The sequence below is a fragment of the Rhinolophus hipposideros genome (genome assembly GCF_964194185.1).
Source record: "Rhinolophus hipposideros genome assembly, chromosome: 1".
In the NCBI taxonomy this organism is placed as follows: Eukaryota; Metazoa; Chordata; class Mammalia; order Chiroptera; family Rhinolophidae; genus Rhinolophus; species Rhinolophus hipposideros.
This window is the reverse complement of record NC_138047.1, coordinates 51414686-51558864: the sequence shown is the minus strand read 5'-3', so window position 1 is coordinate 51558864 and position 144179 is coordinate 51414686. Positions and strand designations below refer to the sequence as shown.

At 36.7% G+C, this 144179-nt stretch overlaps 2 protein-coding genes across 3 annotated transcripts; both read right to left on the bottom strand.

Moving 5' to 3' along the window:
• Positions 1-41420: 41420 nt before the first annotated feature.
• Positions 41421-70749, bottom strand: DCK (deoxycytidine kinase). The gene is made up of 7 exons (XM_081034350.1): positions 70349-70749; positions 57625-57740; positions 48372-48565; positions 47167-47314; positions 45601-45716; positions 44938-45028; positions 41421-43270 (listed from the first exon to the last, which is right to left on the bottom strand). Exons 1-7 carry the CDS (start codon positions 70437-70439, stop codon positions 43244-43246), a joined length of 783 nt encoding a protein of 260 aa, XP_080890476.1. The 5' UTR covers positions 70440-70749; the 3' UTR covers positions 41421-43243.
• A 4807-nt stretch (positions 70750-75556) lies between these two features.
• On the bottom strand, positions 75557-124096 carry MOB1B (MOB kinase activator 1B). 2 transcript variants are annotated; one of them, XM_081057461.1, is made up of 6 exons: positions 123918-124096; positions 97635-97801; positions 93665-93758; positions 88598-88731; positions 85791-85954; positions 75557-81436 (listed from the first exon to the last, which is right to left on the bottom strand). In XM_081057461.1, the coding sequence occupies exons 2-6, from the start codon at positions 97687-97689 to the stop codon at positions 81359-81361; spliced, it is 525 nt and encodes a 174-aa protein (XP_080913587.1). In that variant the 5' UTR covers positions 97690-97801; positions 123918-124096; the 3' UTR covers positions 75557-81358. The 2 variants fall into 2 exon arrangements, with proteins under 2 accessions (XP_080913587.1, XP_080913586.1); XM_081057460.1 differs by lacking the exon at positions 123918-124096 and adding an exon at positions 123505-123847.
• Positions 124097-144179: the final 20083 nt, after the last annotated feature.

Sequence of the window (144179 nt, the reverse complement as noted above, 5' to 3'; positions counted from 1 at the left end):
GATGGATAGGAGAAGGGTTGGGGAGCAGGGTGAAAAAGGGGAAGGCATTAAAGTACAAATTGGTAGTTACAAAATAGTCGTGGGGATGTAAAGTAAAGCATAGCGAATATAGTCAATAATATGGTAATAACTATGTATAGTGACTGATGGGTACTAGACTAGTCCAGGGGGTCACTTCTCAAATTGTATAAATGTGTAACCACTAAGCATACACCTGAAATTAATATAAAATAATATTGAATGTCAACTGTAACTAAAATATTAAAAGGGGGGAAAGTGTAAGGGCAATAAGTGGTCCAAATTTCCAGGTGTAAAACAAATAAGTTATGGGGATATAATGTATAGCATAGGGAATACAGTCAATAATATTATGATAGTGTGGTATGGTTTCAGATGGTGGCTGGACTTAATCATCGTGATTACTTCTTCAGGTATATAAATGTTGAATAACTATTGTGTATACCTGAACTTAATAAATACTGTATTCTAATTATATTTTTAATAAAAATCTCTTGGGCCAGCACGGTGGCTCAGGTGGTTGGAGCACCGGGCTCCTAACACCGAGGTCGTTAGATCGATTCCCAATGGGCCAGTGAGCTGCGCCCTCTACAGCTAAGATTGTGAACAACAGCTCTCCCTGGAGCTGGGTTGCCATGAGCAGCCGGAGGTGGATGTGAGCGGCCGTGTGCTGCTGTATGCTGTTGTGGGCTACCAAGTGCTTCCATGAGCTGCCAGTGGCCAGCGTGAGTGGCTGGCAGCCATCCTGAGCGGCCAGCAGCCAGTGAGAGCTGCGATAAGCTGCTGTGAGCGGCTAACAGATGACCAACTGCCTCAGCCAGGGGGGAGCGCAAGGCTCATAATACCAGCATGGGCCAGGGAGCTGTGTCCTACACAGAGAACTGTGTCCTACATAATTAGACTGAGAAACAATGGCTTAAACCAGAGTGGGGTGGGGAGACAGAAGAAAGGGGAGAAATTAATTAATTAATTAATTAAATCTCTAAAAATTAAAATGAGCATGCAAAAAAAGATGAATTCATAAAACTGAGGAATTATTTCATTTCACTTTACAGTCAACATGAAAGATACCACGAAGTTAAAAACGTATACTTGGAGAGAAAGGATCCTGGGGAAATGGTGGAATAGGAAGCACCAAGAATCTGTCTCCCCACCCAGATAACAATTACACAGGCAGAATCTGTCTGATGTGACTATTTGGGAACTCTGGAGTCTACTGTAGGCTTGCAACTTCCAAGGGAAGGCTTGGACACAACTTGTGGTTAATTTTAGTCAATTTCAGCTCTCAGCATGGGAAATGAGAGACAAAAAGAAAACTATAAGGTATATAGAAAATAAATAGCAAAAAAGAACGAAGTCCCTCCTTAACAGTTATTACTTTAAATGTAAATGGATTAAATTGTCCAATCAAAAGACAAAGAATGGCAGAGTGGGGGAAAACGATCCAACTATATGCTGTCTACAAGAGACTCACTTTAGATCCAAAGACACTAATAGGGTGAAAGTGAAAGGACAGGAAAAAGATAGTCCATGCAAATGGTAACCAAAAGAGAGCAGGAGGTGCTATACTAATATCAAACAAAAGAGAGTTTAAATCAAAAAAGTTTTTTAATGGGTATAGAGTTTCAGTTTTGCAAGACAAAAAGAGTTCTGGATATGGATGATGGTGATGTTTGCACAACAACATGAAATACTTAATATCGTTGTACTGTACACTTAAAAACAGTTAAGATGGTAATTTTTATGCTACATGTATTTTACCAGAATAAAAAAAAAAACTTTCAAAGAAAAAAATATATTTGTGTTTATACAATCTAATTCAGAAAGGGATTTGGCTTTTTAGGAGGTAGTGATTATGTTTGTAGAGACACTAAGATAACCTCCATTGTGGTTTGTTAAAACAAGGGAGAGAGAAGATCCAATAACAATAGCTTGTCCCTAAATCCAATGGACTGATATCAACCCATTTCTTGACAGACTTCGCAGCCACATATAACACAGTTTATCACTCCCTTCTTTCTTATATGAACAAAATATCAAACTTCTAAATATAAAAGATTTCTAAATCTAATAGTGTCATAGTGTCTTGAGCCTTTCTGATGCCTGAGGCAAAAGGAAAATTCAGTAATTCTGATTTTGTCTCTATTTAAAAGTTTGATGTTTTACTCATATGGATCTTTTGCATTGACTTAGGTTTTTTTTATATATATATTATATTAAAATATTATTGATCTTAATTACTGGGTTTTTTGGTACCCCCTTAAATTTTGTATCCTGAAGTGAGTCCCAACCCTAAAAGGACTCTTACTGTCACTTCTGTGACATACCACAGTTTACTAGTTTTCCTGTTCTCTTTCTGGCCTCTCCTTCCCAATCTTTGCAGCTTTTCCTCTGTCAACTAAATGTCAATGTCCTTCAAGGTTCTTTTTAAGTTTTCATTCTCTACACATACTATCCAAGTTATCTCAATTGTTTCTATATTCTATTGATTCTCAACTGTTTCTTCTTCACTTCATCCTCCAGCAACATTAGCAGCCACACTATATGGATAACTTAACCCGAATCAAACCTAATTCTCTGCCTTTGTGAGTCAATTCCTATTCCCACGATGCATTTCTGGAGACCTACTTCCCACTTCCAATGAAGTTTCTTCTCCTGTTCCCATCGAAACCTTCTCGCCACCTCCCTCATACCCACCTCATACTGTAGGGTATGGGAAGGGAGAGAAAGAAACAGAAACCCTCTAGACCTTCCATTTTATTCTTCCTTCTAAGCAAGTTGCTCAAATATGCCAAAATATCTCTCAATTTCACCACTTCATACACATTGTCCTTTTTATATGGCATTTTCCCTTACTTTTACTAGCAAATTCCTACTTATCCTTCAGGTCTCTGCCTACATATGCCTTCCCGGGAGACCTTGTCTGACCTCTAGATTACATTGGGTTCTCCTTTAAGTGCACCTATTGAACTTTGTACCTTCTTTTTCACATACCTCATTATGCATTATTATAACTAGGTGTCGGATTTTTTTATCTTCCCCACTAAACCACAAGCTCCCTGAAGGCAGAAGCCATGTCCATCTTGTTCACAATTATATATCCAGCCCTAACATAGCACTCAGTATGTATCAGCCGCTCAATAAGTAATTATGGAAGATGAGGGCAGTCAGTGAGAATCAAACACCATCCAAATACAAAAACTGTGCAATCGATGAGCAATTGAGCAAACGAGAAAAACACAGCAGATGCAAAGATCACAAAGTCCAGCCACTATTAGGAAGCAGCTAAATAAAAAAACCTACCTTTTTTTTTTTTTTTTGCTAAATAACTAGGACTCCTTGCCCTTATGCTGTCTGTGTAATAGCCAGAGCACAGTCCCTTCATTGTCTTGGTTGTCCTAGGGCCACTGAAATCTTGGCAGACCTCTGCAGGGCCATCTGGCCTTTAGCATCCCTCCTGAAACTCATTTCTGCTCTTTTGAGATCAAATGCTCTGCCCATTGGTCTTTTTCAGTATATAGGGTTTTATTTGCTGTTCCCTGGCTATTGCATCTCACTAAAGAGTAGTACATAATGGCTTCCCACAGCAGTAGGGAAGAGATACAAATTTGCCAAATCCCAAAAGCTCAGGGTGATGTTGGGAACCCCTACTTAATATAGTTAAGTTCACAACACTCTTCAAAGAAGATTATGTTGGGCCGGCCAGGTGGCTCAGGTGGTTGGAGCTCGGTGCCCCTAACTCCCAAGGCTGCCAGTTCGATTCGCACATGGGCCAGTGGGCTCTCAACCACAAGGTTGCTGGTTCAACTCCTTGAGTCCCTCAAGGGATGGTGGGCTGTGTCCCCTACAACTAACAACGGCAACTAGACCTGGAGCTGAGCTGCACCCTCCACAACTAAGATTGAAAGGACAACAACTTGACTTGGAAAAAAGTCCTGGAAGTACACCCTGTTCCCCAATAAAGTTCTGTTCCCCTTCCCCAATAAAAGTCTTTTTTTAAAAAAAAGATTATGCTGCTCAAACAGGAATCTCATATTATATAAAGTGTTTGAAACGAACACAAATGGTTTTACTGGTCAACAATTTGAAACAAGTCTGATTCCATAGGTTAAAAAATATTTCATTCTCTAACTTTAACCTGTCCATTGAAACTGATGGGTATATATAAAACAAAAGTCAACCAATTCAAGCTGGAAAATGGAGAATTTGGCGCTGGGGGACTTCATTCAAGACTGCAAGAAAAGAAAGAAATCTTTCTTGTCCTGGGAGAATGAAGACTGTCACACGAGCAGGACATGTGCACAAAATACCCAGCTTCTTATAATCCAAAAAGTGCAAAAAATTAATTAAAAAGTACAGAGAACAGAGAACTTCATTAACCTCACTGTGTGTGGTTAATACTCCTTATTAGCATATGGGGATTTGTCAGAAAACACTCTCAGAGCTTCCCCTGACCATATATCCTTACATGTACTAAGGGCTTAGGCTCACATAGCTAACAAACCTCACTACTAAATTAGCATTATCTATAAAAATACTGCAGCCTAAAATATTATAAAACTGTACAGCTGAATGTAAATCTTGAAAGCATTTTTTTTTCTGTATCACAATAAGCATGAGCCCCATTTATAAATGTGATGCCAAAAATAGATACACACTGCTTGGTGTTTGCAGAAAGATATTGTACGTGCCACTCCACACTGCAGAGGCACTTTACAATAAATGTGAGTACTTTTCCAATCCGTTTTCCCTGGGCTCTTTCCCTCTGAACTTCAATATGTGAGCTAAGGGAGCTTAGATGTAGGCAGGAGGAGGCACTGTGATAATATAAGACTTGACACTGACTGCCTCCCAAACTGCAAAGAAGAAAAAGCTGTTGTAGAAAGACCACTCCACTTAATACTGTGTGTCCCCCTCGGCTTTTCGTGCAATGCCATATCCTCATATTTTTCTTCCAAGTACACATTCATAAGGGAAATCTGTGTACCAAAAGTATAATGAGGGACGCATTTTATATCTTTTCCCCACAGAGGGCAGAGTTACCAGCCCCTGAGATTTTTTTAACAGTCTGGCAGATATTTTGGTGCCAACACCAGCTGCTGGTTAAATCATCTAATCAGCCAGGATGAGGTCTTTTGTTCTCCAGCTTTTGTGCCTTCATTTTTTTAAACATTTAACGTTGCCAACAATTTCAAATGGTGTCTCATTACTTCTCTCCAATGTGTTTCCATGTGAAGATTAAAAACTATTGTGTCTAGACCAAATTATAATAGAATGCATAAATGACCCCCTGTTATAAGACCTACAAATAGATGTGTCCCTACAACGGTTTGAAAAGAAAACTTTTTTACTATCAAGCCACAAAAGGGAAAAATGCATCTCCACATTCTTTTGTTACCTATATTCATCAACAAAAATAGCAATGATTTATTGAGTACTCTCTAGTATCACAAGAGGAACTCTGAGAATTTAAATTAGTAAAGCTAGACCTATGCAGTTCATCAATTCAGAACAAGGACAGACATTTGCTTACAGAAACAAAAAGGCTCTTTTGTTTCTAACCATTTATGATTTAAATCCCTCTCTCTCTCTCTCTCTCTCTCTCTCTCTCTCTCTCTCTCTCTCTCTCTCTCTCTCTCTCTTTCTCTTTCAGTAAAGACAGGAAAGAGGTTAAAATGAGAAGCTGTGTTTTTCCATACATGACTTTCTGACTTACAATAGGTCAAGCATCAGTGCTCAGGTTTACAGCCAGGGGAGGTTATGAAACAGGTATGGGTATCTGTAAGAAGAAAACTAACAATTACCTGATGAATCTCAAACAATATAAAATTTTTTATTGATAGTATGATACCTCATGATACCTAAATCCATATAAAAATCTCTTTTTCATTTCTTCGCTTCTTGACCCTCTTTCATGTTCTATTCTTCACATTCTTTTTTTAGAGTTCTGCATTCTTATTGCTGAGGTAATATGATATACACATTTCCATTAACTGGAAAAAAATAAAAATCAAAGATTTCTTCCTAGAAAAAAAATATAAGAAATTTGTCTCAGCAAATCTCTGTAAGAACTTCTATAAGGCTATCTACTCCTAATCTCTTACTGGGATTGGAAATACATAAATACAAATATTCATTGTAAAGTACTTGTCAAATGAAAGAGTCCCTGTAAGGAAATGTAGGAAAAATAGATTCCTACTGAAATATAGAAAAATGTAAATTTATTGAAATCCATCAAACATAAGGATCTGAATTCTCTAAGAAAAACTCATACCCAAAATGGATCTTTATCGAGAAATTATGTCCAGATTATCCTTATTTAACAGACTGCTGGTTCCCATTTACATGTGTACATTATCATGTATCCTTTAATGAAAATCATCTTTATATTGCCTTACTGAGTAGTTTATGTATACAGTCCATACGCAGTCCTCGGAGATTTAATATCTATGGTACAAATGCAGCAAAAAACGTCATGTATCTTAGTTGGTATTACAAACATCATTGTATTTGGGAGAGGAAAGTCTTTGCATAATGCATGAAGTTTTGGAAAACAGCTATAAAATTAGTGTTAGGAGCCAGGTCCTAAGCGAGATAAGCAGTATTTCTGAAAGCTCATATCTCCTTATTTTCTATCCCCATGAAAGAAATGAAAATTTCAGAATGCCCGTAGGTTAAAGAGAATAAGAACTGACCGACGGTGAGAGGGCCAGGACCTGGCTACACGAGAGTTTGGCACTTAACCGACATACCTCCTCAGCTCATCCTCAGGACGAGTGCATCACTGGTTAAAATATTTCCACAATGAACGACCATCTGTTTAAGTTTTTCTTGTGTTCAACACCTCTGTTTGGCACCATTTCCTTCTGTGTCTCTGGCTACATGCATCACGATCTCTGTTTTGTCTTAGTAGAGTCATTTGAAATAACCAATCTCTGAATAACACCTATTAATTTGAGACTTGGGAAGAAATAGCTACTCTGAAGAGGTTCCCATTCCACCTTTAGCCTTACTTAGCATTTTACCCAACCAAGAACAATCCTTGTCACTTTCAATCTGTGTGTATTTGGCTGAATAATGCCTTCAAGGAGCAATAATACAAGTCAGATTTCATGAGACTGAAAACGGAGTCACTAAAATCTCTCAAGCCAGTTTCCCCCCTGAAACTGATGGTCTATCACTACCTTTATCTGTTTACATACATATTTATTTTTCTAATAAAAAGTTTCATTCGGAGATGGGTTTAACAGAGTTGAATAGGTTCTTGGAGTCCTCAGATAAGTTAAAACATACATATGAAAAGTCCATCTTAAACTATATTTAATACAGTGGAATTATTGAACTTATTTTTATAGAATATATTTCAACACAATCTTTGTATTTCATTATTGATAATGCTCTTAGAAGATGTTAGGATATTGAACAACTTCCTTGAATTAATATAGACTCCTCAACACATCAAAAGGTCTAGTTCACCTATGAAGCAGGAGTGGGGAGATCTTCTATATATGCCTGAGATTATAAATTTTACAGTAATCCCCTCTCCATCCCTCCCTGAACACATAAATACACCACACACACACACACACACACACACACACACACACACCTCCATCCAAGAAGCAGAGCTAGAACCCCTCATAGAACCCACTATCAAAATAGAGGTATCTGCATTCAAGTAAACAATGACTATTACTCATAGCCAAGACGAACAGAATACTTACCCTGTGACAGACACTGCACTACAAGCCTTACATGAATTATTTTATTTCATCCTCAAAACAATTCATAAGCTATCCATGATTTGAGATTTAGAGAGTTTTTAGACGTTTAGAGAGAATTGCCAAGCTCACATGGCTAGAAAGGAGTGAAGGTAGAATACCAACTTGGGCTGTCTTCCCCAAGAGCCCCCATGCTTTCGCTGTCCCAGTCACAGCATCTTTGCAAATCTTATATAATCCTTTTGATCATCTTCAAGTCATCATTTCAGAGCTTATAACTTCATACTCCTTTCTCATCCTTGAGCTACCCTGTTTTTCAGTTCAAATATCCAACGACTTCCTTCAACACTGAAGCCAAGGTAAGAAGGCTTCTAGAAATGAACCAATAATCAGAATCAGGAAGTAATAATAAAATTGTTCAGAGGTAGTGTGGCAAAAGTTGGAAGAGTGAGAAAGAAGGGAGCTTCTTTTTCAAAGTAGCTATTTAGCCTATCAATTGAGAAATTGATATATTCTCAAATGTGATCTCTATAGTAGTTAAAACAAAGAATAACATGTAATGTATTAACATGGAAGAAAATTTTGAGTTTGAGTTTTAAGTTTGAATGAAGAAATCAAGTTGGAATATTATGTACTGAATAATGTCATACATTTAATCTTTAAACCCATAAAATATTATGTATAGATATGAATACATACACGTAAACAAAATGCATAAAACATTGATGGGAAGGAAAGAAATGTCCTTCAAGAATGGTTACTTCTGGGGGACTTAGGGAATTATGGGCTGGGGAGAAGTTAAGTACAGGACTTTGTATCTGTAATGTTGTATTTATTTCAAAATAGCTGAAGCTAAGATGGCCAAATGTTTACATTTGTTAAATGTAGGCACTGGCTACATGGTATTTCTTATATTAGTTTCTATAGATTCCTGAATGTTTGAAATAGTTTATCATTTGAACTGAACAACTGAGGTGGAAGAAGTTGTGAAAAATAGATAATTATGTACTGTGACGTGAGGAATGTATTTATATGTAATTTATACTCTCTTTCTGAAGAAAAAGAAAGAAGGCCGTGGAAAAGAGATTGACCAACGCAAAGAACTTAGAGAAGTTTGGGGCCTGGTCTGAGCAGGCATGTTAGGGAGGGGAGGATGTCCAAGTACTGGTTAGATAAGGCATGGGAGGAGAGAGGGAGAGCAAAAGCTAATGTCCTGTGGATGGGGGAGCTACAGGTAAATAAAATGCTTGAAACCTGAACTATAACTGGCTAGAAATGCAGAGCTTTGGTTGGGCTGGAGCTGAGACTCAGAGGCATGCAAGTTAGGGAGAACGAGGACCCCACCACCCTTCAACCCTCCTACAGACAGAGACTCTCTTAAAATAAACTGGATTACTTGAGACTGTGGATCCTCTTGGGAAAATAATTCAATGCTGACCCCAGTTAGGTTCCACACGCATACAACTATGTCTGATTAATTGGGGAAACCTCAAATAAAATCAGCGACAATAGAAAATTTACCAAAGGGAGCAAGGTATCTGATGCAGTAATTCAGCAAAAGGACCTAAGAGTTGGAGGGCAGTTGAATTTAACAGCTGATAGCAGAACCCAAGGAGACCCGGTCATTCCAGTAGCATGTTTGAGCCCTGTGCATATGAATTAATAACTGTCTCACAACTTCAAAATTTGGGGGCCCAGGTCTTCCCACCATTCCCAAAACATTCTGCTTTTTATTCTCAAAAACAGAATTGGCTAAGATATTAGCAGGAATCCCAAAGGAGAAGGTGTTGGTGGCAGCCAAATCCCAGCTTACCAGGCTCGAAGGCACATGCAACAGCAGAGTTCCTGGCAGAAGTTCTGGCTGCAGCAGAAGCAATGCAGTTGCACTAGAAGAAAGCACCGTGTGTCTAACTCATTGTGCTTTCAGGATAACTAAGACTGTCCTAGAATCTTTTGTCTTTACATTAATGTGGAACAAGGGAGCATTCTTTCTCTCGCTTTGCAAAAGTGCCATTGGCTGAGGTGCCTGAGACGAGAACCACACCAAGGCAGCGGTGACAGCTTTGTGGCATGCGGCACCAGGGGGGCAGCAGCGCTCAGCCTTCCACAGGGATCTGCAGCTAGACTGCAGTAGCAACAGCAGAATTCCAGTTTTGGCAGCTGTGGCAATAGAGTCTAGGAAGCCCCAGGAGTGAGCTCCAGCCCCAATTCTGCCTGGATAAATTAAAAGCATCTTGTGGGGGAATTTCCACAACTCCATGGAGGAGGGGAACACCACAGGAACCAGAATGGGTAGGTGGGCTGCACAGCAACTGAGAGGTGAATGCTTTTGTGCTCCCAGGGTGGGAAAGGCTGAGATGTTCAGGTCGCCATAGCTTGCTGCTGTGAAAGAGAGCATGTTTAGGAAAGATTTGTGCTTCAGAGGGAGAAAAAAAAAAACATAATAAAATAAAACACAAGTTTGAATTAAATCATTCTTCTCAATGTTTTCACATCCCTCTAAGATAAAGAATCTTCTAAGAGGATGTTTGGTTAAGACAAGAAGGGACGGGAAGAGAGACAGGAGGGAGGAAGAAACTGCAAATGATCAAATATATCAACTTATGAATATATCATGAAGACAACTTCTTCAATTATAAACGATGAGAAACATAGAACACTGGAGTTTGTTTTATATGGAACTTTGTGTAATAGCTAGAATTCTAGTCTGAAGCCTGATGATATAAAAGGAGAGGTGGCGACACACCTGCAGCAGGATGACTAAGTATATAAATCCTGGTAAAATGAGGAGCTGAGCAACAGTGACCACAGAATCAGCCTCAAATCTAGAAATGTCCCCAACTCATCCCTGAACACTTATAAGCCCATAGCCGAAACAATCCTCAATTTACAAAATGTTTGAATACAAGGAGAAAGAACAAATAATGAAAGTGAGAAAGGCAAGGATGGTGGAAACACCTGAGATGATTCAGATGAGATGTTGAGAACTATCCAGCAACACACACGGCTGCTTGGAAAAGGAAGATAGTCATCCTCTTACATTTGCCCAATGTTGAGAAGCATTTTAGATGACCGGTTTGTTGAAAGTGCAGGCAACCTTACTTACCGAGTACTTTGCCCATATCAGGCATCATGCTGTCTTCGCTGAGTTCCCACTCTGGTCCCATCGGTTGACTTCTGAGTGTGGCAAAGGGAGAGTGCACTGTCCTCCAGGGGCCCCAGCTCAGCCTCCTGGGGGGCACAAGGGATCCACTCGGGCTGTCTCTGCCTTCCTGAATCTCTTGCAGGTACAAATACACAAACGTCACAGCAAAGATCACATGGGGACCAGGAGAGACACACGCACGCTGCACTCCTGCTGTCAAGGTAACAACTATCTTCGCAACAGATTCTTTCCAGACCTGCCATCAGAGAAACTAAGGGATTAGCAGGTTTCTCCCACTGGGGAGGTTACTGCCCCTTCCAAAGGGCCAAGCAATATGTTAACCCCGCCCCAGGTAGGGCTGTTGCTGGCAGCACAAAGGCAGAACTGCTCCTCGGGGTTTCTAGGTTGTGGGGGACACAGCCCCACACCCCTTACACTTCACACCTTCTTACTGATTTTAGTGAAGACTTAGACAGACCCACAGAGGGGTCTATCTCCAGATAGTGAAATATGATGATTCTGTTGGCAACCTGGCTCTGTGGGAAATGATCCCTAGGCAAATCACAGCACTTCCTTTTGGTGAAATTCAAATCCCATCATCAAAGGATTTGAGAGTCAATGATACTTGAAGATCATTCTAACTACTGAATGTTTAATGAGATAGCATACCTGAATTCAAAACGTAAAAGGACATGCCCTCATCTCTAGCCATAAGAGCCTTTACACATTCTATATATAGCCCATGTTTCCCCTGCTCAACGAAATAAGAGGCTTGCAATAGGAATGCCCAGCAATTTCAAGACCTGAAATGCCCCCTCCCCTCCTAGGAGGTGTCTCACAAGCAATGTTTACAGTTCTTCCAGGTACCAAACAACAAACACTATTTTCCTGGTTTCCTGATTCCTTAAGATGAGTGCCAAGTCCTCTGAGACTCTCACCTTTGCCATAGAAGCACTCTGAAGCCATAAAAAAAAAAAAAAACAACACAATAGTATTTCACAGTTCCACCAAAGTAGGGAATAACTTTTCATGAGTTCAGTCTTAAGTTGTTATATGGATCCCCAAACAACAATGCTGTATTCTTCCACTGTTCCCGAGATTTTCATATAAACATCTCTGAGATTTTACTCACTAGGTCTTTCCTAGCATGTAGACAGGGATCTGTGGGAACTGGACAGAGTAAGAGCTGAATGAAAACTGCTTCAACGTGCCCCCAAATCCCTCCTCCCTGCCAATCTCAGGCTGCCTCTATTCCTTTAGAAAGAGTTATCACTCAGCGGGGTGCTGAGGCTGCTCTGTAGATAGACTCCTGGAGGCCTTGCCAATTTAGGGGAGCCCGAGACCCAGATGTCCCAGGACGGCCCAACCTGGGAAAAACACAGGCAAGATGCAAGTTGAGATCTCCCTACTGTATTTACAAACATGGACAGCATTCTCTCAAGGAAAATGACTCTTCCCCACAATGGAAGACAAAACTATCATTCAACAAGAAAGAAGGCCTTCAGTTAGGCAAAAGCAGAGCACATGCCCATATTTATACACCCAACTCTAGAAGACTAGAGTATGCTGAGGAAAGCCAGAGTCAGAAAACTCACAGCTAAAGTAATTCTTCCCTTAGGTGACCTCTCTACTAAGAATCAAGGCTTTTCTATTGTCAGACACATAGAATCAAGGAGAAGTCTGAGCTTCATCTCTCTTAACTGCACTGTCCTCAACGGTGAATATCAAGGGATATTAACTTTTGAGAAGTTGATAAGAGTTATAGATCTTCCCCCCAGAAAAATAGTCACAAACACTTCTATTACAAAATTTTGCATATACTGTGGAGAGGAGAAAGTTCATAGACCTCTTAAAATCCAAGTTATGGATCCCGGAACTAGATGATTTCTTCCAACTCTAAAATGAGTTTATGGAAGCCCTGGTTAAACTGGACAGATTAAGCACTCTCGCTCTTTGCTCCCTCTTAAAAACTCACAAGAAATTAAAACAATAGAAAATAAAGGGATGTTAACAAAATAACTGAATGTAGAAAGTGGATGGACAAGTGAAACTGACGTGGCTGAGTAGAGACTAAAGTAGCTGCACAGAAATCATTTGAATTCGTCACCCAGAACACTGTGAACTTAGAGGCACTTGTACCTATGAAAGCAAAAGTGAGAAGTGACATCAATCAAGTTTTACTCCTTTACGCAGGCTCTACCAGAGCCCAGTAACTCATTTTGTATTCTTTTTCTTGAAGGGGAGCCCCTAAATTATCTAAACATATGCCCCACTAATCTTGTATTTGTCCCTCTATGTGGCTGAAAGATCCCCTTGAAAGTCTTCATTAGAAAGATAGAGCTCAAATGCCCTTCCTCAACCCACACAAGCAGGGAACTCCTTGACTGAAGACAGATTTACTCACCTGAGACCTTAAAACAGCTGTGTCTCAGCTACAGAAAAGAATGAGGGTCCATACAAAAAGCAAGGAGATTAAATAAAAATCTGCACACTGAATTGTGGAATCAAGGATCCCTCCCTCCATTCAGCTCTCAGAACACTGACAGCTATCTCTGCAAGATGTTGGAGAATTCTTCTCTGGAAAAATTGCAAGAGTTGATATTTCAGAGTCCCCTAAAACAATAGCTGTGTTCCTGTCCAATCACTGTACAGTAAAACCAACCAGCATAAAAGCCTGAGGAGCTTCCAATCATCTTCTCTGTAACTTACTATTAAATATGAGTAGACAGTCAAGAATCACCATTTAAGGACCATCTCCAAAGTGAAAGTCAGAGGCTAAAACATATAAACAGGAGAAACAACAAATTCTGAGGAAATAGTGCAGGGTACAGAATAAAAAACAAATTGAATCGTAAATTAAATTCAGAGAGATAAGAAAGGTTATTACAAACAAGCTATCTTAGATAAAAAATTTTTATAAAACATGAAAGTACTCTTAGAAGTCAAATACGATTGCCAAAATTTTGAAAACATTCAATCCAAGATTTGGAAGATAAAGTTGACGAAATCTCCCAGTAAGTAGAACAAATGGATAAAGAGTGAATTGGGCGAGGAAAACTCTGTGTGGTGGGCAGAGTCTAAGATGGTCCCCAAGGTTCCCACCCCTGTTGCACAGGCCCTGTACAGCAGGTCCTAGGAAAGCCCTGTAGTTTCATTATAAAATTGATGAGATGCTGTAGCAACTTCACTCTTATTTATATCAATTAGCCTATGGTAAAATCTGGTTTCGTTGTACCTCGTTTCACTTAAAGTCACAGAATTTATAGAAGACATTAAGTGAGGACTTACTGTATAATTCCCTCCCCTTGAGTGTGAGAACTTGTGAATATAATGCCAATTTCTCTACTCCTTACCAACACTTGTTATTATCTGTCTTTCTGATTATAGCCAATTTAGTAGGTGCAAAATATTATCTCAGTGTGGTTTTGGTTTGCATTTTCTTGATGACTAAATGATATTATGCATCTTTTTCTGTGCTTACTGGCATTTATATATTTTCTTTGGAGAAATGTCTATTCAGATGCTTTACCCATTTTTAAAACTGGATTGTTTATCTTTTTATTGTTGAATTGTAGGAGTCTTTTAGGTATTCTTGATACAAGTCCCTTATCAAACATGTGATTTGCAAAATTTTTCTCCCATTCTGTGAGTGTCTTTTCACTTACTTGATGGTGTCCTTTGAAGCCCAAGTTTTTAATTTTGATAATGCCCAATGTATCTATTTTTTTTGTTATGGTGAATCAGTTAATTTTTTTAAACATCATTCCAATTTTTACCTAACATGCAAGTTATCTTCCTTATACCTTTCCTAGCTTCCACTACCCCGTAATCTCACACAGACTCTGCCCAGCTTGAATTGATAATTCCCTTCTGGGGCCAACTCTACCACTTCCCCCATATCTTGTCTAGATTTCTAAGCAACTCATTTCACTTACAAATTAATATAATTCTCTCTCCCTAAGTAGGCTGTGAGCAACTTGAGGGTAGAGCCCTGTTATTTATTCAACTTTGTAATCTTAAATACAAAACAAACTAACTAACTAAAAATCCTGGCCCATAGTTGATATCTGGGTAATGTCTGATAATTAAATAAAGAATAAGTGAATCAATGTATGATAGTTGTACATGCAAAGGTAGTTTGATGCATTTTAAGGGCCCCACAATGTGGTGATTAACTTCCAGAACCCCTTTATGGGAACATAGTACTCATATCCACATCTTTTCTCATGCTATCTTTTTTACATAGAATACATATCCTTTTTTTCTTATAGTTTCTAGAATCATCTCTTCTTATCAAGGTTTTCCAAGTAAATGGGGGTGAAAACAAGATACATTTTATCTGAATATGCATTTTCCTGAGACACTTGATTAACATAAATATATTTGCACTGATTTTTCTAAATAATGTATAGTCATTAGGTATATTTGCAGGGTAGTAATTCTTTTATCTATTAATGCATAAAAAACTCAATTATCTATCTTTGTTGGCAGAAATTAAGGGAGTGCAATAGGAGACAAAAATAAGAGGAGCATGATCCATAGCAAATCTTGTTTTCAAAGTCTTAGGCATCATTATGCAGAATAGATAACAAAACCATCTGCTACATTACTCATTTTTTCTTACTTATTTTCCCCCCTATATATTCTATAAGCAAACTTTCTCAACCAAAACATTGATCCTCTTTAACTCATAAAAAGCATAAAAACAAACACAAGCAAAATAGTTACAGCAAGTAGCTTGTTCAGCAGCATGGACAATGAAGAGTTGAGTATATATCTTATTTTGGCTTTACCTTTGTCTACATAACAGAATGTGAAGGATAGAAAAAGTTTTAAAAAAAACAAAATTAAAAGTATATACCAATAAACTTGAATTAAAAAAAAAAAAGTATATACTCTGAGAAGTCCAGGACCAATTTTTATTAACTAACTTTGTATCCAACCTTCATACATATCCTATTATATTTAATTTTTTAAAAGTTCATACTTTGATGAACACATAATGCAATATATAGATGGTGTATTAGACTGTTGTCACCCCAATAAATTTTAATTAGAAAAAAACTTAAGCCTCATCTCCCCAAAAAAGTTCATACTTATAAAACGTTTTGCAAAATTAAATGACTACTATTGCTAAATGACAAATGCATTCCCATGTGCCACAGAATTAAGTGTATTACAGAAAACAAAAACAAACAAACATACATTAAAGTGCCAAGGATTAAAGAAGATTATTTTATTCATTCAACCAATATTTATCAAGCATCTGCTTCATTTTCCAGATACCGTTCTAGGCCCTGAGAACACAGCAGCGAATAAAGGAACTCCCTGCCCTGGAGGGGTTTACATTGTAGTGAAGGAAGAAAGGGTGAGCAAGGAAGAAAGTAAGTGAAGTTGGAGATCATGAAGTACCTTCTGATGCATGACACGGTGGTCTTGTCTCTGACTGAAATGAGAGACAAAAGATGGGATTACATTTCCTTTACCCCACTGGAGAGTCAGTCCTTTATTTCTGTCTGGATTGAGGAGAAGGAAGGAAAAGAACATAGTAAGAGGAATCACAAAATCCAGGAGGGAAGAGACCAGTCCTGATGAACCACAGACAGCTTTGCAATTCACTTCAAGATCCTAAGATGTGACTCTTGAAATTTTTTATCTGAAAACATCAATAACAGCAGGCTGACATTCATGATTTCCTTCAGTCTAAATGCAGTAACCTCCTATTTTCCCATCAGGTGAGGTAGGAATGCTAGTCTAAATTCAGCCTCATCAGGGTGCTAATAATAGCACAAATATGAAGAGCACCTCTGAGCTAGAGATGCCCATTTTTTGCTTCTGAATTAAGCCTTGTTACATGTCATTCAGGTTCAAGTTAATTCCCATCCTGTGGTGAGCAACCGTTAAGGAGAGGCATCTACACTATAGCAGAGCTAGAACTCAGAGGAAACAACTACCAAGCACTGGCCATGCGAATGTGCCAGCATGCAGTAAACGCTTCTTTCTAGCTCCTGTATTTTTAGAGGTCACTGCTGAGCAACTCATTGTTCCACACTGAATGGACTGGAACAATTTTCCAACAGAAATTGCACAAAATTTCACCAGCTAATTTGTTTGAATCCCATAACCTTTCTCTTTCCCTCTTTTTTTCCCTCCCTCTCTCCCTCCCTTCCTTCCTTCCTTTTTTTTTTTTTCTCCCTTCTTCTCCCTCCCTTTTCTGCCTTTCTCCTTCTTAATTATATCCGGGGCCTAAGTCATCTCCTCTAGAGATGAAGTCTCTCACTGCCTTAGTGAAAGACCTTTACTATGTTTAATTTGTTTGGTAAATTAGGTACAAAGAAAAGAACATCTGTTTTGAGCGATACTAAGATTGTACTGTGGCGCTCAAGTCTTCCTGGTGACTTCTCTTTCTAGTGAAATAATTTGTGGTCATTGCTGCAAAACAGATGAAAAATATTTTGTTCTTCAAAACACATGCCAACCAGGAAGTTATACGTGGATTCCTGCTGCCTCAAGTTTCAGCTTATTCTCCTCCTTACAGCTACTACCTCCCGGTGCTTATCTTCCCGGACCCACTGGGATTTCAAGACACTTACTTATTGTGTGTCACTATAGAGAAAAAGACAATGTAACAGAAATTGAAAATGTGATGTCACAAAAGATTTTAAATCCCACCTAGTTCTTCAGGTAAATAATTCCTATTCTATGCTGACATCTAACTGGAAGCAAGCAAATCTCTTATAGCACCTTTCCTGGTTCTCTTAGCAAGTTTCATCCACCCAAATATTTATTGAGCATGTATCATGTGCCAGATATTGTCCTAGGTGCTAGAGATATAGTAGTAAACAAACACAAAAAGATTTTTTGAAATCCTTGCTATTATTTCCAGTGGAGGAAAACATACATTATAAAATTAAATAAGCAAAGTGCATAGCATGGGAAATTGCAACAAATGCTATGGAGAAAAATAAGCCAGAGAAGGAAGATAGGAAGGATTAGGTGGGAGGGAAGGTGCACTGTTAGGTAGATGGTCAGGAAAAGTATCACTGAAAAGATTCATTTGAACAAATACCAGAAAGATTCAAACATATGGGATACCCTTTCAGGAAGCATTTTGACGTCATGTCATTTCCTTCATAAAAATATATTCTCTGTGGTGGTTTTAAGGAAGCATATTTTATAGCCTTTTTGATCACTTTACACACATTTAAATATGTTATCTCAAAGAAGACCACTGTCACCATTATTATCTAACATGGTTTTAGAGGAGATAGTAACCAGTGAAATTGGTCAATAGAAGAAATTAGGTATAAAAACAGCAAAAGAGGAGGTAAACATTATAATTTGTAGATCACCTATCAATTGCTTCAACATAAAAGAGGAAATAAACAATTACTACTAAAAGAGAATTCAGCAATGTGAATGGTTACAAAATTAATATATAAACATTGATTGCCTTTATATGTACTTGTATTAATACAAACAACAACCAGTTTAAAAACACAAAGGAAGATAAAACCCCATTTACAATAATAACAAAACATAACAAAATACTTAGAAATGAGCTTGCCAAGAAATGTGCAAGAAATATGAAGAAAATTTTGAAACACTACTAAGGAATACAAAAATAATCTTGAACACATGAAAATGAATATCAAGTTCATGATTAGGAAGATTCAACATCATGAAGATAGCAATTCTCCCTAACCCAATTCTATAAATTTAATATAATCCCAATAAAACTACCGTCAGAATTTTTGTTGGAAAGATAGTGAGGTGTGTTTAAAGTGCATGTGGAAAAAGAAAAAAGCCAAATAGCTGGGAAACTCTAAAAATATAAAATTAATAATAAGAGAGAAATAAGCCTGCTATATTATTTTTATTTTGAAGCTTCACCAATTAAAATAGTGTGGTGACACTGAATGAGTGACAGATGAATGAAAAAGAATAGAAGATCTAATAGACATAACTATTAGGGAATTTAGTATAAAGATTGTATTGTACATCAGTGGGAGAAAAGATAAATAAATGGTTTTGGAACAACTAGGTTAGCCATGTATAAAAAAATTCATGTCATATCCTTTATACCAAAATAACTTTTGATACATAAAAGTTTTAAACATAAAAACATAATGCACTAGAAACAAGAAAAAACATTTTAATGGACTCAGAGTAGGAAGGACCTTACGAACACAAAACCAAGAAATCATTCCAAATTGACAAATTCGAATACATAAAAACTTAAACATTTCCACATGGCGAAAATATTATATGCAAAATTAAAACAAAAAAACGAACAAAGTTTCAACAAGTATAAATAGTAACTTCTATATGTTGCTGGTGGAAGTATAAGTTGGTACCAGCTCTATCAAAAGCAATTTGGCAGTATTAAAATTAAATTTTATTTAAAGATTTTATTGGGGAAGGGGAACAGGACTTTATTGGGGAACAGTGTGTGCTTCCAGGACTTTTTTCCAAGTCAAGTTGTTGTCCTTTCATTCTTAGTTGTGGAGGGTGCCGTTCAGCTTCAAGTTGTTGTCCTTTCAGTCTCAGTTGTGGAGGGCGCAGCTCAGCTCCAGGTCCAGTTGCCGTTGATAGTTGCAGGGGGTGCAGCCCAACTCCTTGCGGAACTCAAGGAATTGAACTGACAGCCTTGTGGTTGAGAGCCCACTGGCCCATGTGGGAATCCAACCGGCAGCCTTCGGAGTTAGGAGCATGGAGCTCCAACTTCCTGAGCCACCGGGCCGGCCCTAAAATTGAATTTTAAGTGAATATATCTTTGACTCAAAAATTCCTTCCAGAAATTTATCCCATATATTTATTAATACATGTGAAAAAAGACATGTACAAAGATATTTATGCATTATTTAAAATATCAAAATATTAGAACAATTGGGATTCATCTATATAATGGAATCATATGCAACCTTCTAAGTAAGAATAAGGCAAACCATATTCGTATGTACTGATATGAAATTATTTCCAAGATCACTATTATCTTCCCCTAGCCCGGAACAGAAATAGAAACCCAAAAATCCATGGGATTAAGTGTGAGACAGGAAAACTATAGAGGCACCCATCCAGCTTTTTTGTTCCCAAAGAGTAAATATGCCTGGAGCTAAGGACAAGTAGAAATGGAGAACAGACCTAGATAGGGTCCAGGAGTGGGTGCCCTTTCAAAGTGGGAGTGGGAACTTTTTAGGTCCAAGAACACAGAGAAAAGGACTCAGTGATGAGTGCTTTGTGTGGACCCCACACTGATACTTTGCCTATGGTCATTAGCTGTCTAACCAACCTGGACACTCTTGAGATGTCCCTTGAAAAGAGTGGGATTTAATCCTATGTGGAGACAGATACCTAAGGGAAAAACCCAGCCCCCTGACCAATGTGGAACTGAATGGAACCAGTTGGGAATTTCTGTCTTTAGGAAGCAATAGACACAACTGTCATGTATATATCATCCCAAGGAATTTGAACTTACTCTCAATTCCCAAACTTTGTATCAATCATTCCTATTCATGATGTCTTCTGTGAAAAGCACTGTTAAAAATGGCTGTCCAGACAAAATTACTTCATGGTGATGGAAATGAGAATAAGCATTATCCTTGGGAGTAGTAATGTGATGGGGGGCACACCTGAGAGTCTCTCGTGGTACTGAAAATGTTCTGTATTTTGATGGGTGGTAGTTAATGCATACATATACACAATTTAAAATGTTTGTATTAAATTTACAGAGTTTATATAAACTATACCTCAATTCAAAAAACCAGCCTGTGATTTCCTTCTATTCAACTACAACCTACTTGGGACCAGGTTATCCACATTCCTTTCTTTCTCCCCCATAAAGAGTCAAAGTCACCTATTCAGCAAAATTCCAATGCCAGATAGTACAAATTCAAAGTCACAAGGAAAACAGAAACACAAATATATTTAGCTGGCAAAGAGATCAAAGAAAAGTAAATAACGAACTGTGGCTTCATCAAACATTTACAGAACAGTACAGGGCAGAACAAAGTAGCCGATAATAAAGATATATGTTGGGATTATTTGTTTTAGAGCAATTTATTTTCAAATCTGCAATGGTTTCAAAGTATTTCATTTAAATATCACATTTTGTTAAGAGATTATAATAAAATTTTGTCTAATTGCAGTTTTAAAAAACTATAATTTCTTAATACTTTAAAAAATACTTTTTGAAATCTAAAAAAAGTACTCTTTCTGAGATTTTTGCATTTCCATTGCCCTACAGCCCAGTGACCTATATGTATCAAAGCAGCTGCTAAGCACTCTAGCAAGCAGGACTAAAAAAATAAATTTCAATTCTTTCACATTAAATTTTCTTTTCTCTCCACGAATGGGAAACTTCTCCCCTTTTGGGAAGGTGTGGAGATCTGCTTCCCTTGGTTCTGTGCCTCTGCTTGTTTCAGTCAAATATATAACACTCCCTACTACTCCTTCCCCATTCCCCTTACTTCTCAGCAGAAGTAATTTTTGGTAGGAGGGTAAAGAACAAAGAAGTCATAGGCCAAGGGTGGCCAAAGTCAATGACCTTGGGCAAACCCAAGCTCCCTCCTACCAGAAGCCACAATTTGAGGGGTGTGGAAAAAGCAAAGTAACTGCAAAACAAACTGCTACAAGGAGAGCTAATCATAGGATGGAACTGGATCAAATTCACCTAACGGCACAATTTTGTCCCATTAGTAAAAATCTCTTCTGTAGGGATTCTATGAATTCTGAGCTTATAGAAATATAAGGCCAAGAAATAATCAGACATCAAAAAGAAAGAACTTGATAGTATGGAGAACAATTATTCCCAACTTTATTAATTTTTATCTTCTTGGAAACACAGAATTTACTCCAGCTCTCCTAAATATATCTACCTGGTATTATTCATATTATTTATGATCAAAAACTCCTTGTCACTATTTAAACTTTTATCTTCTCACCATTTTTGTTAGGTCCTCACACCTTTGAATCGTCCAGAATGAGACAGCTGTGTTATTATGGAAAGGGAATAAACCTAGACCCAGAATGGCTAATTTGAAAATCATGCCTTTGCCACTTACTCGATATAAACTGGGAAATAATGCATAGCTTCACAAAGTTGTCAAAAAAAGTTTACAGGGAGTAAAATATGTTCTGTAGCTTATAACAACTTATATAAATGTAAGGTATGAGAGACGCAGTATTACCAAATGGCTTTAAATCTGGAGATACTGGTTGAAATCTCAGGAGTATCACTTTGACCAAGTTCTCTGAACTCAATTGCCCCATTTGGATTGTTGGCAGGAATTAAATATTAACTTATATTAAGGCCTAGTCACTTAACAGACATCCAATAAAACAGCTACTAATTTGAAGATTTTTTCCTTTCCTTTAGTCATTTTTCACTCATCTATTCAATAAGTATTTATTGAGTAATAGGCACTGTGCTAGGGTATAATAGTTAGTAAGACATATAGAACCCCTATCTTCATGGAGTTATCATCTAGTAGGGGACAGAAACAAACAAACAGAAAATTGCAATATAATTTTGTATGTATCATAATAAGAAAAGTACAGGGTGCTATGAAAACTCAGATGAGTTCCAATTTAGGATAGTACCACAGAGGCTTCTTGGAGAAACTGATATTGAGCTAACAACTGAAAGATGACAGGAATTAACAAATGAAGGAGGGGAAATAAGGGAAAATCTCAAGGCAAAGAACATGTGTAAAGGGCCAGAAGCAAGAGAGATCATGTTTGTCAAAGAATACCTAAAAACATCCACCAACACATACCCTGGGTTCTGGGATTAGAACATAAACATTCTTATATCAATCTTTTTTCCTTTACTTGTCCACTGGCATCACGTCTTTCAGACTTTCATTGAACAAAGATCCATGAAAGACAATTGAAGAAAACATATTTTCATCTTCCGCCAAAATCGTACCATGACCAATCACCATTATCAAGTATAAATTCCTGATTACGTGGCCCCATAACTCACAACATATATTCTTATTCCAGTCTAGTGATACTGCAAGCATAGCATTGGACTGGATGATAATAGATAAATATACACTCTACTCTCCGTGAGCTTAACAGTCTAATTAGGAAAATAAAATATAGATTATGACATAAAACAGGATGTGAGCAAATATTGCTTGAATAGCTGGATAATAAATATAATAGAAATTCAGACAGGGATGGATCATGATAAAAATCTTATTATAAATACCACTACAGCTTGGGAGAATTTTCCTCACATCATTCAGTGAGGCATATGGATATATACACACAAACACACACACACACACACACACACACACACACACACTTTGACAAGTTCATTTATTCAGTCATTCAACAAATATTTGTCTACTGTTATATGTATACAACAGGTACAGAGACAAAACAAAGGTCCTGCCCATACAAATTTTATATATTTTTTTGGCAGAGGAGGAGGTAACGCAAGTTAGCACTTTATCCATACATTGTATTTAACTTTTTAAACACCTCAAATAAATTCTCAAAAGGAGAATTTACCATCCTCCTTTTACAGAAAAGACACAGGATAGCAAATAAGTTTTCTAAGGTCAAACAGCTAGCAACTCTCACAGTCAAAATTTTAACTTAGGTCTATCAGATAATAAAGCTTACGTGCAATGTGAGCCATTCCACTCCACTACTGAAACTTTCCATTTCCCTGAATCACAGAGGTTGCTGGTGGCTTCTCTGATAGTTGATCCTGAAATGGTGTGCCCAGAATTTAGCCAAGTGATTCTCACACTTTCCTCCACTAAGCTAGCTCATACGCTATTTCTTGCTCCTGTAGTGTTCCTCTTTCCATCTGCATTGTTTTTACTTGTGATTTTGGTTTCCACTTCAAAATATATCTATAGGTTTCATTCTATGCAATTCCCTTCTCTGCTCTTAACATCTTCAACAAATTTTCTATTCATTTTCCTCATTCATGAAAACCAGTTACTGATTAGTAGCACTACACTCCCCTCCAAAGGTATGGTTCTAATGGGCTATGTGGCAACTGTATATTTTAGGAGAGTTACTGTATTTGGATTTCATACATATTAATAATAGCTCTACCATCGAGCAGTTATGCGCCTAGCCCTTCTCTACATTATCTGATTTTGTCTTTTCAGTTAACAGTTTTACAGATGAGGAAGTGTGGTTCAGAGAGGCTGAATTACTTGCTCAAGGCTAGGTACAGTACAGCCAGGTCTTCACGTGTGTTTCTTACTACAACATACTGCTTCCCATCTAAAACTACAGAAATCACAGAAATGTGGATTTGAAAGGACCCCCTAGGATTTTTCACATGATCCCTTCCCATGTAGCCACCTTTTTTATAGAATCCTAACCAGTGATCCTGTCTTTTGTTGAAAATCTGCTTTGGTCACACGCAAGTTGTGATCTCTGTGAGCCTTGCTTTCTCATTTTTAAAAAGGAATACTACTATTTATCTCATGGTTATTGTGAGGATTAAATAATAAAGTATGTAAAGGTCCTTTGCAAACAATAAAGCACTTTACAAATGCTCCCTGAACTTTCTTTCTTTTTTTTTTTTCTGAACTTTCTTTATGAGTAAGTTAGACCTGTAAAAAAAAAATTTACTTTTGAACTTAAGTCACTGTAAATGGAATCTCTTTTATATATTACTGATTTCACAACCACAAAGTTAAATAGAGCAACATATCCACAGATCTTTCTAGTAGGCAAAATTATTTTTCATTACTACTAGACAGAAGACCAAGCTTACAATATGTTTTTCTCAAATTCGTTTGAAGATGGAGGAAAATACCAACTTTGGAACAGCTACGAGAAAGTCCATTTTATCTTGAATATGCAGTTATATATAACAATTAATATGACTTGCAATAAGACTGGCTTTAAATTAATTTTCTAGTAGAATTTGTGCACATATTAAAATACTAATACAATTATAGTAGAAAGTATTTATTGAGCACTTAATATTTGTTAACTCAGTGAATAAAATTCTTCAATTATAGAAGATAATTTAACAAAGGAAAATTTAACAGTTAAAGGAAAGTTAGTGTAGTAAGCTAATAAAATAATATAGGCAAAATAAAAACTACATAGCATATATGAGCTGATTTTTAATAAAATTTGGTAAATTACTATACCTAACAACAGAAATGTTTCAGAACACTTTATACAAACTACAGATAAAATAGGTTAAATTTCATTGCCTGTAAAATGCCCATATGTACGCTCATTTAAAACTGATCCATGGATATAATATTATGTCCCATTTTCCAAATAAATGAAAAATAGGATTTCTTTGTTTATCTTCTATTTCTTTAGTTTTCATATTCATCTCAGTACATTAATTTTAAAATCTGTCATTTCCAGGATTGTTTCTGTGCTTCTTTCCTTGGCATTCGTATTGTTTCCCTTTCTTTTTCCAAGGATTTTTAAAGGCCATAAAAATGTATGAGCACATATGTATTTATATCTGTGTGCACAATATCTGCATCTTTTTCTAAACATTTCCCTTGATAAAGAATAAAAATCAAATCAGAACAGAATGTTCATCCCTTCCTCATCCCCTATTAAAGCATAAAGGTAGAAATACATCACGTCTCTTGTGTTACATAGGCCCACCTTACCAAATGAAAACACTTATTGTTTTACTTACAGCCAATGTCCTTCAAATTGCTTGTGATGGTATGTTTTTTCAGCAATGACGTCTGGAAAAATCAAAGAAATTCAGTTTTCCACCTTCTAAGTTTATATCTTCTGAATGATGCAGGCTCAAGGGTTGCCAAATGAGATGGGCAAAGGCAGCCAAATAGGGCTTCCTAGCCAATCTAAAAATAGCAGGTGGTGGTGGGCAGATATACCATTTCTCCTTGCTCTTTTTCTTTTTTTCTAAGAGCTAAATACCATAAACAAAGCTTGCTCAAAATTAAAACAGTACCAAAAAAAAAAAAAACCCACAAAACTATATTCTTGCTTGTCCTAAGATCTAGACATATGGTCAGAAAAGTTGTACATTTGGAAAATTTGTACATTTTACTGAGCAAGATGTTAAAGTCAAAGGAAAGCTATATTCTGCATTTCTTACAGGAAGGTTCCCATACCCAATTTCCATTTTTTTCTAAAAGGAAATCTGGCCATAACATGCTGGAATCAGGAACTGCCTTTGCCTTTTATTTTTCTTTCCTCAAGCTCCTTGAATAATAACTATTAGGAAAGAGCTAGCATTACAATTTGAAAAATGAGAAAACTATGTTCACAGAGTTGAATTTTGCCCAACGCCATCCAGACAAAAAAAAGAGACAGATCTGTCTTCAGACTCCACATTTGTCACACACACACACACACACACACACACACACACCCTAAAGATTTCAACTTAAATGGCATTTAAGGATTTAACTTTTAAATTTTCACACACATACAAATATATTTTAAGAAGGAAATGTTACAATAAATTTTCTTGGATTAGATATCCTTTATAATTTCAAAAGTTCCACAAAGTGTAAAAATATGAATTTACTGATTATATTAATTATATAATGACACATTTCTTTAAAGAAATTCACTTTTCAAAATATTATTCACTTAACAAAATTAAAGAAGGAGTTACCATGGTCATTTAGTTTTGTTTGAATGCAGGAGCCAAAAAACTCACAGCTTGGAAGGAAATACTAATCCGTAAGTGGTTATCTCTCAGTAGGATGACACTTTTTTTCTGCTTATATTTTTTGTGCATTTCAAACTTTATAGAATCAAGAAATTATGAGCTTAATTGCATTTTCAAAAACAATTTAGACATAAAAAATGTTTTATAATATACTTTAAGAACAAACAGGAGGACACAAAATTGAATCTATAGTGTGATATCAATTTGGTAAAAAAGAAAAATGTTTCTTTGTAGATTCAAGTAGATAAAACTGGAAGACAATAGTCTGCTAAGATTGTGTTACCTCTGCATGATAGGATCCAGAACATTCCTACAACCTCCAAATTGTTTTAATGAGCATATTGTCCTTTTGTAAAGAAAAAAAAATGTTTAGGTTTACTGTCACTGCCAACTGGAGATCAAGTAGAAGTAAAAGATATCATCTTGGTGATGTAGGACACATGGCAGGGTGAGGGGTCCTCCTTGATCTCTCCACTTGAAGTTACAGCAAGCTGAACAGCTATAATTCCACAAAGGATTTTCTGTGCAACACGCAAACACATCTGAGAGATCTGCACATTGAAACATCTGGGTGGTGGGTGAATCAGGGCAAACAGGGGAGAAAGGGAGAACAGAGATAGGGGCCGCAGACGCAGCCCAGAGCTCACTGCGGTCTGGGAGCGGGGAGGAATCAGGCTGCAGAAGCTCTCTCTGTGGCCCCAAGCATTCCTGCCTGAGTGATCAGCATATAACACAAGTGAACCAAGAGATGGGAGCAGAGACCTTGGGGCAGACTGCAACCTGAATACAGAAGTGCAACAGCTGTTGTCTAGCTGCCCTCATTGCCAGGCAGAAAACAAAGTCATAGAGCCTGGCCACCTCTCAGCACTGTCCGAAGAACTCACCTCCTTGTACCCTTCCAGAACTAGCAGCGGGCCCCAGAAAAAACTGTGGCAGTGAGTGGATTAAAGAGCAGAATGAGAAATGGAGAGACATTTGAGAAATGGAGAGCCTTGAGAAATGGAGAGGCAGTTCCCGAGTGGCAGACACACTGCAGCTAATCTGAGGGACAAGGGTGGAGATATACGGGTGAGGGAACTGTGGTCTGACATTACTCTGAGGAGAATAAAGCCACAAACACAGCAGCCACCTCTCCCAGCCCACGCCACTCCCCCCTTTTGCAGCTGATGCCAGCGGAGGCACCAAGACTGCTCAGGCAGCGCAGCTCTACATCTGGCTGTAGGGGCAGCACTGGGATTTCACGAGTTCAGAACCCTATTGCCCACCACATTCTCCTATGGGGGTAATGCCCTGAGACTGAAGGAACCTGATACAAAGGAGATACCCACCCTTATCAGGGAATCTTCAACCACAAGAAGCCGGAACAGGGCAAGAGAAAATAAAATGAGCTACCTACTGAAAGCTACCAGAGCTACCTACTGAAAAACAAAAGAAAGACCTCTTCGAATCAATCTACCTCAGAATTCATTCCTACAGACGTCTAGGACGAAAAATTATCCACCAATTATCATGAAAAACCAAGGCAACATGGCAGCTTAGGTAGAAAATGAAAAATCTCCAGAAAATGAACCTAAAGACATGGAAATCTGTGTATTAAATGACAGAATTCAAGATTGTCGTTCTGAAAAAAACTCAACATGATGTAAGAAAACTCAGAGAGGCAGCTTAACAAACCCAGAAAAAAAATCAACAAACAAAATGAATACTTTATGAAAGAGACTGAAATTTTAGAAAAGAAATTCAGGAGCTGAAGAACTCAGTAAAAGAGATGAAGAATGAAATAGTGAGCTTAGGAAATAGAGCTGACCAGATAGAGGAAAGAATTAATGATATCGATGACAGAAATCTGGAAATGATGCAGATGGAGGAAGAGACTTGAGAGTTAAAATAAATGAAAGAATTCTACAAGAATTATCTGACTCAAAAAGAACAATATATGAATAGGTATACCAGAAGGAGAAGAGAGACGAGCACAGAGAGCCTATTCAAACAGTTCATGAGAACTTCCCAAGCTTATGGAAAGAATTGTATCTTCAAATCTACGAAGCAAACAGAACACCTTATTATCTCAATCCTAAAAGGTCTTCTCCAAGGCAAATTATATTGATGCTGTCAAAAATTAATGACAAAGAAAGAATTCTCAAGGCAGTCAGGGAAAAGAAGACAGGAATCTACAAAGGAAAGCCCATTAAATTATCATCAGATTTTTCAGCAGAAACTCTACAAACTAGGAAGGAGTGGAATCAAATATTTAAACTACTGAAAGAGAGAAATTGCCAGCCAAGAATAATATACCTAGAAAAGTTATCCTTTAGATATGAAGGAATAATAAAGACCTTTGCAGATATACAGAAGCTGAGGGAATTTTCCACCACAAAGCCTGAATTACAAACAATATTGAAGGGGGTTATTCTACCTGAAACAAAAAGACAAAAGGATACAAAAGTATGAGAAAGATGACTAACAGACAGAAACAATAAAAGGCAACCACTATATAGAATAGGGCACTATATTTAAATATAACATAAAGGAAATAAAAACATAAAAAACAGAAGAAGACAATTTGCTATTGCAACTCAGAAATGAACTCACAGCATAAACAGGTCTGAATTTGCAAAGGGGAATGGAGATGAGAAGCATGCCGAAGAAAAAGGACTACTGTATATATGAAACTTTCCTTTACATAAACTTAATGGTAAACACTCAAAAAAAAAAATCCAAAACTAAGACATATAACAAAAGAGGAAACAGAAGGAAAAATATAATACCACCAAACTAAATGGACAGAAACACAAAGGCAAAAAAACAATGGAGATGCCAACCTACCAGAAAACAAAAGATAAAATTGCTATAGGAAATCCTTATATGTCAATAATCACCCTAAATGTAAATGGAATGAACTAACCTATAAAAAAGCACAAAGTAGCAAACAGGATCCAAAAACTAAACCCAACCATATGCTGCCTTCAAGAGTCACATCTCAGCTTCAAGGACAAATATAGACTCAAAGTGAAAGGCTGGAAAATGATACTCTAAACAAATGGCATCCAGAGAAAAGTGGGTGTATTTGTACTTATATCTGACAAAAAAGACTTCAGGATAAAAAAAGGTAACAAGAGACAAAAATAGGCATTTTATAATGATAAAGGAGACAATAGAAGAAGATATGAAATATCAACATATATGCTCCCAATCAGGGAGCACCAAAATATATAAAGCAACTACTAACAAGTAAAGGGAGAAACTGACAAAAACAGAATTATACTTGGGGACCTAAATACCCCATTGACCACTATGGATAGGTCATCCAAACATAGACTCAATAAGAAAATATCCTTAAATGGCACATTAGACCAAATGGATATATTTGACATTTATTAGAGCCCTTCATCCCAGAATACCAGATTATACATTCTTTTCTAATGCACATGGAACATCCTCAAGGATAGACCATATGTTGGGACACAAAACTAGTCTTGGCAAACTTAAGAAGATTGAAATCATGCCAAGCATATTTTCTGACCACAATGCTCCAAAATTGGAGATTAGCTGCAAAAAGAAAGTGGGATAAACCACAAATATGTGGAGATTAAACAACATGCTACTAAAGAATGACTGGGTCAAAGAAGATAGGAGAGATAAAAAGATACATAGAAATAAATGAGAATGAAAATACAACATATTGGGACTGGCCAGGTGGCTCAGATGGTTGGAGTGCCGTGTGGAGATCACTGGTTCGATTCCCACATGGACCAGTGAGCTGCGCCCTCTACAGCTAAGATTGTGAACAACAGCTCTCCCTGGAGCTGGGCTGCCATGAGCAGCTGGAGGTGGACGTGAGCTGCTGTGGGCTGCTGTGGGCTGTCATGGGCTACTGTGCTGCCATGAGTGGCTGGTGGCCAGCATGAGTGGCCAGCAGCCAGCATGAGTGGCTGGCAGCTGGCGAGAGCTGTGGTGAGCTGCTGTGGCCGACCGATGTCTGGCGATGGACTGCCTCAGCTTGGGGGAGCACAAGGCTCATAATACCAGTCTGGGCCAGGGAGCTGTGACTTACATAACTAGACTGAGAAACAATGGCTTGAACCCGAGTGGGGGTAAAAGGGGGAAGGCAGAAGAAAGGGGGGATAAAAAGGAAGTACAACATATCAAAATTATTGAGATGCTGCGAAAGCAGAAATAAGAGGGAAACTTAAATCCTTACAGGCCTATCTCGAGAAACAAATATAAATCCAAACAACCAACCTAATCTTTTATTTTTTATTTTTTCATTTTTTAAAGATTTTATTGGGAAAGGGTAACAGGACTTTATTGGGGAACAGTGTGTACTTCCAGGACTTTTTTCCAAGTCAAGTTGTCCTTTCAATCTTAGTTGTGAAGGGTGCCATTCAGCTTCAAGTTGTTGTCCTTTCAGTCTTAGTTGTGGAGGGCGCAGCTCAGCTCCAGGTCCAATTGCCGTTACTAGTTACAGGGGGTGCAGCCCACCATCCCTTGCGGGAGTCGAACCAGCTACCTTGTGGTTGAGAGGACGCCCTCCAACCAACTGAGCCAATCGGGAGGTAGCTCAGTTCAAGGTGCAGTGTTCAATCTTAGTTGCAGGGGTCGGAGCCTACCATCCCTTGAGGGAATTGAGGAATTGAACCGGCAACCTTGTGATTGAGAGCCCACTGGCCCATGTGGGAATCGAACTGGCAGCCTTGGGAGTTAGGAGCATGCAGCTCCAACCACCTGAGCCACAGGGCCGGCCCCCAATCTAATCTTAAGAACTAGCGAAAACCAAAGTCAGCAAAAGAACGGAAATAATAAATATTAGAGCTGACTTAAATAGAGAACAAGACGATAATAGGAAAAATTAAGAGCTGGTTCTTTGAAAAGATTAATCAAATTGACAAACCCCTAGCTTGACTCAGTAAGGAATAAAGAGAAAAGACACAAACAAAATCAGAAATGAAAGAGAAGTTACAATGGATACCTCACAAATACAAAGGACCAAACTAGAATACTATGAAGGACTATATGCTACCAAATTCAATAACCTAGAAGAAATGGACAAGTTCTTAGAAATATATAACCTCCCTACACTGAATCACGAAGAACTGGAAAATCTAAATAAACCAATCAACAGCAAAGAAATTGAAACAATCATCAAAAACCTCCCCAAAGGAAAAGTCCTAGACCTGATGGCTTCACTAGTGAATTCCACCAAACATTCACAGATGATTTAATACCTGTCTTTCTCCAACTCATCCAAAAAATTGGAGAGGAGGCCATACTTACTAACTCATTTTGAGGCCAACGTTATCCTGGTACCAATACCTGGCAAGGAGAACATAAAAAAAGAAAACTACAGACCAATATCTCTGATGAATACAGATGTAAAAATCCTAAACAAAAACCCTAAACAAAACACAAATCAAATACAACAATGCATTGAAAAGATTATACATCACAATCAAGTGGGGTTCATTCCAGGGATGGAAGGGTGGTTTAACAAATATGCAAATAGATCAATGTGACAAACCACATAAACAAAATAAAGATAAGAATCATATATTACGAATAGATACAGAAAAAGCATTTGACAAGATACAACATCCATTGATGATTAAAACACTTAATAAAATGGGTCTAGAAGGAAAGTACCTCAACATAATAAGGTCATATACGATAAACCCTGGAAAACTGAAAGCTCCCCTTCTGCAATCAGGAATAAGGAAGAAGCTCTCCTTCTACAATCAGGAATAAGACCAGGGATGTCCCCTATCACCTCTGCTTTTCAACACAGTCTTGGAAGTCCTAGCCAGAGAATCAGGCTAGAGAAAGGAATAAAAGGCATCCAAATTGGGAATGAAGACGTTAAATTGTCATTTTTTGCAGACGACATGATTCCTTATATAGAAAACCCTAAAGACTCCACCAAAAAACTCTTCGAAACAATAAATGAATACAGTAAAGTTGCAGGACACAAAAGTTAATGTACAAAAATCCATTGCATTTCTATATACTAACAATAAAATTTCAGAAAAAGAAATGAAAAAAAAAATCCTTTTGCAATTGCAACAAAAAGAATAAAATACCTAGGAATAAACTTAACAAAGGATGTGAAGGACCTATACACTGAAAACTATAACACATTATTAAAATAAATTGAAGAAGACACAAAGAAATGGAAAGACATTTTGTGTTCATGGATTGGAAGAATCAATATAGTTAAAATGGCCATATTACCCAAAGCAATATACAGATTTAATGCAATCCCCGTCAAAGTTTCAATGGCATTTATTAAAGAACTAGAACAAAAAAATATCATCACATTTTCGTGGAATCACAAAATAACCCCAAACAGCCAAAACAATCCTGAGAAAAAAGAAGGCCAAAGGTCTCACACTACCTGACTTCAATTTATACTACAAAGCAACAATAATCAAAACAGCGTGATATTGGCAGAACACACAGAGACCAATGGAATAGAATTGAGAACCCAGAAATAAACCCACATATATATGGGCAGATGATTTTCTACAAAGGAGCCTCAAAGGTAAGGGAATTAAAAGCAAAAATAAATGAATGGGACTATATCAAACTAAAAAGCTTCTGCACAGCAAAAGAAACCATGAACAAATCAAAGAGGCAACCAAATGAATGGGAGAATGTATTTGCAAAAAACACCTTTGATAAGAGGCTAATATCCAAAATATATAAGGTGGGGCAGCTGGATAGCTCAGTTGGTTAGCGCCCAGCGCTCTTAACAACAAGGTTGTCAGTTCAATCCCCACATGGGCCACTGTGAGCTGTGCCCTCCACAAGTACATGTAAACAACTATTTGACTTGGAGCTAATGGGTCCTGGAAAAACACACTTAAATAAACAAAAGTTAAAAAAAAATCTGAGCACTCTAGTTTAATTAATATATATATATATATATATATGTGTATATATACACACATATATACATACATATATATACATATGATTCAACTTAACAACAAAAAGACAAACAACCCAATTAAAAAATGGGCAGAGGACCTGCACAGATGCTTCTTCCAAGAAGACATACAAATGGTCAACAGATATATGAAAAAATGCACAGCTTCACTAGCTATTAGGAAAATGCAAATCAAAACCACAATGAGATACCACGTCACACCTGTTAGAATGGCTATTGTCAACAAGGCAAGTAATAACACGTGTTGGAGAGGTTGTGAAGAAAAAGGAACCTTCATACAGTGCTGGTGGAAATGTAAATTGGTACAGCCACTATAAAAAACAGTATGAAGATTCCTCAAAAAATTAAGAAAAGAATTACCACATGACCCAACAATCCCTCGTCTGGGTAACTACCCAAAAAAATCTAAAAACATTTACCCATAAAGATATATGTACTGCAATGTTCATTGTAGCACTATTCACAGTGGCCGAGATATGGAAACAACTGAAGTGCTCTTAGATAGATGAATGGATAAAGAAGATGTGGTACATATATACAATGGAATATCACTCAGCCATGAAAGATGAAATACTACCATTTGGGACAACATCGAAGGATCTTCAGATTACGCTAAGCAAAATAAGTCAAGACAGAAAAAGTCTAGAACCATATGATTTCACTCACATGTGGGATATAAAACTGAAAGCAACAAATGAACAAGACTAAAAAACAAACAAAAACTCAGACACAGACAATAGTTTAGTGGTTACCAGAGGGAAAAGGAGGAGTGGGAGTGAGAAGGTACAGGGGGCCAAATATATGGTGATGGTAGAACTGTCTCTGGGTAGTGAATACACAATGAATTATATGGATGATGTACTATAGAATTGTATACTTGAATCCTATATGATTTTACTAACCAATGTCATTCCAATAAATTTAATTTTAAAAATCTCCTGTTGAAACTGAATGGAAAAATATTAATATCCCCAAATTCTAATTTATAAAACTTTCAACTTTCTGTCCATTAAGTTAGGTCCAGACATCTCTCACTAAACATAAAAGGGGCAAAAATTTTGCTGATACTCAAACCTCAGTTTAAAAAACTCTGTATTATTACATTTCAATATAGAATTCAGGATTCTGGTTTCTGAATGTAAACAAAATACCCTGAAGATGACAAATATAAACAAATGTGGAAACTAGGTCTTTGTATACTCATATGCTATGTGCACACACACAAGGATGTATACACAGTCAAGTGCAAGGATGTGGTGGGATTTCCAGACTATGCCTTTTTAAAAATAATTTTTAAGATTAATTTCCTGTATTAAATATTGCTCCAGGATCTATGAAATTAGGAATGACTCCCTTCTCGCCTTTACTTTACTTTGTTTGCAATAAAATAGAAATGGCAGGACACCAAGAGAGAGATCAGTCCATGGTTTCATTCACTTTCCTTTGTATATCTATTAAATAATATCAAATATTACCGAGGTATTACCTGCACTGCTCCACAAAAGACAGAATTTTTTAACTGTCTGCACAGTTCTTAGGTCCCAACCAGGTATGAAGCCAATGCAAGATTTTCACTTGCCGCCTACAACCATCCTCCTGCAGGAACATGTGGGTCAATGTTTGAGTGGCGGGGAATAGAGCACTCTGCCCTTTATATCACTTACCCAGAGCAGAAATATTGGACTCACAACACTAATCATATTTTACTCAAATAACAGAGGGTAATAATAGGCATCTCTCTTTCACAAAAATAAAAAGAGCGAGGGCAATATCTAAACAAATAGACTTTAAAGATAATTTACAGACAGAGAATTCTTTGTTGCCACCTATCTTCTAGGAAAGGGTACAAAGATCCTTATGCATCTCATTTACTAATCCAGCATCCAGTTCATGTCAAGCATCAACTTATGTCTATATTGACTACTCTATTCCCAAATCAGTGATCTGATAGCTAGTATTCTAAGCACTGCATAACACATCAATAGTGTTGTTAGCCAAGGGGAGCATAAACTGTTTTATAACATTAGCTAATTTCCTAATTTACTCTTTAACATGAAGTGATTATTTCCACTCTGAAAGTAATAGCAGGGGCAAAATGGCAGCTTTAGGAGATGATTTACCTTTGACTAAATCTTCCTAAACAAGGGATAACAGTAAAAAAGTGCATATACACACATATATTCAATATTACCAAAGCACAGCATCATTTTGAAGCATCACTTTTAACCAAATAACATTAAAAGATTCAGAAGAGGGGTCAATGGAAAATCAGGTTTCACCTACCTCTGTTACTGAATCACTTTCTAGATCATGGTTTTGTTGAGCAAACCTTTCTTCTTGGAAAAATAATCTTCTGAGCTCCATGTAGTTCCATAGAACAGTAAAAATAACTGTAAGCTTCTTTGTATACATAATTGCTAAGTAAATGACAGTCTTGCAAGACAGGCCTTAATATAGTCTAATGAGTGAACATTAGAAAATCAAATTTCCTGACAACCTGTTAAGCATTATTATCTAAACAAGTACTATCACATAAAAAAAGGTTATATTTAATTGACATTATCTAATAGCTAGAGAAGCAGCTGGGAGTTATGTAGCCAACTTTCTTATAGTAACATAATTCTAAAAGCACTGCCTTTTTGATTGCCTATATTTAATCCAACAGCTCCTTTTCTTCCCCCCATATCCTTACACTTAAAATCTCAGTGTTTATTAATTGATTAATATTTTTGCTCTGGCAATGGAAGACTTCTCATCAGCTACTTTTTCCCAAACACTCACCATCAAAATAATACTTGAATTATAGCCAGAGCAAAGAATCAAGACTATAATGACCCCATGTGGCAAAGGGCTGTAACTACGGGTATAACTATGAAATTATCATAGGCTTTTAAACTACTTTCATTATCGAATTTTTATTTTCAATTTGGTATTTTAAATGGGCATTAAATACTGCCTAGAGTTAGGGAAGAAAAAAAAAATGACCTCAGATATAAAAATTAGGTGGTTGGAGCAGAGGTAAAAATAGAGTCGTTTCTCACTAAAAGGATCCACAATGCTTGAGTCAAAATATCTGGGTTCTTGTTTCAGCTTTGTTCATTTTTGTGAAATGTCGAGAAATTTCTTAGCCTCTCACATGTGACAAATTTTGTCTACCACAGGCTTTTAAAGCTAGAAGATGGTTATGTGAAAGTATTTTATCACATACCGGGGGTGCCAAAAAAATGTATACACATGACTTGTATCCATTTTTATTATTAGTATATATTATTACAATTTTAATAGTTTTTTCCTTTCTTAAAATGTGTATACATTTTTTGGCACCCTCTGTATTTATATGAAATTTTTGTCCTATTTATAATATTTACCACTCTATAATGAAAACATTTTTAAGCTCATCATAAAAACCAAAAACTAAAGCAGTTATCTAGTTTGACTTCTAATTGTCACCTTTTATTCTAGTACAATGGACATTGATTGGTACAGTACTTACTTTCTCCTAGGCATATAACTAAAATTAAATGAATTCAAAGAGTAGCCATATTGCTAATACACATTTTAGTGTTCATTCTTTAAAAAAAAAAAAAAAAAAAACTTCAATATTTATTTATTTGAAATATTCCAAAACAGAACTTGATGTTAACTTTCTGTGAAATCCCTGAACCAAATACAGATTCTCATTGACAGAAAATATATCTGAGAATATCAATACCAAATTAAGATTTATAATTGATTAAACATATAATTACAGAGCTGCAGCAACAACAATAAAAAAAAAGTGGGGGAAAGGGAGTAGGTAAACTAAATTCAAATTACACACCTATCTCTCACTTAATGTCTATAATTTATTCCTGAAACACTAAGCTTTAAATGAAAATCTTTTCCATTAGTTAATAGGGAATATAATATCCCAAGATCCCCAAAACAGTTTCAATTGAATAAGAACAAGTTTACAGGCAATAAATAATACAGATTGCACATAAAATGTATTGTAAAAGTTTACTGTACTTGCCAAGTAGGAAAACTTGATAGTGGGTAGTAATTTGATTGCGAGGAAGAAAGGAATCATTCATTGGAAGGTAAATTCTGCTTTCTGTATCACTTTTCCTTTCACAAATTTTCCAACTTTTTGGATACTAATGGTTATCTTATATTCAAACTGCACTTAGAATAAAGTTATTTAACACACACTAAAATTAAAATTAAGTTATAACACACATCAAGAAAATCCACCTTTAGGGAACTTCAAAGCACATGGACATGGCATCTGCACGACAGACTGAAGTCTTAGAAGACGCAACATCTTCATTCCTCTCATCTGACACACTTGTGCGAACAAAATAACCTGATGCACAATTCAAATGTGTTCAAAATTACAATCTCTGTGTAGAAAAGTATCTAGTAAACAAATGCTTTTGTGTGAGATGGTAATGTTTAAATATTGTTAGTGTATTTTACAATAAGAAAAGTCTTTATACCCAAGGGGGAAAAAAGATGATTGAAAAGTGATATACCTTTTCAAGAATTATTATGGCAAAAAGTTATTAACTAAACAGTTTTTATGGGGATAGTATTTAAACATTTTTGGCATTTTTGATCTCAGTACTAATACATTTATATATATATATATATATATATATATATATATATATATATATATTAAAGATTTTATTGGAGAAAGGGAACAGGACTTTATTGGGGAACAGTGTGTACTTCCAGGATTTTTTCCAAGTCAAGTTGTTGTCCTTTCATTCCTAGTTGTGGAGGGCGCAGTTCAGCTCCAGGTCCAGTTGCCGTTAGTTGCAGAGGGCACTGCCCACCATCCCTTGCAGGAGTTGAGGAGTAGAACCGGCAACCTTGTGGTTGAGAGTCCACTGGCCCATGTGGGGATCAAACCGGCAGCCTTCGGTGTTTGGAGCACGGAGCTCCAACCACCTAATCCACCGGGCCAGCCCAGTACCAGTACATTAATTTTATAATTAAGGACAACATTCCAAGGCACTACACAGAATAAGGAAACAACGAATTATATCAAACTTTCTTCCATTTTTCAATATTCAACTATGTAATTGAAGATGAGGAAAAAAAACAATTTCATTTTAAAAATAAATTATCTGAAAGAAAAAAACCAAAACCTTATTAGGATAGCTTCAAAGTGTCCACATGTATTATTAAATTTAAGTAGCTCATGCCTCTAGGAAACAAAAATTACCCAACTTGAAAATACATATAAAGCTATAGCAACCAAGGCAGTAGGTACCATATTGACAAAAGAATAGACAAATAGATCAATGGAACAGAATAGACAGCCTGGAAATAGACCCACATAAATATAGTCAACTGATGTTCAACAAAGGAGCAAAGGCAATATAATGAAGCAAAAATAATCTTTTTAGCAAAGGGAGCTGGACCAACTGGACATTCACACTCAAAACAATGAATCTAGACAGATCTTACATCCTTCACAAAGATTAACTCAGAATGGATCATAAGTCTAAATGTAAAACCTATAATTACAAAATTCTTAGAGGATAACTGAGGAGAAAATGTAGATAACCTTGGTATGATGATGACTTTTTAGATACAAGGTACAATCCACAAAAGAAGTAATTGATAAGCTGGACTTCATTAGAATTGACAACTTCTGCTCTGTGAAAAACAACGTCAAGAGAAACCACAGACTAGGAGAAATATTTGCAAAAGACACATTTGATAAAGGACTGTTATCTAAAATAAAGAACTCATAAAATGCAGTAAGAAAATGAACCCGATTAAAAAATGGGCAAAAGACCTTGATATCTAACCAAAGAAGATATACAGATGATAAGTAAGCATATGAAAAGATGGTTAACATTATGTTATTAAGGACCTGCAAATTAAAATGATACCACCACATACCTATTTGAATGATACAAATTGAAAACCACTGACAGCACCAAATGCTGGCAAGGATGTGGAGCAGACCTCGTGTTTATTGCTGGTAGGAAGGCAAAACTGTACAACCATTTTGGGAGACAGTTTGGCAGTTTCTTAGAAACCTAAACATACTCTTCCCATATGATCCAGTAATTGTGCCCCTCTGTATTTACCTAAATGAATAAAACCTTATGTTCACACAAAAACTTGCACAAAGATGTACTCATATACAGTGGTTTTATTCATAATTGCCAAAACTTGGAAGCAACCAAAATGTCCTTCAGTCGGTGAGTGAATAAACATGGTACATCCAGACAATGGAATATTATTCAGCACTAAAAAGAAATGACCTATCACGGGGCAGCCAGATGGCTTAGTTGGTTAGAGTGCGAACTCTGAACAATAGGGTTGCCAGTTTGATTCGTACGTTGGCCAGTGAGCTGCACCCTCCACAACTAGATTGAAGACAATGAGCTGCAGCTGATCTGACAGAGGGGTGACCGAATGGCTCAGTGGGTTAGAGCGCGAGCTCCTAACAAGTTTGCCAGCTCAATTCCCACATGGGATGGTGGGCTGTGCCCCCAGCAAACGGTGACTGGGCTTGGAGCTGAGCTGCGCCCTCCACAACTGGATTGAAAGACAATGACTTGACTTGGAGCTGATGGGTCCTGGAAAAACACACTGTCCCCCAATACTCTCCAATAAAAAATTTATTTAAAGAAAATGAACTATCAAGCCATAAGTGAAAAAAAAACAATCTGTAAAGGTTACATACTGTATAATTCCAACTATATGACATTCTAGAAAAGGCAACACTATGGAGACAATAAAAAGATTAGTGGTTGCCAGATGCTGGGGTGACAGGATGAACAAAACACAGATTTTTTTCAGGGCAGGGAAACTATTTTGTATAGAGCAAAATGGTAGATACATGTCATTATTTATTTGTCAAAACCCATAGAATATACAGCACAGAGTAAAACCTAAATTATGGACTTTGAGTGATGTGTCAGCGTACGTTCATTGACTGTAACGTAACCAATGGACCACTCTGGTGGGGACACTGAGAGTCAGGAAAGCTATGCAAGTGCAGGCGCAGAGACTATATGCAAAACCTGTACTTTCCACTCAGTTTTGCTGTGCACCTAAAACTGCTCTAAAAATTAAATCTATGCTTTAAGAAAAACAGAGATAAGACTGCAAAATCCAAATAAGGCCTGTAATTTAGTTAGTAGCAGTGTACCAAAGTCAATTTCCTAGTCTTGATAACATACTATGGTTAAGTAAACTGTTAGCATTGGGAGAAACTGGGTGATGGGTATGCAGGAACTCTAATTTTTGCAACTTTTTGAGAGTGAAAAATTATTTCAAAATTTAAAAAGTTTTTAAAAAGCAAACAGGTAAGACTTGTCAAATGTGGAAGGCTATTACTTATCAGGATCTGTAAACACTTTAAGCAAATTATCTAGTATTTTTCTGGAGGTATATGAGATTTCCATCTCTATGTAAAAAACAGTTTGGGACTCCTTATCCTATAAAATATGATTAGACCTAATTTCTAGGGGGCTCAGTATACACTTCTCTAAGTTTCAGACATGGAAGATAAATTCTGAATGAGGAAATAAGTCTTATACAATTAATTAACTTCTTAGAAGAGCAACCTATAAAAAGTAGTACATATACTCTGAGGGAAGATGATCTCATATGGGAAATAGGATCCAAGAGGTAATGCAGACCACTAGGCTCAATACTCCATGCCTACCCAATGGTACAGCTTTTGCATCATGACAAGTAATAAAATTTTTAAGCTTCTTTTCAATTCTACAGGCTTAAAAAGTCATTAAACACTTTTAAAGGTAAATGAAAATCTCTGAATTATGCCTTCACGTAAAATAGAATCAATGAAACTTATACAAAACACTGTCATCTTTTTGTATTCATATTTTTTCTTCAAAATTAGAATAAATTTTAATTCTAAAAGGATAATCATTTCAATGTACACTTATAGTTCATGAGATTTATACTTATTTATTAAGCAAATATTTAATTTAGTAAACAAATTGATGTATATCAAAACAAAACAAGAAACCCATACAACATCATGAGAAAGGTTAAATATTCATAGTGATTATACATTTGAAATGCAGTTTCCCTTTCAAATATTAATGCATCTAGATTGTTTGACCAATTAAATTATCTTTGAATATCAGGAAATCCAAAACAAAAGATGACATTTTAAAAAGGAAAATGATAGCTTCAAAGTAAAAATGACTTCTTACTTCAAAAACAAAATTTTTCTAAAATGTCAAGTAGAAAGGCTAAATATGTAAGACAAAACACTCCACACCTTAACTAAACAAACTTGAAAAGAAATCTTTATATACAGAACTAAAATGAATCCATGCAGATCTTTTAAAATTACAACTACTTTATGCTTTTGTCTTCTTTATTAATATATTTCCTAATATATATTAAAAAATGACAATGCGTTCAAGACATATAACATATATAAAGCAAGATCAGTTTTCAGTAATTTCTCTTAAAGGAGGGGGAGCAAAAACTTAAGGTATAACTACAGAGAAGCAAAGCAAACTATGAAGCAAGAATAATCAGGATGTTCTCAAAGTAGAAATATGTGACTTTAAAACTGCAGGTTGCCTAATGAGTCCAGACAGTGGGCAAAGCAGGCTGAAGCAGGAAATAACAGCTGGGACTAAAGGAACTAACATGTAAGGAAGGTAATCTACCTTGTCTTCAGTTACTTTTTTGACTTCTAAGGAAATATAAAGGTAATAAGAGACTACTCATTCCCAGTACTGAGTCAATAAATAGAACGGAAAAACGTATACCTTACTATGTTCCACTAACGTTTTACCTATAAAAATGAGAAGAAATGTAGGAAAAACAATACTTCCCCCTCAAATTATTTAAAGATGATCATACTTTAAACCAATCTTTTAACCAGATCAATAATATTCCATTCTAAATGAATAGTCTGAGAAGGAAAAAAAAAGGTAGCTATTTTAAGCTCCATATAAATTAAATCTTTTATTCATGTAATTTTCAGTTATCTTTTAAGTACAGAAACACTTGCTTTTTAAATATCCAAAATCCCATGCAAAAAGATGAAGTCTCACTCATAGCACAGGTGTAAAAACAAAGGCAGGAAAAAGATTAAATGACTTATGGTATGTTATGCCATTACAAACTGGGAACAGTCTAACCTGCTCCTATATAATGTGTCACAGACACACTAGTTATCAGTAAAGTAATTAAATACTAAACCCGGTCTTATCTGCTACATAAATTAAGGTGGAAGGGAAGGCACTTGAGCAAAAGTACCTAAATCTTCTTAATCCCTTTTCTAGAGAATCCTTAAATTCCACTCTCAATTTTCTGCACTTTATTTACACAGGACACATTATCATTTACTATGTAACATTAAAGTTTCCAGTTAAGATACTGGTCACCAGTAAGATAAGAAGCACCAGGAAAAACAGGCAATCTGCTGAGGATAACAGAGGGGAAAGACAGGAGGGTGGATCTTTGATAACAGGCTAGCCACCATACTGATTGTGGAGCCATCTACTTCCACATTTTTTGTCATGAGAGATAATTAAATGTCTTTGTTTAAACAAACAAAACAAAGAAACAAAAAGAGAGAAAGAAAAGAAACTGGTCACAACTTTTGTATAGGATTTATCAAAAAATGTTTTTTTCTTGGAACAAAAATGGTTAAAAATTTAGGCTTTCTAAAGAGATTTTTATGAACATAGAGCTTCAAATATTATACAAAGCTGGAATCATTTCATTGCCTGTAGTCTTCAGCAAAATCACAAAGTGCTCAGAAATTCTTTGACCTGAGGAGAGGGAAAAATATATTAATATAATTATTTGACTAATTTGAGATAGCTAATATTCATCTTCATTTAAAAGTTTAAGACAGGTAAAGACCCCCAACTGAATATGTAATTCTGTCACAAAGAGCCATAGTATTTACTTTCAAATGATGTATTAATACTTCAGGAGTAAAAGATGAATGAACTAAAATGTCATTACAGGAGTTATTAAATTTATGTCTAAGATTGATACAGTTCTATAACAGCCATAACCTCTAATTTCATCATCTTTAATTTTGTATTATCTTTATAATACCATAGACTGGTTTAAACAACTTTGAAGGTCCAGACATGAAACAGATCTATAATTTTCCTGAAGCACAAATTTGAATCATGTATCCACTTTGTAATGTTAATGTATGAGGAAGGGTCACATAAAGAGTGAATGAATCTAGCAAACTAACCAACATCATAGTAACAAGATTCTGTTCTCTACATATTCTAGACTACACAGTAATTCTCCTGGGGAGACAGATTTTTGCCTTGTAAAAGTACCTAAAAAAGAAATCCAATTGCTAACATTATTGATGAAAATAAAAATAAATAATACAAAATGATGATTCTTCGTCAAAACACAGAAGAGTTAGATACAATTTTAAAAAGTAGTTTTATAGATTTATTCACATAAAATGATGGTTGGCTGTTAGTACTGCAGTGGATGACTTAATCATTTTAATAGTATCATGAGTGAATTCTATCCTATATATTTTTTAACATTATTTATAGTATGAAGAGGTCATTTAAATTGTCTAGCTATGCTTTATTTTATATCATGGAAAGTATATGGTATAGTAGTTACCTATAAATGTTGAGACTTTCAAAATTCTTAAGATATAGCCCTTATGAATGTCAAGTACCTATTATACTAAATAGACATTTTGTGACAAGAGAAAAGAAAAATAAAATTTCTCTCAAAACCAAAACAAACAAGAAAAAAATGTGGCTTCTTTTTGAGATCTTAGATCACTAAGTTAACTAGTACGAATATAGGGGTAATTCCCAACACTATTCTCTCTCAAGGTTTCTTCAATAGGTTCTCCTCCAGTCCCTTTATCAGTATGTGCACTACTGATTTAACAGAATATAGGCAACTCCCAATTATCTGGGGGATAGATTAACTGATTAAGGCAATGGCTCAATGAATGATTAGGCAATGACAATTCATCATTGACAAGGTCCCATATAAAACTCAAATTAAAAATCCTTTAAATCTCAAGACCTCAACTAATATAAAAATGAATGAAAATCCTACAACTTCAAATATCCTCCATACTGAATTTAATTGAAAAATACAAAATTAATTACCCAAGTATCTAAAGACTAGTTGTATAGGGAAAAGGGGAAGGGGAAAAGCAGAGAGGCATGTGAGCCAAAACTTTAATGATTATCTCTATATTACAGATAAAGGAAATAAAGGATAAAGAAGCTCCTTATTTTAGCTAAAGTCACAAAGTTAAAATTTGAAGTTAGGATTAAAATCTAAACAGACTAAATCCTTCTAAAGCTCTTAGCTTCCCTTAATGTAATTTTATTTAATCTTTTGTTACAAAATTGTTTTCCCACAAGTTAGAACACTTTTTTAGACAAGACAAAACAAATGTTAGTTTATAGTCTTTGTATAAATTTACCCTTTCAACCAAACTGTGGTGTTTGTCTTTAAAGTCTTCATTTACATCCAGTGTTAATATAGGCACTTCTTGTAGATAATTAAAGTTGGTTCTGTTTAAAGATAAACAAAATAATTAGAAAAAGCAATAAATAAAAGAAAAACACTAAAAACTCATTATATCATCATTGAAAAATCACAATGTTGTTAATCATTTGTTCAAGAAGGTCACCTTGAGGCTCAGAGGTTGTCCAAGGTCACACACTAATAAGTGACACTGGATTTGAACCAGAATCTGACGGGTGACAAAGACTAAGTAAGCTCTTATTAATTATCTTATAAGTCCTGACCTAAGAAACAAAATTGAAATATCTTAAAATACTCTCTGAGAGTAACTAAATAATGTACACAGATTTCCTACTGTAACACTTAATGTGAAATTCCATATATTACTCTGTCAATACCACTGGGGGAGATGAGCTATAAGACGAGCTTTAAGGAAATGGATCTTATTGCAATAAAAATAATGAAAATCTACACCTAGAATCCCCCCCATTCTGAGAGATCTTACAACACTAATAAAAAAAATTGCTGAAAATGAAAAATTATACATACTGCACATTTTTAATTAAAACTTGATAAAAGTATTAAAAATGAGTAGTAAATAAAAATAAGGAAGTCTTACCTCAGTGTTCTATTCAGGAGCCAGCTTTCATGTTTATAGTGAAGCTTCTCTAAATATTCAAGAGGAATGCCTTGTTCTTCATCTCTTCCCCGTAAATATATTCTACTCAAGCATTTCTAAAATCAAGCAATAAGAAGGGGAAAAGAGCAAAGGGAGAGGAGGAGAAACAATTATTCTTGTCTGCTGCCATTAAAATTTTCTTCCCTAGTGTCTCTTTAGTTATGTTAGCCAAAATCTCCTTTTATTTCTTCTAGAAAGTTGAAATAGTTCATTTTTCCCTCCCTGTACTTTTCAGCCATTTGGTGGCTCTAAACCAAGTAGTACTTTCAAAGGGAAGCCAAAATAAGTCTATTAATTTTTGGCATGCATACTTGAAATATTCTGTCTGAAATAAGTTTTGTAAAAAGGAAAAAAGAATTCAGCATAAAACTGTGCTTCTAAATCTTTATAAATCCTCTTTTCAGATAGTTAAATGATCCTCTAATCAAAGATATCACAACTGTTAATGAAATAAAAGTATTTTGTTAGACTTTAAGATGTTGACTATGAACATTTCTAACAGAATAAAATTATCAGCATTCTTTATATTCTTTCATCTATATTTGTATTTACTATTTTTGTAATTAAAAACAAAATTCTTTCAAAAATAAAAGTAACTTTCAAAATTATTATTAAATTCTGGCTTACTTGATATTAGAGGATAAACAAAATCATCACTTGGAATTAGAAACCTAGTTTCTTTGAAAATTCAGCTTCAATACAACACGGGTTTTTTCAGGCTAGATGTCCTAACATTTACATTCATCAGAGCCTACTTAATGACTCAGGGAAGAAATAGAAATAAAAAACAGAGAAAAATGGGAATGCAAGCACCAAAACCAGAAATTTGTTAATAAATGTAAGCTCTCACTTATGTTAATTTTATAAAAGGCATCCATTTGGTCTTCCTGGGATCATTACATAATTTCATATGTAAACAAGAATAGCTATGTTACAATCTGTCATGAAAGGCATAATTTCAAATAAGCTCCCTCAACTGAAAAAGGCAAGTGTCTGCTAAGTCTCTTCTCAACTGTAGCTGCTACTACTCACCCATTCCAAGTCAAAACCATAAAAGATTTCTTGAAATGGACCTCCATCAACTTTGCCATTCACTCAGTAAATATTTACTGAGCTCCTACTACATACCGAGGCCTTGTTCTAGGCACTAGAAATTCAACAGTAATTAAAATACCCAAAGTCTCACCTCATGAAACCTATATTCTAGGAGTAACCTGAGCGAGTTTCTTAATCTAGCTGTGATATATAAGAGACCCTGCAAAAGTTAAGAAGAAATAATGAATAGAACTGAGAAAGAATAGAGAAGAGCCTAACAGAGCAACTTGACAAATCTGGACTTCTAGTTTGCTGAGAAAATAGAATGCTTCTACTTACACAGTTATGAGTTTCTAATTTGGACGTGAGCTTGAGGAGTGGAGTTAAACTAAACTGCCTTCACTGCATACCACTGAAAGGATTTCTAATTTAAATTTTCAATGGAATAAACAAATGTTTATTGGGTCTCACCTCTGGAGTGGCTCGAAGATAAATGATTCCATCCAGTTCAAGGCTTTGGCCAAACTGGTTGTTCATCCAGTCATGCCAGTCTTGATAAATCGTCCACTCTGTTTCATTCATGCAGTCAGATTCATACAAATTAGATGCAAAAATGTACCTGAAAGACAGTCTATATCAACACATAAATCCTTTCCAAAAAGCACAAAGAAATAGAAAAGAGAGAATGGATCTGTTAAATGGACATGGAACGTTCTCCTAAAATCCATGGGAGATAATACCTTTGACAGCAGAAAAAAAAGCAATAGAGTATCTCCAACTACAGGAAATCTGTTCTTGGCCAGTAGTTCTCAAAAATGTGGTCTGAGGACCCTGGTAGTCCCCAAGAGCCTTCCAAGGGCTCTGTGAGAGCCCAGATTACTTTATTTATATATTCTACTTCAACTAAATATTCCACTTATTTATATATTCTACTTCAACTAAAAGAATATATTACAAGAGATTAAACATAAAAGCATAAGTGAGAATCCAGCTGTCTTCTATTAAGTCAGACAGTAAAGATTCACAAAAAATATAAAATAATGCTTCACTTCTCACAAATGTTTTTGTTTTGAAAAATATAATTTTCACCAGTATGTTATTTATGTTAATATGTAATAGGTCTATTATTACTAATTTTAAATAAATAAATAAATGTTTTTTCCGTTTCTCAATCTTAATTTCTAGTAACATAAATATCAGTAAGATACAAAGTTCTTTGGGCTCCTCAATAGTCATTAAGACTGGAAAGGGGTCATGAGACCAAACGTTTGAGAACCTCTGTTTTGAGCTAACGCTAGAGGTTAAAAGAATCCTTGCATAACCAGGGCAATTCCCTGACACATTTTTGATCTCCTTGTTCCACGTGAGTCTAGAATATATATTCAGATTTAACCAGAGCAGATGAGAACTTTAACAGGGTTAAAGGAAAAAAAAAAATTTTCTGCAAATTTGAATGAGATGGCCACCATATTCCCTATAGTTTCCTTGGAAACGGGGGGTTATAAATGCTAGAACTCCCTGATGCCATTAGTACCGAAGGGCTGAAGGTATTAAATGTCATTTTCTATCTCAAATCCCCATTCGGCCTCTCTTATAACTTTGATTCTGAGGAAACAAACAAAAAAAGTCTAATTTTAAGCCAAGGTTCCAAACTGGTACAAGTCATTTCTACATACCTGTCACTATACACAGATCGCTCAAAAAATAATACAGGTTTCTCTGCATCTTTGAGCTTGCCATTGAGAGAGGCAAGCTGAGCTCGTATGCGACTGAGGCAGGCATATGACTGGAAGGTAAAAGACCATCGTTCAGGTTTCTCATACATCATCTGAAGAACATTCCCACCACTTTTCTGAGATGCTGTCAGTTCCTATTTTGAATTAAAAAAAAGAAACAAAAAGCAAAATAATGACCAATAGAACTATTTTAATTTTTTTAAAAAGCTAAAAAAGAGAAGTTGGATAAATAAATGCATCATAATTAGCAAAGCCAAAATGAGTAAGTGCTCTTCTTCCTGGCTCTTTCCCACTGTATTTTTCAGGTTGCCTGAGGTCTACAAGAATTTGAAAAGCTAGCTTCACCACTGATTTAGATCTTTTTCACAAAAAGTCATAAACTAACAGCCTATGGCAGAAATTATTTGTTTGGCCCAAATCGGACTTCTAAAAATCCTAGGTAGTCCAATAAATACCCTTGAATGATTTTTGCCATTCATGGTGAAAGTAGGTGATTTTCCTCTAGAGGAAAAAAAAAAATCCCGAAGTGTAAATATTGCAATTGACCTCAAAGTTTCAGTTCAGAATTAAAAACCACACAAACACATGGCACTTTGAGGCAGAATTTAAATTATATACCACAAACCACATAATTAAGTTGAATCTTCTTTCCACAATTGAAAAAAAAAAGTATAAAGCAGCAAGAGGCTAATAGTCCACAATAGGTCTGCTTAGAGAATACTTTGAGCAGATGATTAACTGAAAGAAGGGTGTAGTTGCCTTCCCAAACTGCTTCAAGAACAAATTTATTTTTATGAGCGTTCCATTGAAAAGCCTTTGTTAATTTAATTATAAAATGACTTTCCATTTACTCTGCATTCTCCAGGGAGAAAATATTTCAGACGAGTGAATTTTTCTAGCTAAGTGAAGTTTTTCAACTCAACCAAAACTTTTTAATTTAATTATTTTTTTAGGAAGAGGACACTAATGTGTATTTTATTTTCCTACCCTAGTAAGCATAGCATTTTGAAAATTACTTAGTATTATTGAATATTGACTGTTGGATGTATAAAAAAAGTTAGCAATAAAGCACAAGCCTCCATTCTACACATAAAAATATCAAACTGTTCAAGTTTCTATTTGATCTTATACTAAATGAGCCCAAAAATGCATTATTTTTTAGTTGTCTGGTTTTCAGTTTTTCTGTTTTCTCCTTTGATGTCTGATTGTAGACATGGCTGCTTCCCTTGACAGCCCCTTCTAATCAGAAAATTTGTTTATTAGATTGTGTCAAAAGTACAATCAGTTGGCTCAGTCGATTAGAGTGCAGTGCTCATAACATCAAGGTCGCTGGTTCGATTCCCACATGGGCCAGTGAGCTGCACCCTCCACCACTAGACTGAAAACAACTTGACTTGGAGCTGAGCTGCGCCCTCCACAACTAGATTGAAGGACAATGACTTGGAGCTGATAGGCCCTGGAAAAACACACTGTTCCCCAATATTTCCCAATAAAAATTACAAAAAGAGAAAAGGAAAGAAATTTTTTTTAAAAAAAAGTATGAATAAGACACATGAACCTTAATGCATAATTTTGTGACCTCCATTTTGGCCACACAAATGATGTGTTTCCATCCTTGTTCTCAGTTATTTGTGTGTCCCTTATCTAGCACTTTTAGCTATTACAAACATTCCTTCTTCAAAAAAAAAAAGGTAGTTAAATTTGTGTTTTTAAAGCATTTTTTTTTATTACATACTGTAATTTAAGTAAAGGTTGAGAGGCCCAAAATAATTTTGTAAACTTTTGGCCAGTGAACAAGTGTTTTCTCTTAACAAAACTTCCTTCATCTTTCCTGGATGTCAGTTACTCCTTCAAAGAGGGTCTATGAGTATCTATCTGCAGTGAAAATAATAATAAAAAATTTAAAAACCTCCAATGAAACAGAAAAACCGGGTCACATTAAATTTCTTTCACTACTGACATCAGATTTTAGGCACATTTCCTCATCTCTTCAAAAAGGAAAGATGGAGGGATCGAGGATTATCTATTTTAAAACAACTCAACTTCAAAATAGCTTGAGGAAGAAAAGTAATATAGAGATACAGTGATGAAAAAAATGAAAAGCAATAAAATGATATACAGCCTGTCTGCTCTCTCCCTTTTGTACATTAAATTAATCAGAAAAGTAATTTAAGGTCAACTTCTCATAAATTACAAATGATTTCATGGTAGGTGCTAGCATTCATTCAACGGTTTAATCTTAAATCATTTAAAGAAGTTTTCTCAATCCATTAAAGGAATTAGATACTAAAGAAGAGGGGTAGGATGGCAATGGTATCTATGTATATATGGAATTCTCTGCAGTATAAACATTAATTCAAAACACAAAATTTAAGTCTTAGTTTGTTCTACATCTGGTTAGATTATCCCTGGCTTAAATGGCATGTTTTTAAAAAATAAATGTGCTTAGGAATATGAACATAAAAAGCATATTTACATTTTTCTAAAAGTTTATTTTTTATGTCTTAGAAGCAGAAAATAGAGAATATCTGTTGAAGAGCTAGTAAATTTCATTACTCAAAATATCCATTAGGATAATGCACTTCAATTTTAATGATAATTATACCTACCATTTATTGTCTGTTTTATGCCAGGAATTGAAAAGCTTTACATAAATTATCTCAACCCCATGAAATAGTCATCACTGACCCTATTTTTCAGATTAAAAAACAACGGCTCAAAGAGGTTGTATAACTTGTCAATATCAATATACTTGGTAAAAGCAGCAAAGCTAGGATTCACCCCTAGGACTGATTTTAAAGTCATACTCTTTCCAAAATGTTTCACTGCCATTAAATGCTGAAGTTATAACTATAAAGTAAACAATACTTACATTTGATTTATTGAAAGGAGATATTTGGCTACTATGTGGATGATTAACTTGGTGCTGGTACTCTGCAGTTTAATAATTTTACCTTAGATCTGGATAATTTTACATAACTATACATACAATAGAGAGTTCACTAAGAATATAAAAACAAATTCACTAGCAAAAATACATCTACATCTGAGTTATTTTTTAAAATAAAACTAACAATGAAAAACAATTTTTTGTCTTTATCATCATCTGGGCTTTGCTACATAAATGATAGTTGTCTTTGCTGCACAAATACCTATCACCAATGCAACCATTAACTTTAAAATAAACTTCAACAACTTCTACATAAATTAATTAAACATGGTACTTCTGAGTTTAAATTACATTTAAAAATAAATTTAAATTACTTCTATTTAGAGATGTATGTGTGGCAGACAATGCTATGTGTTCTCTAAAACCAGATTCTTTTTCTTCCCGGACACACAAATAGGCTTTATTTTCCAGCTTCCCTTAACGTTAATTTCAGTCATGTGACTCAGTTCTACCCAACGGAAGTAGGGCAGAAGCAATGTATACCATTTCCAGGCTTGACCCATGAAAACCTCTCAAATGCTATGATTCTTTCTTTATCCATCAGTTCTTAGCAAGGACACCGAGGCCCTAGGGTGTGGTTCTCAACTTCAGCTCCAGGGCAGGGGTACCAAAGTATGGTTCCCATAACAGCAGCAGCAACATCACTTGGAAACTTGTGAGAAATGCATGTTTTCAGCACTCTCCCAGACCTACTAAATCAGAACCTGGAGGTAAGGCTGGATATCTGTGTTTTAACAACTCTTCCAGGTGACTCTAAAGACAGTAAAACCTGAAGCACTGTCCTAGGTTGGATGAGCTACAAGTTAGAAGGGACCTGGGTCCCTGAGTCACAGCATGGTATGCCATCCACCAAATACTATATTGTACTGTTTGTTGAGAAATAAAATTTTATTATTTTGAACCACAGAGATTTTAGAGTTTATTACAGCAGCAAGTGTTACTTTAAATCTACATGATAACATTTAATAAAATCAATCAAGTGAATTTGGTTCATTTGAAAAACACTTGTGATCAATTAACTATGCTCTGTGAATACTGAGATAACAAAATAGGTTAAATACGTAAAATTAAATGGGCTTCTTTACTAGAAAGAGTGAAAAGTTTGAAAGTTTTTCTGAAGAACCTTGAGGACAATATGCTAGGTGAAATAAGCCAGTCACAAAAGGACAAGTACTGTATAATTCCACTTATAGGAAGCATCTAAAGTAGTTAGATTCAGATACAGAAAATAGAATGGTGGTTACCAGGGGCTAGGGGAAGGGAGCAAAGAGTTGTTTAAGGAATACTTTCAGTTCTACAAGATAAAAATGTTCCAGAGATCTGTTTTACAACATTGTAAATATACTTAACACTACTAAACTGTACACTTAAAAATGGTTAAGATGATAAAATTTATATGTGCTTTTTACCACAATAAAAAAAGTTAATCACACAAAGATCATACATCTCCCAGTATTTGGATTTCCCAATAAATGTAATCTCTCTTGTCTAAACACATAGTGTGGTAGGATTATGGATAATTTTTACTTTGTTTCTGAAATTCTTGTCTATAATTCACTTCATGACAGAATACACTTTACAGAAAACACATATTATTGGCAACTTAGGACAAAACCAGAAATATCAAGTAAAGATACAAAATCACTTATCTTTTCAATTGAGTCTAACCTTTGCAAACATTTAAAAAGAGCTGAATTAAGTTCAGTCAAAAAAAAAGCAGAGTCCATCAAACAAGATAATCACAAAATAGCCAACGAAAGTTATCAGATGATTTGAGAAGGTACTAGTAAAAGTACTTTATCAAGTATTCCTAATTAATTTCCAAGAACTTATCAAAAAATATGCTGTTGCTTCAGTAACAAGTATATTTTATTCCTTCTTTCTCTCAGTTACTAATTGTTCTGTGGCTTCTTAGTGGTAAGAAGTGTTTTGCTATTATTCACAATTAATAACAAAGCGCCCCAAAAGAATTCAGTTCAATTAGAAAACAGGACAGAGCAGGGATATGTCCCTAACAGTGTTTGTGTCTCAAAAAGAATACAAACTAAAAAGAAGCAGTCAAACCAAAGCTTTGGGCCTAAATAATAACATAAATCAACAAATAAAGCAAACTATTATTTAAAATAAACCTTCAATATAAAGACTGATAATCACCTGCATGGTATATTTTAAAGATAATCTTACCATGAAATGGGAAGAGAGGGGAGATTACATCTTTTTAGGTATTTTGTTAAAATTGGTGGCAGCTTATCAATAGTATAGCAGTATTCAGCCACTAGGTGGCAAGTTAAAAACAGCCAAAAACAAAACAACCCAAGATAATCACACACGTGCAAATTTAATTACTGACTAGGATAATAGATCAAAGATACCAAAAGCCCAACTCTTCCCATTCTACAGCAACTGCCAAGAAGTGTGATTAAATGGAGAACATCCAAAGTAGGACATAGCCTTGCAAGCGCTGGGTCTGAAGACAGTCTACTTTCACTACTGACAGTATTCTAAGCTGAGATTTGGACAAAGTGCTCACACTATAACTCCAAGGACTGCAGCAGGGATGGATCTGAAAAAGGGATAAAATCCCATTTTTGGGGGTGGCCGTATGGCTCAGTTGGTTAGAGCGTGAGCCGGCAACATGGGTTGCCGGTTCGATTCTGACATGGGCCAGTGAGCTGCACCCTCCACAACTAGATTGAAGACAACAAGCTGCCGCTGAGCTGTTGGAGGGGCAGCCGGACGGCTCAGATGGTTAGAGCGCGAGCTCTTAACAACAAGGTTGTGGGTTCAATTCCCACATGGGATGGCGGACTGCACCCCCTGCAAATAAGATTAAATATGGAGACTGAACTTGGAGCTGAGCCGCACCCTCCACAACTAGAATGAAGGACAACAAGCTTGGAGCTGATGGGCCCTGAAGAAACACACTGTCCCCCAACATTCCCCAATAAAGTTTTTTTAAAAAAGAGTGATTTGCCTTTAAAAAAAATCCCATTTTTTGAGTTTAGTAGAGGTCAAGAAAAAAAGAAAATATCTAAAGATACAGGGAACCCATCTGCCCACCATCATCCTCACACTCCACAGTCTTATACCCACAAATACTATCCTCACACTGTCTGAAATTCCACCTAGAAGTACAGAGGACTAACAATATAGTAGCCCTCAACACACACACAAATAAAGCTATCAGAGAATGTGCACCAAAATCCAATAAAGGTTATCAAATTGTAACATCATGGAGACATGAATACATAATAACAAGAGCATCTGCATGGTAGTTTTAAAGAAAGGTCAATTTGGAATTTTGACTCTAGTATATGGGTACAAAAATGCCCCAGTCCATAAACATGCATATCAGATCCATGAAGCCAATACAGCCTCGAAATGGAGACAGATGCATCAATGTGTCACAGTCTGATGACGTCATTAAAATAATATAACTAACTTCCTGGGCTCTGATTCTAAGCATAAGAGCTAACCTTCGTATTATAAATTGTCTTCCCATGTATATTGATGCAGTGTTTTCAATCTTTCGTCTTCAACATAACTGAAGGGTTCAGTATACTCACAATACTAACAGTGATTCACTAGGGCAGTCATTTTTAACCAAGAGGCATTCACATATTTGAATTCCTAAGGAACTGTTTGTTATTTTAAAAAGCACCCCAAATCCTTGAGATTCTTAAGAGTTCCTTCTACTGGTTGAGTATTATGGGCCTACATAGACAGTGGATTGACCTAATTCAGTGAATCTGATTATTATATTTCTCCCTGCAAATAATATTTTTAACATTTGATTTTTATATGTCAGTTTCTGTGACCTTGATCAATGTGAGGTATACTGAGAGGAGAGACATTTAACGTGTCAAAAAAAAAAGTTACACGTATTTGAATTAGAAGTTTATAATATTAAAACTAGAATAGACATTAAATAGAGTTCACCTAATTCAATCTAGTCTAACACTGGAATCCCTTCTGTACTTTTTGACATTTGTTTAATTTGGCTACTTTCTACTTACCACCTGAGAATAGCTACACTGACAGTTGCTCCCAGAAATGGGGGGGAAAGAGGTATTTTTAGAACACAAGTTTCTCATTTCTAATGGTATGCAAATTTGAATATGGCACTTCAGTGAAAGAGGCCATGAGATATACTTTGGGAGGTAAAAATGCAGGGTGACAGAGGGATACAGAAGAAAAGTAAAATGGGCAAAAGGACCTAAACAGGGACTTTATAAAAGAAATCCCAAAAAAGAAATGGCACATTAATTAATTAAATAAAGGAACACAATCTCATCAGCAATCAGGGAAATAAAATTAAAACCATAAGTTATTAAATATTCAACAGAATGACAAAATCTAGGAAGTTGGACAATACTAAATATTGGCAAAGACATGGACTAGTGACAGCTTGAGGACACTGTGGGAAACAGACTGGTAAAACTACTTTGGAAAACAGGCATTGTACACATATCCCACCACCCAGCGATTTTACTTCTTATTCCTAGAGAAACTTGCATGTGTATGTATATCAGGATCCACGTTCACAGCAGAGCTGCTTTTACAGCAACTACACTAGAAACCACTCAAAAAACGATCACAGGGATAGAATAGGCAAATGGTGATATATGAGTACACTTGACTACTCTATGCTAATGAAAATGAACAAGCTATAGCTGCATGTAGCAATATGGACAACTTTCATAAACTTATTAGGCAAAAGGTACAACAGGAAAAAGAATGCAAAGTTTATTTCATTACATAACATTCAAAAACAGACAAAACTAAGCTATATTTCTTAAGAGACATGTTCATGTATGGTCAATTATTTTTAGAAGAAAGGAAAATTATTATCGCAGGAGTTATTTCATGAGTGATTACCCTAGTGGAGTCATTACTCCAGTAAATGAGATATTGTGACCTGAGAAGGAGTATCTGGGACTTCTGGAATGATAGTAATGTTCTTTCTTGACCTGGATGACGGTTACAAAGATGTTAACCTTAAAATGGTTCTTCAAACTGTACAAGGTTCCATATACAGTGGTGCCTCGGTTTTTGAATGTCTCCGTTAGTGAACATTTCAGTTTACGAACACCATAAATTTTATGGATCTATGGTATCATTAGATAGCAAAATTGATGCTCAATATGCAGTTTTAGGAGTTGATTTCAAAGGTCTGGAATGGATTAATCCATTTTGCATTACTTTCTATGGGGAAACTGTGCCTCAGTTTTCAAACGTTTCAGAACTCGAACGGTCTTCTGGAATGGATTACGTTTGAAAACCGAGTTACCACTGCTTTTTTCTATAATTGTATCATGTCAATAAGAAATGTTGAAAGAAAGAAGCAAATAAACAAATTTACCCACTTTAAAACAAATAGGTATGTAAGAAAATATTTTTGGTTATCCAAAACCATATATCCTTGAAGTCGACAGAATATGTTGCTAATTAGTGATTCCTCCTTGTATATATAATTTACATTTTAAATAATTATTATTCTCTGATCCTTCATACCAACAGCTAAACTCTAAAAATTGGACATTTTTTTCCAATCCCATCCTCCTCACCTCTAACAAATTAAGTTTCTAGCACACATTTCCATGTTGAACGTTTCTGCTATGCTGCTTTCAATTTCAATTCTCCAGAAATAAAAACCCGAGCAATCAGATCTCTCTCCTTCATATACACACAATAAAAATTTTGCTATAAAAAAATAAAATTTAACTGTTACTTCCTCTTTCACTTTTGCAATGTAGAATGGAAAAGGCTGGGAAATTGAAACTTCTGTCCAGGGTGAAAGTCTAGCAAGAATGACAGTACAAAGTAATGGGAGATTAATGGTTCTGAGACAAAAGGCTTGAAAGATAAACTAAAAAAATTCAGTTATGGAGTAGGTGTTTTGTTTTTGTTTTCTTTGCTTGCTTTTTAAATAAAATGTAAAATGCCACTCAAGGAATTAACTACAATTAGATTTTTTGTAAACTTTTAAATTAATTTTTGAAAACTTTAAAAATTGTACTTATATACAATAAAGTGTATAAATCTTAAGTGCATAGTTCAATGTTTACATAGATATACATGCATGTAACTACTACCCAGATGAAGATATAGACTTAATGCTCGATTTTAAAGTTTTACTGGAAAAGAGAAAAACAAGCCAACAAAATACCTAAGAGATTAAATGCTACTACTTCTCTAAAACAAAAGGTTTTTATTTTATTTAGTTAAATTTTATTTTCATACCTGAAATTCATCTTGAGTACTTTGAACATTGCACCATTGAACAACAGGTTCAGGAACCACTTCCCAATCCTCACAGACTTGCTTAAGGATATTCACAAATGTTGATTTCCCTGCAGCTTTGTGAGAGGAAAAGTAAAAATGAGGAAGGAAACTTACCAGAAAAAAAAATCCTAGTCTTTAGATTTTCAAATTTTATAGTCATACACAGCATAAGGACATTTCAGTCAATGATGCACTGCATATGTTACGGTGGTTCCTTAAAGATTATAACAGAGCTGAAAAATTCCTATCGCCTAAGTGACACGTAGCTATCCTAACGTCTTAGCACAATGCATTACTCATATGTCTGTGGTCATGCTGGTGTAAATAAACCCACTGAGCTGCCAGTCGTGTAAAAGCATAGCCATTCAATTATGCATAGTATATAATACTTGATGATAATAAACAACTATGTTACTGTTTTATATATTTACTATATATACTTTTTATGGTTATGGATACTCTTTTTACTTATAAAAAAAGGTTGCTGAAAAATAGTGTGCTGTGTTATGCTAGAAGCAGCCTAATACATCTTGTGTTTAAAGCGTCTTTTAAGTGCATGATTTTCTCTTGTGCTTGATTTAATCTCATGTTGTTTTGTACAGTAACACGCTGTACAGACTTGTAGCCTAGGAGTACTAGGCTATACTACATAGCCTCTGTGTGTAGTAGGCTCTACCATCTAGGTTTGTGCACTCTATGATGGTCTCACAACGATGAAATTGCCTAACTACACATTTCTCAGGACATACTCTCATTGTTGAGCAGCACATGACTGTAATAGCAAACAATACAAAATACAAAAACATTCAATTCCCTTATTTTCTCTTTAAATTTTTTTAATGAAAACATAAATGGTCCCTGTCCACTTTATATTAAGCATATTTGTTACTGGTTTTAGTTTACCCAAACCATGAAAGAGAGTTAAAAACAGGGTGGGACTTTAGGCAAGAGGTTATGGCAGGAAAGAATCCTTGTCCTAGACTCACTTTCCTTAGCAAAATAATGAAAGATAATGAAGTGGTTATAGCTTTCTTCTACTGAATTAGTTATGTGATTTTGGTAAGGCATTGAACCTCTCGGAGCTTGTTTCCTCATCATACAATGGAGATAATAATAATACTCTTCTCATGGAAACTGCTGTGATAAGCAACTACAGTGATAGTATTCTAGGCTCTCACATTTAAAAAATTTTCCTCTCTATTGGCTCCATTCTCTCAGTTTACAGTTTAGATAGGTCTTTCCTATCTAAAACTAATTTAGAAACAGCCAAAGAAACCATAAAATCAATATGAAGATGCATCCAATGCCTAGAATTTTAGAATGGGAAACAGTATTATTATATGACACTAATTATCATATGGCACTATGGCTAACAAATTATAAAACCATTTTTGCAAAGCACTTCCTACAAGCAAGAGCCATGTTTCTCTGCTTCACTTTCATGATTCTGTGCAGTGTGCATTCTATCCAACCCTTTAAAAAAAAGTCGTATGCACTTTACTTCTCTCTGATCATTCACTAGTTTCTGAGATATGGAGAATGGGGGATAGTTCTGGTATAATCAGAACATATATTCTATTTTTAAATCACCGAGGAATACATCCTATTTAATAATAGGAAAAGTCTTGAACTAGAATTTAACAGGGTGTAGCAGTACTCCTAATGACCACCACACTCTTCGTATCTGAAGCCACCAAATGTGGTTATATTAGACATCTCTAATCAGCGCAATTCATTCCTCTCTCTCTATACACACACATACCACCTTCAGTATGTTTATAAGCAAAGCCTTCTCTTCCTTATAAACTGGATCCAAAGAGAGCACAAAGAACTTACCTTTGACTTACAGAACTACCGTGTTTCCCCGAAAATAAGACCTAACCAGAAAATAAGCCCTAGCATGATTTTTCAGGATGACATACATCCCTGAACATAAGCCCTAATGTGTCTTTTGGAGTAAAAATTAATATAAGATTTGGTCTTATTTTTGGGGAAACATGATATATTCAATCCTAGGACATTAAATAAGGCAACAGAAGACAAAGAAAAAACTAGAATTTGAAACTTAATTGGTCGTATTAGTTTTATACTTATATAACCTTATATACTTATATAAGTTTTATACTTATATACTTTAAAGAACTTTAAAAGATCACACAGAAGAGAAAAAAAAAGGAGGGGTCAATAAGAAAGTAACACAACAGTTGAGAAGCAAAACACTAAAGTCCTATTATCACCACAGGATAGGAGAAAAATTTTTAAGGATAAATTAGATGACTATTAGATCTAATCATGGGAAAAACACTGGTGACTATGGATTTTGTGTGGAAACGGTAAGCATAGGGACTGTTAGGCACTTACAAGAATAATAAGTGGAAGCATATAAAATGATCACCAGACATTCACTGACTGAGCTAGATGAAGAAGGAAAGGAAAACATGATGTTCAGAAAAAACACGCAAGGAACATATTAAAAAAATCAGGCATCCACTAGAATCTGAAAGCACTGAAGGCTAGAGCATTTTACTTTTTTCTGACACTGCCTACAAACAGGAAAAGTTTATGTGGTCATACTCTGAAATTTTAAGAGTAATAAGAGTTATATTTAAATTAAGCAGAGTCATAATAGTTACCTAGAGTTCCCAATTGGACTAAAATCCAGTTCCTGAACTTTGTTGGGGTAAATGGCAAGTTAGAAAATAAGCTAATTAATAAATTAATATTCTATGACAACAAAGGAAAACAAGAACCAACGACACTGGTGTTAATATTTTAAAAGGTCACAGGACCTAAGAGAATTACTTATGCCAAGCAGGCGTTATGATGCCAAAAGTTATCCTGTACAGACTATTAAGATGAGAAGAACCAGGTAAGCCTCCATAAATCTAACATAAGGAAGTATTTCAGTAACAGAGAACATGATCAGATGGGTTATGTAAGTGTAAAACTAATACAACCAGTTAAGTTTCAAATTCTAGGAAGAATAGAACAATCACAAAATAGTCTTATACACACAGATTAGCAATTTGTACGTTTATAGCTTATTTGGATCTGACGAGTACCATGAAGGGTACACGTGAACAACAGTGCAAGAACAATAATAAACAGCAACTGACAAAGCTTCAATGTTAGGAAAACAAGTGGTTAGCAATATACACCATCGAAATAGCAAAATGTTGTCTTACAGAAGAAACGCAGGCCCAGTGTTACCAGATCTTCCTTCAGATTTTCGAGAAGATGAAAATCTAGAGTTTACAGGAATCTCAAATTTTTTTAATGCTAGCAACTAATTAAAATTTGTTTTTTCAAATTTGTGGAAGCCAATATTGTACAAATGCAGGCCACCAGTTTGCAATTCCTTCCAAGTGTAGGTAAGGGGGAAGTCACAGAATTTTAAGCAGATGATAACACAATTATAGTAGTCTCCCTTTATCCACAGGGAATACTTTCCAAGACTCCCAGTGGATGTCTGAAATTGTGGATAATACCAAACCCTATACGTATTGTTGGCCCTTGATCAACATGAGGGTTAGGGGTGCCAACCTCTCCCTCCCCCGCAGTGGAAAATCTGTGTATAACTTTTGACTCCCTTTTTAAAAAACTTAATTATTCCAGGACCCCCACAAATACCAAAATACTCAAGTCCCTTATATAAAATGGCACAGAACAATGCACACATTTGGCCCTCCACATCTGTGGATCCCCAACTGTGGAATGAAAATACTGTTTGAATTGTTCAAGGGTCAACTGTACTATGTCTTTTCCTATACATATATACACTTCACAGCTTTTCTTTGCATATCAAAATTGCCAGCATCACTACTCTGGTGCTTTGGGACCATTATTAAGTAAAATAAGGGTACATGAACACAAGCACTGCGATGCCATGACAGTTGACCTGAGAATCAAGATGTCTACAAAGTGCCTGAATGGGCAGCTAGCATATGCAGTGCTAATATACTAGACAAAGGGACGATTCACGTCCTAGGGGGTTTGGAGAGGGACAGCACGAGATTTCATTATGCTACTCTGTATGGTGACCAATTTAAAAGTTATTGTTATTCTGCAATTTTTCATTCAATATTTTCAGACTGCTTGACTGCAGGTAACTGAAACCACAAAAAGTGAAACTGCGGATTAGGAGGAGACTATCGTACATATTCTGGAAGTAAAGAAAAACAAGATAGGGTGGCCTACTAGAAAATTACTTCAGATGCTCGGAAAATGAAAGACTCTTGAGAGGAAGTAAATTTCTAGATATGAAATGTTGCCTAAGTGGATTTAAGAAAGGGGATTAATTCATTGTAATATTGAAGAGGGGCTGTTCATCCAAATTTACTTTTAAAATGCCTTTGTTCAACTACTTTCTGTCTTTATATATGACCTTCTTTATCGAAAAGTAGCTGTGAGGAATCATATGTACTAGCAAACACTCACCTTCAAATAACTTATCCTGCTGAGAGGAAATGAGTCTACTACACTTGATCCATAAACAACGTAGCAGTTACAGGCATCGACCACTGCCCAGCAGAAAATCTGTGTATAATTTTTGACTCCGCAAAAATTTAAATTATCCCTTGGTATCTGTTGTAATGCAGTAGCCTACCCATCTGCCCTTCGTACCTACCCCTAAAGAAAGGAGAGTCTGTGAGACTGATCCTTGCAGGGACTTTGCTTCACCTTTGTGCTTACACCTTATGTCTCCCTGTTTGGCCCCAAAGGATGGCTAGTTAGTCAATGACAGGTAAGATTCCTCAAGGGAGGAACAACCTAAGATAGGCACAGTTGCATAGGGGCCATCTGGAGAACTCACGGGGTTGATAGAGGTGGGCATAGACCCCCGTCTTCCCCCAGGTAAGGAGAGCTTCTGCCTCTGGCTATATTCCTTCCCACAACCTACTTGGGAAGAGATTCAATGATGTGATAACATCAGTTCTCCATCTTTTCCCATCAGTAAGTTTCAGCATAAAGGTTCTGTCCCTTGGGGAGTTACATACAATTACTAAGACATCCGGGGACTTTCAGTTCCGGCTGCCCGCAGGCAAGGGTGATTGGTTTGAATCAGTTTCCTAGTATAATGTATGAAATCCACAGGTATTGAGATTAACAAGCTTTACTTCCTCATTTGTTAACCAATAAAAGCTATGTGTTGGCCCGATTCGGGACTCAGTCCTTGAGGCTTGAGTCCCTTGGCCCCGCTCGCACTCTATTCTTGGCTACTGTCTTTCTTAACCCTGCGCCGCCCTTCTTACTTCCCACAGCTCTTGTCGTGCAGGACATGACATCTGGCACCCAACATGGGGCCCAATTTTGGGACTCACTTTTGGGGCTTGAGAAGGAAGGTCTACTTCGAGTTAGAATTCAAAGAGGTTTCAAAGAGGCTTCACAGCATGGGGACCCGGGAGAGGTCGTGATAACTACTGTAAGAAAGTAGGGTAACTCCCAGAGTATTTAACCAAGGTAAAAGGGGAATTTCCTCTTTCTATGTGCAGGGGTATGAATGTGTGAGTATGTGATTATAGTTCCATGGCTATGGCTACGGAGCTAGCTAGAGTCCTAATCTGCGGTTCTGTGGTCTAAGTCATAAGGCAAAACGGTGACTTAATGCCTGACAGCATTAACCAAGGCCGGGGTTTATACGGGTGAACCATAGCCAAGACAGACCTTAAAGTCCTGCGAAGGACTCGCCAGAAAGGCATCTGAATCCATTCTGAGTGAAAGTCTTCCTCTCTATCCTTTTCTCTATACATAATAGCAAATGTTAATAGCCAATATAAGTCTTATATTTGTTTGCTTAAATACCTTCTTGAGGCTGGAGGAGCTCGAATGTCAGATCAGAAATTACAGTAACTTCTCAAACTAATTGAAACTTACTGTCCTTGGTTCTCAGATTTAGGGACTTTAGATTTAAAAACATGAGGAAAAGTTGGTACAGAACTCCGCGGATTATATCATAAAAGAGTTTCTCTCCCAGTAACCATCAGGGATACCTGGAAATTAATCCAGTGAGTTTTAGAACTTTTACAAACTGATGAGAAAGATAAAGGAGAACAAAAAGTACAGGAATCTGAAAAAAAGGAGCTCTGGAAGCTCCCACCATAATTCCCAAGTTGTTATATCCCCAGTAGGAGCCCTCAGCTCCTTCTCCTGACCTGCTGCTACCGCCAGCTTTTACAGCGGGATTCACCAGCGCAGCAGGAAAAGAAAAACGTTAATTCTTTTCTTTCTGCCGCCACACGCACACGTCCCTCTCTTTCAGGAGGCTCTGCAGCAGCTCTCTGCCATGGAGAAGGGTATAATACAGGCTAGACTGGAAGGGGACATTGAAGCATTTGCCTTTCCTGTTGTCATTCGTGAGCGCGTTACTCCTGACACGGATCCAAACCATCCTAACATTGTTCAGGAATTTTTACATGAGCCATTTTCATTTAAACTTTTAAAGGAGCTCAAACAGGTGGTAACTCAACATGGCCCTACTTCTCCTTATACCATGGGTCTCATACAGAGTGCAGCTGATGGCAATCGATTAATTCCCCCAGATTGGAATACCCTGGCCAAACTTGTCTTTAGTCATCCCAGTTTTTGCAATTTAAAACAGTGGATTGATGGTGTAGAAACCCAAGATAGACATAATCAGGCTCACAATATAGCTATTGTCAAAGATCAATTGCTAGGGAGTGGCCATTGGGAAAACACCCAAGATCAATTAGGGATGAATGAACAGTCTGTCGATCAATTACAAAGAATTTGCTTAATGGCATGGGAAAAAATAGAAACTGAGGGTAAAGCCCCGATGTCATTTCAAAAAGTCTTACAAGGTCCTCAAGAACCATACTCTGAATTTGCCAGAGTTGGGCCCCCCTCAACTGGATAGCCCCCGCACCCTAAGCCAGGTTACAGAATGCTATCAACAAATAGGTGGCCAATTTACAAGCAGCTGAGATAATTTTACAAATCGTGGCATACGATAATGCTAATAATGACTGCAAAAAGGCTATAGGGACCATGAAAGGAAAAACAGACACTATGGGATACATCCGTTTGTATCAAGGAGTAGGAACTGAACAATTTAAAGCTACTATGTTAGCTCAAGCCATGACTGGATTCAAAATAGGTCAAAATAAATTTCCTGGTACTCGCTATAATTGTGGGAAGCCAGGCCATATCAGAAAAGAATGCAGAAAGAAAAATAAAACCAGTTCCCGTTTGCCTAATGCTAATACTGTTACGGGATCTAACCACCTGGATTGTGCCCTAAATACCAAAAAGGAAATCATTGCGCTTCTGAATGCAAATCAGTTTTTCATAAGAATGGGACCCCTATTCAGGGAAACGGGAGGTGGGGCCGGCTGCAGGCCCCAATGACAAAAACAGGGGCATACGTAAATCAGACATGTTTTTCAGAATTATCAGGCAGTACCCCCCCCTCCCCCCGACTTTCAGTACAGCAATTAAGTCCTGCTACGGAAGGGAGTGCCGCTGTAGATCTACGTGCAGCACAAAATATTTTGTTACCTCCTGGACAATCTCCTTTATATGTGCCCATTGGCCTTTTTGGACCAATTACCCCAAATACTGTTGGGCTTCTCCTCGGTCGTTCTAGTTTAACATCCAAGGAGTTACAGTTTATACTGGTGTTGTTGATTCTGACTATATAGAGAAATTCTAATTACAATGTCCTCATCTGTTCCCTGGACAGCTAAAAAGGGAGAGCAGACGGCAAAATTACTTTGCTCCCATATATTCTCCCAGGAAAAAAGGGAACTAAAAAATGGAGAACTGGAGGTTTTAAAAACACCGGATAGACAGGAATTTTTCTAGAAGAAAAGGTTATCAGGAATTCGCCCAGTTTGTCAAATTGAGATACAGGGTAAAAGATGTATAGGTCTTTCAGATACAGGAGCAGATGTTTCCATAATCAGCTCTCAGTAATTTGTAATCTTTTGCGGGGGGCAGGGGCGGGTGGCCCTCAACTGGATAGCCCCCGCACCCTAATTCCTCAGGCCAACAAAGAGTTAGAATTAGTTGAAAAGAAAATTCAGGATGCTCAAGATCAACGTATGGATCCCTCTTTGCCGTTACAAATGTTAATTTTCCCTACTCCACATTCTCCTACAGAGGTAATTGTTCAACAAAATGACCTGGTGGAGTGGCTTTTTCTGCCTAACAACTTTACTATGTCACTTCTGAGCTATGTAGAGTTAATCTCAGAACTCAAATCACGAGCTTGAAACAGGGTGCTTCATTTAAATGGACAGGAACCAAGTAAAATAATGGTTCCCTTTAAAAAACAACAGATAACACATTCAAACATTCATTCTGAATTTTGGGAAATTGCTACTAGTGACTTTTTTTGAATAATTGACAATCATTATCCAAAAAATTAGTTATTTCAGTTTCTCCTGAAAACTAATTGGATTTTACCTAAAAAATCCAGACAGGCCCCTATTCCTCAAAGCTTTACAGTTCTTAAAGATGGATCTAATAATGGTAAAGCAGTAATTGTCAGCAAAAAAAGGTCATCAACTTATTCACACTAATTGTATTTCAACACAAAAGGCCCAATTGGTAGCAATTTTAATTGCCTTACAAACTTTCTCAGACCCTTTAAACACTGTTTCTGATTCTGCTTACATTGTTCATACAGTACAAAGTATTGAAACAACATCTCTCTCCAATAATCCTAATCAATCTCTTTAGCTTTTGTTTACCCAACTCCAACAGATGGTGAGAAACCAGCAACACCCTTTCTTTATCACCCACATTCGGGATCACTCTACATTACCTGGTCCTATGACTCAAGGTAATGCTATTGCAGACTCATTAGTAGTAAGTGCCCATGTTACTGAGGCAATGCACTTTCATTCTCTGACTCATACCAATGCTGATGGTCTTTGTTCTGTTTCCTGTCACTAACAAGCTCCACAGATTGTTCAAACCTGCCCGACTTGTCAGACTCTTAATGCTCTACAGAAATACCCTGAAGGAGTAAACCCTAGAGGTCTTATACTCAATGCTCTTTGGCAAATGGATGTAACTCATATTTCCTCTTTTGGACGTTTTTCCTTTGGGCATGTCATCATTGACACAGCGTCTGGTTTTCTGGTTGTTACTGCTCAAAGTGCTGAGACTACTGCCCACGCAGTACGCCACTTGTTTGTCTGTTTTTTTCAATTATGGGGCTTCCTCTAGCGATCAAAACAGACAATGGCCCTACATAGACCAGTGCCAAGTTTGCAAAATTTTGTCCTGAATGGCACATTATTCACAACACTGGTATTCCTTACAACCTACAGGGTCAAGCCATTGTTGAACGTGCTAATGCCACATTAAAAAAACAATTACAAAAAAAAAAAAGGGGAGAAATAGGGGACCCCCCACAGATACAATTAGCAAGAGCTATGTTTACTTTAAATTATTTGAATTCATCTGGCTCAGATACCAAAGCTCACCTTGGACGCACTGAAGCTGAGAGATGTTTCAATAGTCTCGAGTCCAAAACCTTTGGAAAAAAAATGTGCCTTATTGGTGGAAGGACATTCAAACTAATCAATGGCATCTAGGAACTTTATTAACATGAGGACAAGGCTTTGCTTGTATTTCTCCAGGTCCTGAAGAACGACCTTTGTGGATACCTGGTCGATGTGTCAAGCCATACCATGAGCGACAGCCCACGGAAGAGAAGACGTTTATGGATACCCATAGAAGCCCTTAGGGCGTGGAAAGGCTCCCCAACTGTTCATGTTGTTTTACTACTTCTTCATAAGATTTTACATAGGACTAAAAGATTTATTAACATTTTGATTGCAGCAATTATGAGAATTATAGCAATAGCCACCATGGCTGCAGTCTCTAGAGTAGCATTACATCAGACTGTACAGACAACCCAATTTGTACAGAAATGGCATGAAAATGCTAGTAAGACTTGGAAATGATCAGAAAATTAGTGTTAGATTAGCTGATTTAGAGACAACTGTAGTTTCTCTTAGAGTTCAATTTAAAAATCTCTGTACCTTAATTACTTTAAAATGTGATTGGAATGTTTCTACTTACTGTGTGACTCCTTTTTCTTACAACCAAACTAGGACCCCGTGGTCGGAGGCATGAGCTCACCTCCAGACACATGCTCCCAACCTTATTGTGGATATTCTACAACTACAGCAAGAAATAGATCAGATATCTCATGCCACGCTCTCACTCCTCCCAAGAGAGGAGACACTTTCAGTGGCTGCAGAAGAACTATCTCATTTGAATCCACTCACTTAGGTGAAAACCCTAGGTGGAGGATTTGCGGGTGCAACTGCACTTCTGTTAATTATTCTTATTCTATTTTGTTTAGTCCTCAGGTGTGGACAACAAGCCCTCCGATGGACAATAAATGAATGAAAAATCTGCGAGGTCTGTGTTTCTCATGTTTCAAAAACAAAAAAGGGGAGATGTTGTCACGCAGCAGCCTATCAGTCATTCATACCTACCCCTAAAGAAAGGAGAGTCTGTAAGACTGATCCTTGTAGGGACTTTGCTTCACTTTGTGCTTACACCTTATGTCTCCCTATTTGGCCCCAAAGGATGGCTAGTCAATGACAGGTAAGATTCCTCAAGGGAGGAACAACCTAAGATAGGTACAGTCGTGTGGGACCATCAGGAGAACACATGGGGTTGATAGAGGTGGACATAGACCCCCACCAACCCCCCAGTAAGGAGAGCTTCTGCCTCTGGCTATATTCCTTCCCACAACCTGCTTGGGAAGAGATTCAATGATGTGATAACATCAGTTCTCCATCTTTTCCCACCAGTAAGTTTCAGCATAAAGGTTTTGTCCCTTGGGGAGGTACACACAACAATTACTAAGACATCCGGGGACTTTCAGTCCGGCTGCCCGCAGGCAAGGGTGATTGGTTTGAATCAGTTTCCTAGTATAATGTATGAAATTCACAGGTATTGAGATTAACAAGCTTTACTTCCTCATTTGTTAACCAGTAAAAGCTATGTGTTGGCCCGATTCGGGACTCAGTCCTTGAGGCTTGAGTCCCTTGGCCCCGCTCGCACTCTATTCTTGGCTACTGTCTTTCTTAACCCTGCGCCGCCCTTCTTACTTCCCACAGCTCTTGTCGTGCAGGACGCGACAGGTATCTGTGGGGTATTAGTTCCAGGACCCCTGTGGATATCAAAATCCATGGATGCTCAAGTCCGGTATATAAAATAGCATACATCAATGCATATAGTCAGCCCTCTGCATCCACAGACTTCCAACTACAGATGGAAAACAGTACATTTATTAAAGAAAAAAAATTCCTGTATAAGTGGGCCAGCACAGTTCAAATCTTTGTTGTACAAGGGTCAAGTGTATATGGATCTTTTCCACTGGTGCCTTAATACTGGAGCAATGAAACAAGATGTCCCCTTTGAGGGTGTGTTCAGCTTTTTTTCTACACCTTGGAATGCTGCTAAAGCATCTGCTTGCCTTGCTTTTTAAAAGTAAAAATGCTTTGAATTTAAGAATTGAAAAACATTTGCTGGGCAGCACATTTACTCAATGGTTAGAGCTCAATGCTCATAATACCAAGGTCACTGGTTCGATTCCCACATGGGCCAGTGAACTGCGCCCTCCACAACTAGATTGAAAACAACAACTTGACATGGAGCTAATGGGAGTCCTGGAAAAACACACTGTTCCCCAACATTCCCTAATAAAAAAAACATTTGCTGTATGTATGAATGGCTAGCACCTAAATTGGAGACGATAAAAATTCTATCGAAACAGGAAGTGTCAGGCATAGGTTTCCTGTGGTAGAAACTATACATAAGAATCAGAAGTTCAGATGCATCTTGTAAAGCGACATGCACGGTGTTGTCTGTCCCCATCCAGGAGAGAACAGAAACAGCAATGATCTTTGACTCATAACCCAGTGTTTACTTTATGCAGTATAGGTAGTGAGGAACTTCATGCTGTTAAGATCTTTAAAAAACTCTTTCCTTGCAGTTGAATGTTTATAGTTTTATTCACAGTCACTAACAACTGGAAACAATGAAATGTCCACAGCTGGGGAACAGATAAACTGTGGTATAACCATTCAATGGCATACTACTTGGCAATAGAAAAGAACTACCAAAACAAGCAACATAAATGAATCTAATAGCTTTATGCTAAATTAAAGATGCAAGACACCAAAAGGCTACATCCCTTCATAGGACATTCTGAAAAAGGCAAAACTTACCCGGAGAGAAGTCAGATCAGAGGTTGCCAGAGGATAGGAAGAGAGAGGGGGCTGACTACAAGGGAGCACCAGGGAACTTTTTGAGGTGATGGAAATATTCTAAATCTTGATCGTGGTCGTAATAAAACGACATTACATGTATGTTGAGCTAATAGAAGAGTACATCTAAAAGAAGGGTAATTCAATGTATGTAAATTACACTCCGAGAACTGACACACACACACCTTCAAAAAACAAAACAAAGCACACACAAAAAAAAACACACAAAAAAAACCCCTTTCCTTTGCGGGATCCCAACAAAGAGGATTAACCAGACCCAAAGCGCTTAGCCGACCCGCAAACCTCCGCGCGGGAGGAAAATCCTCCCTGAGACGCACGGAGATGCAGCCAATGGGCAAACGGGCGCTGCGGCCGCCGCCGTGACACCCCCGGCTGGAGACCCAACATTGCCCGGGGCTCCTTACCGATGTTCCCTTCGATAGAAATTTTCTTGATGCGGGTGCCCTCAGAGCTGGTCGCGGGAGATGGGCAGCTCCTCTTGGGTGGGGTGGCCATTCCTGGTGTAATGGTGGCCCCGAGTGCGTTGCTCAGGGAGGGTAGGGGTGGCCACAGGTGTCCGGACCGCCGCTGTCGCCGAACGTACCCTGACCTGCAGGCTGGACTCCGGCCCGATGTTGGTTCTCCCACCGGTTGTTCTCCGGATTTGATTTTGGCGCGCCGAGGCAACGGCCGACAGGGGCGGGCCTGCGGAGGAGCCGCCCGCTCAGCTGGAAAGTCACGCCCCACCCTCTACGCAGCCCGAAACTTGGCCTCCTGGAGCCCCTCCGCTTCAGCCAGCCACGGCGGGGGCGCGGCGTGCGCGCCCGGCACGTCGGGTCACGCGGGAGCAGAGGGCGGGGCCGCGCTGGCCCCCGCGCGCCGCTCCCGGGATGCAGGGGCGGAGCTGGGGGCGTGGCTGGGGCGGGTTCCTTAGGGTTGTGGCAACCGAAGGCGGACGCCTCCAGGTCGGCGGGCACCTGAGGTCGGCGGGCGCCCGAGGTCAAAAGGTGTCGCTTGCTCTCGTCACCTGGAGTGGGCAGGGGTAGGCTTAGGAGAACTCACCAATCCAGTGGGGCTTTGTGGAGATAAACAGAGCCTCTCAGCAGAGTAGGCTGGACTTGAAACTGAACTTGTTAGGGGAGAAGCAACGTGTAATGGAAAAATCAAACGGATTATTACCCTCTGTCCTCAACCTGGAAGACTACCATCAGGCTAAGTGCTGCTGGGTAGCCCAGCCAGGCACTGTTTCTAGCTCTTTTCATGAATTAACGCGATCCAGTGCTGGAGAGCCACAGCCCCATTTGCCTGTGATGAAGCAGAAACTGAGAGGCTGTTGTTCAAAATCAGGAAGTAGAACTGGGGTGGGAATTTAGGGAGTCAGATGCCACGCCACAGATAGCTGTTTCTAATGTCTCATATCCCTCTTCATTGGATTTGTTTGTATGCCCGTTTATGCTGACGGGGAGCAAAACATGCCAACTCAGAATATGCACTTTGGCATATTGAGGATTTTGAATTAAAGGTTTTTGAGAAAAAGCCACTGCAAGGACTCTGAACCTTTGTCCTCCCTGAAAGAAAATAAATCTCTTACGTGAAAGGTACCCTCCCTGAACCACGAGGGTAAAAGGTAGTCTTATCACTAGAGATAGAAAATTAAGGGCAGAGCAAGCAGTGTAAACAAACCTTGTTACTTCACCAATTTATTACCCCAAGCCCAAACTGTTTGCCTTGTTAATTCTTCACAAGTTTGTATAAATGCTTGCTGCTTTGCTCACTTGGGGCTCAGGTTTTTATGGAGCTCCCATACAAACAAAATTAGTTTTTCTCCTGTAAATCTGTCTGTCAATTTAATTCTTAGACCCGCCAAAGGACCTAAGAGGAAAGAAGGGAAAATTTTCCCACCCCTACCTACAATACTATGTAGAAGTTACCATAGGTTTCTGGACAGGTTTCTGTTCAAGGTAACTACTACAGCTTAATTAACTTTGTATGCCCTACACCTGGCACATAGTTCACAAATGTATGTTGAATTTTTGAATGTCTACTTATGTACCATGTACTCTGCTACAACAGTCACCTAGCTGGGGACAAATACAGTGTAGAAATGCCCAGAGGAACTCATTTTTAATCATTGTAAAAGCCTAGGAAATGATACACTACCCAGCCTAGAAGTTCCTGAGTTCAAATTGTCTACAGGAACCAAAGGCCCTGTTATTCTTTTTTACTTTGCAACTATCATCACATCTAAAATGCATCTGAAGGCAGAGTCAAAAGAAGGTGGGTAAACGGTGAATCGTTTTCAGAAATAAAGGGCAGAAATCAAAATGTGATTCCATGGGGAAATTTAGAATAAAAACAAGAAAAACTTTTCTTGTAAATTCCTTATATTAGGTTGATGCAAAAATAATTGCGGTTTTTGCAATTATTTTTAACCTTTTAAACTGCAATTACTTTTGCACCAACCTAATATTATTCTATGTAAACTATTTTTGTTGATCCCCATAGGCCTTGAATGCTAGTCATGAGGGATGGCAAAGAAACTGGAGAAGCTACTAGGTGTTTTATTCCATACCCAAGCTTGGGGGAAAACCCATGAAATGGTAAGGGTATTGGCAGCTACCGTGTTTCCCCAAAAATAAAATCTAGCAGGACAATCAGCTCTAATGCGTCTTTTGGAGCAAAAATTAATATGACCCAATATTATGTTATGTTATATTATAATGTTATATTATATTATTATATAAGACCGGTTTTATTTTACTATAGGACCAGGTCTTATATTAAGTTTTGCTCCAAAAGACGCATTAGAGCTAATTGTCTGGCTAGGTCTTCTTTTCGGGAAAACACGATACTGAGAGAGGAATAAGGCAGGGTGATTCTCTAAGATCTTCAAACAGGAGGAGAGTGGAACTGAAGAAGTCCCATATGGATCTGATAAAGGAGTTTGGGGTTGAGGAGTAGGAACCCCAGGTGTGGTTTCCACACACACAAAACACACACATTAAAGAAGTGCAGTAAGTAAGAGTTTAAGCATTGGAAAATTAAAGACTGGTTTCAAATCCTAGCTCTGCCAGTTTCTGGCTGTGAGAACTTGAGTTCCTCCAAGCTTAAGAGTGTACCTCAAAAATACAAAGTAAAAGGGAGAAACAAAGAACCTAGATCTCTTGGCATCAAGTTCAGCATAATTTTCCATTTTCCTACATAACCTGTGGATAACATAAGGGAGACTAAAGAGCACTTTTTAAAGTGCCTTTCTGATTTTTGTGTATAACCCCTTATCTGAGACCCATGTAGGCAGATCCATTTCAGAATTCAAAATTTTTTGGATTTTAGAAAAGTCATATACTAAATGCATTATGTAACCATACCTCACCCTCCTGCAGAGGTGTTAAATACTTTAATATTTCACAGTAAAACTTAAGAGGTTTCATGATAAGAGGTATAAAGACTATTAACCTCAGATCAGGTTAAATTTGTTCTGAATCAAGAAAATATTTTGTTTTTCGAACTTTTCAGATTTTGGCATTGCAGATAAAAGACATAGGATTGAAACACCCAGCCAGTTGTGAGCATGCTACTATCTTAACACTTCCTTACCAGAAATATTACTACTCCTTCAATTTGGGAATTCCTTTTCTCCTGTGGGAATCCTGGTGTAACTAAAGAATGATCAGGGTCCTGTCTGATGACATACAGGTTTATTAAGAAAACTAAACCAATTCAGAAAATGAGAACAAAGGCAGAATAAGGGGCCCTGAACACTGACAAGGAGTGGTTACACAGCCCATACATTTGTGTACACCAACCCAGTAAGTTCTGTAAAATGATGTTTATCAACTTAATAAGTTTGGTTATAAATTTCTCCTCGCCACCCTCATTATTGCCTAGAAAACAGAAGCCATCATAAAAACAAAAGTGGAGAGTCAGGGTGCTTCCAGTAAATCTGAAGTGTGATAATAAAGTAACATACTAGAAGGGCATAGGAACCAGCCGCCAGCCTTATATGGCTCCTTAGTAAAGGAGGCTCTATTTTGCCTCATTCTTGTAAAGGTGAACTTAGGTCATCAAGAAAATATGACACTGTACTCATTATGCCATTCAAAATAAGTGAGTGTAAAACATCGCTTAATCATGGTTAAGCCTTAAAGGAATAATTATTTAGAATCTTTGTTACAAAAATGCATCATTCCAGATAGTATAAACACTAAAACGTTAACTATTTAAATTTACAAGACAAATGAACCTAATTATAAAAACAGTTAATTTTTATGAGTATATATTTCTTCACACACAGTAGATATTTTGTGCATACTATATGTGCAAACTAATAAGGTGTTTTTATTAAAACATGCAGACGCAATGCACATCAGCATGGATTAGCATTTCTATTCCTAGTCTTTTCCTCAAATATCAATTACTGACATTGGGCAGCTGTGGCTATTACCATCAAAACAGTATTAATATGATGGCCCAAACACAAATGCCTCTAAACACAAATACCTCTAAATAATACTGTGAGAATACTCTAAAATACATATTTCCTTTTGAAAGTTAGGTATCAGGGTAAAATTAAGATTCTCTAATACTGTTGAAGGGTCTATAACAATAAAAATTAGTTAAAATCTTACCTTCATGGAAAGGTCAAATAAATATTTAGCTAACTGTTCTCATGGTAATAGTACAATAGTCAAACCTTATCCACAAGGGATACATTCCAAGACTCCCAGTGCATGCCTGAAACTTTGGATAATACCTAACCCTCGTAAATACTACGTTTTTTCCTATACATGATACACTGCCCGGCTTCTCTTTGGCATACCCAAATTTGCCATCATCACTGCTCTTGTGCATTGGGGCCATTATAAAGTAAAATAAGGGTACCTGAACACAAGCTCTGCAATACCTCCACAGCTGATCTGTTAACAAAGACGGCTACTAAGTGACTAATGTGCAGGAAACTTATACAGCGTAGATACTCCTGACAAAGGGATGATTCACATCCAGGACAGGACAGAACAAGATGGCACAAGATTTCATCATGCTACTCAAAATGCAATTTAAAACTTACGAATTATTTCTGGAATTTTCCATGTAATATTTTCAGACCACAGTTGACCACAGGTAATAGAGGATAAGAGGGGACTACCAAGTTTTCCCGAAAATAAGACCTACCTGGCCAATCAGCTCTAATGTGTCTTTTGGAGCAAAAATTAATGTAACACCCGTATTATATATTATACTCAGTACTATATTATGTTATAAGACCTTGTCTTATATTAATTTTTGTTCCCAAAGACGCATTAGAGCTGAATATCAGGCTAAGTCTTATTTTCAGGGAAACACGGTACTGTATATTTAAAGAAAACAAACAAAAACAATAGCTTCAAGGTCAAGCATATTTGGGTTTTTAAACCCTAGTCCTAATCATTGATTTATACAATTCCTAAGCTTTAGTTTTCTAGTACGTAAGACATTAAGATACTAACTTCCAGGGTTCCTGTGAACATTATAAAACATAATGCCTAACAAATTTTAAATGTTCAACATATTGCAAATACCTTAGATATTTCTCTAGGAATTAGTTCAGAGTGGGAGTATCTATAGCAAAAATAAACAGTAATAAAAAGTCAAGATTCATGGCCAAAGATAACTATTTATTAATTTTTGTAATAAACATCAGTTTCTTCCTTTAAAAAAAACCTAGAATTTAAATATTTCCCATCCCATCACCTACAAGTCTGTATACATTATTTACATCTCTCATTTAAAACTTATTACAGATTTTCTGACATTCAGTATCCTTTTAAAATAAAAATGACGAAGCAACTAAACTTTGATCAATAACTACAATTTGAGTATACTTGGCACAGTTTACAATATAGCGCCCATGTTGCATTTTATATTTTAGACGATTTTCCCCTTCCAGCTATTTTAATAGAGAAATTGTCTATCTCCAAAAAAGCAGTATCCCTGTCTTTACACATTCTCTACAATACTTACACAGTGTGGATCTTGCCCTTATGTTTCCATTATATGACACTGGCAGTATTCATCTGCTTTTGTCCCCACAAATGATTTCTATTAAAACTTTTAAGTGTTAAATGATTTCTATTGAAACTTTTAAGTGTCCTCATGTTTACCGTATTCTCTCTCAATCTAGATTTCATGGCACTGTTCCTAGATAATTTTAAGTAATAATGTACAAGAAAAGTGAAAATAGAACAGAAGTGTTCCCCCCAAAATCAGTGTGCCCTTACCACCGTAGTTATGCATGTATAAAAATAACAAATACAATTTAGTGGCTGTAAAAAACTATTTCCCCTAAAAATAGTTATCTCAAACGAACAATTTGAGGAAAGTGTTCTTAAAATGAAAATGCACTAATCTGTTTTACAGCCGGCATAATTATTTCAGAAACAAAATAAAAAGAAAACCACGTGCAAACCAGTAAGAAACACCCACACATGAGAATTTAATACATAAAAGAGAAATGAAATATTAACAACATTTTTTAAATGATCTCAGCTTCGGTGACATATTTAAAGAAAGCTATCAACCAAAAAAAACCCCAAAATGCCTATGTAATAAGTAGCATCTTCCAACAGTTCAGCTGAAATCTGTTTATTGGCAACAAGTACGTCAGAAGCACTAAAAATGAAGACCTGCACAATCAACCTGTTTTGTTTTCCAAGTGGGTGTGTACTGGGAGGGTGGGTGGTACAGAGAGTCAACAGCAATAAGGAAGTAATTTATCTCCAAGGAGAAGGAGATGACAAGTAAACATATGGCTAGAAAAGGCCAGTGATTTCACTATCTATCTTTATGAACTATGATCCAAAGTTTTCTGTAGTATAGTAGAAAAAAGAAAAAGAAACTAGATGTAGAAAAAGAAACTTACATGTGGAAAAAGAAACTTAGAATCACACTAGCAAAACAGAGTTCTCAATTTTCTAATCTGTATATTCTCTTTTGTCAAAATTTAAGTATCAGTTCAGTTACAAGTGGCAGACATGGAGCACAGTTTTATAACTTCGAAATTAATTCTTCTATGTGATTAGCTCATTAGGAAAGCCCTAAAAATTCAAATTGTCTACAATCAGAATTGTTATTATATCTTAAAATTCAACTTTTCCATTAAATCTCGAGATAGTTTTACCTCTAAATATTTATCTCATACACCATTAAACTGATAGCTGAACAATAGTAATCCCTACAGTGAATCTTAACATTACGACAAAACTCTAATATTTAAATTATTTTAGGACTGGTCCTTAAAGTATAAATCTAGAATAGTGTTTCTAAGAATTGGTACATTATTTAATATCCCAGATAAGTGTCAAAATAAGTAAAGTTTTCCTCTTGGTAAGCAGTCACATTTTCAAATTACAAACGTACTTCTGGTCCCAGATCTTTTAAAAAGGCATTCACAATTTTAAAGTTATAAATGATATATGAAATGGTTATACAATTTTAAATATTTTATCTGTGATATGTAGGCTTAAAACTCAGCCTAATTAATATATAAAATTTATTCCAATTTCTTTGTACAATGAGCTCCAGTCTTTAAATTCAAATTGTTCATCTGAGTGGAAAAAAAATGTTTTTTAAAGGATGGAGGTAAAAGCTATTGTTTCCTTAAGCGACTTCTACCTTAAATATTAGATCCATTTTTTCCTTATTACGCTTTCAATCAAAACTATCCTACAGTAGTCAAGGTTAAATTCAAAAGTTACTAGGGAAAGGAACAAAAAAGTAGAAAACAAGAGAAAGACTTTGATTTTTTTATCATTATATTTAACTGTAAGGTAATTAAACTAAATCTTAAAAAATAAAACCTATGCATCCAAATGATACTGTCTACTTCAAAGTAGGACATCAGGAAACTACTCCTTTATTAAATGATGCTACCAATGCTCAAAAATTTTTCTTTTGCGAATTCAGAACGTATGGCACATTCTTTTGAACTTCCCTAACGGTTTAGTTCTAAGAAAAAAAAAGTAGAATTGGTTTGGTGAGTAAGATAGGTCACATTAACTGCCAAAAAAAGTTTTTGGTGCAACTAAAATGATGAAATAGATTTCCTTGCATACTCATAAACCAATGCTCAAGGCGTCTTTGAAACATTCCAAAAACTTTACACCTTTGCAACATAGCTAGAATAAGTAGTGCTCCCAAAGGAACTACTCTGAAGATCAACTCTCATTTGGATGTTTAAGGTATAACACAATTTATTTTAAAAGAAAGTCCTACAACTTAGTAATTGCATCTCACGTATTTTACCATTTCAGTGGTTATCAAAACCTCTCTCAGAGAGGGTGTAGACAAAGATATAAAAGAAATCTGTCATTTTGCTCTTTTCCCATAAGCAAGGAAAATGCTAATACATAAAATGAGTCTGGTGATTACATGTAAAATATAAATATCCACATTGCTTGCATTTCCTCATAAGCCACTGTAGTGCTTTCTTTCCTGATAAACCAGGCAGTAACTCAGTCTGAGACATATTATACACTAAACATGTCTTTTCCTACATTTTATGCTGACCATTTAGAATTTACAAATCACAAAGGTAAAAAGCGATAGCAATCTAAAATCTTTCATTAAGGTACACTAACCTCCAAAGCCTCTACCAGCTAACTAAACCATGTTTACTGTTTTAGTGCAGTTTAATGCCATGGGTTTTATGGCATAAGCAAGTCAGCAAATGAAACCCAGTAGCACCATCTACTGCTAACTTAAAGATTTTCACTCTTTTTGTTGTTCTCTCCAACATCATTACGCCATCATTTAAAATAATTCCTAAAACTTGCTTCACATTGACATTTAATGAAAGCATTGTGACAATAACTTATTGCTTTATATTTTATGCTTTTATCAGCAGGTGAGAAAAACAACTTCTGCTTTGTATCTCTGTATAAAGAATGGGGGAGGGGAGAATCCTTATCTTGGTTATTTATAGAGATCTGGAAAGAGTCCAATAGACATTTATTTATAAGCAAGCTCTGCTGCAAAGCCAAGATCTGATCTTATTTTATAAAGGGCATCTCACTACTACTCATGGAAACCAAATGAATCAAAGCAATTTTTTATTAAGTCAGTTATTTCTCCTATTCTCTGGTGAATATTTCCCTACTTGTAGGCATGTAACACCACGTACAATGCCAGGCCTCTCCCTGGAAGAATGTCTCCACTTTGTTACCGTATATATACACACATGACTCCTTACGTCCCAATAGCTCTGTTTAAAGGAATACTCATAAGCAGGCACCTGAGATTCTGGCATAGTGACAACAAACTCCTATATACACACAGTGGGAAAGTAGGTCCTACTACTAAACATTTATACAAACGTTTTTCCTTTTTTACAGTGTACTGCTGTATAAGGCTTAAAAGAGGAAGAACAATTTTTCATTATTCTCTCTACACTTGCTATTGCAACCCCTTTGCTATTAGGTTGATACGAAGTCAAATTCAGTATTAACGACTGCTTGCATAATAATGTGCTTCATGTTTCTAAATAGGTGGGACCCAAAAATCACTTGATGCCAAATTTTATTTCTGAATCAACCGATAATGGCTGATATTACATATTTGGATACTAAAAGATTTGTTTTAAGGAAATCAGCTGGTTCTCACTGCAATTTACAACTGTTACTATGAATGTCCAATATGTTTGTCTCTGCCGGCCTCTCCTGTTACTTCTGTTGGTACTTAGAGAATGATTGCTGTAAATGAAATGGAGAAAAAGGCAGTCCCTGGTGATCATAATTGTATTGGTAATTAAATTGTATCATTGCTCTACTTGTTAATGGCAAAAACAAACTGCTTTTATCTTAGATTCTTTTCTAAGTGTTTTTAGTCTATACAATTTCAGAGCAAGATTTCTATTCTACAAGGAAAAAGGTATATTATTTCTAACTGAAGGAAACAGATTTACCAGAAACGACAAAATTAAAACTGGAAGTCTGAAAAGAATGTATCTCAAGCTCTCAACTGCAGTGAAAATGTTAATAGTTATTTTAAAAACCAAGTTTCTGAACTCTTTAATATGGGAGTAATTCACTAGAAAGTCATAGAAAATAAAATATAAAAGTTAATTACTGAATTAGCACTTTCATTGTCTGTTATCACTGCAAAGAAAAATATTTCCTGTCACAGTGAAAAAATGAGAAGTCAGAATGCTTCAAATTTGGCCTATAATAAGCAAAGAAGGTATCATTTAAAAATGACAGGCAAACACTAGCTCCATTCACTGAATGGAAATGCTGGAAAGCGGTCAATTTCCCCAAACAGTCCTTGAATTCCATATTTAATATCTATACCTTGAATTAATTTTTTAACTTCTCATGGAAGTTGATTTCTAAAAAGAAGTCTCTAAGACTCTGCTTACAAGAAATTGATTAAAATTTCCATGTCATTCAATTCAAGGGTTTTAAGACAAGACTTTAATCTTAAACTTGACTCCCCATAATTAATTTCATCCCCAAGTCCCCATACAAATTAACCCCCCACAACCAAACACTCACTCCTATACCCTCATCTTCAAAGTAAAAGGGGATTCTGCAGACTTATGGCTCATTTGGCAATTGCGAAGAAACCTCACAGTTCAGCGTCACCTCTGAAGATGGCAAACCTGTATATAACCTGGAATATTTACACATACAGTGCAGTTAATATATAGAAAGAAGCCAAAATGCAATAGGTATTGCATTTCAACATCCTCAAGTTTCAATATCACAGATATCAAGAGACCGAAAAGACCTGCTTGTAGAACTTTAAGCATTTGTTGAACAGAATTATCATCAATATAAAAAATAATTAAGAAATACTAATTTTTTATATTCTACAGGCACACCTTTACAAATTGTATTTCTTCAATGTAGTAAGAGCTGGAGATGACCAATTTAGGTAAATTATGGCTTTTATCATAGATATTTTAAAACATGCATCATCAGTAAGTGCCCTGGGTAGTAATCCTAATATTGTTTCAAGCCCTGTTCAGTTCTATGTCTGTGCTTTGCACCTCAGAAGTGAGCCTGCCAAGGCACTTAAAAACATAAGTCTTTTAGGTACTTCAAAAATTGGCCACAATTTATACAACACAGAACCCCATCCATCAGCAGTTCAATCAATAAGCATTTTCTTTCAACACACAATATTATCAAAAATTCCACAAGTAACCAAAATCAAGTTAAAAAAACATACCATATGCCACTAAGACAAAATTTATACCTATCAAATGTACAGAGAATGGTTCTTGGCTTCCTCTAGCAATAGAATATGGTTTCATTTATTCAGCATACAGAAAAAAATAACCCAAACAAGCCCCCCCAAACTTAAGACAAAAACAACCAAGATAAAAATAAAATCAACAAAATCCAAATACACTCCAGACAACTTCATTTGAGGAACAATTTGCACAGTTCTGCATCCTTTTATCTGTCCTTTGAAGTGAGTTTTTCAATCAGTTCTTGGAGTGGTGCAAGTTCTCTTCTATCAATCAGGTTGAATTCCTATGTGTGATAAAGAAAGGCAGAGGAAATAGCAAAAACGTATTATTTACATTTCATTCCAAAGCAGATTTCCATCAATACTTCTTAGAAATTAGCTTTTAAAACAAATAGAAGTCAAATCTTTTTCAAAAAACAGTTTTTTCTATTCTCTAGCTCTGTTTTAGGCAAATCACTTAACCACTTCTGATACTTTTACATTTGTAACAATACTAGGATAAATTTTCCTAACTCATAAAATTATTGTGGGGATTAAATGTGATATTGTAATGTTAACCACTTCATGTAATCCCTGGCACAAAGTAAACACTCAATAAATGGGAATTGCTGCTTCCTGTCAAAAGAAATAACTTGGCCACCATCTAGATACAGCCAACCAAGTAGGGATCAAAAAAAATCTAGCATCTCAGGAAAATTTCAGAGTAAAAGTGCTAGTTTATGTTATAAACTAACATATATACAAGCTATCATGAGATGTGGTATGAGAATATCATGAATAATGTGGAGTCCACAAACGATAGATAAAATTCTGTAAAGAAAAAATAAGAAAGCCTGGATTTAATTTGTGCTTCTTTAGAAGTTCCACCCCTATCATTCTGAAGTTTAAGTCAGAAGAGATTTCCACTGAACTATAAATAACAAGGCTAATAAATAGAGGCTGTCTGTACTTCCGATCTTCTGCCGTGGTGCCATATTCTGAGCTCCCAACTTCATTTATTAGCATCCATCAGTGCCAAGCACTACAGTAAGTAATGAGGAGAAGCATTAGGAGGCATTTAATAGCAATTCTACCTCTAAGATTTGTGAGGTCTGAACCAAGAACACAGATATATATCGTATGACTAAATTATTAAATTTTACAGTAAGCTAATATATTGTTAAATGAAATACGTTCTGTTCTCTCCTGCCTTGACAAATATACCTTCATAGTGACCCCGAGAACAGATTCAAATTTAGAAGTCTCAAAACTCCTCAGAATTCTGCACTGGAAAGGAGTGACATGAGAAGAGCCAGTCTCTGACCCTCAGCAAACCTCTCTGATCTCCCAATCCCCACCTCTTCAAGGGTATTCACATGCATGAGTGTGACATCCTGTCTGGCTTATATAGGCAATGTCACAAACCCTCCAACAGCTGCCATCTGGCTGTCCCTTAGGTCTAGAGCAGGGGTGTCCAAACTGCGGCCGCGGGCTAACTGCAGCCCGCAATCCATTTTTAATTGGCCCGCAGCAAATTCCAAAAATATATTTAGTTTACTTAAATAAACCAGGTGAGGCAATACGTACTTCACCTTGAGTGAGTGGCCCAGCTGTTTGTGTATTTTACCGCATATGGCCCTTGGTAAAAAATGTTGAAAAAAGTTTGGATACCCCTGGTCTAGAGGTATACATATCAGATACATGACTTTCCTTCAAAAGAATAGACCCAAGGAAAAGATCCATGCAGACCCTGGAAATAGACTTGGGACCATGTAAGCAGGAAATTCTGAGGTAGAAGCACATACCAGAAGGGATCTGGGTAGGTAGGTATGTTGCGCATTCCTCACTCTGTGGGGAGAAGTACAGCTGGAAAAGGGCCAGAGCAGAATTCTCTAAACTGTGAGAACAAGGGCAGAGGCACCTCTTACTCAATCAAGGGCTGATACTGCATAACTAATGGACCTACCTTTAATATGGTCATAGTGTCCTGAGAAGTAAAGAGGCTCGGATGTAGTAAATGCCACGTATTGATCCCCTAAAATTTGCTAGGAGTTGGGAGATACAGTGTATTTTAAGATCATACAGTAACATAAAACTAACCCTTCTGGTGGAAGAATATCCTCTCTAAAAACACTAAAACTTGAACTTCAGCAATCATGTGTCTGCCTAAACCAAAGCACAGATGCAAACTTTAGGGTAATCTTTTCTTTGTCTGTGGGTGTCTATAGTTGGAATAACATACTACAAAGCTATAGTAATCAAGATGGCATGGTACTGTCATAAAAACAGACACACAGATGAATGGAATAGAATAGAGAGTGCAGAAATAAACCCATGCATATATGGGCAATTAATCTATAACGAAGGAGGCAAGAATACAGACAGTTTCCTCAATGAATAGTGTTGGGAAAACTGGACAGATACATGCAAAAACGAAACTAGACCAACCTTATCACATTATATACAAGACTAAACTCAAAATGGATTAAAGACTTAAATGTAAGACCCGAAACTATAAAATTCCTGGAAGAAAACACAGGCAGTAAACTCTGACATTGCTCATAGTATTTATTTTTTGATATATCTCGTCTGACAAGGGAAACAAAAGAAAAAAGAAATAAATGGGACTACATCGAGGATAACTGCCAATGATATATCCAATAAGGGGTTAGTTAATACCCCAAACTTATAAAGAACTTGTACAACTTCACACCAAAAAAATAAACAATTCAATTAAAAAATGGGCACAGGACCTGACTAGACATTTCTCTAAAGAGGACATACATATGGCCAACAGACATATAAAAAGATGTTCAATGTTACTAATCATCAGAGAAATGCAAATTAAAACCACAATGACATATCACCTCACACCTGTCAGAATGGCTATCATTAATAAATCAACAAACAAGTGCTGACGAGGATGTAGAGAAAAGGGAACTCTCGTGCACTGTTGGTGGGACTGCAAATTGGAGCAGCCACTGTGGAAAATAGTGTGGAGGTATCTCAAAAAATTAAAAATAGAACTACCTTATAACCCAGCAATTCCTCTTTTGCGTATTTACCTGAAGAAATCCAAAACACTAATTCAAAAAGGTACCACATATGCATCCTCTATTCATTGCAACATTATTCACAATAGCCAAGATATGGAAGCAACCTGAGCGCCCACCAGTTAGATGATTGGATAAAAAGGTGGTACATATATACAATGCAATATTACTTGGCCATAAAAAAGAATGAAATCTTACTATTTGTGACAACATGAATGGACCTAAGTATTGTGTTAAGTGAAATAAGTCCGACAGAGAAAGACAAATACCGTATGATTTCACTTATACGTGGAATCTAAAGAACAAAGTAAACAAAGTAGAAACAGACTCACAGATACAGAGAACAAATTGATGGCTGCCAGATGGGAGGGATTTTGGGGGGCTGGGTGAAAAAGGTGAAGGGATTAAGTAGTACAAATTGGTAGTTACAAAATAGTCATGGGGATGTAAAGTAAAGCACAGGGAATATAGTCAATGATATGGTAACAACTATGTATAGTGCCAGGTGGGTACTACACTAGTCAGGGGAATCACTTCGTAAATTATATAAATGTCTAACCACTATGCTGTACACCTGAAACTAATATAAAATAATACCAAACGTGAACTGATTGAAGAATTTAAAAAACATTAAATTAATAAAAATTGCTCAGAGCAACAGTTTTAGAAAGTTAGTATCGCCTAAAATGCATTGTATAGGTGATGTTAAGACATAAAATGTGTGCTTTCAGTGTAAGGAGTGTGTATAAAGGGAAAATACACACATTTTTCTTTAGTGGAGATAGAGCATTGGGAAGGCATTTGTAAGTATATATCCACAGATATACAAAAACAACAGAGATTCAAGACTTGGACATTCCTGCCTACCATCTCCTCTCTGTCTCCACACACACACACACACACACACACACACACACACACACACACACACAAAAGCTGGTCAGCTAGTTTATCTTTCCTACTTGTTTTTCATCACTGACTGTTAGTTCTGTAATTATTATAGCAAGGTAAGAATATCCTCATTCTTCTTAATCTCATCTCTGAGAACTAAAGAAAGAAAGAAGAGGAGGTCAATTCAGGAGTCAGATCAAAGACCATAATGGACCTCTGGAATAGCAACATTCTTTGGGAAATTTTTTCCACTTTGGACATAATGGGCAGTAATCTAACTTAAAAATTATTCAGAATGAATTAAAAAAGGAAAAAAAAGTGTGATATCCAAAGCCCATTTCTAGGACAGAGTATATACTAAAAAAGTTCCAAGACAGACAGGAATTGAGGGCTAAGAGGAATGGGAGGAATGCTAAAAAGCTCAAGAGACCAAGTTCATCTATACGTCTGCCAAACTAGCTAGGTTCCATTATAGCCTGTTAACTGAAGCAAATCCAAGGCAAGACTTTTGAGGTCCATTTTAGACTTGCACGCCACCAGCTTGGAGATGAATGGAATGCAGAAACAAAAGGTATCACTATGGCAAGTGTATTAGAGGATGAAGACTAAAGAGATACGGCAAATTTTATCCTGACAGTATGAATGTAGTATTCACATCAGAACTCTGTAGATGACTGCTTTTACTGAGCAAAACAGGCCTCCTAAGTCAACTTACCTGGACAAAAAAGATAAAGTGCTTGAAAGATGTATTCAGATGTGCTTCCTCCTGAAGCTGGATCACAGGATCAAAATGCTGATGATAAATGTGCGCATAAACCCTAAAGAGGCGTTTGAGTATAGTTTTTGCCACAGACATGAAATTCTTCGGGAACGGAACGCCTAGTAAATAGATAAACAACCCAATCTATTAACAACAATACACAGAAACAAAGTAATATGAATTTGTCAGCAAATGGCAACTTAAATTACCAAGACAAGGCTGAAAAGAAGTATTTATAAATTACTACTTAATATACCTACTGTGCTTTTCAGTATATTCAGTATGTTCTCAACATATGTATCATATGTTCTCAACATATGATGAATGAAAATAAACTTCAAAGCTTCCATGGAATAAGGACTAGTCTTCAGTATAGCCCTTTAAGCCTCTAATATACCACCACTTTACTAAAATAAAACAAATAAGTGCCTAAGATGGTAATGGAGCTAAAACTCATACTTAGATCCTGAGATTTCGTATCATCAGGTCTCAATACAAATATTTGCTGAACACAAATAATGTATTAACCATGTTCATTTTTGTTTAAAATGCTTGCAGTTTACACACACACACACACACACAAACACACACAAGTTCCTCTTTTTAATTTTTGTTTTAAGAAGCCGGGACCAGTGATTTACAGATTTATCAAACTATTAAAAATTGGTAGATGGGATAAAAGGTACAAAAACCCCATTTTAGCATTTTACCCTTTCATTTAAAAAGTCAGACATAACTTAGATTATTTCCAGAAATAAGATCACCTATACAATCTAGAGTCTAGATAGATATACACAAACTTCATCTATGAAACTGACTGAGGGTGGTATTGTCAGCAAGCTGTGTAAAAGGGCTGGGGGCTTACAGTATATTTTTAAAATTTTTTTCTATGGGAATTATTTCATTACTATTCCAAGTCTACATTTATCCTAAAAATAGCTGCAGTCTCTGCTTAAATAGGTTCATTGCTATGAATTACAGCACTTTTATAACATTAAACAAATATAAAACTAGAAAAACACAAAATCCCATATACTTTGTTACACTTGTTAAATAATCTAGATTGGCAAAACACAAGCCAAATACTTGTACTACTGCGTTCAATGTAATCACATTTCCTACCACTCATTTTAAAATATTATAGGTCACAAGGAAACATAAGACAAACCAAAATGAAGGGATACTATATAAAATAGCATGCCTACAGTCTTCAAAAATATCATTGTCATGAAAGTCAAAAAAAGACTGAAGTACACATATTCCATATTAAAGAAGGCTGAGACATGACAACTGAATACAAAGAAACGTTAAAATTTTTCTTTTGCTATCAAGGACATTACTAGGAAAATTTGAAAAATCTGAATTAAGATCTGTAAATTAGACAACAGTATTGTATCGGTGTTAATGTCCTGATTTTGATAGTTGTACAGTGATTTTCTAAGGAAATACACATTGAAGCACATATGGATAAAGGGGTATCATATATGCAATTTATTTTCAAACAGTTCAGGAAAAAGAAAAAATGTACGTGGTGGCGGGCGTTAGGGGTGGGAGGAGAGGGGAAGGGAGAGAAAGAAAGCAAATGTGGTAAAATGTTGGCAACTAAAAAATCTAGAAGAAGTATATACAGGGATTCTTTGCACAATTCTTGTAAATTTTCTAAAAGTCTGAAATTGGGTTAAAATAAAAAACTTAAAAAATATACTACCGTGTTTCCCCCAAAATAAGACCTAGCCGGACAATCAGCTCTAATGAGTCTTCTGGATCAAAAATTAATGTAAGACCCAATCTTATATTATATTATGTTATATAAGACCCGGTCTTATATTATAGTAAAATAAGACCGGGTCTTATATTAATTTTTGCTCCAAAAGACACATGAGAGCTGATAGTCTGGCTAGGTTTTATTTTTGGGAAAACATGGTATTATGGGAGATAAAAGGTAACGGTACTTATCCAAAACCATTACGATGTATATAAGTAATACAGTTGTGAAAAATAGACCTTTTATTACAAATGCTCCAAAGTACTGAAAGCATTCAATAAATGTATTTAAAATAATCCATAACAACTATTTGCATTATCTCCTCTATAACACCTTTCCTCCAAAAGCTAAAACTGTAGTCAAAAAGTTGTTTATTGTTAGAAAAGCAAATACGTAATTTTTTCAGAAAACATAGTTGTAAGAGGTTTGAAAAGGTAAAAATCATATGAACTGTTTAGATGTAAAAATTTCCACTTGAAAGGCCAGCACTTAAGAGCAAACACAAAAAAGCAAAAGTCACTCAGTTGTTAAGAGACCAACTCCTCAAATCTTGTTTACTTCTACCTAGCTTGATTCCACAGTCTCTAAGATTCACACTATGGGTCATAAATTCAATCTCCCTATTTGCCACAAATATAACATAAAACTGGATATAAGTCATATAAGGTCCTTCCCTAAACAAGAAATGGACATGACTGTTGCAGATGAAATTGGCTGCCTACCCAATATCCAGTCTCTTTTTTCCATACACAGTTCAGATTGTTACTATCCAAATATACTGATCTTCATCTTGTATAAAATTACTGAGAGGTTTACCTTAGTGTTCATGATAAATTATTATAAAAAAGATAGGACATTTTTAAATGTATAAGGATTAGAAATATTTTGATAGGTATAGTAATCTAATATGGGTCCTGGAATAGAGAATCAATAAGCTGTAGAAACATATAAAATTAGATTAATCATGCTGGATCCCAATTATACAAAAAAATTATACCAATTTTTGATGGAAATAATGTCTCATCATCCAACTGGTCCTGAACCCAAGTCATCAGGTAATCAATATACTTTGGTGCAGAGCACTTAATAGGCTTCTTTATGTTTGTTCCATCTGCCCAATGATATTCATATCTGTATTGGAAAGATAAAAAGCATACAAAATATCAGTATAAACCTACACAGTGTGTATGTTTTTTGTATTATGAACACATGTGTATTATGAATGTATATATAGGATACATCTACTCCTCCAAATAAAGATTTTCGCATTTGGCATTTAAATTTAGCATTTTTAAATGGCTACGGGACTGGTTTGCATTTATCACGATCCAAACTAAGCAGATTCCATCAAACTCATTTTTGTGTTTGTATGCTCTCCTCATATGTTCTAATTTTCTTATACAGCTTCCTTTCATATATAGCATTCATATTTTACAATCAGACATTGCCTTAGCAGAAAACCTAACTTACTTCCCACTTCTTTGATGACCATCTTTCATTTTTACGGTTGTTTTTCTTCCTTGAAAAACATTTCTCCTTATGCAGTACAATTCTTTTAAACTTGGGGCTTTAAATTTTGGGTTATGGATAGAAAATATCACAGGAAGCTCCAAAGTAAGATGAATGAAGAAAAGAATGACTCAATATTTGAGTGCATTTGGTTGAAGAGCTAAACATGCCTTTAAAGAAAACTGGCAACCCAAATAAAGATGCCTGTAGGATTTGGGTTGTAACAGAATATCCTTTGGTATGATCAACATTGAATGTGCACCTACTGTGTGATAAATAATGTGTCAAGGAATACTCTCCTTGAACAAGGGACACTGAAATGAAAGACTTTCCCTAGTCTCAAGGAGAACAGACTAGCAAGAAGACAGACTTGTAAATGAGTAAGTAATAACAAGACAAGAATGCTAATGGAGTTACTTACATACATACACACACCCACACACACAAATTTTTTTTAAGATAAAGAATAAGCATACAGCTGAAACTCCGAAGTATAAAAATCTCTAAACTGAACTAGCATTTAGTTTCTTAGTTTCTGAAAATACTGTCACTTAGCTGCTCTCTTTGAATCAACTGTGTTTTTCTAACCTTGTCCCAGAGTTTGGACCAACAGAATGATGGGTCAGTGAGCCTAGCAAAGGAAATGAAAATACAAAGGAACAATACTATAGGGTATTTTAAAAGATGAAAATTATCTTGAGATAGACTAAATAAGGACGCTTTCTATTTAACCATAGCGACATACACCTGAGCAATAAACTCAGACAGGATACACCTGAATAAACATTCTGACAGTATACATTATTGCCAACCCTGGACAACAGGGATGATGATCAAGTCCACTTTGAAGGTCTCCACGAGGAGATTCCCCCACATTTTTTGCATCTTGTTCTGCTGTTTAATCACTTTCACAGTCAAGAGGTTCTTCCTAATATAAAACTAGAGCCCTGAGTGAGACTTAAGGCTGTTCTTGATTGATCCTCTTAGGAGTTAGAGGCCATGAATGGTAGGACTTTTAGCTATCATCACTCTTCACTTAAAGACAGGAACTCATCCACGTTTTCTCCCTTATCAAGAAATCTTAACACTTTTATTTTTCCTCACAATCATGTTTTTCATTTTGTTAATTATTTTCAGGTGTTCCGTATTCATTTTTAAATGGAAAAATCAAAAGCAGACACAGTAAACCAAAAAATCATTTTCAAGATCCTAAAGCTTTTTAAAAAATATCAACTTTCAATATCCTAAGGCTTTTTGAATAAAACTGTATATTGCTCATACTTCTAGTTTCTAACTGTTCCTTTTTTTATGTTTATACTTTAGATGATTTTATCTTGTAACTCTATTTTGCCGCCATTGATTATTTCATTCCACCTTTGACAGACCATTCTCTTTGAAATTTGTCATCATGATATGAGCTTATAAACTGAAAACCCCAAAACATTCATTTCTTAGTTAATAATAATAATAGTAACTGAGAACAAAACCCTATGAGCCATCACTCAATACTCCTTTGCAAGGGGCCAGTGCTAAGCTACTAACAAATGCCTTTCTTTGGAATAATCCTTCTTGACCATCTGTTAATAAAGATGGCAAACCATAACAACTGCATATTTTCAGCACTAATGACAGCACTCAAAGAAAATGAGAGGAAGGGAGGGTAGGTAGAAGGAAAGGTGGAAGGATGAAACGGAGGAAGGGAAGAAGAAAAGAAGAGGAAAGAAGAAGGAAAGAAATGAAGTTGGGAGGAAGGAAGGAAACAGGGAAGGAAGGTCATTTTTCATTTTTTGTAGTACCTTTATAGAGATCCGGTGCCTGTCAACTTTTGAAGAACTAGGTATGTACCTCCGATACCAGCTATTTAGATAAGATTTCTATGGTGAATGTGATCAGAGCACTAGTCTAAATGACAGTAATTCTCCCTAGTTCACAGGAATGGGAGATTGGTGTAATATCAGAAAACCTCCCAATAAAATACTAGACAATTACAAAGGGGAAAATGACAAATGTGGGGTGAAGAAATCTCGCAGACACTAACATGTTAAGACAATCAGGGTTAACATCATCAGTAATGGGATGGTCAACACCGTGTGCCTCCTAATATGATCCACTGGGAAAAAAGTATCATCCCTGGGGTTCCTGACAAGAATGCATGGCCTGAATGTAGTCGTAAGAAAACATCAGACAGTGGTCGGGTCCCCAAGACCACACCGCATTGATGACTTGCTAAGAGGACTTCGAGAACTCAGCATCCAGTTGTACTCACAGATATGATTTATTACAGTGAAAGAACACAAACCGAAATCAGCAAAGGGAAAAGTTTGCAAACAGGGCAAAGTCCAAAGGAAAACAGGAGCAAGCTTCCAAGAGTCTTCTCCCACTGGAGTCACACAGGCCACCCCTAATTCCCCCAGGACTGAGGTGTGATTACACATGCTAAATACTGTCTACAACGGAAGCTCATTAGAGACTCTGTCCAGAGTTTTTTTAGGGGGTGGTCAAGCAGGCACCCTCCACATGACACATACTAAAATTCCAGACTCGCCGAAGGAAAGCATAAACCATATCATTTGCACAGTTTAGGTAGAGAGAGCCACTCTTAACAGTTAAAATGGTGGGGAATCCGTCTGAAATCCAAGTTCCCAGATGTCATCCAAGGGTCAACCTCATAAGCAGGCCTTTCAAAAGATAGCAGTCAGACCTGCTATGTTACTATGCACAAAGGCCAATACAGGGAAAGACTGAGGAACTACTCCAGATTAAAGGTAAGTGAAGCGATAAGTCAAATAAAGGCAATACATATTCCTAGATAGGATCCTCGACCAGAAATGAAAACCTGAAATGTTGTTGAGACAGATGATGGAATGCAAATGATATCTCTGAAATGGAGAAAGTGGTGTGACGGGTTTGTATGCTGGTTATGTAGAGTATCCTTGTTTTTGAAGAATACGTGACTGAATATGTATGGGTAAAGGGGCCTAATGCCTACAACTTGCTCAAAAGGTTCACAAAAATTAACGTTAATGAGTATACATATAGAGAGAGTGAGGAAGCAAATGGAGTAAAATGTTAATAATTGGGGAATACGGGGAAAAGAAATATGGGAGTTCTTTCTGCTCTTCTGGCAGCTGTTCTGTACACTTAAAATTATTTGAAGTTTCAAAGTTTGAAATAGTTTGAAAATAAGTTATTTTCATTACATTTGAAATAAGTTCTTTTCCCAAAAAATTACCTTAGGAAATACTCAAAACATATTATTTTGAACACCTTTGATGATGGCAAACTGTCAATTCTTTTTAAGAGGACTGGATTCTGAGAAACATCTAAACTCATTTGGAGTCAATTTGAGGAATAAGGTAGATGACCTAACCAGGTAACACTTTGTTCAATACGTAAATTTGGTCAACAAATAAATAATGAGTCTGACACTGCAATTTAAATGTTACCAAAAATATTCTGAGCAATGAAAGCATTAGTACAATAAGTGACTAGCAATCTACTACTTATCATGACAATATTCCTCCTAAGCACTAGTAAGCGTAACCAGTTTGTTTTGTTTTGTTTTGATATTCACACCTTGTATAAAACTAGTGAGAGAGAACATACTTTAGGGAAAGTCAGCACTAAAAATAAAACTTTTTTCTATATGCCTTGTAAGTACCAATTAATATTTCTTGTAAGAAAATAATACAATGTAGCAGTTAAGAGTACAGACACTAGAAACAAAGAGCCCTAGGTTTCAATCCTAGGCCTGCCTGTTTTTAGATAACAGGACCTTGGACGTGATACTTATTAACCTTTCTGACTCTATTTCTCTTCCTATAAAATGAGAATAATGAGTATAAAGGCCTTACATTTAGGTAGCACTGAATAAATGGTAGCTGTCTTTGTTATTACCAGCCATAGTAATAATAAAAGTCAGTTTCAAGAATGTATTGATCTAAAAAAATAAAAGAATGTCTTGATCTAAACAACATTTACTGAGTGGTAATTGGCAGGCACTGTTCTTGCACTAAAGAACACTAAAAGGGATTAAGAAGAATAAATCTAACACGTTAAATAAGATGTATAAATACTATAAGTATAATGTAACAGAAATATAATCATAAAGACAAAAAAGTTAAATAGAAAGATCACATCTAGTCTAAAGAAATCAGAACGAAGCATTAGATGTCGGCCCTGAAGATGGGTAAAATCTTTTAAAATATTAGTAGAAGCTAAAAGGAGAGAGATGGGAAGAAAAGAAAAATAACCAAGAACAGAATCAGCAAATTTTCGGAGTATAAGCAATGGAGGGAATAGCAAGGCATTTCCAATAATCTAGTTTGGATAAACCAGAAGAGATAACATAAGTGAACAGAGGAAAGGCAGGATGGAGGACAATGCAGGAAAGGCCATAAAGCTCAGGCTAAAGAATCTAGACTTAATATATTACTCATTGTTAAACCACTGAAGGAGATGCTAAGTATAGAAATTATATGGTCAGAAATGTTATTCTTATCCAAGCACTATAAAATAAGGTGAAAATGAGAACTGATCATAAACCAAGTCTTACTTTGGGCCAGCTGACATCACTGGACAACTCTCCTCTGTACAGAAATCTGTGATTGTTCCATAAAGCATGTTGATCTGATTGAAGAAATCCACAGCTGCAAAGGAAACATCAGCTATAAGTAAAACATTAAATTTTAATTTTATTTAAGCAGAATCTAGATTTGTCAGTGTTCCTTCCACACATACACAGATTTCCTAATTATTTGTTATTGATTTCTAGCTAAATTCCACTATGGTCAAAGAACATATGTTTGTTATATGAGTTCAATCTTTTCACTTTTTGAAAATGTACATGTGTGGAATCTGAGGTGCTTAGGTTATGTGGTCTCAGATCAAGTCTTATTAATCATGTTGCTCAAATTTTTAAATTCCCTGTTGATTTTTTTCTTCCACATTTTCTATCCATTACTGAGAGGAGTATTTCAATCTCCTGTTATGACTGTGAATTTGTCTATTTCTTCTTTTAGTTCAGTCAAATTATTTTAATATATTATTGAGATGTTATTAAAGACACAAATTCAGAACATCATATGGTCTTTGCAAATTCAACCATTTATCATTTTAAAATCTTCCCTTTTTTGGCCTGGAAGTCTACTTTATGTGATATTTACATGGTTATATCAGCTTTCTTTAGATTATTGTTTAAGTTTTTAGTTTCAACCTGTATCTCTATAAAGTATGTTTCCTGGAAACCGAATTTAGATTTGTTTTGTTTATAACCATCTTGACACAATAGTTGCCTTTTTTATTGAAGCATTTGTCTTTTACATTTAATACAAATTATTACTGTTTGGATTTGAATTTACTATCTTACTATTTGCTGTATATTTAGCCTACTTATTATGATTCTTTTCTTATGTTCTTTAGAATTAATTTTTATTATTCTATTTTTCTCCTCTATTAGCTAGATAATCATACATTCATCTACTAATATTCATTTACTAGCCTTATCCTAGAGCAGTGGTCAATAAATTATGACCACAGGCCCAATCTGGCACATCACCTGTTTTTTCAAAATGTTTTATGAGAATACAACCATGCCTATTTGGACACACACTGTTCTATGGGGGCTTTTGAACTATAGCAGCAGGGGTGAATAGTTGTAACAGCAAAGACTAAAATGTTTAATAACTGGTCCTTTACAAAAAAAAACTTTGCTAACCCTTGTCCTAAAGTACAGCGTAAGCATCCTTGATATAACAAAGCTCCAAACAAAAATTAGTATGTTTACCTCTTCCCAAACATTGCATGACCCTTAGATGTGCCAGAAACTATGCCAACCTCTAAGAATAAGAAAAGAACTGACTCAATCCCATGTCCTCCTTGAGTTTACAAGCTAACAGGGAAAATGTCATTTGAGTTTTTCATAAAGGGAAGTACAAGTTGTAGAAGCAAACAACTTCCCCTCAGTATGCCCTTTCTTTTGCTATAAAGCAGTCAATGAGAACTTGGTACAAATTAACTCAGGGAAACCACAAGGAGCATTCTAATAACCACTGACATCTATCTAGCCAGACTCTAATACCCGATTGCCTATACTATCCTGGCCAAAAATTTATCTTTTTAAGTTTCTCAAGCAAAAAAGGAGCATTTATCCATATATTTGAGAAGTACAAATACTACGTATGTTGACTTTGAGCTCAGTGCCTATTCCCACTTTATTTATGCAGTACTAAAATCTCTGTTCATCTCATTAATTACCCATGAGCAGCACTTTGCTTTTTTATTTCAGATTTTCTAGAGCAGTAGAAGAAACACATTTACTTTAAAAGGAGTCAAAGTTAACTGCTGATGAAAGTAGGCCAATAAGAAGCATTCACTAAATGTAGTCCTACAAGTTTTCCTTTACCTTTTACCTCTCAAAGAGCCAAGATTTACTAAATAAAATAATTCTTAAGTTGTCCTCCACAACAACAGAGGACAACCTATGGCTTTGAAATAAGACAAGTTTGAATCCCAACTCCTATACTTCCCAGTTACTTATAATCTCCCTGAACCTCAGTTTCCTACTTTTAAAACTGGTTTTATTATACGGAATGCTAAAAAATGTGTCTACTATAAAATCGGCATTTAGTAAATGTTAGTTTCCTTCTATAAACCAAGATATGGCCTCAGAATTCTGTGCCACATACATTTATAAGTAATTCATCCAGCTTTTTCTAAATTCCTGAATCTTCTATCTTCTTTAAGCTATCATTCTTTCTAGAAGAGTAATGTCCACAACCAGACTCTGGTTTTTGGCTGTGAGACCAGTTGTTGAATTTTCTACCGTTTATCTTTATCTGGCAAATGAACTGAAGCCAAAAAGCCATTAAAATGCCAATCTTATCAACAAATTCCTTTCACTCTTTGTATGTAACCAAATGTTTACTTAATCACTGTCAGTGAGTGAAAATATCTATCTAGCCTCAAATCCTATTTACCTCAGCAAGTGTCATTTAAGAAGAATACTATAAATATGGAAAATTTAAGAATCCAGTACTTCAGTCAAATGCTATATTTTCAAGGCAGAATTACCTGTTCTCATGGGATGTTCTAACTCCCCAATTCAAAATAATTTTTGTCCAGTTATTACTGCAAAATGCCTGTGGAATTTTAGAAGTCACTTAAGTTCAGTGGTACAGACACTCAGTTCTGGCAACTGAGACAGAGCGAATACAGATAGAAAATGATGATCTGCTTTTATACTCAAGTCAGAATCCCATATACAGAAGCTTCATGCTACCTTTTTTAGATTTTTAAAATCAGTAAATGAGTTCTTAAATGGTACAAAAAAGGCACAAACAAGTACAAAAAACAGAATGTACACATATATTGGAAATTTATTCTGAATATTTTCTTTGTAATGTCACAGAATCATTTCACTGGTAAAATGAGTCTCACCCATAAAGCAAAAAAATCATTTATTTCTTTAGTAATTAAACTCTCTTGGTCCAGGAGGATTATCACATTACAATAAATACTACTCTTACGCAAATGCTGTCACAGTAAGTTTTTAAGGTATCTCAGGAAAATCGTTTAGGTTCCTAAAAGTTATCAGTGGGCAGCAGCTCAATTTATAAATCCTATGATATATTTCAAATTACGTATAATAAGATACCAGTAAATATTACAAGAAAAATAGTTTTGCTTTCCTTTAATCAAAGCCTAGACATGTACTGTATGTTTTCAATTAAATTTCATTTTATTTTTATTCGGTTCATACAAAATTCCCCCAATTATAAAATTCTAATAGTTTCTTCACTAATATTGAAAAATCCTATTAAAAGCACTACTTTTATTCCCCAATTTTCTCTGGCTTAATTCCCAATAATATATTTATTTACTTTTTACTTATATACTTTTCTTCCTAGGTGTTAAGAATATCTTATAAACATATTTTATTAATTTCATAAGCTCACTATTGAATTTTTTTTTTAAAGCATAACTTAGGGAAATCACTGAACATGCTACCGAAAGAGGCAATTTAGCATAGTGGTTAAAAGTGGTTAAAGGATGGTTTCTGAAATTCAATAGTTCTATATTGGAGCCCAAGCTCTGCCATTTAATAGCTGTATGACCGAGGAGAATTACTAATCTTTCTGCTGCTGCTGCCTTATCTGTATTAAACGGGCATAATAATAGCACCTACATCATAAGGCTGAAAAGATGAAATAAAATAATCCATGTAGAAAGAATAGCAGAGTGCCAGACATAATTCATGTTCCATAAATATTAACTATTAATTACTGTTATTACCATTTTTTTCCACTGAAGATTATAAATTTATTCTTTGCATTTCATTATAACAGGAGACAAGAATTTCACCAAATTCCCTATTTAGAAATAAAATAACATAAAGGCTAAAGTGGATTGAGGTATCACTATATTGTGCTATTAAGTTGCTAACTAGATTCTAGAATAGATAGCATCCCAAAACTCACCTACAATGAGGCTTCTAACCTCTACTGAGAAACAGAAAGGATACTTACTGTTCACTGCAACCCACTCATTTAGATCTTCTCCCTCAGGAAGCATGACAGCCATCCGGAGGTTGCCACTGCCAAGTGTGGCTTCTGCATGCTTTAAGAGCTCATACTGGTGAGAACCCTCCGGAATGTTTTTCTTTGGTTTAAAAGTTTTAGAGGAGCGACTACCACTATAAATAGACAAGAAAAAAAGGCACTTCAATATTTAAGGCACGACTTTCAACAGTCTACTACACTATATTACTGGATAAAATAACATACAGGTGACCCTAAATGTCTACAAAGAAACATCCTAAATTGTATTGGCTACATTAAATCCCGGCAATATAACTGCTGTAATTATTATGTTCCACACCCAAAACTCCTACAAACCTTCTCTATATTTCCTACTGCAACTTTCCAAGAGAAAAAGAATTTTTGGTTTTAACTATCCAGCTCATCATAATAAATTAACAATTCAAGATTACATGTTGTAATCTAGAAAAACAAAAAATTACTTCTGTGATAATCTTTATTTTATTCCTTTTCACTCCTATTCTAAGTCCCTCACCCTTATACAAATAATTTGTTTCCATCGTATAAAAAGCATAAAGATACAATTTTATATCAATAAAATACAAAAATCCTAGAGCAAGAAAGAAAAACTACATGTTCTTCTACCCAATTACAGGAAGCATCAGCAGTCTTAATCCAGAATTCCAGGTATGCAGTAGACATTAATGTGGTTGGTTTGCTCAATTTTCATTTATGTGTTTTAAATGGATCAAATGAAACTAGTCTTAGAAATGATTTTATGAGTTAAGAGATGGATTCTTCTGTTAATGATGGCAAGTTCTTATCAAATTGTATTATATCCTAGCCATCCCTTCTCAATACTCCCTTTCGTCTCTTCATATGAAAAGGAAAAGAAAGAATGAATTAGAGTTTGGTGGCTGAGAACCCCATAAAGTTTAATGTTACTAAATTCCTACCACCAAAAAATTCAGACATTTAAACATAGGAATCTTAAAGTAGAATTCAAAATGGACACATAAACAACACTATACTTTCCAAGCTTTCCATAGCTTTTCACTCATTACCCTCTTCTCCCAGACTTACCCCCAAGATCTCTCCCTTGTTTCCCCAAGATAAAGTGGTAGGTCTCAAACCGGGCTGCATATTAGGTTGCATATTATAATTACGTGAGGAGCTTTCACAAAGTACTAAGGATCTGAAATAAACTAAGACTCTATCAGTCAACCCAAATATCCAATTCAAATGACAGGTATTTTTCATTTTTAAGGTAATGGCTTGTCATTTCAATGTAAATCTCTACTCAGATGTTTAATTAAGAGTAAATTGATGCTCCTCAACTCTAATAAAGCCCTTTCTTCCCACAGATCTCTCTCTCTCTACTCAACAGCCAACGTATCTCTTTGAAAACTCTAATCGGATGATGATACTCCTCTGTGCTTAAAACCACTGAGTGGTTTTAGAATGCACTCAGAGTAAATCCAAAAGTCAAATATTAGACACAGTCAGGCTCTGGACCCACACTAAGTATGGAACTCTTCTGCTCTTTAATCAGGCAATGAATTAAACACCAAATTCTCTCCCAACATCTCTAAAATATAAAAACAGAAAAGATCATTATGACTACTGAGCTTGAGGCTTATTTCATTTTCCTGCTTCTTCTCACCTTTTGGTTATAAAAATTCAGGAGAAACAAACTTCACCAACATTTTTTACGAAAAGCCATTTTACTTATTTATGTGTGATTAATTACAAAAAATAGCTCTCCTATGACTCATCTGGTGCATGTCTTCAGGCAGGCTATAAATGAAGTACAATGCCTTTAATTAGCCCTCAGCTCAGATGGATGCAGCAATTGAAGATGTGCCAAGTTGCTCTGAAAAGGGCTGGAGTACCTGTGAACCACAAGGACATCAGCTGTGCCTACACTCAGAAGGTTCAGAGCCTCATCAGCCTGCAAAATCACCTACTTATTGAACCACTCTGCTCTGAAGTTTTAGGCTTCCACCTGTTTTCTTGATTGATGCCCACCCAGAATTGGTCTTCCACAAAGCTAAGTAAATCAACCTCATAAAATGTAAATTGCTGTGCAAATGTTAGTATTTTCATTACCCTTCCTTTTCCTGAACCAGAATGACTCAAGAGTAAAAAAAAAGAAATGGTAGTACAATGTCCAAAGCTTTCTTTCAATGTCCATTGCCACCTTCAATTCATCTCCTAAGACTGGATGCAGAAAAAAATATAACCTTACTTTGGAAACAAATGCTTTTATATATTAAGTTCAAAACAGAATTTTTTTTTAAAAAATGTTTGTTTTGCCTTTTGGTGCTATAACCGCATCACAGTTCAGGTTATCTCAGAATAATCACAGGGATAGGTTGGAAATCAAGAAAACAAGGTTCCATGCGTCATTTTGCTATTTTTGTCTTACGTTATGTAGGAAACCACAAATTCTCATCTGGTCTTCAATTTCTTTATTTTGTTTTGTGAAAGTCTGGAAAATAACTTTTTACAAAAGGGTATAATTTAGAGATGAGATAATGTTTATAAAATGGTTTTAGTTCCCTGTGTACTTCCTTCTCTGTTCCTCATTTCCATGTACATTCATACTTCCAAAAAACTTTCAAGTTCTCCCTCTAATTTTCCTTCTCTGACCCTTCTGCTTTCTTTAGGCAGAATAAAAACCTAACCATTGCAATATTATGTATTTTTTTAAATATAACTTTTTAAAAGTATATTCAGCTTTTTCTTCAGTTGTGACCTGAAACTTCTACCAGCATCCATCCTACTCTGGGAGGGGTACTCAATATTGATCCTCATTCCTGGGTCAAAAATCAGCTGACAGACACCTCAAGTTCAAAAGCATAAATATCAAAGCATGTAGACAAAAGTCCTCATCAATGAGTAAAAGCTCTTATAGCAACAATTTATGGCCAAATGCATGTATTTCATGTCTTTTAAAGATATTTCATACAAATATTCAAAAACATGTTCATTAACAGAAAATATGTTGCCCTCCCACCCACTCATCTCAGGAGAAATCTGTGTATCAGTAGAACCTCAGAAGAACTATCCTGTGTGTCCTTCCAGAGTCTATGTGCATAACGTTTATTAAAATGCTTGTGCCTGTTTTTGTTTTTACACAATTGTTGCAAACTAAGTATACCAAATAATGTTTTTCACTTAATATATCAGGGGATAGTTGTATAGCAAGGTAGAAGTAGATCTACTTTATTCTTTTTAAAGACTGAATAATATTTCTTTATATAGATATAAATTTTAATCAGTCACCTATTGATAAACATTTAGGTTGTTTCTAGTCATTTGTTATTATAAACAATACTGCAGGAAGAATTATTGTGCATAAGCATATATAAAGGATAAATACCTAGAAGCAAAACTGTTGTGCTAAAGGGCATGTACATTTTAAAATTTTATATAAGACCTATTTTTTCCCCCCAAAATAAACTGTACTCTTTACAATCCCTATGTACATTTTTGGTCTTAGAGGATAGGGATCTGATTGCTAATTTCTCCTGTACAGCTTCCAACACAACAGCCTAACTATATGAGAATTTAGAGCTTTTTGGTAAGAAGGGGAATGATACATTACATATAAGAGGTATTGTATTGCTAATTCACAGCATTACCCTGAGGTCTTTTCTTTCTAAACAAACACCCAGAATTTAGTTTTCCCCCAGTCCTCTTACTCATATTTGAGTAGTAAATTTGACAAGTAAATAACTGAGCCCTAAGAGAAACTGCTGAGCACACATCCCTTATAATTAGCCATCCAATTTGATCTACCTTTTGTAAATTTCAACAGTAATTATATCCTCTTTGAGACCCTAAAGCATAGATTAGGCCCTAGAGTGACACCTTGGTTAATTCCCATAAACAGGTTCCTACCATCTCAACGCTCACATCCATCATTACCCTTAATTTTAACCCTTTGTTTTCAATCCAACTTTCAACAAAGTTGGTATTTCCTAAACTGGACTAGAGTCTTAAGGCTGAAGGAATTGGGGAGAGGGGAGATTTACAGAGAACTCAAAACAGGGGCACCAGTAAGGGTGAGAAGACTAGATATCTGTGTATTTTGACACTGAAGAACATGTCAATATACTCAAAGCTACATCACTTTATTTGAGTCAATAGTTCCATCCCTTCAAGGTTAAGAGAATTACTCTGCCCATACAGCTAGTTAAAAGGCACAAGTGGGATTCAACAAGTCCATTATCTTGAACAAGTTAATTAACATTACCAAGCTTCAGCATCCTCTTCTATAAAACGGGAATAATCCCTACCTTACTACTGAACCCTGTCGTAAGAACTCAACTAACATTAGTTCTCTTTGCTCCACCTCTGGGTACCAACCTGTCATTCACATCAGCAGCTCCCTCCATAGGTCTAAAGTCCAATACTAGAGATCAAGCACTTAAAAAATACTTTTTAATTGATAGTTGTAGTCAACTTCAGGCTGAGAACTTCTATATCAAGGTAATAATGATGATGATTAATATGAACTAACATTTACTGCAGGCTTTGTGCTCAGAAGTATTTTACATGCAATATCTCACTTAGTCCTCATAACTCTGTGATGTACACGCTATTATTTTATTTTATGAATAAAAAACCTGAGGCTTAAATAACTTAAATAATTTGCTCAAGGTTTAAAAAGTGGTAAATTAAGTAGCCAGAATTTGAATCTAGGATTTATATCTTAAAGCCCATTCTTTTATCCACTACCCAACACTACACAATGTTTACCTGTCTTCTATCCAATTATTTCTAACAATTTTCTTCTGTATCACCACAGTTAAACCAAGTCATTTATGAAACAACATAAGGCTAACTTCTACCAAGAGAATTATAAGTAGGCACAATTTAAAAATAATCTTCCAACTACCTAAATCCATTTCCTTTCCTCACACCTCTTCTAATTTAGATGAATACTTAGTACTGCCATTAAGGAAAAATAAAAATCCACTAGAGACCAATGTACTCCCAAATGTTGCCAAACACACTTATGCTTTTAGAAAGGCAGATATGCACGAGCAAAAGATGTTAGAAATTATGCAAACCAAGTAGAATGTGTTTTATAAATAATAAAGCTAAAAGCTGTGAGTACCAAAAAGACAATCTTGATTCAAGAAAGTTAGCAATCGGAGCAAACATATGTGTACATTTCTGCCTAACAACTCCTTTAAATTATTATTACTGGTGGTGCTGTTGCAGTTGTTGCTAATGACAGGAAAGCAAACCATCCTTAACATTGCTGGAAAGCAAGAAAGAAGGCTACCAGCAGATCAGAAACTGAAGAATTCTATTAAGATTAAAAAGTTGATGAGACACACAGCAGAGAAAAGTCTGAAAAAACCTAGCCTAGCACATGTCCAACAGAGGCAATGAAGGTGATTACCTCTGTGCTCCAAGCTCAGGATCTTAAGGGAGGAAGGAATCATATGGGAACTTTGATTCAGAGTCTCTGAGCAAGTAGATCCCAATACGCACCTCTGCTGGCTTTTTTCTGAGAAGTGGGCAAGTGGGAGCAGGTATTTAACATTAGGGTAAGGCTCAGAGCTTTGAGGTGTGGGCTGAAGTGGGATCCCTCTATTAAAATTTGATACTCTGCTCTGTGAAAGAAACTGTAAGCCACAGGGAGAAAATCTTTGCAAACCATATTATCTGATAAAGAACTTACACCCAAAATTTACAAAAAAATTCTTAAAAATTCAAAAATAAGAAAACAACCCAATAAACAAATGGGCAAACGATATGAACAACCCCCACCAAGGAAGATATACAGATGGCAAATAAACAAATGAAAAGATGCTCGACAACATTTGTCATCAGGAAACTGCAAATTAAAACAATGAGACACCACTATACAAATATTAAAATGGCTGCAATCCACGAAACTGCCAATATCAAATGCTGATGACGATGCAGAGCAACATTCATTGCTAACAGGAATGCAAAATGCAAAATTGCACAGCCATATGAAAAACAGCTTGGCAATTTGTTACAAAGCTAAAAGCAATCTTTCTGTATCATCCAGCAATCTTACTCCTAGGTATTTACCCAACTGATTTGAAAACCTATGTCCACAAAAAAAACACCTGTGAATGTTTATAGCAACTATAATCATAATCGCCAAAACTGGAAGCAACCAAAATGCCTTTTTTTTTTTTTTAATTTTATTGGGGTGACAATTGTTAGTAAATTTACATAGATTTCAGGTGTACAATTCTGTATTACATCATCTATAAATCCCATTGTGTGTTCACCACCCAGAGTCAGTTCTCCTTCCATCACCATATATTTGATCCCCTTTACCCTCATCACCCACCCCCCACCCCCTTACCCTCTGGTAACCACTAAATTATTGTCTGTGTCTATGAGTTTTTGTTTCTCATTTGTTTGTCTTGTTCTTTTTGGTTTATATACCACATATCAGTGAAATCATAGGGTTCTCTGCTTTTTCTGTCTGACTTGTTTCACTTAGCATTATTCTCTCGAGATCCATCCATGTTGTCACAAATGTTCCTATATCATCTTTCCTTAACGCCGAATAGTATTCCATTGTGTATATGTACCACAACTTCTTTATCCATTCATCTATCGAAGGACATTTTGGTTGTTTCCATGTCTTGGCCACCGTAAACAAAGCTGCAATGAACATTGGCGTACACGTGTCTCTATAGAGAAATGCTTTTATATTTTTGGGGTAGATACCCAGGAGAGCGATTGCTGGGTCATATGGTAATTCTATTCGTAATTTCTTGAGGAACCTCCACACTGCCTTCCATAGCGGCTGCACCAGTCTGCATTCCCACCAACAGTGTATGAGAGTTCCTTTTTCTCCACAGCCTCTCCAACACTTGTTACTATTTGTTTTGTTGATGAAAGCCATTCTGACTGGGGTGAGGTGATATCTCATTGTGGTTTTCATTTGCATTTCTCTGATGATTAGCGATGTTGAGCATTTTTTCATATGTCTATTTGCCATTTGTATACCCTCTTTGGAGAAATGTCTCTTCAGGTCCTCTGTCCATTTTTCAATTGGGTTGTTTGTTTTTTTGTTGTTGAGTTTCATGAGTTCCTTGTATATTTTGGATATTAGCCCCTTATCACAGGAACTGTTTGCGAAAATCTTCTCCCATTCAGTTGGTTGCCTCATTATTTTGTCAATAGTTTCTTTTGCTGTGCAGAAACTTTTCAATTTCATATAATCCCATTTGTTTATTTTAGTTTTTACTTCCATTGCCTTTGGAGTCAAATTCATAAAATGCTCTTTGAACCCAAGATCCATAAGTTTAGTACCTATGTTTTCTTCAATGCAGTTTATTGTGTCAGGTCTTATGCTTAAGTCTTTGATCCATTTTGAATTAATTTTGGTACATGGTGACAGATAGCAGTCCAGTTTCATTCTTTTGCACGTAGCTATCCAATTCTGCCAGCACCATTTATTGAAGAGGCTGTCTTTCCTCCATCGTATATTTTTAGCTTCTTTGTCAAAAATTATCTGTCCATATTTATATGGTTTTATTTCTGGGTTCTCAATTCTATTCCATTGGTCTATGTGTCTGTTTTTCCAAAATGCCTTTCAATAGGTGAATGGAAAACAAACTCTGGTACATCCTAAAATGGAATATTATGTTCAGTGATCAAAAGAAATGAGCTATCGTGCCACAAAAACAAAACAAAACAAAAAAGGAGCCTGAATTGAATATTGTTAAGTGAAAAAAGCCAGTCTGAAAAGGCTATACAGTATATGATTCCAAATATATGACATTCTGGAAAATTACAGAAACAGTAAAATGGTCAGTGCTTGCCAGGGACTCAGGGGGAGGGGCATATTTCCAAGAAAACTGAAAAATATGTCCAAACAAAAACCTGTACATTAATGTTCATAGCACCATTACTCATAAGAGCCAAAAAGTGGAAACAACCCAAAAGTCCATCCAACCGATGCATGGATAAATAAAATGAGTATTATCAGACTATTATTCAGCCATAAAAAGGAATGCAGTACTGATACATGCTATAACATGGATGTATCTTGACAATATTATGCTAAGTAAAAAGAACCTAGATACAAAATATGTAGTATCACATATTATATGATTCCATTTATATGAAATGTCCAGAAAAAGCAAATCCATAGGCACAGAAAGTACACTGACTAGTGGTTGCCAGTGGTTGGAGGGGGAGAAATTACGAGCGATTACTAATGACAATGAGTTTCTTTTGGGGGTGATAAAAATGTTCTGGAATTAGATACTTGTGATGGTTGCACAATTTGGTGACTATACTAAAATCCACTGAATCATACACTTTAATGGATGAATTTTACAGTATGTGAATTATACCTCAATTTTTTAAAAATTTAAGGACAAAACTTTATTAAAAACATAAGTAACCTCCTAATGTTCCTTACCACCTGGATAAGTCAGTTTCTTTCATCCATTTATTCATGCTTGAGTTTCTTCATCCAACTAGCATATTCTGACCACCTACTATGTTCTAAGTAGCACTGTTCTAAGCCCTAGGCAGTTCACAGCCCTGAACAGGAGAGATAAGATCCCTACTCTTGTGGTGGACAGAGAAGGCAGAAGAAAAAATAAACCAACAAAAAACTACTGAGTAGTGCTAAGTCCTATGATGAAAATAACAGAATATGATGTGACAAATAATGTGATGTGACAAGGCACTGCGCTAGATTACGTAATTAGAGAAGGCCTCCCCAAAGCAAGAAAGCCGGAAAGAAGTAGCCAACCACGTGAAAATCTGAAGAGGCAAGAGCATTCCAGGCTACAGGATTAACTAGTACAAAAGTAAGTTTTTTAGGAATAGGGGTAAAAAGGTAACTGTGACTAGGGCATCATGAATGATGGGAATGGTGATATAAGAACTCAGAAAGTCTGGTAAAACCACACTAGCTAAGATTTTAGAGGCCAAAGTATGGATTTTAGATTATCATAGTATAAATGGGAAGCCACTGGACATTTTTCCTCTTCATTTTCCTCTTCATTTTTGTAATTCCACTGCTTAATATGATGGCTGGCATATAGCACAGGATTTGTTGCCAAGACCCAGTTTCAGATCCTGTCTCTGTAACTTACTAGCTGTGAAATCTTGGACAAATTATACAATCTCTCTAAGCTTACAATTAAAAAACTGGAGATAGCACCAATTTTGCAGGACCATTATGACAATTAAATGAATGAATTTAAAGCACCTTAGGTTTGAGGTAGGTGTCACACAACAAATGTGCATTATATGAATGAATGACTGAATAAATGAATGAATGACTATACATATAAGCCCTTTTACATGCACATGTGTGCAAATAAAACACCAATCCTCACTTTATCCCTGTCTTAATCCATTCAGACTGTTATAACAAAAATAGCACAGACCGGGTTGCTTATAAACAAATTTATTTCTCCCAGTGTAGGGGGCTGGAAATCCAAGATTGGGGTGCCAGCACTGTGGGGTACTCTTCCAAGTTGCCAGCTGCCCACTCCTCACTGCATCCTCCTATGATGGAAGGGGCTAAGAAACTCTGTGGGGTCTTTTTTATAAGGGCACTACCCAATCATGAGGGTGGAACCCTCATAACCTAATCACTTCCCAAAGGCCCCACCTCCTAGTACCATTACATTTGGCATTAGGATTCCAACATATGAATCTGGGAGGACACATTCATACCATAGCAATCCTCCTCCCATACTTCTACAATACTGATCCATAAAGGGTTAGCTTAAGACATTACCTACTCAAGCTTATTTGTCTACGTTTTCTTTCTTTCTTTCTTTCACTATATTGTGAGTTACTCAAGAATATGGATTATGTCTTAGTTATCATTAAGCCCCAGTACCTAACACAGAACCTGGGACATAACAGATACCTAAATAAGTGTTTAGTTATCTTAAATAATAAAGTGAAAGAGGAGAAAAATCTTGTTCTTATTTCAAGGAACAGTTGTTCTCAATATCAAAGGAAGGAATTGATCCATCTTTCTTTGGTGCAACAAATCTAAAAGATTTTAACTGCAGTAAGTAACAGATGAACTGGGGATATTTCCTAACCTTGACACCAAAATTTCATTTTCAGTCTCAGGTCATTTACACTCCTGACCTGCTAATAAACAGGTCAATCAAAGCAAGACATTTCAGCAATTCTAAGCAAGTGTATTCCTCTCATTATGGGAGGGGAGAGAAAGAAAGGAGGTAGTTTTTATATTTTTAATAACTGAATACATTGCAATTTTCTCTCATAGTTTAAAATAACTGAACCATACTTTAAAAATTAACATGCATTGCCTTGTTGTAATAGGATTACTTTTTTTTCCCCTCAAGGTAAAAAGAGAATTTCTGTTGGCATTTAATCCCAACTGCAGCCCATTACAAAGGGAGCAATAAAAGACCAAGTCTGCAGCCTCGGTAATAATGGAACAATCTTTACATCAGATACAGGTCTCAACACTAGGGCAAAGATTTGCCCATAAATATAAAGCGGTAACATAGTAGGCATTCAATGCAATCAATGACATAGCAGTTTTGTGGTCTAAATGCTTTGAAATTAAATTCTTATAATAAAAGCAAGCCAGACTAGGAAAAAAACCCACAAAGTTAAAAACAGATGGAGACTATTCCTCCTTATCTCATACTTTTTTCCACTGGCTGTCTAGACATCCCTAGGGAATTAATTCAGGAACCATTTTCCTCAGGAAGCTTCCCTGATACCCTAAGCTGGGTAAGGATGCCTTCTTTGTGCTCGTACAGGACACTATCATGCGTCCTATTTCGCAATGCAACATGCGTCTCTCACAGGCAAGGACTGTTTCCAAGCCATCACTGTGTTAATATCTCCTGAACCCAGCAGAAGGTCTAGGTCAGAACAGACCTTCAATGTTTGCTGAGCTAAACTGATAAAAGACTTCAGGTCAAAAATGGTAAGGTAAAGCAAATGTTCGGTCAACATTTGCTAAGCCTGTATCCTCAGCTTATACAAACAGGCCCCGTTATAGTAGATGTAAGTAGCACAGTACATACCAGAACATGCATATTAGTACACATACTATGAGTAAACTAACAGTTAGTAGTACAATTGAACAAATGGAATCATCCAAGCATAAAATTACAGCACAAGACTGTACAATTGGATTTACCATAACGTTAACACTTTAAACTTCAGGGATCATCAATGGCAGGGTCCCTTCCAAGACACTAGGACTCCTAACAATGTGTTCCCGTGCTCATGTGTTTTCATAAGAATTGCAGAGTAAGCTAACTGCAATTGGTTAAGACTGCTGCTCTAACTCCCCCCTCCAACACACTTTCTCTTTGGTTAATGTGGTATACTGGGTATTTGGCTAAAGTGAAGTGGAGTAGGGGATACATGTAGTTCCAGTTTCCTCGGTACATGTACTTTACTGTCACTTCCAGACTAGTGATAGATACACGAATGAATTCCAAGAATATCCCACCCACCCCAGCACGGCCTTATCTGGTGCCATTTATGCTAATGTGCAGGACCAGAGTTATCTGGATACGTGCTCCACACAGTACTGGCTCAGATGTAAGAACACTGTACTTCATATATGGAAGAGACTTATTAGAGATTCCCCTAATCTGACAACAATCTTAAAATATTACACGACATTACCAATCAAATGAGTTGTGAATCCAAAACTTTTCTAAGCTATGAATAATAATAAACACATTTTGATCAGCCATATTAGGGGGAAAAGTAAATACTCTTTTTATTCTCTCTATAAAAAACAATTCTCTCTATAGAAAACAAACTATTTTACAAATGTTGACATAAGAAGTCGTCAAAAAGTATGTAATCAAAAAATGTAAGCAAAAAAGTATTAAGCAAAAAAGTATTAAGGGCTATCAGGCAGTTAACTAATGAAAATGTCATTTTTTCTCTATTTTGCGACAGTCATTCACTTCGTATGCTTTATTAAACTGGTAAATTGTGATTTTTTTTCTCATTCTAAATACTTTGCTAACTAATTTTGTATTCATATTTTTTAATTTATTTTCTCAAGAAAGGCCCCACAAATCTGGAATAGTCTCTATCCACTTGAAGGTTCATTAAAGGTACTGACAAATGGAAAATCAGAAGTTATCGCTTGTTATAACTGATCCTCTCAATTATCTGCACACGAAAAGCTCAGGGATACTGCTCCTGACCATCCTCTAAAGATTTAACTGTGCCTTCTTCCAGGTACTGCTGTACTCTGTACAGTCTTCTGTTACTGTATGTGCCAAACCATGAGAATTGTGTGTTAACGTGTCTATCTCGCCTCTTAACGTGTCCATTTTAGGGATAGATATTATATGTCTTATTCATGTGGGTTATTTTTTTCAGAAGCTACTTTGTAATACACTAACAACTGATAATTGTTGATATTTTTTAAAGTTGCAATTCCTTGAACTACTACCTTCATGAAACTTTATTAAAAACTCTTTCACTTACTATATTATATCAGATGTTGATTCATCACTGTAGATAAGTGAGGAACAGGATTAACAAACTGTAAGAATTGAGAACCTAGGAGTTGAGGTACTAATTGTCATTCCAGTGCTTTGCTCACCTAAAGGATCATCAAAATTGTATTGTTCAATGGGCAAAAATTAGCAGCAAGTACAAACAGTAGGCAATAGTAGACTATTCCTCCTCTATAAAGGCCGAGCTACTCATTTAGCTAATGGAATCTCTAAAACTATGTGAAGTGTGTCCTTTTATCAAAGACGCACAAAGAATGACCTTTGATTTTACTTAAAAGAGTTAAAGTACCTTCTGAGGTGAAGAAAATGCTGTTCTGGGTCTTGAAAGGAACGTGGGTTACAGACGTGTATACTCACATACATTTGTCTAGACTAATTGAAGTAATATTCAAGATCTGAGCATTTCACTGTTTGTAAATAATAATTCAACAACAAAAAAACAGAAAAATAAAGCAATAAACTTGAACCTACTAAGATTTACCTCTGACCTACATAATATGGAAATAGCTCCCATGATGTTAATACTTACACAAGTTTTTTCTTTACTGACCTTTTTGCCTCTAGTTCTTAATCTGTTTTGAGCCTCTGATAATCTGAAAGACATTATGAATCTCTTCTCTAGAGACGTAATATTTTGCATACAGGAATCAGGGAGGTGCTAAAACCTGTTCATAAACTCAGATACAGAACTCCTGTCCTAATCTGTCTCCTTTCTCTCCAGCTATTATGGCAACATTAATTTTTCTGATGAGCTCCACATTTATTTTCTAATCCTATAGATGTACTCTTGGATAAAACTACACAGGCATTCAGGATAAGTAAGTACCGGTCCTTTATTCAATGAAAAAAATCTATAGTTTATATTCTATGGCTTATTCTTTTTCTGTTAAACAGTGACTCCAACAAAAGCTTTAATCATATTTGTAGCATAATTTATATGAAAGTTTAAGACCATGGCATTTATAAGAAATTCAATTAATTAAATTAATATTCTTAAGAAAATAAAGAAGCCCATGTTGACGCCTATAAAAACTGATAGTGTCCTGGAAAATGGGAAAAGCCTTTGTTTCTTTTATTTACTGAAACTGGAGGAAGATACTGGAAACATGAATATAAAAGTTAATCATTTTCTCCTTTAAATCTAAGTTCAAATGCAGCTAATTGGTTTATTTTTAATAAAATAAAAATCATTCCTGATTTGGAGATAAATTTTAACCAATAAGTACGGTCAAAGGCATTAAAGGTTTAAATGAGATTTGCTAAAGCATACCTCAGAAGCATAACCTGAATAATCTGGAATATCAGTAAAGAGTACTAATAAATAAAAGATATTTCCTTTCAGCTCAAATTTGGGTTAATGTTTTCTTGTAAAAATGAGTTATTGAACTGTCAATTGGAAAAGAACTTTTAGCCTCACTACCGACTAATACATTGCAGTAACAAAGACAACTCAAAAAACAAAGTAGTTTAAGACAGTGACATAATTTCCTTTCACTCAGACACTACACAATTGTGGATGCTTAACAGAATATAGCAATAAAGTGCACTAGTACTTACAAGAAGACTATTTTGAAGAGTGATGGTTAAAGATGGTGAGCTGAAAATACACATTAGCTTCCACTCCCTACTTAAAGTGATTTAAAAAACACACACATAATCCCATAAGGACAAAGTGAATGAAAAAGGAGATGACAACAAAATTTTGGAAATTAGGAAGTAGATAAATAACTGAATTAATACACCTAAGGAAACCTAATCCTAAAAGCAACCCAATTTACACCACAGATCCCACAAAAGGTTCAGGAATTAGTAGGATACTCTGGAAGTGGGAGGAAGACGGTACAAGACTTTCACAGACTATTTAAGAAGGAGTTATACACCCAGAGCCATATGCAATCTACTCAATGGGCTTCTGTACTCCCCCATCCTGAGAAAAGACTAGAGGGTAAAGGTTTATTCTATGAAGAGGGCAAATGAGAGAGGGTGTCGGGACTGGGGATACAGCCACAGGTGCAAACAGATGCATCGTGCTCAACACCGGAGGATGAGGTGAGTTTGAAAACTCAATGTTGATACTCCTAGCCTTCCTCCTTCCTCCCCTGCAGGATCTATGAAACCTTGCAGCCAGGAGAATAATCTCCAAGCAAAGACCAGAAGAGCTTTTTTTCTGGCAAATCTGACCACACCACATTTAAAGACCTAGAAAGATTTTTATTCTAGGACTTCTTCAAGGAAACAGCCTAATGATTTCACCCTTCAGCAAAACTCAGTTGACATAACCTCCAAACACATATGTACACAGAGATTACAATTAGTTTTTCAGTTGTCCTAGAAGCAGAAAGCAAAGGGTTACCAGGTACTTGAGAAAACCCTCTAACATGAAATAAGACACCAAGATAGGACAAAAGCAACTTGGAGGATAAACAATGCAGAAGAATAAAAATGCCATGCCTCCAAAAGAAACTACTTATGTCTTCAGTGATAGGAAAAACATATCGCTTCATGAAATAAGAATCATACACACACACACACACACACAAAACTACACAGGACTCTCGAAATTTTTTTTTAATAGTAACAGACATGAAAATCATAACAGAAACAACAGAAATAAAACAGAAGTAATCTCTCAGAACACAAAGCATAAAATAACAAAGAGATGGGAAAGAACAAAAAGAAAATCAAGGACCAGTCTATATAAGGTATAATACCCAAGTAATAGGAATTCCAAAAGATATGACAGAAACACAAGAAAATATTTTATTAAGAAAATACTTTATCAAGGAAATAAACCAGGAAATTTTCCCAGAATTAAAAATGCCTTTTTAGATTGAGAGACCTCCAACTCGGTTGATGAAAACAGACCCACACCAAAAGACGCCATTATTAAATTCCAGAATAATACAGAGAAGACCCTATAATAGTCCAAAGGTAAAAAACAAGTTTCATTCAAAGAATTAGGAATCATAAAGGCACTGGAATTTCTCAACAACTGGCGCTTAGATCCCTTATAAATTAAAATTAAAATTCTATAGGAAATTATTTACAACCTAAAGGTCTAGACTCTAACATAATAACAATCAAGTATGAAGACAGAATGTATTTCTAGATACGCAGAGTCTCAAAATATTTACATTACACATAGTGTGTCTGAGGATTGTTTAGAGAATTTGTCCCCACCAAAATAAGAAATAAGCCAAGAGAGAGCACATGAAATTCACAAAACAGAAAATCCAAACCAAGAGCCATGCAAAGGGTTTCCCCAGAATGAAGGTGAAGGGAGATTCCAAAAACAACAGCTATACAGCCAGACTAGATAACATCAACCAATACAGACTGGAGCAGGTCAGAAAGCTCCAACAGACACTTATTCAAGATGATAAAATCAAAGAATCTGAATGTATTCCAAGGTTAACTGGGGAGTGTTTGAAGATAAAAGAGTAATAAGTATAAGAGTAATAAGTATATAGAAAAAAAAACAAAATACAGAGGGTGTCAAAAAATGTATACACATTTTACGACAAGAAAACTGTATTAAAATTGTAATATTCAATATAAACTGATAACAAACGATGAATACAAATCACGTTTGACTCCTGAATCTATAAGAGGTGCTCAAAGTGGTTACCAGCAGTGTCCATACACTTCTTTTTTTTTTTTTTTAATTTATTTATTGAGGTGACAATTGTTAATGAAATTACATAATTTCAGGATCCATACACTTCTGATACGGGGAACTACTGCTTGAGCAATGTTGACCAGTGTCCACCTATATACATTTTTTTTGGCACCCCCGGTGTGTGTGTGTGTGTGTGTGTGTGTGTGTGTATGTATGAGAGAGAGAAAATATTTGCCAAGCAATGTACTAACATGCTGAGAAATAAAATATTGAACAAGCCCTATGAAAGAGGGGAAATACCTTAAATAAGAATTATAAATAATTATAAGTACGCAAAGACAACCAGGTAACTTAACCTCCTTGATGGCTGTTAAAGAAAAAAAAATATTCATTGACACATGTTAAAGATGGTGAGGCCGAAGTTACTCAGGAACAGTGAGATAGGTACAGGGACCGCTGCAATGGGAGTCTCCAGTGTGGGGGGGAGAAACCGGGTTCAACTCCAAACACAGCATGGGCAAGTAGGAACTTATAGCAGGGGATAGGGGTGAGTGGATAGAAAATTATTAAGAGGAAACACTGGGGGTAAATTGGGGGTAAGGGGGGGTTCTGGTTAAACTGACCTAACAGGGTAACAGGATTCTGACTGAAAATAGGCCAGGGTGATCTGACATCAATCACCTGGGGGATGGTGGAGGAAGAAGCAGCTGATCAGATATCGGGGTGGGGGGTGGGAGGGGTGGGTCTGGTTGTAATGCTTAGCAGGTTTCTTGCTAAAACTAGACTTTACAAGGAAGTGCACAGATGGGCCTAGAAGAAGGTTCAAGAACCTCACTAAAGTTGGATCAAGCAAAGAATCTTTGTCAGGGACTTACAGAGTCTCTCAAGGATGAGGTAGTGTTATTTTTCTTTACTTTATTTGGAATCACTTAACTCAATATACAGCTATCCATCCACTTACCATTATCTAAAGCTTCTCAAACTTGAAGGTGCTTTTCATCTTATTAAAATGAGTTCTAATTCAAAGATTGGGGCCTGAAACCTTACATTCATGCAAAATTCTAACATGCTTCTGGAGATGCCCAAGCTCCACACTTTAAGAGTCTAAAGCGGACTTCTCAAGAGTTACAGTTATGTACAGATACTGATCTCCTCAGTTCTGGGGCTGGCCTTCTGTCACCAGTGGGCCAAGAACAGCCCTTCCTCCCAATGTTGCTATGTAAAATGACAGTGGTACTTTTCTCTAAATGTTAAATGATATTAAAAAATAACAACGACAAAGACAGCACTAGAAACTATAGTTATCACTAGACAATACAGTCCCAACACCTTACAAATATGTTCCCACTTGAGATAAAGCTAAATACAGTTCAATTGAGGCACATTTTGGTTCCCAAATATCTAGTCACTTAGAATTATATTTTTTGGTATAGTTTGGCTATAACTATAATTTGGGAAAATTATTTCAATTCTTGACAACTTGCCATTTCCCAAATTAAAAATTGACAGTGTTGACAAAGGGTTGATTAAAGGATTGAAGAGACTGGAGACACAGCATCAGTCCTCAGAACAATGCTGTGCTTGGGTTCAGATGGTGTCTTTTTCCCCCCTTTCTTCCACCTCCACCCCCACTCTGGTTCAAGCCATTGTTTCTCAGTCTAGTTGTGTAAGACACAGCTCCCTGGCCCACGCTGGTATTATGAGCCTTGCGCTCCCCCCGGGCTGAAACAGAAGGTCTTGAAACAGTCGATCTTTGGTCAGCCGCTCACCAGCTCAGAGCAGCACATGGCAGCCCACGGACGCTCACGCCAACCTCCGGCTGCTCACAACAGCCCAGCTCCAGGGAGAGCTGTTGTTCACAACCTTAGCTGTAGAGGGCGCAGCTCACTGGCCCACGTGGAAATCCAACTGGAGACCACAGCTTTAGAAGCACTGTGCTCCAACCACCTGAGCCACAGGGCCAGCCCAAAGAGAATTCAGTTTTGACAAATTGGTTTGTTCTTCACTGACTCAAAAGTACAATTTCTAAGAGTTAAAAATAGGAGAGTAGGTTGAATATTTGGCTGGGTGTGGGGAAGGGTTATGGAGAATGGAATCAGGCACACGGGAGTAAAAATATACCCACAGGGAGTTCTTAAACAAAGAGCTATTTCAGTAGTTAAATCTAAAACTAGCAAACAAGCAGATTTTCTAGAGCACAAAGGTCATGCTGGGGCTCATCTGTCTGGAACATGATCTGAGCACTGAGATCCCAGAAAAGTGGCCAGTAAAGACTTTCACCCCTACTGCTCCTACTTCATTATTCATGTTTACAACTGAATACTAAAAAAGTATTTAAGTTATACCATTATCTATTTCTACAAAGAAACACACAAAACATATTCCTTCTAATACCCAACACTACAGCTATTAAACTATTCTCACCAAACTTCAATTTCAGAACCACAAAATGACTTAGGCAGAAATAATGGTAGCAATAAAGAAAAATTCAACCTTTCAAACAATAATAATAATAAGGCTACTTGGCTATGAAGGACTTAGACTAATAACTATTAGCCAAATAGTATTTGCTTATCTTCAAACCCATATTTTTTTTCTTCAAACTCCTTGGAAAATCAAAGTAGCACTGATACATATGATAACAAACCCACAGAAACTGGTTCTGGTTTCAGTAATCAGAAATGATTAATGTGTTTATATAAAATAGCTATTAACAATCATAGTTATCGACTGTTGAGATATTGATAATGAACTAGGTATCACTACTGCACAGAACTAAAATTTATTGAGCTAGGCCTTTTATATTCAGTATCTCTAATTCTCCCAATATCTCTGAGGTACTGGTCCTAAACACAGGATTCATTGGGGAAAAAAATTAGATTGCTGGCACACTCATACTATACACAGCGGGAATCACAGCCTGTTTCACCGTTAATATGGCTGCAGCAGGCCCACACATGCTCAGGTCAACAGTAACGGTTGCTGTTCTTGAGCCACAGGAGGGTAGCCAGATAGGGTTTGGAAAATGGCTATATACAGAGGTCTAGGTAAGTAAGTGTATCGAGGATAATAGGAGTCAGGTTTCTCACTGACAAAGAAGAAACTAAAAAATATGTAAAGGAAGGAGGTTAGAATGATCCTTGTGCTACTGACTCAGAATTGCAGAAACTGGTGTAAACTCATTCAAAATATATGGATAGATATATAGAGGTAGGTATTTTCTAGCACTGTCCAATGAGAGGGCCTGGAACAGCAACACATCTGTAGTAATATGCACACCTATCACCTAGATTCTGGTTTCCAAATACTATTCTCCACAGAACAGAATCAAAGCACTCAGAGAAACAGCGAGTTCCATGGTTGGGGCAGAGAAAATATATACGATAAATCTGGAACACATGGTTGTGCCAGTAAGGAATGCTCAGAGAAAGACAGGCGCAATTCAAAGGGACACAGAAGCTAGACAGGGATGCCACTAGCCAAAACGGAGACAATTTGAAAACCAAAATAAATAATGGTAGTTACAGATTATAACTCATTAAATAAAATAGGAATCCATGTGCCCCTACTGATATAAAAAAATAAAACAAATAAATGGAAAGAGTAAGTTCTTCCATACAACAAAAATGTCAAGTGAATGTAAAAGCAATGACAGACTGCCAATGATACAGTGGCAACCACCACAGAAATAATTCAGACAAGAAACATCATGGGACAGTAAAACTACTGGATGGAATGAGAGGTGGGACAGTTACATAGCCTCAAAACACCTCCCCACAAAATATTAATTACAAAGAGAAAAAAGACGTAACTTTACACTAGAGAATCTTGATCCTTTAACCAAAGAATCACATCCAATAATGACAAGCATACATCATATGCACCCGATACAATGCTGTAAGAAAAACATGCATCACTTCTGTGATATTTCTGTCCAAATGCTTGATCAGGTTTATCCACAAGGATACATCAGACAAACTCAAACTGAGGGATATTCTACAAATTGACTGACCTGTAATCCTCAAAAATGTAAAGGTCTTGAAAGTCAAGGAAAAACTGAGGAAATATTTCAGTTGGAAGAAGGCTGCAGATCCAAAACTGGTTACATGTAACACATGATTCATGCCTGGATCGTTTTGCTGAAGATGACATTACTGCAGCAGCTGATGAAACTAAATGGGGTCTCTGCATAAAGACTATGTAGGAGTTCTTTGTGCTGTTCTTTGAAACTTCCTAAAAATTTGAAAATGTTTCAAAATGAAACTTGAAAATCACTTCTGCAAATGAACAGGTAGGTTTCACAGCTACACTTATAATTTAATCCAATGTTGTAAAAGTTGGCCTTAAGTTAGTTAATTGATCAAAAAACAAAAATGGAAGTTGTGCACCTGAAACTAATATAATGTTATGCCAACCACATCTCAATTTAAAAAAATGGAAATGTGAGAAGAAGAGTTTTTAAAAGTTCTCTATAGGGCGCAATTTAACATCCTAATGGGTACTATTTTTTCATTTTTTTCAAGAAGTTAACACATAGCTATTCTGCCTCAATACTCCTAATCAAATATACAACTGAAGTATCCCATATGCTTTCATGTATCAGAAACTCCAAAGGTACAGAAACTTTGCAACTACATCAAGGAAGAAGAAGTCAATAATGATCAAATAATCATAGTAATTATTTTGCACTCAGTAATATAAAACAGAAGTAATCCTCTATCAGATGGGAAAAGTAAACTAAGGCCAGCCATGTATCTGCAATTCCCAAAATTATAGTTCTGCAAATATGACTATACTTACTTTCACTCCCTTTACCCCACCAAAAGCCTAACATATTAAAGCAGGTTGTCAGATAACAAAACTATTATGATAACACTTGGACAACAGCCATTCAAAATGTTGCATGGCCGGCCCGGTGGCTCAGGCGGTTAGAGCTCCATGCTCCTAACTCCGAAGGCTGCCGGTTCGATTCTCACATGGGCCAGTGGGCTCTCAACCACAAGGTTGCCAGTTCAGTTCCTCGAATCCTGCAAGGGATGGTGGGCAGAGCCCCCTGCAACTAAAGATTGAACATGGCACCTTGAGCTGAGTTTCCACTGAGCTCCCAGATGGCTGGGTTGGAGCACGTCCTCTCAACCACAAGGTTGCCAGTTCGATTCCTCGAGTCCCGCAAAGGATGGTGGGCTCTGCCCCCTGTAACTAGCAATGGCAACTGGACCTGGAGCTGAGCTGTGCCCTCCACAATTAAGACTGAAAGGGCAACAACTTGAAGCTGAACTAATACTGAAAGGACAACTTGACTTGGAAAAAAGGCCTGTAAGTACACACTGTTCCACTGTTCCCCCCAATAAAGTCCTGTTCTCCTTCCCCAATAAAATCTTTAAAAAAAAAAAAAAAAAAAAGTTGCAGAAGTATATCTACTGACATAAAAAATTTACAAATGAAAAACCTGGTCTATGTACAGTAGGGATCCATTTGTATATTTTTAAATACACACAAACAAAACTGCGACAGAAAAGATTAAGAAGTTATACTGCAAAAACAAAAGTTATCTCTGAAGGTGTGATTATGAGTAATTTTTATTTCCTTTTCTTATCAATATTTTGTGATTTCTCCATCGTGTATTATTTTTACACAAAAATGAAAATAAAAAATAATTTTAAAGTATTATTTAGATTTAAAGGTTTCTGTTTTCTCTTCCACTATCATATTCTTGGTGACCCTTAAAAATAATCCCAGCAGTACAATATTAATACCTAGTAACCTAAGATTTCTCTTAAAAACAAGACCTATCTAAATGCTACCTTTTTATATTAATATAATTTTATCAATTATAGATTACGCAGTATGAAGCAAGCTCTCTGCATCTACACTGCCAACTATACCACTGACTCCCTACATAATTTTGGACAAATCATTTAACCTCTTTGCCAGTTTCTTCACCTGTAAAATGAGGTTTCCTGGAAGTTATTGAACTGAGTTAATGATTTAAAGCACTTAATGCCTGGCACATAGCATTTAGCCAGCTATCATCATCATCATCATCATCATCATCATCATCATCATCATCTTTTACAGGTAAAGACACTAAAACCAGTTAAATCATTTGCTAGAAAACAAACATGCTGGAAAAACATAGCGGGGAGAAGGAGGAGGGAGATAAAAGAGGTAGAAAAGGGAGATAGACAGAGACAGACACATTAAACACAGCTAAAACCCTGTCTCCTAAATTGCTATTCTTTTGAAAAGACAAATGAGTTATTCAGCATAATGCTCAATAATTATTTCCTTCCTTTCTTCCTCAGCCTATCTCATTGTTTCTTTCTTTATAGAAATAAACTTGGTTTATATTCATTCACATCCCTAAACCTTTCCAACACGCTTTCATTTTAAAGTTAACCAAATTTGTTTTAACTCTTTTCCAACCATGTAGTCTTCCATTAGGACATTACATCTTGGTCTTTTCCAAGTCAAATGTTTCTGTGGGATTCCATCAGCCAGAAATGACTTGTAATTTATAAGTGCTAGAACCATAAAGAACACTCAACACACCTTTAGAACGACTGTTAAGAGCTCACTCTGATCCTAAATTTCCCTGAATTTTATATGTATAAAATATCAAGCAAGGAAAAACCTTAAGTCAAGAGACTTGTGTTCCTATTCTACCCAGGCCAATAATTAAGCCAGTAACCTAAAGTTGGTGATTTTGTCACTTTAGCAAAAATGGTGAGTAAGCTATGTTACTAAATCCCATCTAGCTTCAAAATTCTACAGCCTCTAGTACAAACCTGAAAATGGAGAATTCATAGGCAATTTCATGCCTCCATGCTGTTTCCTTTAACTGAAATCTCCTGTTTCTCCATCTTGTTTTAGAGAACTCTTGTTATACCTTCCATTAAATAGCCATCATATCTTTCATGAAAGGTTCCTCCAGCCCAAACAGAACAAACTGCTCCATATCCTTTGGACCCCATGACTGTCGCATCTATTACAGATGACTACTTATAAACTATCATGTCTGTAGTCCCACATCTTGTACAATGCCTAGCACACAGCAGGTGCTGAGGTGGTGTTTAGATTTGAGTCTACAAAGTTAAATTAGGTTCCTGTGAAGTTCCCGGATGCATCATCTGGGAATTTAGCTTAATTTGAAGATACACAGGCACAACCAAAGTTCTGTCCCAGTCAGATCTACATATGCAGTGCAAATTTATTCTGAGCATTTGTACAAAAGCTACACAAAGGTATCACTGCTGCAGATGATCTGGACACCCTCTGGGAATTATCTAATCTACTTCACCATCCTATCAAAAAACCTCCTTACTCTACTCTACTTTGTTCCGTGGCATTTTAAGACCTCCTACCATATTATATAATTTACTGATGTTTGATGTTTATGGTCACTTACAGGAATATACACTCCACTAATGCACGAATTTTTATCCATTTTGTTCACAAATGATATCCAGTGCCTACATCAGTGCCTGGCACAATGAATGATGTTTTTTTAATCAAAATTCTTTCCTTCTGTCTTAAAGCTCCCAAGAGTTATGAGTCATCACCTTTATAACCCTATCACATATTGCTCTTATTTCCTCGGTTCCATCCATTTATAGTAGACTTAACAAGTAAGCTTCCAAGAACTGGAGGAACATATTTGTTATTTAACTCCAAAATTGCAACTCTTGATTTTTTTCCTGCTCATTTGTTGGTACAGAAATAACATTCAGGAAACTATACCAAATAACAAATAGATGAAATAACCAAAATTTTATTCTTTCACTTCTGATAATTATTTCTATGAGGTCTTCCCTTCAGATTTGAAACTACTAGTGAAAAAAACCAAAACGAAAAATGTTAACTTTTTTGGATGGTCAGGCTAAATATGTTGAGTATATATTAACTATTACGAGTGAACTGACTGAAAAACTGTGCCCCAAATAATACACTCTAATGCGCTACATAGGAGTATATTAGTTATGTCAAGATATTTGTTAGCTAAATATGCTTCAGGAGAAAATGAACTTATCCATTGCATTTCTGTAATTATTAAATACTGAGACATGTAAAAATAGAGTACTATTGTATTTGTATTCAGAAAATATCACTGAAACTTTGTCCATCCCCTAGTTTCAGCCAAATATGGTTCTTCCCTGGTTCAGTCAATTTAGCCGAGTTCCAAAACACACAAGCCCATCAACAGGAGTCACAGATATCACCTATATTGCTATTTCAAAGATAGCTTTTAAGTTCTTGAAGAAATCAAACATCAGCAATGTAAAATACACTCAAAGTGAGATACGTCAAGCTGAGACGTCTGGATATGTTGATTCAAACTAAAACAGGATACAAAGACTTTCATAAAGTCACTCAGTTCTCTCATCTATCACCACTTGACAAACTCAGAATCAACTTCCAGGATGAGCCTAAAAAAGAAGTTTCAGAAGCTCAGACGTGTTAGGTAGGATGACCAAGGCCAGGCCCACCAGTCACTCTATGCATATTACAAATATTATTAGCAAGTCTACCTGCCGGTTAGCCTTCTTTGATGGCTTGGTTTTGCTTCAACACCCTAGAAAGGATTAATATTCTACATACGTATGAGCAAGTGAAAATAAGGGTTAAATTCTCAGGACTCAGGTGCCAATGTGATGACTAAACATTACGGGAGGTGGGGAAGGAAGAGACTCAGAACAGAAAACAATGTTTAAATGCTATTTTCTCCACAATAGTAAAGGAGTGTATGGGGTGGGTTTCTGTCTTCGTGTTTTTATTAGCTTTCTAAACCACAGATTAAGCACAGGTGAATCAGAAGGAAGTCTTCAAAAGACGAATTCCCCAGGATGTAAGGTCCTGTTTTCAGTTACTGCTGCCTCTCTCTAGACTCTCATCTGGCCATTCCATCTTTAGGCCCATATCCCCGCCCCCAACACGTCTGGAAAAAAACGATAAGTGAACTAACAACCAGCACTAAATGTGACGTCAAGTTGGCATTTACAAATGATTTGCAAAAACAACTTCCCAGTGGACTTAATCAAACCAGGACACACTACCCAGACCCTATTTGGTGGCTTTCTGAACAGATAAAGCCCGTATTCTTCAGGGAAGCAAGCCTTAGGGAAGCAAGGAGCTGCTCTAGACCCCAAGACCCCAGGCTGTCACCAGGGGATCCTGACCCGTAAACAGCCACGTTAAGTGTTACACATCCACAGGACTGGTCACCCCAACTACCCACTCCTGAAACCTAAGAGGGGACGTTAAAAGGGTCCTGGAGTGAGGGGGGAAAGTACAACGCTCTTCTTCTGTGCGTGGGACCCAGAAAAAGGCAGTGGGCAGGCAAGACAGACAGGAGACCGGGTACGAGTCCGGATACGGGTCATGCCAGGGAGTAGGAGGTATCTTCGCTGAGCGTGCAAACAACAAGCCCAAGAGAAGAGCGGAGGGAGAGGTTGGGGTGATGGAGAATTGTGGACACCAGGCCGGGGTTTGTCGGGACTTGGGGTCCAGGGAAAAGGAGCCTCCTTGCGTGCCGGTGGATTCCACACGTGCTCGAAGCGGGCCGGGGAGGCGGCGGTCAGGTAGCGCGAGCGCTCGGGGCAGCTCGGAGACCCACCCGGCCGGACACCCGATCGGGCAGCGCGGGGCGAGGCGGGCGGGGGCCCGCGGCCCACATCGCCCGAACAAAGCCGGCGCGCGGGGCCTGGCTACTCACAACAAGAAGCTCATGTCGGCCGCGGCGTGGGCTGCGGGCTCGGCGGTCGCGAGGCGTCGGGGCGACGACGGCGGTAGCCAGGGAAGAGGAGGAAAAGAGAAAGGAGAGGAGGAGGAGGAGGAGGGGAGCGCCGGCTATTCGGCCGCAGCAACTTGTTCGGCTTCGCCACTTCCACTGGCGGAGGGGGCGGAAGTGGGAAGCGCACGGCTTGAATCACTCAATGGGAGGGGAAGGAAAAGGAGGCGGGGAAAAGGCCGCTCGCTCGCGCTGGAGAACGGCCGCCGCGGCCGCCGCGCAGCTACCCCTACCCCTCGCCGCCTCCTCTCCGGACCCCTCGGCCCCCACCCCGCGAACTCTCGCGAGAGCGACGCGTACCCACTGCGGCCCTCGGGCCGCGGCCGCCGGACCCTCACCTGCTGGACACCTTGGCAGCCCCGGGCCACGCCCCGCGAGTCGGCTGCAGCCTCCAGGCCAACCGAGGCCTGTCCACCGCGTTGGTGAGCCGTGGCAGAGCGCTCCGAGCCGCTTCTCGGCCGTCAGGAAAGAAAGCGGGCTTCGAATCCCGAATGTCAGGGTCCTGCAGTGAGGGATGGAATTGCCACCGGAAGTCTGCCCTCGGTGGCTGCCCGATGAAAGGTTATGGAGTCTCCGGGCTAGTACATCAAAACAGGAGGCAGTTTCATCTGGTTGGAATGGTCAGCATGTAGTTCTGCCAGAGAGAGGAAAGGATTTAAATGGGTTTTCAAGGTCCCTGTCATTTTATTTTAAAACCCTGAAAACTAGGAGACCGTCAGGGTCCATCACTGAACAGGCAAGTTAGGTTGTCATCAGCAGCTGGGAAAACAGCTGCGGTAATATATTCAAGGTCTGTGGAACATTATTAAATAGATTATAAAGTCTTGCCTTGAGCCCTTTAACTATGTGAAATGCAGGTTCCTCTATAAGGGGGACTGAATCGTTTCTAGATTCTAAAATGGTTTTGTCACCATAGTGCCTAGTGGTTTAAAATAGACTTGGGCCCCATAAATGCTTAATCAGTGTTGCCACTGATGACCAGCCTACCAAAGCATTATCAATGTGGGTAGCCATTTATTTTACATAAGACTTGTTCATCTTTCTACTCATTATACCCATCAAATCCACAAGTTTTTCAAAGAATCTAAACAAAACTTCAATTATGTGTAGCTATTAACCCACCTTGGGCTAATAGACTTAAAAGGAGATGCCAATATGAAATGTGTTCTATTGAGTTTATTCACTATCTGTTTGACATTTTGGTAAATCACCATTTTTAAAAACAAGAAAATATTAAAATCTTGAAACTATCATAGGAACAACAGAGGTCACTAGAATAATTTGAGAAGTCTTAAAGGCTCAAAAGATTCTGGAAAGGAGTCAAAAGGGGGATTTATCTTAATATAATGAAAATAATGGGTTTATGACGTAAAAGCCCTGTGTTCCAGATCTTCATATGTTATTGACTTACTATGTAATTCTTTAATTCTTTTTCTAAAAGAAAAAGTTGAATTACCAGTTTAGGAAATTATGTTTGGGAAGAGTAAGTCAGTTAACCTGTTAAAGCAGCAGTTTCACCCTCTTTACAGTGAGGGGCTTGGATTATTACATGATCTCTAAGATACCTTCTAGTTCTAAAATTCTGTCAAGCCCAGGGCATTCTTTAGTGACGGGCAGACAGTTCCCATCAGCTCCCTGATTTGGAAGGCTGGCGTATGTAGCCTTGCTTTTGTTCTAACCCAATTTAGATGAATCCTATGACACTAAATCAGGATGACTGGCAGAGGAAAGAATCTGCAAAAATACCCGATGAGTTCTTTATCATACCACTAGGAGAAATGTCTAAAATTAACGGTTCATAAAAAGTAAATATGTTGGTCCTAAAAATGACAGAGGTGTCATGTTAAAAATACAGAATATAATTCCAGAAGTTAGTCATTTAAATAAAACAATGACTGTCACTTAAAATTATTCAGCACTTCAAAAACATTGTGAAATCTAGAATTAGAGTGATAGTATATTAAAATAGATATTTCTAACTCCAATTTCCCCTTTACCTATTACATTTGTCGCGCGGCGTACCCTGCTCGCTGCGCCATTTGTCGTGCAGGGTCTCTGGTCCCACTCCCCGCCAAAGAACGCAGGACACGGTAAGGCCAAAAAGGAACACCCATGGAGCCATAAGTAGGGGAGTCAAACCAATATATTCTCGCTGGCGGCTGGGCTGGAGACACAGGAAGCAGGATCTACATAATCTGCCTAACAGCAGTCCGTGCTCGCCAGCCACCATCTTCTTGCTAGCCCCCATTCCTTCCCTGCTAGCGTAGCCACAGCCGTTATATTAGTGGCCAATGGCCTACGGGTTACAGCTGACGGCCAACTAGCCACAGCTGCTGGCATCTGATCACAGTTGATGGCCATTTACTACCCGAGCCAGCACCTTTCTATGTGAGGCCGAGAGCCTGGAAACTGTTTTTGGGGGGCTTTGTCCCCACAACATTTCATACCACTCCATTCCTAAAACTTCAATTTCAAGAAGTACTCTCATGATCAAAATCTTATTTTGTTTATAAATCTTTGTTTATGAAGCAAATTCTTAAAATTTGTATTCTATCCACTAATTTTTCACAAAGTATTAGAATTATAACATGAATAGATTAGAATGTGAGTGGGTATATGCTCTCAAATATCTTTAAATATTCCTTTGAGTTACTTTTTTCTTGTCATAACAAATAAGTATATTTATGTAAATATAAACAAACAAGATAATTATAAATTGCGGTAAGATATGAAATAAACAGGATAATGTGATAGATAATAATGGTTGTCATGCAGGGACTCACTCGGGGTCTCTGGTCCCACTCCCCACATAAGAATGCGGGATATGGTGAGGCCAAAAAGGAACACCCACAGAACCATAAGTAGGGGAGTCATACCCCTATATTCTTGCTGGCGGCTGGGATGGAGACACAAGACGAAGAACCCACATGATCCGCAACCCGCTGTCCATTTGTCTCTGCCAATCAACCTCACTTGCTAATCGCAATCTGCTCTTGCTAGCTCAGCCACCATCTTCTTGCTAGCCCCCATTTTCTGCTAGCATAGCCACGGCAGTTATATTAGTGGCCAGTGGCTGACTGGTTACAGCTGACGGCCAACTAGCCACAGCTGATGGCCATCCCATCACAGTTGATGGCCATTTACTACCCGAGCCAGCATCGTTCCACGTGAGGCTGAGAGCATGGAAACTGCACTCCTGGCTCTGTCCCCACACCTCTCTAAGGTGGTGATATTTTTGCTGAGACCTGAAGGAAGACAAGGAGCCAGCCTTGCAGAGTGCTAAGAGATGAGCATTTTCTGGTAGAGAGAATAGCAAGTATGAATGTTCTAAGATAAGAAAGAGCTTAAAGTGCTTTTAGAACTGACAGGTGATGACCTGGGCAGGGTGAGCAAGAAGAGTGGTATCAGATGAGGCTGGACATATAGACAGGGCAGGCTGGGGCTCACAGGCCTAGGCAAGACATTTGGATTTTATTCTAAAAACATTGAAAAGTCAGCAGAGAAGTAAAATAATAAAAAAAGGATGAAATAAAATAATCTGAATAACATTTTTATTTATTTAATTTGAAGAATTTCAAACATGCACAAAGGGGAACAAATTAGTATAATGAATCCATCACACAGCTTCAACAATTACCAGCTCATAATCCCGGATTAACATTTTAGAAAGATCACTCTCCCTTCTTGTGGAGAATGGACCAGCGGGGCCAACATGTGAGAAGGTCAGCCAGAAGACTACTGTTAATAGTCCAGTTGTTTCTCAACAGTTGTGATTTGGTGTAGGGTAGTGTCATTAATGATTGAATAAAATCTCAAGGTAAAACCAACAGCACTTGGTGATTAATTGATTGTGGGGATTGGGGAAAGAAAGGAGTCAAAGATTACTCCTGTTTTTCTTTCTTTTTTTTTTTTTTTACTTTAGCAATTGGTGGTTGGATGGTGCTGCCATTTAATGAAATAGGGAAGATATGAGTCACAATTTTGGAGTAAAACTAAAAGTTCCATTTTAAATATGTTAGCTTTGAGATGTTTTTTAGACATCAAAGTAGTGATGTCAGGTAGATTTTGACTACTGTGCAAAGCCTGGGGAGAGGTCTGAACTACGTGTATAAGCGCAAGAGTCCTCGGTAAGTAAATAGTATTTGAAGCCATAAAATAGGCTTCCAAATAGGAATTTTCATGCCAGATAAGAATAGACTTAATGTGTTACCTTTAAGCATCTGTGTTTCTTCTTTCTTTACGTCTTTTCCCAGATATCTCAGGGTTTTGATCACCATTTACCTCCTTTCCCTCAGGTGTATTTATATTCTCCTTTTTTCTCAAGGTGAGGGATTCTACAATCTCAAAGAAAATGATTCATCTTACCTTTTTATCAGACAAATTAATCACTTCCAATTAATAGGTTGCCCTCCCAGACAAAATAACACTCGTTAAAGCCAAGTTTCAAAATAGTAAATAAGGGAAATTTTCTCCTTATAAAAGGATTTTGGTTTTAAAAAAATGAAGTAGGAGTGATTGAATTATTATTAGAATATCACCATTTTTGCAACCCCTAATAGATTAATGGGTCTGGGCATTGATTACCAGTGGCTGCTAATATGATGAGAGAGACAACCACACTTAATGTGTGCCCAGATGGAAGAACATATCATCACCTGCGAAGAAGTCTTGCCAACAAAATAGAACCTGAATCTGATCAAGCCTCTAGATCAAATTTACCAAATTATGGGAAATACAGGAAACAGAAGAACACGGTAAAGAACATGTTAAATAGCACCACAGGGATGCAATCAGCAAAATTCAAACTGTGGGGAAACTATGCAGGACCCAATTTCTTCAACAAATGAATTTCAAGGGAAAAATAGAACTGAAGGAAAAAACAGAGGTTGAAAGAAACATAAGAGACATTGTGGGGACAGAGCCAGGAGTGCAGTTTCTAGGCTCTCCCCCTCATGTGGAAGGGTGCTCACTCGGATAGTAAATGGCCATCGGCTGTGGCTAGTTGGCCGTCAGTGTAACCAGTGAGCCACTGGCCGCTAATGTAACTGCTGTGACTATGCTAGCAGGACATGGGGGCTAGCAAGATGGTGGCTAAGCTAGCAAGCGCAGATTGCAGTTAGCACAGCGGAGTGCGGGTCCTGGATTGCAGAGAAGTGGACGGCAGGTTGCGGATCCTGTGGCTCCTGCCTCCTGTGTCTCCAACCCAGCTGCCAGCGAGACTATAGTGGTATGACTCCCCTATCTATGGCTCCGCGGGTGTTGCTTTTTGGCCTCACCGTGTCCTGCATTCTTATGTGGGGAGCGGTAGCAGAGACCCCGTAGGCAGCCCCGCGTGACACATGGCACAGCAAGCAGGGTCTCCCGCATGACAGACATTATTAACCAATTGTAAAGTGTGGACACGTTTGCATCCTGACTCAAACAAGCAATCTGAGAAAAATAATAACAAATGTTCATGTCATTTATAGACAACTGAAAAATTTGAACACTGGATATGTGATACTACAGACTGATTATTAATTGTGGTGATAATATTGTGGATATGTTTTTTAAAGCCCTTTTACTTATAAATATGAAATAAATATTTAGAAATATTTACAGATAAAATAATATGACAGGGATTGACTTCAGATTAATGTAGAAGGGGGGAGTTGGAGTGCAGATAAAACGAGATTGGCCATGAGCTGGTAACTGTTTAATCAAGGTGATAAATACATAAGGATCATTATACTGTGCTATCTACTTTTGTTTAGTTTTGAAATTTTCCGTAATAAAAAGGAAAACAAATAGCAGGTCTCCTTTTAAAAAGGCCTAGAAGTGTCATTAAGGATGGGGATTTAAAATGTGCTGATACAGACCCTTCCCCTCACATTCGCCAGCTTTTTCTACCTATATGTAAAGCTGTTCTTGTACCTACAAAACTGAAAGCAAATGCTATAAATGCCAGAGAGAAGAAATGCCGACTTTAAACCCCATGACTAAATCTGGGCTTCAGTATTTCTTGAGTAGCTGTTCTCTTCTGATTCAGAAATATGATCTGACTCTGAAAGGATAGATACCTGAACAATAATAAATACTAGAAAAAGGTAGATCTGGGCAACAAATCCTTAGTAACCTAACCAAATGCAGGGTGTTTTAGTTAAATAATATTGATTAATAAATCTGATCAATATTAGATTATATTGATCTAATATTTAGATCAATGTAATTATTCCATCAAATTAGTTTATTATATAAAATTGTTTTTATAGCTACCATTTATTGAATGTTTCTGATGGGCCAGTCACTCTGCTAAGCTTTTCATATATTTGATCTCTATTTCATTTGTCCCTTACACTGTCCCATAAGGTTGATATTAGGTGTTATTTTTATCCTTTTATAGATAAGGAAACGAATGCTGAAAGGTTATGTATGTAATTTGCTCAAGATCACATAGATCATAGCTAGTCAATACAATCTGAATTCAGTCAAGTCCATGTCCCTTCCCCCATTCCCAGGATGACCTAAATTAGAATGAATATATTCTAAATAAATTGTGGCATGCAACACAATCCCACTGAATATAGCTAGCCATTCAACCTGACCCTCATCAATGCTCTTTAGATTTTAATTCTGTATCTTGCTTCATTAAAAACAAACCAATGTATGGTTATAAATGCTTCTTAAGGCCACATTATTTTGACATAACAGAAAAGAATGGAAGTACAAAAGTTTCGTTCATGAAGCTTGATGTCTCCCAATGCATTTATCACTAAAAGCCATAAAGCATCAAAACACAAAGCTTCTTATTTAATGTGTTACAAGGGAAGAAGGAATCTTATGCTGATCCCAACCTAATCTGATACCCTCCCCTTAAAGCTGTCCTTTCTTTTGAAGGGGAGGTTTGTGCAAAGAATGATTTAAGGGCATGATGCGGTGCAAATCACTCATTTACCCATTCAATCAGTATTATCTACTGTGAGACTCTGTGAGCAAAAAACAATATAATTCCTGCTTTCATGAATCCAGGTCACTGGTAAATATAGGCAATCAAACAAATAAAAGCAAAATTACAAATTGTATCGTTGTCAGGAAGGAAAGGTCCATGTTGTGTGCCAGTGTATAGTACGGGGACCTCACCTAGTTTCGTGGTCCTAGAATTGGATCCTGTGTATTCAGACGTGAAGAGTATTTACTCCTGGCATTTAAATCCCTGTTATATTCATAAACAGCATAATTTGATAAAACTTCTAATGCCCTACTCATCACTGCTGACCCACTTTTGGTATTTTGAAGCATCATGATATAGATACTGATTTTTGTTGTTCAGAAACCAATTTTTTAGAACTTTTCAGAAGATGCTACTTGCAGTATAATTTTGAGGCTCTCTGTAAGAGAAAAATCATAAAATATTTCTTGCATGAACCCTGCACTTGCTCAGTAAGTGTTGAATTTCTTGATCTATTGAGTTTACCACTGTCTGTAATGAACTGTTTTTCCCACTAAACTTAAACCATGTAGGCACTTTTCCAGTTAGCTGCATGGGAAAAAGGATGAGGCAGGGTCCTTTTTGAGTCTATTCAAAGCTGCTTTTCCCAAATTGATAGGACATTGCCAAGGTCAGGAAGCCTAAAATTAACTCCACCAGCTGTGTTTTGGTTTGCTTCATATAGCACATGGGCTCAAGGGGTTTAATCTGCTAGGCTTGCTTGCTGCTTCAATCTGCTGTGCTCTTAAAAGTTTGTTTGCCTGGAGTGTATGTTGTGCACAAGATGTGGTAACTAAGCAGCATGAAAGTATATGGGGACTACACAAATACGTCTCTTCATTAATCTCAAAAAAGCCTAGCAACAATGTAGAGGGTGGAGGTGAGGGATGACATACTCACTACTGAGTATGTCAGATGAGCGGCTTAACTTTTAACCTTGCTGAAGTTTCCCAGGGAACAGGCTGCTGATGTGCTGTCAAAGACCAAGAAATGAAAATATAGTTTGAAGGAGTCTATGTTTTTCAGCCCACTCATCTCCACGAGGTCTTTTAGCATGAAGGACCATATATAGACAGAAAGTATCCCAACTGGCTACAACTTAAAAATAGTCTAAGAATCGGCAGCTGTTATTTTCACCCACACAAATTCACAGTTGGCTTAATTAAATAGCGCTTGTTTTCAAGAGCTGCAGACCTTGGGTTGTGCCCTAGGTACTTATGCTGCTTCTCTCATCTCTCTTCCCTTCCTCAGAGTAACTTAAAGCAGAATGGATGAATGAAAGGGACCAGGTATGAGCACTTCAGAGTATGCATCAATGTAAACAACGAAATGCAGAAGTCAGATCTTCCAATATAGTCTTGAATCCCTGCCTATATGACCGTGGGACGCCAGGGACCTGAGACAGTCCCTAGTCTTGGCCGTTTATACTCTCTTGCTCATGCCCATACCACACCCTCTTCTTGGCATCTCTCTCTTATTTTCCATAGTTGCCATAGTCACAACCATAGCAACCTGAGCAGGCCACAATCCTCTTATAGCTGGAGACATGAGATACGGCTTTACATGATATAATTCCTCTGTCCTTCACCAACAGGAATCTGGTCCCAGATAGTCAAACCATTTGTTCTTCCTCAGGAGAAATATTCCAACCCTCCAAAAACTATGTCCTTCAGGCCTATATGGCATCAAGGCAACCGGCCAACATCTACAGAAAATACCAAGGTAATCAATCCTACCTTGAAACTTGACCAAGTACTTCTAAATCCCCTATTTATAGGCTGTACTCTGTTTCCACTCCAATCATTCCATTTGAATACAGGATAAAGGGATTTAGCAAAATAAAACCGTAGCGGGCAGGAAGATTTCCTATCCAAAATGGAGCGTTTAAAGGGAGTGACCTGTGACGCAGTCCTCAGAAGGGACTATCGGAGAGCCTCCCGGAGCTCTGCAGGGTAAAGGGCCGCTTGCAAGGCGCAGTCAGTCAGTCATCAGTAGCGCTTATTAAAGCCCTACCATAACCAGTCACCACGCTGAGAGTGAGGTGTCAAAGGGAATATACAACATCGCAACCGGCAAGGAGCTCATTTCTAGTGACAGAGACTGACGCATAAACAGCCACAGCACAAAATGATTCCTCTTATAACAGGCTCATATGCCAAGGGCTATAGGAGCTCAGCTGGTGGAGTGTCACTTAATTTGAGGACGAAGATAAGGGTCAAAGAGTTTTCCGGAAAAAAAAAAAAAAGTGAGTCTAAAGGGGTCTTAGACTTCCTCCAGATGAGGAAGTGATGATAGAGGACAAGAGGCGGAGAGAAGGCATTGCAGAAAGATGATGAAACGTGTAAAGCCCAGAGACATGAAAAAAATGCATGTATAGACAACCATTATACCTTAATATGAGCTCTCATTCATTCATTCAACAAATGTGTTAATCACTCACTATATGCTAGTTACTTACGTAAGCGCTGGGAATATAATAAGGTTCAAAACAAAGCCCCTGACCTCAAGAAGTTTTACGTTCTAGTAGGGAAGATTAAGTCAATGTATTAATTCTCTAGTTGTATTTTAATTATCCCTAGTTATGGCATGAAGTCTCAAGTCTTCTTAAAGAAGTATTTTAAAGGAATAAAAGTATCAGGAATCAAGTAGGGAAGAAATTGGGGAATCACAGCATAAAGATAAATGATCTTCTGACCACCAGGCAGACAATAGTTGCAATGCTCATTTGAACTCTGCTTCAGTTGATATCACAGAATCATAAATCCAATCCTATAGGAGGTTCTGTGACTCAAGTATAGCGTTTATCCATAAACTCAATGACCTCAAGGCCCAACAGCAGGTCTAAAACTGGAGCAGGTGTATGTGTGTATGTGTAAAGAAATTAAGATGGACCCACAACTCTGTTCCTAGGAACAAAGCCTCCCCTTTCTCCCCTGCTTTTTTTCTCTCTCTGGCAACCTCCAGGGACCTGCTTCATCTATCAGTGTCACCATCACAGGGCTGTTAAGCTTGCAATTTCCATAAATCTTCCCTGGATCATCAACAGAGCTCACGGGGAATGAGGGTGGGGAAAGTGGCGGAGCAGCACTGCTCAGAAGGCCAGCTCCTCCCAGGAGGCCTCAGTGCTTACTCTAGACTGGACTGAAAGCAGTTCTTTGTTCCTTGTGATACTCTGGAGCCAACTGTGGCTGCCTCTCCTGCCATGGTTCTTAGAGCGCTTGTATAATAATGAAAGCATAAGAAAATAATTTTCTGCCAGTAATCTTGCAAGACTCTTTATATCTCATATAATTCTCACCACAACTCCATGAGGCAGATGCTATCCCAGTTCTATGGATGAGGATATTAAATCACGTCTAATATGACACCAGTAGTAAGCAGTGGATCCAGAATTTGAACCCAGGTCTATCTAATTCATGTACAATCAAAACATCCCAGGGCTGTGTATTATGGAAGAGTTGGGATTCTACGTGGTACGCAAACAGAACATTATATAATGTTGAATCACATAGTAGGAAAGTGATTCCCTTTTAAATTCACTTTCATTACTTCTGATTATATCAAGGAGAAAGTCTTGATTTGATGCTAGTATGTCTTTAACACCTCTCTAACATTTAATCTCCCTTTTTAAGAGAGAATACAGGCTCTAGACTCAAGAGACTTCAGTAGGCAACAATATCGAGCTTGAACTTAATAACAATAACCTTTTGCTCTTACTGACTTTATTTATATGTTCTTTTACTACATAAGGCATGTGATACTGGTTTGCATTTATAATAGTGATATAAAGTAGAGCCTATTGGTTAAGCTCAGGATCCCTAGCATCATACGATCAAGGTTCAGCTGCTTACTAGCGGTATGCCCTTGGGTGAATTAACATGCAGTTTCCTCACTTGTAAAATAGGTTTAATGGTAGCATCTACCAAACAAGAATGACTTGTGGATTCAGTAAGCTATTGCCTGTCAAACACTTAAAACAGTATTTAAAATATACTGCTCCTCAATAAATGTTAGTCATTTGAAATTTAAAAGAAAATGAACTGATTTAACTCATGGTTTCTCATTTTTGGCACTGCTGACATTGTGGGCCAGATAATACTTAGTTGTGGGAGGTTGTTCAATGAATGTAGGATGTTTACCAATATCCCTGCCCTCTATCCACTAGATGCCAGTAGCACCCAGTTATGACAAACAAAAATGTCTCCAGACACTGTCAAATGTCCTTCTGAGGGAAAACCACCCCGGTTGAGAGTCACTGATTTAAAGGCAAACATTAGGTAGAAAACATACTTAGATATGACAAACATCTAAGCATGTTCTGGGGAAAAACTGAAGTTTGGGAAACACTGCTCCAAGAACAGTGCTATTTCAAATGCTCTAAAACAGTGCTACTTGAAATTTAATTCTAAAAGTCAGAAATTACTATTTTTATTTGCAGGTTTACAACTATGCTCTAAGTTTTCTATCAAAGCTACGAGTATTCAAACAACTTAGAAGGGGCTGAGTTAGTAAGTACATGAAATTCATCTTTTTCTTTGACCTTTCTTTTTCCTCCGGCCTTCTCTTCCAATCAGCTCGCTATTTGACACCCTCCTCTGCACATACACCCATGAAATGACTGGGCAATATTTTTTGTCCAGATTTCTCAGATTCCTCCCTCCCCAATCAGGGGTGCTCCTCTCGCCACCCAAGGCCCTATTCCGTGCCTTTTGAATGCATGTAAAAATGTAATTGATGCTATTATTAGTTAGTATGTTTTCAGTTACAGACAGCAGAAAACCACACTCTTCACTGGTTGAAACAATGAGAAAATTGAATGGGTCACAGAAAGGAAGTTCAGAGATTGGGAAGGTCTCAAGTTGGTGTTAATTCAGTGGCTCCAGCTCTATTTCCTTACAGTTCCCTAGACTCTGCCTCTCAGTGCCAGCTTCCTCCTCCGCTTGGTGAATTGGCTACAGCAGTTTGGGATATCACATTCACACCCAACCATATTCAGAGGACACTGAAAGAAATTTGTCTCTGTAAGTTATCCAGTGCCTTTAACCAAAGTTCAGCCACAGGGTATTCAACCTTGTAAGTTATATGCTTTAATGATTAGATGCCTGAAAAACTATCTCTAAAGTTCCTTAGTTTACTGGGTTGTTGATCGATTAAAAAAGGTAATACTAGTGACAGCACTTTGTAAACTGATATGTAATTGTAAGATTTCTTGGGAGGCTCTTTTTTTTATAGAGTAATATATCTACTCAACTAGATCATTCATAGTAGAGATTATTATACAAACACTCATAGAACAACAACGGGAAATGAATGTCAAAGAAACCCCAGAGCTGGTGCCTTAATAGGGCCAAATAAGTCTCAAGGAGACCTGGTGAGTGATTCTAGACTCGGGACAGCTCTGGAATACCCAGCAGCAGAATTCATGGAGCTTAATATGCTCTGCATTGATATGGCCTGATGATAATATTAATAAATATTTCTCCTTTCTTCTGTCCTGCGCCCAACTGGCAGATAATTTCTGCATTTGTAATTCAAATTGCCAGCATGGCGAGGCTGGCTGACTTAGCCAATAACTCATCAATTTTTGGACTAAACCTTTTACCCATGCCACACCAGAGGCCATTGGCCAGCTTGTGGAAAGAATGCTCTTAGTCTCCATGATTAATAATATCTTTCAAAGCCTAAATGAATGCCATTTCACACTACACAATGTGTTCTTGCACAAATCAAGAAGCTGATATGAAAACATCAGTGCTCCATAATTAAACTATAAATTCAATATAATTCTCTACCCAATATAAATATCTATAACATGGAAATTTCAAAAAAAGATAGGCTTTTCAAAAAAGTTGAAATGTACAGCTTTAGTCAGGAAAATTCTAAAAAATAAGGATAATGAGGAGGAATAGCCTAGCAGATATTAAAACATTACAGTTACAATGTTTAAAAGCTTGAAAAGAAAGCTGATCAGTGGAAGAGAATGGAATACACAGATATAGACAAAAATATAAAGAAAGTTAATGCAAGAAAAATAGATTATTCAGCAAATGGTGATGGGACAATTGCATAGTTATCTGAAAAATCTTGAATCTCTAGCTTAATTTCTTATAGCAAATTCAATGACAAATGGATCAAAGATCTAAACATTAAAATTGAACTTAAAAAAAATTGAAGAATTGTTTATAATATCATCAGGGAGAAAGTCTTTTCAAACTTGACATAACTCCAGAATCCAAACCACACAAATATTCACAGCAGATATTGATAAATTTGATAAATGAAAATACTGCTAATAAAGAAAAATATGACTAACAAAATTTAATAATTAACAAATTAAAGGAAATATTTAGATCACATTACAGATAGAGTTTTTATTTCTTTGCTTTATAAACAGTTTTTGTAATTCAGAAAGACCACAGCTCAAATTTTTTAAATAGGGAAAAATGTACATAAACAGAATATTCTGCAGCTGTTAAATAAATGAGGCAGGTCTGTATGAAATGATTTTAAATAATCTTTTGATATATTAGAGAAAAAAAGCAAAGATACCAAAAAATAATATAGCATATCATTTGTTAAAAAAAAATAAGTGGAGGGACAGGGAATGACTAAGTTATTAATTTTCTATTATTGCTATAACAAATTACCACAAATTTAGTGAATTAAAGACACACAAATTTATTATCTTACAGTTATGGAGGTCAGAAGTCCTCCATAATGGGTTTCACTGGGCTGCATTTCTTTTTGAAGCTGTAGGGGAATGCATTTCCTGGCCTTTTCCAGCTTGTACAGATTGCTCAAAATCCTTGGCTCGTGGCCCTGTATCACTCCAACCATTGCTTCTATCATTTCATCTCATTCTCTGCCTCTTCAACCTCTCTATTCTACTTTTTAAGGACCCTTGTGATTACACTGGCCCGCCCAGATTATCCAGGATAGTATCTTTATTTCAAAATCCTTTATCTAATAACAGATGCAAAATACTTTTTACCATATAAAGTGACAACATTGTGTCAAAGAAAAATCAGAGCTGTGTTAAAAGTAAAATCATATTTTACTTAGGACTATTGCAATAGAGCGGAAAAAAGACCTCAGTATAAAACTGGGCTCAATTCAGAATACAAATGGACAAGTGGGGTTTTATAGCCACGGAGCAGGGTGGGGAACAGCAGATGGAAACTTACTAAAAAGAAAGAAACATTAAAAGGATATTTCTGGCTAAACTGACTTGAAAAGATTCTTGCCAAAGGCAGGCCAGGTTGGTCAGATATCACCTGGGCAATAGTGGGTGACAAAGAATTTGATCAGATATCAAGAGTGATTACATATCAGGGGTGGGATTTCTGGCTAAACCAACTTGGCAGGATTCTTGCTAACCTGGGCAATGCAAAGATAAACATGGAAGCCCGGTAGTCGTGACCTAGTTGAGAAGATGGCTCAGAGGAACCTGATTAAAATTTGGTCAAGGAGAGAGTCTTTTTCAATAGTCACAGATTCCAGGGATTAGATATGGATATGTGTGGGGAGCCATTATTCTGCCTCCGACTACAGGCAGATTGATAAGCCAAAGAGAAATCAACTGAAAAACTATTATAGGCAATAAAAGAATTTGTTATAGTAGTTAAGTATAAAATTAATATATAAAAAGCAATATCCCATCCATCTAGTAACCCAAATGATAAAATACATAGAAATATGTATGTTCCTGATTATGTAGGAAAATAGCAAAAATGTCATTGGGGAGGGAAACTAGCAACCTGGGGATCAGAAATAAGAAGGAGTATTATTTTTCGATGTGTCCCCTTTTGCATCATTTAAATCATTTTATAACCATCTTTTGTTGAACATGTGAATCTGATCTTGTCACTGCCTATTTAAAATCCTGTATTGGTTTTTTTTGGTTGTGTTGTTACTGCTGCTTACAAAAACGGTTTTTGTTTTTTGTTCTTTTTTTTTTTTTCCTGTTAACCACCTCCCTTTTCCTGTTTTGGGAGGATCTGCTATTGTGTATGGATTTGGTAGGACTCTGTGCCCCATCTTTTGCCATGGAAACTGAAGGGACAAGAAATTAGATCCTCCTGCCTAGGGCACGACTCTGGAGGTGATTACACTGAAGCCAGGGATGCTTGATCTAGTCATGGGGAACCTACAGAAGCATCCCACAGGGGTTGAGATGGCCTCCCAGCTAGTCTGTTCTAATTAAAAAACAGCTATTTTACTTTGTGTGTTTTTTGACCTGAAGGAGCTCCTTGGTTTTTTCTGTTTTCCAAATCTTGTCTTCAGCCTCCTGCTGATTTGGTGAGTCCCACAAACTATATAATAATTTTTTTTTCTTGCAACAGAAAATCCTGACTCCAAATATCAAACACCTTAGAAAGTCATACAAGGCACCACTTTTTTTTTTTTTTTTTTTTTTTTTGTAGGCTTCTCTCTCATTCACTTTGTCCCTAGTACATACTTGGATTTTTCAGTTTCCCAAACATCCCATGCCTTCTGGCCGGTCCATACACATCTAGAATGCTTTTTTTCCCATATAGAGAGGCATTACCTCTCAAGCTTTTAATTCCCACTTAATTCAACTATAATTTTTTTGATTCATTCCTCATAGTACTTTCTTTCCTACTTTCACAGTCTACCATAGTATTTATGTTTGAAGCATTTGAACTATACTCTGTCAGACTGAGAAGTCTTAGGGAGGATCAGACCAACATGGCCTGGTCTAGCAGGCAGCATATCAAGGTTCCTTAATAAGTATTAGTGGATTAAATGAATGAAATTAGTTAAATGCATTTTTGCAGATTTAAGATTATTATGACCACCACCCTTTTTTGTCCATTCATTGTAGCTCTTTGGGGTTACAAAAGGGAATAGTTTGATTTGTTCCTTAAAAAATATATTTAATATTTGGCAGCTTAAAAGTAGCTTCCACATATGTTTCCTTAGTTGATTTTTGTTACGATTAAGCTAGGGTAATGAGTTTCAGAGAAACTGAGTAACTTTCCTAAGATTACATGATTTATAAATGGTAACAATGAAAGAAAAACTAACATTTATTTAACATTTACTATGTCTAAGCACTGTTTTTTATTTGCTTGTTTTACTTTCTATATCTAATTTTATCCTTTCCACTATGTGGTAAGTTCTATTATTATTTCCATTGTCAATGGGGGAACTGAGATCACCAGTTAGTAAGTGGTAAAGCTGATATTTGGACTAGATTTATTGAGATAGAATCACTGTCCCAGTGAAAGAATAAATCCTTCAAAACAGCAATTATCATGTTACACTGGTAATGTTACTATAACTGCCTAATGGCTCCTAATATTCATGCTTTATGGCTTCTTATAGCTTTTTTTGGTGCTATTTTCTTGTTAGCGTGCATTGCCATCTTGCTGCTGCTAATTCACTAGTCTTATCTATGTTGGATACCAGGTAACTAGCTTATTGGTATTATGTCTAAAATTAGGAGGAAATAAATGAATATCCAATAGATTCTGTAACATCTTTTAGGAGAAAATCTTTTTCCCCATTTACTTCTTGATTCTCCATCATATTCTGTTTAATCAGAGTCCCAGAAAAGTGCCTCTTCTCAAATAGCTTTACATGAGTTAACTCATGCAATTGACCTGAAAACAAGGTTCTCTAAGTAGTCAATGAGGCATTGGAATGGGAATAACCTGGAAGCTATAATCTGTTTTTCAGCACTGGAGCTCATCCACCTGTGGGAGAGAGACGCTGGCCCCCTCAGAGAACCTACCCCAGCATGTCTATACTATAAACTGCTTCAGTAGCGTTAAATGGCTGAAATGATGAATGGCTATACCTTGCTAAAGGAGCTGAGATCACAGCTTCTGGAACACTTGTTTGTAATTGGCCTTTTGAAGGGTTTATTCTTTCATTAATGTGTATTTCTTTTTTTCAGTACAACTTTTATTTTTATCATTTATTCCTGTATATGTGTGTATCACAAAAAGGGCCAGAGAGCTCGAATTTGCCTACATCTTTGGCAGTCCAGGAAAACCCACTTTATCATGTGCACTAATCAAAAGAGCATAGTAATTACCCGTGCGTGGGTATTCATGTAGTTTCTTTCAGAAGAATGTTTAAGAATCTGATTTCCCTTGTTCAGTTCATTCCAAGCACATTTACTGAGCATTCAACCATGTGCCCGATACTCTCTCTGTAGATACTAGATATAAGCAGTGAACAAAATGAATATGGTTCCTATCCCCACTGACATCATGTCACTTGGGGTGCAGCCTCTATATAATCAGCTTTGATTTTTTAATTTATAATCCAAGATCAACATCAAATATGGCCTGCAGAATTTTTATAGCAATGTAAGACTTCCCAAATATACTCCTACAAAAATGAGGCCAAATGTAATCACTAGATTTTAGTGCTGAAATAAATTTTAAAATAGGCATATATTTTGTTCTTCTGCTGTTCCTTAAATTTCATAAAGTATTAAATTAGTTTCTTATTCCTGCTGTAACAAATTGCCACAAATCTGGTGATGTAAAGGAACACACATTTATTATTTTATAGTCTGAAGGTCAGAAGTCCAACATGGGGCTCAGAGAACTAAAGTCAAGGTGCCATCAGGGCTGTGTTCCTTCCGCAGCCCTTACAGGAGAATCCATTTCCTTGTATGTTTTAGCTTCTAGAGCAGGGGTGTCCAAACTTTTTTCAACGTATTTTACCAAGGACCATATGCGGTAAAATACACAAACAGTGGGGCCACTCACTCGAGGTGAAATACGTATTGCCTCACCTGGTTGATTTAAGTAAACTAAATATATTTTTGGAATTTGCTGCAGGCCAATTAACAATGGATTGCAGGCCACAGTTGGCCCGTGGACCGCAGTTTGGACACCTCTGTTCTAGAGGCTGCCTGCATTCCTTGGTTTGTGACTATTGCTCTATTTTCAAAGTAAAATACCACTTTGTTAACTGTGGGGAGATTATGGAAATAATTTAATTTTTTTTTCTTCTCAGCATTTTCTGATAGATTGTGTTTTCCTTTTATAATATTAAAAGAAGAAAGTTGTAACAGTCCGTTTAGAAAGCAGTTTAAAGCTCTGTGCAGCTGCAGCATGAGATACTAGAACAGATCAGTAGGGATTGAGGCTATTCAGATCTGAATGGAAGCAAACCAAGATCAACTTTGTAGTCTGGGTAATCTGAACTTGAACTGGTCAGCAGTGGTGAACCATGGAGGATTTTTAAGCGGATGATTCCCAATCAGATTTATAACTTAAAAAAGAAGTTACAATGATAGATTTTATTAAAGTAAGATAAATTTTACTACTATTGTATAATCCTCCCATTTATATTCACAAAGTGTAATTTAGTTGTCTCTATTGTTAATTTAGCCCATTTCTTCATACCGTCAAGACTGACAATTCAATTTTTAATTCACTTTTCTATGCTATGATTATAAAGCATTTACTTTATCCTCAAGGATAGTGGCTACATTGTTGATTTTTTGCCTAAAATATAAGCACAGATAACAAAGGATGTCTGGTTGGTATTCAAATACTACTATTTCAAGTGAACCAAATTTTCTCAACAAACAACGGAAGTGGAGTGGGAAAAATTTCAGCCTACTGTTACTATTCATTAGCCCCAATACACCATCACATGATACAGTATCTTCTTAACCTTTGGCCATGGGGGAAAAACAGTAGTGCTGATTCAGTAGGTTTGATTTTGATGGATAGGATAGAGGGAGCAGATTATCAGAAGGGATTGGCAGAAGCTGTTGGAAGAGGAACCTATTGGGTAGAAACTCTGACTCCTTCCCTACCCCCAGACACATGGACCACTAAGGGAAACTCCTGATTTATCTATTTTATAGTGTTTATTAGGTTGTGAGATTAATTTGAAAGCGACGATTTAGGGTTGAAAATCTTGGAACACCCTATACTAGCCCATTTCTTCGTATGGCATTAGAAGCTATGGCTCTATACCCAGCTTATTATGAAATAATGGTAAACTGCTTCTCTAGCTGGGGCTTTACACCCTTAAAGTTCATTTCAGTGGAACAACTATTTCAAACATTTAGGCACTAAAAAAATTAATCAAAGATTCCTTAATAATTATTCCCTGATTATCTGGAAAAAATATTGTATCTTAGAAGTGTTTTGTTTCTGCAAAAAGCAGTTTACTGTCATGACCTAGCCCTGCAAACATGAATTATTATAGTTGCTTTAAACAAAATATATGGTTTATACTTGCTGGCTTTAAAAATTACTCAATATACTTTAAAAAATGTAAATAATAAAAGACAAGCAAAATAAAAACTGAATTTATTTCTCTTTTCTGACAAAAGTAGTCAAGTCTTCTAATCAAATGGTACACTGAAAGGAGAAAAATGGGTTATTTACTTTTCAGTATATTAATAGAATTCTATTCTTTTGCTGAATAGTGTATTCAGCAATTCAGTAATATCTACTCAGTATGAGTTTTACTTGTTTTTAAAATTGACAAGTAACTGTCAAGCAATAATTATTTGAGTTCTATCTACTTAGGATTAACCCTCGCCAAAATAGATCTCAATTTTATTTTCCTAAAAGAGCTTTAATAAGTCAATGAAAAATGAGGACCTTAGCTAGTGTTAAACATGAAACTGTAAGTTCCTATTTAGCTGCATTAAAGATTTACCACCTTGATTTTTTAAAAAATGGAATGGCATTACTGTTAGTTAATATCAAGTTTGCTTTCACAAAATCACACATTGTATTGATGGATTACATCAACATCACTGCAACTCAAACTACTTTTTATTCAGGTCTAAGCAAATGAAACTAAATTTTAAAATAGAAAATCTCATATTTCTAAAAATACTGACTCAGAGCAGTCAGATGACAAAGAAGAACCAGGCAAGGTCACACATTGGCATTGAGTAGACATACATATTTTTCTATTATTTGGTCAGATGATAGTGACTTTTGTTTTTATCGCCAAAGACTGCTTATAGAGCAGTGGTAAAGGAATAGCCACAGAGCTAGAGCAGGCATTTTCTCCTGGTTCAGTTCTGTTTTTGCCACATGGTCTTAGAGAAGCCAATGCTGACTACTCTGGCTACTACAGTTTCTATTTTGAAAGAAATGATATAAGCACGGGGTTAGTCCACGTTATGACTTAACAGGATGTTGTTGGTAGAGAAATTTGAGGGAGGCCTGAAGCTCCTTGGACATATTTTTTACTTATATATCTCTAGGGATACAAACATGATAAGGCACAATCTCTGTCCTTGAGGATCTTAGATATTATGGGTTGTCTTATATTAAAAAAAAAGGTGCTTATATTTAAAAAAAGCAAAATACCTAATCATTTGGTTTCAGTCTGAACATATAGGTATATTAGTTAATTATGGGATACTCTAAGCTTGTTATAACAAAGACAGCTAAAATACAATGGCTAAAGAAAAGAGTTATTTCTATCTCTTTCACCTAATAGTACAGAGGTAGGTAGTTCTGAGTTGGTAAAGAGGCTCTAACATCTTTAACATGTGGCTTTTGTCTCTGGGTCTAAGCTGGATGCTCTTGTTCCTGTCATCACTTTTGTATCCTAGCCAGAAAGACAAGTTGAAAGAATGCTGATTTCTTTAAGGACCATCTGTAAAGAT

Bases quoted from the DNA above. Each gene is read 5' to 3' on its own strand.
- DCK (XM_081034350.1), bottom strand. From the start codon at position 70,439: ATGGCCACCCCACCCAAGAGGAGCTGCCCATCTCCCGCGACCAGCTCT. The intron at 48,566-57,624 runs GTATGAAAATAA...AATTCAAAATAG, and splicing joins GTACTCAAGATGAATTTCAG to GAACTGACAGCATCTCAGAA. The intron at 45,029-45,600 runs GTAAGACTTCCT...ATCTTTAAACAG, and splicing joins CTCCTGAATAGAACACTGAG to AACCAACTTTAATTATCTAC.
- MOB1B (XM_081057460.1), bottom strand. The intron at 88,732-93,664 runs GTAAGACTTGGT...TTTCCAATACAG, and splicing joins GTGATGTCAGCTGGCCCAAA to ATATGAATATCATTGGGCAG. The intron at 81,437-85,790 runs GTAAGTTGACTT...TATCACACATAG, and splicing joins ACTTTATCTTTTTTGTCCAG to GAATTCAACCTGATTGATAG.